This window comes from Xyrauchen texanus, chromosome 4, assembly GCF_025860055.1.
Source record: "Xyrauchen texanus isolate HMW12.3.18 chromosome 4, RBS_HiC_50CHRs, whole genome shotgun sequence".
Taxonomy (NCBI): Eukaryota; Metazoa; Chordata; class Actinopteri; order Cypriniformes; family Catostomidae; genus Xyrauchen; species Xyrauchen texanus.
This window is the reverse complement of record NC_068279.1, coordinates 50,253,734-50,397,912: the sequence shown is the minus strand read 5'-3', so window position 1 is coordinate 50,397,912 and position 144,179 is coordinate 50,253,734. Positions and strand designations below refer to the sequence as shown.

Below are 144,179 nucleotides of genomic sequence, written 5' to 3'. Positions count from 1 at the left end.
CTCCATCATCACCTGGCTGGTTTGTATTGAGTATCTGTTCTGAATGCAATACACACAACCCTCCCCCTCTTCTGAAAACACTCAAGACTTACCAAACGTATATCAGTGCTGTGCTGATTTAGAATGAAACATTTTAAAGATTTAAATGAATGAGTCGGATGATCAATAAATGAATAATTTACTGTCGTTGTCTTGTTAATATGTAACCATGTAATCAATAAAAAGTAACTGTAGTCCGATTACGAGTATTTTAAAATGCAATTGAAGTACTTGATTTTTGTAATCTAATTAATGTGATGGTTTCTGAAAATGAAAACTATTGATTTAATTTAATATGTAATCCAATTACATGTACTTGTTTTCTGTAATATCAAGTCAAGTGGTTTTTATTGATAACATAATACAGATTACATGTAATCATTTACAACCAAGCACTGCCTATATGCAAGGTAAATCATCAAGCACACATGTTGAGTTAGATTGATGAATAGAAAATTGGTCACTGAAGGCACAATGCGAGGGGAACATAAAACAAAAAACAAACAGATACAGATAGATATCTGCCTTATTTCCACATATGAAAGTGGCCCAGATCCCACTTGAAAATGTCAGATTCAATGCACTTTTGGTTGTTTACACTGTCATCCAATTTAGATATTTGTAAAAATAGAGACTCTGTTGCAATACTAATGGAAAGCGTAAATGTGATGTAATTCTACAATACTCTATTCTGTGGGCATTCTGATGTTTTATTTATTACATTTCTTTAGATTCAGACAAATACGGGTGTTCACAACACATAAAAGAGCGACGGGGGCAGATTGGAATTCAGCCCGTGTCATTTCTCCATACAATAAAGGCAAATGCCCTTTACATTAAATAAATACAGCTTTGGTGTCACAACAAGTATGAGCAGCACATAACCACAAACTTACGCCCAGAAGTCCTCAACGGTGTCAAACTTTGTGATGAGCCTGAGATTGTCTTGCCACATTTTGCTCTTATCATTCTTGTAGAACCAAAGACCCCACCTACACACAACCAACAAACAAGTGCAAAAACATAACAAGGAAAAATACAGAATAGGCCAAATGATAGCATCAAAACAGGTGGCTTGAGGCTTCAATGAAAACACACACACACACACACACACACACACACACACACACACACACACACACACACACACACACACACACACACACACACACACCTGTTTTGTAATGGGCTCTTCATATGTGGCTCTTTCAAAATGACTGTCTCGATTTTCTTTCTCTCAACCTTCTTCCTCGTTACTTTATCAATCTGTTAAAAAGTTGAAACAAACGATTGTTGGGACACATCGACATAATTGAAATGTGCATCGTTTACCGTTAAACTGTAATTAAAAGGTCTTCATTAAATAAATAAAGGCCTTTATATGCTATTCCAGGTGAAATGACACCAATGTGATTGGTTTGACGTGTAAAATAAGCAAGAACTAAATTTCGGCCTCATCATGCTCACCAGATGAACCGCGAACGACGCCATGTCAAGCCTACAGCGCGCGATTGTGTGCTGGCTTCCGTTTCAACGCGCGCATTTATTAGGTCTGACTCTGAGCAATTGCTATTTTAACTTTTGACTTTGCGCAATGTTTTGCAACATCCGCTATCAAACTTTAAAAAAGTATGCGCCTTATTTAATTTAGGCCTAAAGTAAAAGACAGAAAGAGAAAATAAATCTAATGTGGGCTCATATATCATGATCATATCTGAAAACCGCTATTTTTGTATTGAATTATTGTTAATAATAGCCTACTTATCATTTATTTATTTATTTACTTATTTTTTACTGGCCATTATTTCTTTAAAATGTCAACAATCATGTTCATTTACATGCATTAAGTTTTATTAGCCTACATATTTTCTTAACCTAAATTTTGATAAAGAGTCTAAAGTTGGCTGACATCTTTCTTCTTAAAACATTGAACAAGTACATTTTTAACAAGATGTGTGTAATTAGCATTTTTTGCAAAATATTTAAATTGGTAAAGTCATAACAAACACACACACACACACACACACACACGAATTGTTTATATTTGTGTTTTAATACTGAACATTCTTTAAGGAAACTGTTTAGCAAATTCACCTTAAGTTACAGGTTAACCTGTCCTTAAAGTTACGGTCCTTTCTTAAGTTCATTTTAAGTTTTCACGCAATATAAAAATAATATATCATTTAAATGTTTACTTTTATTAAATGTAATGCAATGCATCTGAACAGCAACTCCAACTGAATATACAAGGTCGTTGATACTTAACCCTCTGATACTTCTACATTGAGACTCGAAACTTAGACCCAAGGGGTTTACAGTCTGATACCAATGAAGAATCTTTACAGTGTCGTTGTTGTTTACATTGGTTACATGCATTTCAGTCCACTCTTTCCAAACTCTTCACACAGTTGTTCCAATATGTAGATTGACAAACCAATTACTGCAATCTATCCTCCAAAATGCAAAGCAGTTTTTAAATCTCTTTGATCAGTGGTGTAGTAGTGCCTGAAGAGGATTTTTGGAAGAGTGATACTGTGAATTTAGGAAGGCAAAAATAAATAAATAAACAAAAAAATGAATGAATAATTACGGGACATAAACTCAGCATAAAAAGGAACGACCCTTTTTCAGGACACTGTATTTTAAAGATAATTTTGTACAAATCCAAATAACTTTACAGTTATTTATTGTTAAGGGTTTAAACAATGTTTCCATGCTTGTTCAATGAACCTCAAACAATTAATTGACATGCACCTGTGGAACGGTCGTTAAGACACAAACAGCTTACAGACGGTAGGCAATTAAGGTCACAGTTAGAAAAACTTAGGACACAAAAGACACATTTCTACTGACTCTGCAAAACACCAAAAGAAAGATGCCCAGGGTTCCTGCTCATCTATGTGAATGTGCCTTAGGCATGCTGAATGGAGGCATGAGGACTGCAGATGTGGCCAGGGCAATCATTTGCAATGTCCGTACTCTACACGCCTAAGACAGCGCTACAGGAAGACAGGCAGGGCCGCTGATCGTCCTCGCAGTGGCAGACCATGCATAACAACACCTGCACAGGATCGGTACATCTGAATATCACACCTGTGGGACAAGTACAGGATGGCAACAACAACTGCCAAAATTACACCAGGAATGCACAGTACCTCCATCATTGCTCAGACTAGGCTGAGAGAGGCTGGACTTAGAGCTTGTAGGCCTGTTGTAAGGCAGGTCCTTACCAGACAACAACGTCCCCTATGGGCACTTTATCGTCAAAGGAATGAGTATTACACAGAGGCATGTTCTCTGGAGCGGGATCGATTTGGAGGTGAAGGGTCTGTCATGGTCTGGGACGGTGTGTCACAGCATCATCGGACTGAGCTTGTTGCAGGGCCGGACTGGGACACAATTTCAGGCCGGGAAATCCTACACCCATCCAGGCCATCCTATGCACCCAAATAAAATTTAGAAACACGGACAACCTTGTTTTTTTCCCCCCTAAATTTGCTGTAGAAGATGTTAGGAATGGACTGTTTTGGGCTTTGCTGTGCATGGTAGCGGAATTTTTTTTCTAAATCCTTAGGCTCTGGCCGTGCAAAATAATTAAAGGCTTTCTCTTGAACGGTACGCTCACTTCCCTTTTCCTTCTCTTCATTTTCCCTAATATCGCTCTGTCTCTCCCTTCCACCAGAATCATCAGCCTCATACATTAAGTAAAGAGGAGTACTAGTGTTATTGGAAATTTAAACTAAAACATTACCATATATATATATATGTATGTATGTAGTTATAAAATGTGTGTATTTTTCTTGTACCTGTCTCTTCTCCACCTGTCACTTCTTCTGGCCTCATGTTACAAACAGAACTGTCCCACTCTCCACCTTGGTGTAAAACAACCACCTTATTGTAATTTGTTTGCCCAGAATCTACATTTATTTTAGTAAAAATCAAAGTATTATATTTATGACAAAATGTTGTTGTTTTTATCTTAAAACTACTTAAATATCCAACATTTAGCAACACTATATTTCATACAATAGGTTAATTTTTTTCTTTTCTTATTTTGCTTCTACCTGTCATCTCACTGTCTGAATCTGATGTGTGATCATTGCACCACAGCTAGTGCTAGGTTGGCTGTCTCCACCTTCATTTGATGAAAAAAAAAAAAGGAAATTTGTATTACCTTATTAAATGTATGCATCATCTTTCATGTCAAATTCTTACATTTGATCAATAAATTCAGTTATAATAATAAGACACTATAGGGCTATTACCCATCAAATTAAAAAATGTGCACTGCAATTACAACTGCAATAAATAATGTTATGAGATTGATGTTTTAAATAAATGTTTGAATATAAAAAAAAATGCAATACTTAAACATTAAACTAAACCGCCAATAGGTGGCGGCAAGTGACCGTCATACAAAAGATTCGTTCAAAATGCTGAATCATTCAGTAACAAAACACCGCGCTGCTGTAGCTTTCCTTTGGAACTATTTTAGTCGGTGAAATAGAACAAAAACAGTTAATATGGTTTGTGTCTAAAATGTAAGTAACTTAATAAGAAATATTAACTACGCCATTTGTTTATTGAACAATAAATTCAATGTAACATTTTCAATCGTGATAATATTCAGCAAAACAGCTCCCTTAGTTGTGTTATGTTAAACTAAATCATATGTTATAAATAAAAAAAAACATCAATTAGAATTTTTACCTCAGTACATTTCTTCTGTGAGTTTTCTGTGTGCACTTATTTGTTTTGATTTCTCCACGAATGTAATGTAACGCTACCGCTTACATTTGCTTGCAGTTCAATACTAAGTTAACGAAGAAAAAAGTACAGTATTTACAGATAAAACTGACCTGCACTTGAAGCCCTGAACAGGTCAGTAATTTTGCAACATTTTGCTGCTGCTTCTTGGAGTGCGTTCTTTTTTTTTTTTGTCCTTTCCCTCTCTGCTCCACCTGGCCGTTTTCTCTCCATCATCGGGTGCTGCTCGCATTTTCTGTTTAACCGTTTGTCTGAGGCGTAAAGTCGAATCGTAGCCTTGCCAATCAAGACTAACAGATTCATGATTTTTTTTTTTTTATTGTTATTAATATTAATAATAATTTTATTGAATGACGAATTCAAAAATGATCACTGGTAAAGGTAGTAATATAAAATAATAATAATTTAAAAAAAAATGCTGGCTGGCAGCAGGCCAACTTAGTCGCCAGGCCAGTGGGAATTGTCCCGGTGCTCCCGATGGCCAGTCCGGGCCAGACTATGATGGTCTCTTTTAAATAGATGAATATGCAAAACAGATAGATCGCTCTGACACGCACATTAAACTCTAGTTTAAACTCTAGTTTAATGTGGCACTGGCACTAAAGTCTTTTTACAAAAAAAATCTTATTAACTTAAGAACAGTTTGCTGAACTTTTTGTGCTGCAAACAACATTGAAGTAAAAAAATTTTTAAAAGTTCATGTTAGTGCATGTAAAGATCAGCATCATCTTCTTATACATCTTCTTATCAGATCATCTTCTTATGCAAAAAATGTCCTTAAAATCAGTCTTTCATAAACCATTATCTCCGACATATAGAGCATTCATAAAGTATACAGACCCCTTTATTTATTTGTAAAAAAAATTTTTTTATTATTTATTCCACCATTTTCAGGTTTCTCCAGATATGTTGGATTGGGTTGAAATCCGGGCTCTGGCTTGGCCGCTCAAGGACATTCACAGAGTTGTACCTAAGCCACACTTGTGTTGTCTTGGCTGTGTGCTTAGGGTCATTGTCCAGCTGGAAGGTGAACCTTCGGCCTAGTCTGAGGTCCAGAGTGCTCTGGATCAGGTTTTAATTAAGGATATCGCTGTATTTTGCTGCTTTTAAACTTTCCTTCAACCCTGTTCTCCAGTCCCTGCTGCTGAAAAACACCCCTCACCATGATGCTATCACCACCATGCTTCACTTTTTGGGATGGTATTGCACAGTCAATGAGCAATACCTGGTTTCCTCCAGACATGATGCTTGGAAACTGTTCAGTCTTCATTTCATCTGACCAGAGAATCTTGTTTCTCACAGTTTGAGAGTCCTTTGGGTGCTTTTTTGCAAATTCCAAGCAGGCTTTCATGTGTCTTGGACTGAGGAGAGGCTTCCGTCTGGCCCCTCTGCCATAAAGCCCAGATCGGTGGAGTGTTACAGTGATTGTTGTCCTTCTGCAAGTTTCTCCCATCTCCACACATGATCTCTGGAGCTCAACCAGAGTGACCAAGTTCATGGTCACCTCTCTTACCAAGGCCCTTCTCCCCCAAATGCTCAGTTTGGCCAGGCGGCCTGCTTTAGGAAGAGTCCTGATTGTTCCAAACTTCATCCATATAAAATTTATGGAGGCCACTGTGCTCTTGGGAACCTTCAATGCACCTGAAAATGTTTTGTAGGTTTCCCCAGATCTGTGTTTCGACACAATCCTGTCTCTGAGCTCTACATGCAGTTCCTTTGACCTCATGGATTGGTTTTTGCTCTGATATGCATTTTCAGCTGTGAGACTTTATATAGACAGGTGTGTGCCTTTCCAAATCATGTCCAATCGATTGAATTTGCCACTGGTGGACTCCAATGAAAAATCTCAAAGATGATCCAGAGAAATGGGATGCACCTGATCTAAATTTCAAGTGTCATAGCAAAGGGTCTGAAAAGTTTTTTGTATTTAACTCTGAGTTTTGCTTTGTCATTATGGGGTATGGAGTGTAGATTGATGTAAAAAAATACAATAAATTTAAGCATTTTAGAATATGGCTGCAACATAACAAAATGTGAAAAAAATGAAGGGGTCTGAATACTTTATAAATGCACTGTATTTGAGTGCCAATCTTGCCTATTCAAATATAATTTTGATACCTACTCTGTATAATTACTTGTGTATCATTTCAATAAATTAACAATAGGCCTACATTCTGACCAAAAATGTTTCTCTTGTTTTATTGTAAACATACTTCTCATTTTTTATTTAGATTTCTCTGAGAACAAGAGTGAATATCTTATGCCATTTTGATTCTTAATGTAGTTGAAAATAATCACTATAGGATACAAAAATATCTTTTGGGGTTTAAAAAAACAGCGGTCAATGGGGCCGTATATAAAAAAAGGGTACAAACTGTGAAGGACAATGTCCTAAATGAGAACAAAAATGATTCACTGAATTTCAGCGCAGTGAAAAATCAGAAGAAAGAAATATAGAAAATGAATGAAATTAAATTAAATTCTGTGTGAATGTGATTTGAACTTGAATAACATTCAATTATTCAAGTAACTTCTTTTAGTTTAATAACAATTAACTGGAAAAATGTTACACGTAATGTTAAAACTGTATCGCTCCAATATTGCATCACAAAAAACAAACCGTCATTGCCGGACACGACGTCAGTGTCGCCAAGAAATATTATATTACACATATTAAATTATTCACTTATAATTACATAACTATGCTTAATGCACACAATTGTTTATTCCACATGTATATAAAGAAACACATAACTTATGGCTCTTACACTAATATCAAAAGAAAATACAAACCGGGTATAAGCCTACCCATTTGCTTCAGTATACATTACCTTAATAGATTATTTAATTCACAGCATTTTATGCATTTTTAACACATGCTTAAATAACTTTTTATGCATTTTTAACCAGGCTTTAAGGAAATGTAATACAGTTTAAAAAATAAAATTATCATTACGCATGTTCGCTTAATTGGAAAACACTCTGGGCTATGAATTATTAAATGAGATATGATTAAGACTAAATTTAAATACCCAGTCCTGCATGTGCAAAAACGTGGTCAATCTCCATACATGCAATCCACATGCATCCTTTAAAAACAACCCACAGCAAACACTTAATTTTAACAACTCTTTTGAAAACATATTTAATGCAATTTATAAGGGTTTTGTGTTGAATTTAATATTTTGAAAAAGGCTTTTCAAACGATCAACAAAACCGGCAGCTCTCTTGCCCAACGTATGCTTTCATGTTTCTAACATGAGAGAGAGCTGGAAAGCAGGTGTTGCAAAGCTCCGGTGTCACAAAACAATTTATGAATAGAGTTAACATAAAATAAATTGATGTTCTTTTCAGGATGTTTAGACATCCATCCATCCATCCATCTTCAACCGCTTATCCGAAGTCGGGTCGCGGGGGCAGCTGCTCCAGCAGGGGGCCCCAAACTTCCCTATCCCGATCCACATTAACCAACTCTGACTGGGGGACCCCGAGGCGTTCCCAGGCCAGTGTGGAGATGTAATCTCTCCACCTAGTCCTGGGTCTTCCCCGAGGCCTCCTCCCAGCTGGACGTGCCTGAAACACCTCCCTAGGGAGGCGGCCAGGGGGCATCCTTACCAGATGCCCAAACCACCTCAACTGACTCCTTTCAACGCAAAGGAGCAGCGGCTCTACTCCGAGCTCCTCACGGATGACTGAGCTCCTCACCCTATCTCTAAGGGAGAAGCCCGCCACCCTTCTGAGGAAGCCCATTTCGGCCGCTTGTACTCGCGACCTAGTTCTTTCGGTCATGACCCAACCTTCATGACCATAGGTGAGGGTAGGAACATAAATTGACCGGTAGATCGAGAGCTTTGCCTTTCGGCTCAGCTCTCTTTTCGTGACAACGGTGCGATAGAGCGAGTGCAATACCGCCCCCGCTGCCCCGATTTCCCGGCCAACCTCCCGCTCCATTGTTCACGAGTGAGGGGACAAGACCCCCAGGTACTTGAACTCCTTCACTTGGGGCAAAACCTCATTCCCTACCTGGAGTACGCACTCCATCGGTTTCCTGCTGAGAACCATGGCCTCAGATTTAGAGGTGCTAATCCTCATCCCAGCTGCTTCACACTCGACTGCCAAGCGATCCAGTGAGAGCTGAAGGTCACGAACCGATGATGACATGAAGACAACGTCATCTGCAAAAAGCAGCGAGGAGATCCCCAGCCCACCGAACCGCACACCTTCCCCACCCCGAGTACGCCTCGATATCCTGTCCATGAATATCACAAACAGGATTGGTGACAAAGCGCAGCCTTGGCGGAGACCAACAGATGTTTAGACATTTGTACTGAAAAGATTACAAAAATATTAATGTAGGGTACAACAGGCTAGGCTCCGTGGGTAAAAGCTTCCTTTGATTTTATTTTCTCCCAAAACACTAAATTGCAACAAAAACTGCCACAGGACTTTCCTAAACACCTGTTTATCACTATATACTGCAAAATGTTCCTGTTTGATGTGATCACTGCAAGTAATGTCTAAAGGTTGATTTTGAGGCAATTTGATCTATTTAAAAAAATAAATAAATATGGCAAATCTATTTTGCTCATGAATATCCTGGAAATTATCACATTTATTTTGAGACAAATTAATTATTTGTCATTGTCATGTTGTTTAAGGAGATGTTTATATATATATATATATATATATATATATATATATATAAACAATAATTGTCCAATCACCTGTTGCAGGGACTAAAGGCCCCTATTATAAACATATTGTTTTTCTTACGTGGGGGGGATACATTTGTTATGAAAAATGTTCAAAGTGGGCTCACATTAACTGATCCAACCATAATGGAGATTAATTTGTTATCGAATACTTGAGATTCTGAAATGCCAAATGTAACTGAAATGAACAAGAAATTATGCACACTATTCTGAAGTGGTTATTGTGAATAAGCATTATCTATAATGCTGGGTTGCACCAACAAGTTAAGATTATTCTTAAATTTAGATGAAATCAAGATTTATCTTAAAATGTTTAATTTGTATAAAAAAATATTCAGGTTTACATTTAAACCATCGTTTAAATCTTGATTTTAATTTCACAGTAAATCTAGATTTATTTTAATCTTGTTGCTCCATTAATTGAAACTGATTTAATTATCAGTTAGGTATTACCTTTAAACTTGCAGCTGAGGTGGTTTAAATAAAAAAAAATACAATTAAACATGAATGACTGGGTAAGTAAACAGTAAATGTGGCATCAGCCTTCTGAGAGACGTTTATCATTTTATTTATGCTTATTATGGTCTGAAATCTTGGGCCATCGGCCGCAATGCATTCTTTCAAATCCTGAGTGCCAGTTCAGTGGCTTACATCTCTGTGGCGGCACAATTAACTGCATCATGTAGATGAGGGGACACAGTATTGAGACGGGTCACTCAAAGAGAAGAGAGAGGAGAGTGTTAATTCGGCATTTAACCAGAGCGGCTACAAGCATCAGGTGATCGTTTTTGTTCCCCTCCCCTCACTCTCAAGCCCTCTACAGTCGGCAGCCTTGGCTCTGGCCACAATAGTGGCACTGACAAGATGGGAGGTGGTCAATCCATGCACTTGCCTCTTGTTTCATATTTAGGGTGACCAGATGTCCCGGTTTATCCGGGATACTCCCGGCTTTAAGAGGTGACAATTCTCTAAACATTTTTATTATGTCCCGTTTTCAGCTGGTAGGTTCACTGATTTTTATCTTCTTAAGTTAAATCTCCTCATTGTCCTTCTAGCTGTTGTCTCCGGTATCGTTTGCAGAGAGGAGAAGCAATTTCGTTGCATCGCACGTTGATTGGACGATACTTTCATTCTAGTCTTTCAGTAAATTAGCTGAAATGTATCTGGTTACCATGGCAATGACATCATGCCTGGAGTCGTGAGTTAGAATCCCGGTCACTAGTGAGGGTAGTCACATGGGGTAACCTCCTTGTGGTCGCTATAATGTGGTTCTCGCTCTCGGTGGGGCATGTGGTGAGTTGTGCGTGGATACCGTGGAGAATGGCATTAAGCCTCCACACACGCCATGTCTCTACGGTAACACGTTCAACAAGCCACGTGATAAGATGATGGATTGATGGTCTCAGATGCGGAGGCAACTGACATTCGTCCTCAGCAGCCCGAATTGAGGCGAGTCACTATGCCACCACGTGGACTTAGAGCGAATTGGGAATTGGGCATTCCAAATTGGGGAGAAAAGGGAGGAAAAACACAGAAATAAAAAACATTTTCTACACAGATATCCACTGGGTGGTGCCATGATGATTCGAATTGCCTGTTTTAAAAAGTAAAAACTGCCAATACGAGCGATCCAGAGGAGAACAACAACCATTTAAGATTCTCTTGGTGTAAAAAAATTTTTTAGGCTCAACTTGTGCTGTTGTTGGCTGACATAACTCAGAATAATGAATGATATCAACGAAACTAACTTCGGTCCATCGCTTCATGTCATCTACACACTCAGGTGAGGCACTGTCTATAAAACAACAGTCATCTGTACTCTGAAGTATTGGCATGTTTTTTGACAATTTTTTACATTAAACATTACATTACCCACTAAGAATATGCTGATGCGAGAGAAAACACTGAAGACAACAAATCATGGAACATTGTTCAGGAAAAACGTGTATTTATATAGAACTGGATCGCTGATGCAATGGTAAACTGCCTACAGGGTGAAGCCACCAGAAGTGTTTGAGTGGCCATCTTGGAATGCCCAAGCTCATAGAGCATCAATAGCCTCTTTTCCACCATTAGGCTGAACTGTTTTTGTTGTGAAACTGTTCTTTTCTGTGCCGATCCGGGGCAGCAGGAACGGTTATGGATGTTTTCCTACTGTGGTGATGAAAACAGACTTCGAATGTACACAAGAAATACGTCAGTCGTTTCCCTGGTAACGCAAGAGTCTAAGGATGGTGTGCGAAGTGTGTTTACTTTGCCCAGATAGTGAGCTTGGCCAGCTACAGAGAAAGACTTGGCAACTGACCAATCGTGAGTCGCACATCACTACAGGCATTCCACCAGCACAGTAGAGCACGGTTGTCTAACCATGCTGAGAATTCTAGGCCGAGAACAGTTTCTATCATGTTGTGCTGAATCGTGCCCAGGTGGAAAAGCAACTGTAACCATTCCTCACCATGTTTAGAACCGTTCGGCCTGAAGCTGCGTTCACACTGCCAGCGACACGCAGTGACAAAACGACCTCATCGCATTCATTTTCAATGAGAGCTGGTGACTTCCGGCAACACGAGCGCCGGTGACTGTTGGCGAGCGGATGTGGGTGTGAAATGTTTAACTTTATGCTAATGAAGAGCAACTTTCAGGAGCGACAGCCAATATGAGAGAAGATATTAGAGCTCACATGATCCTAATATTTTAATAATAATATTTATGTAAAGAAACAGTGCTGTTTAGATTCTCCATACACACCACTAGTGACCTAACTGCCAGCCACTGGCGACATGCAGCAACAAAGTAGCTGGCAGTGTGAACGCAGCTTGATGGTGGAAAAGAAACTAATGACAGGCGAAAACATCCAGTTTCACCGTTTCTGACCTCCGGATGCTACAGCTGTATTTCGCCCTCTAGTGACAATCATGTTTAATTTGCTTGTTATGTATGGAATAATATTCGTTATGAGGGAGAAGATATACTCGGATCATGGTCAGAGCATTCACCCACCCGATTCAGTCTATCATAAATCGCCAAAGGAAGTAAGTAATGTAAGTAGGAAAATCTGTAGGCCTAATATGGGAAGAGATTGCACGTTCTTGAAGTAGAACTGTTCTTGAAGTAGGACATCTGCGTTTGTATATCAGTGTCAGTATTGAGTGCTTTAGGTGTAATCGCTGTAAATGTAATCGCTGAATGAAAACCTGACACCGTTATTATTATAAATGATTTAATCAAATTTAATAATCAGCAATATGTGTTTACATAGGGATTTATTGCATGTGTTTGAGAATGTATCCTATGATGCTGAGGTAATAGCATTATTTACAGTGATGTCATTATGCGATGTTGTAAAAGATCTGGTGAATCATTTTTAAAACCAGTTCATTGAAACAAACCAACTAAAAGAACTGGTTCGCGAAAAAAAACGAAAAACAGAATTCCCATCACTAAAATTAAGTAATTGAAGCTTTACAGAAATCCCACTATAACTATTAGGAATTTCGAAACAAAAAGAGTAACTTTTTACTATTCATGATCAGTTCAGGAACTTCTACAACACTTTTTATACCCTAGATTTCTCTATCATTGATTATGAAGCTGCTTCTAAGCTGGTAGAAACCCGTACTCTAGAGGAAATGACAGTACAATGGGTTTGATGCTAAAGGGAAAGTGCCCAGGTCCAGATGGCTTTCCCACAGAACGTTTTAGTATGCTCTCTGATAAATGGGTTCTAAATACAATTATTATTCAATTTCTTTTTTTAAACAATTCACAATCGTATTTTATCAAACTACACAATGATGACTCTAAGACATAAATATCACAAATACATTTTTTGTTAATGCATGATCTTCTGTAAAGCTGCTTTGAAATGTTGTGTGTTTTGAAAGGCGCTATACGAATAAAAATGACTTGACTTTCCTTGCATTTGTCAAAACTCTCCAGCTTGACCCAGTGCCAACTTTTTGACCAACTGATGCTTGTGGTCATTTTATGATGTGTGGACAATATGTTGTACAATTATGAGATTGCACTCAGGCTGTATGGTTTTTCACTACAGTGGCCTTCTATTTATCAGTTTTGTATTTTATTTTTTATTTACAGTATATTTATTTTATTTGTATTTTTGTTACTGTTATTATCTTTATTATTGTTTTGTGTATTTGCCTTTGTGTGAGTTTTTTTCAGATTGAGATTTATTGTCACTGTAACAAAATTACAACGAAATTCTGTATGGCTCGGTCCAGACAGCAGCTATAAAACACAAATGAAAGAAATGAAAATCAATCATTTAAATCAGGAAAGTATTCACGGTGCTTCACTTTTTACACATTTTGTTATGTTACAGGCCTTATTCCAAAATGGATTCAATTATTTTCCTCAAAATTCTAAAAACAATACACCATAATGACAACGTGAAAGAAGTTTGTTGGAAATCTTTGCAAATTTATTAAAAATAAAAAACGAAAAAAATCACATGTACATGTACAACACCATGCAGCCATCATACCACTGTTGGATTATAAATGCAGAAGAATTTAAACGACACGATTTGAATCTAGAATTTACCCAATATTAATCCTGGAATTACGCAATGTCATAAATGGAAAGACTTCAGGTGCCAGTAAATTTTACATCTGGTCAATAAAACTAGCAAAGAGACTTGTCTAGATCCCATTTGATTTAAAAACTTCTCTGCAAAGAGGCCCTATGTTCAAAGGTCGAAGCAATAAAAGACAGAACACACACTCTTGGAGTTCCCGAGAGACTCAAGACACACAAGATTCTGACCTACGATATAAACCAGTTTGCTACACTTAGGCTCATCAGATTAGGTGACATCGTGATTATTGTTCTGCAAACAGCATCTTAAAAGGGACATTCCTTAATCCAGGAGCATTCTACACAAAGTCACAGTACTTTACCGATTTAACCTTCTAAAATGTACAGAATGCATTTAAATCCACGATTTATACAATACCTAGACTTGCTAGGTAATTCTGACAATTGCTTTGAACTGTGGTAAATGGTATAACTGACAAATGAAAGATTAGAGCCTGATATACCTATTTAAAATGTGTGTAATGTTTTATCCATGTTGTATAACCAAGAAATTAACCAGTATGATTTGTAACCAGGGATTTTCCCGTTTTGTTACCTACACGTACCATATTAATGAAAGAATGTCAAATTTGGTATGCAAACACTCCCTTAGTTACATGGAGGAAGCTGATGACAATGAATATCATGTCTCTTGGACCATTCTCAAGATATAAAAGTTCATGATTAAATATGCACTAATTTTGAGCGGGATATTTGTAAGACTCCGGAACAAAGGATCATAAAATCAACTGTCGGAAAGGACAACCCAGTCGACCATGTGACTCTGAAAAGTCACTTCTGATTGGCGCAGGACACCTTTGGGGATGTGGACAATATCAGTTAAAATGTTTCCAAACAGGAAGAACACACTCTTCAGGCTCTTCTCTTCTGTCTTCACGTGCTTCATCTTCTGCTCGTCTGTCTACTCAGACTTCGCTCTGACTCTTCCCTCGTGGGCTTCTCTGGATCTCGTCGGAGGTCCAAGGAAGCTCAGGACTTGACGTCCCGAGAAAGCTCGTCACTCTCTACGCATGAGAAGGCCTTGCTTCAAAGCCAACCTCATCATTCATACATACAATAACTCCGATCTTACAGAGGTCCAAAACATCGACGGACTGAACTTTCGACCAAGAGCCAAGAACCAAGCAACACAAAGAACACAAGGAAGCACCACAACACGCAAGAACATCTCCAATATTGTGCTCAAAGTGCTGGTGTATTAGTTAAATACTTTGGGTAATCCTATAGCAAATGGATATAGACTCCAAAGAAGGATAAATGGTTCTTAAGTCATTGTTAACAGACTCCATAAAGTTCATTTTCACTGTATTGATCACTCTTTTCACCAACCTGTATTATGTATATATGTGTTAGATTAAATTTATGTTTAGAATAGCAATAAAGTTTGTCTGTTTTCAAAGGTGATTGACTGTGGTATATTTGGATAAATAATCTCATCCCTGTTTCTAAAAGATTTTGCTTCAAAGCCATGAGAATAATATCACTCCAATAAGTGAATTAATTATAAATCACTTATTAAAGATAATTCCTTACAGTAGAAATTGTGAGTGGATACAATGAGACGTTGTTTTACGATTTTAATGTTTAATCTAGTTATTTGTCATTTATCTAATTTAGAATGGTTGTGGAATATGACTAAATCCATTATACATTTCATTACCTAATAATGTCCAATAAAGACAGTTTAATTTAGTTCATAGCTCACATATTTCGAGACCCAGAATTCCCTTACATATAATGGTGTGAGAATGAGGGCACGTTAACGGATCCCTTCTAAATTCTTCAGTACCAAATATCCTACACTGCTCAGGAAGGATACGCATTCTGCCTCCTAGAGATGAACATAGTTTTGTGTGAAAAGTGCAAATAAATCCCAGAACAACAGCAAAGGACCTTGTGAAGATGCTGGAGTAAACAGTTAGACAAGTATCTATATCCACAGTAAAACAAGTCCTATATCGACAACCTGAAAGGCTACTCAGCAAGCAAGGAAGAAGCCACTGCTCCAAAATAGCCATAAAAAGCCAGACGACAGTTTGCAAGTACACATGGTCACAAAGATCTTACTTTTTGGAGAAATGTCCTCTAGTCTGATGAAACAAAAATGTAACTGTTTGGCCATAATGACCATTGTCATGTTTGAAGGAGAAAGGGTGAGGCTTGCAAGCCGAAGAACACCATCCCAACCATGAAGCATGGGAGTGGCAGAATCATGTTGTGGGGGTGCTTTGCTGCAGGAGGGACTGGTGCACTTCACAAAATAGATGGCATCATGAGGAAGGAAAATTATGTGGATATATTGAAGCAACATCTCAAGACATCAGCCAGAAAGTTAAAGCTCGGTTGCAAATGGGTCTTCCAAATGGACAATGACCACAAGCATACCTCCAAAGTTGTGGCAAAATGTTTTTTAGGACAACAAAATCAAGGTATTGGAGCGGCCATAACAAAGCCCTGACCTCAATCTGATAGAAAATGTGTAGAATTGAAAAAGCGTGTGTGAGCAAGGAGGCCTACAAACTTGACTCAGTTACATTAGTTCTGTTTGGAGGAATGGGCCAAAATTCCAGCAACTTATTGTGAGAAGCTTTTGGAAGGCTACCCAACACATTTGACCCAAGTTAAACAATTTAAAGGCAATTCTACAAAATACTAACAAATATGACCCATTGGGAATGTGATGAAAGAAATAAAAGCTGAAATAAATCATTCTCTCTACTATTATCTCTTATCCTAACTGAAACATTTCTGAAATGTTTCTACAATTAAATGCCAGGACTTGTGAAAAACTGAGTTTTGTTGTAAGGTAAGTGAGGACCCAAAAGCGATATAACAAAAAGCAGTCTTTAATGAAAGTTCGTAATTAGATCACAACAGAACACAAAGTCTTCTCCTTGAGAGGCGAAAGGTAAACATAAACAACCCACAGCGTGGCATGAAGAATGAAGGGAGCAGTCTTCAGAGCTCCTTAGCGGGCATCCCTTAGGCGGCTGCCGGGGCTAGCAGTGTGGCACCGACAGGCTGTGGATTCCCCTGGGGTTGGCAGGGATAGAGGGGAGAACGTGGGAACCAGACCTCTAGCAGCGAGGGGCGAACTGAATAGAACACAAATCCAGGTGGATAACGGAGAGAGGGGTGCAGAGGAGCGGAAACAAATACAGGACAGGACTGGACAGCGACAATTCAGACTGTGGATAGAAACAGCGTGTAGCGTTCTCAAGTGAGACTCAGACAATGAAGGCAGAGAAAGCAGGGAAAGAAGTAGAGCGCTAATCAGCGGGGAAAACGGAATCAGGTGGGAAGGAAATTGACAAAGAATTAAGGGGAGACGAGAGACAGCTGGGGAGCGAGGGAAAAGGAGAGAAGTAACAAAAGAGAGCCAATAGATGGCATAAGAGTAGAAGGAAAGAACAAGAGCAAAACATATTATACGACATGACAGTACCCCCCCCCCAGCGAGCGTCTCCTGGCGCTCTCGAGGAGGAAACCTGGCGGTTCCAGAGGAAATCATCAATCAGCGAACGGTCCAGAACGTCCCGAGAGGGAACCCAACTTCTCTCCTCGGGACCGTATCCCTCCCAATCGACCAGAAACTGATGACCACGGCCCCGGGGATGCATGTCTAGAATCTTGCGGACCCTGTAGATGGGGACGCCCTCAACGTGAACGGGGGGGAAGAGGGACGAGTGGGAGCGCGGGCAGCGGGCTTGACACAGGAGACGTGGAAAACCGGGTGAACACGGCGAAGATAGCGGGGGAGAAGAAGTCGTACCGCAACGGGGTTAATGACCTGAGAAATTCGGAATGGGCCGATGAAGCGTGGGGTCAGTTTAAGAGGGGCGGACCTAAGGGGAAGGTTGAGGGTGGAGAGCCACACCCTTTGACCGCGGCAGTATCTGGGACTCTTGGATCTACGCTTATTAGCAGCCTTAACTGTCTGGGCTCTAAAACGGCGCAGGGCTGAACTAACACTCCGCCAAGTGCGTTCGCAACGTTGGACGAAAGCTTGAGCGGAGGGGACGCTGGAGTCAGCGAGTTGCGACGTGAACAGCGGAGGTTGATAACCAAGGCAACACTGAAAGGGGGACAGACCGGTAGCGGACGACGGAAGGGAGTTATGGGCGTACTCGGCCCAGGGGAGGTGCTCAGCCCAGGACGCGGGGTTGCGGAAGGAGAGGCTGCGCAGAATGCGGCCAACAGTCTGATTGGCCCGTTCGGCTTGACCGTTAGACTGAGGGTGGAAGCCGGACGAGAGACTGACGGACGCCCCAATCAAGCGACAAAACTCTCTCCAAAATAGAGACGTGAACTGCGGACCTCTGTCTGAGACGATGTCGGACGGGAGACCGTGAATGCAAAAAACATTTTCGACAACAATCTGTGCCGTCTCCTTGGCGGAGGGGAGTTTAGCGAGGGGAATGAAATGGGCCGCCTTGGAGAAACGATCAATAACCGTGAGAATAACAGTCTTACCAGCCGACGAAGGAAGACCAGTGATGAAGTCTAGGGCAATATGGGACCACGGTCGCGAGGGGATGGGAAGTGGTCTCAGGAGACCCGCCGGGGGGGAGTTACCGGACTTAGTCTGAGCGCAGATGGAGCAAGCTGCTATGAAACGCAGCGTATCACGCTCTCGAGTGGGCCACCAAAAGCGTTGGCGAATGGACACGAGCGTGCCCCGGACGCCGGGGTGGCCTGCCAACTTGGCCGAGTGGGCCCACTGAAGAACGGCTAGGCGAGTGGAGGTAGGAACGAAAGGGAGATGTTTAGGACAGTTACGCGGAGAAAGAGTGTTACCAAGCGCCCGTTTAACCCATCTCTCGATTCCCCATACCGCCGCCCCGATGACGCAACCCTTAGGGAGGATCTCCTTTGAGTCCGTGGGGACCGAGGAAGGAAAAAGGCGCGACAGGGCATCAGGCTTGATGTTCTTAGAGCCCGGACGGTAGGAGATAACAAACTCGAATCGAGTGAAAAATAGAGCCCAGCGAGCCTGGCGCGCATTAAAACGTTTAGCGGAACGAATGTACTCTAAATTTCTATGGTCCGTCCAAACGATAAACGGAACGGTCGCCCCCTCCAACCATTGTCGCCATTCGCCTAAAGCGAGGCGGATGGCGAGCAACTCACGGTTCCCCACATCGTAATTACGTTCGGATGGAGACAGGCGATGGGAAAAGAACGCGCAAGGGTGGACCTTGTTGTCAGCAGTGGAACGCTGGGAGAGAATGGCTCCCACGCCTACTTCGGACGCGTCTACCTCGACGATGAACTGTCTAGACAAATCCGGGGTAAGAAGGATGGGCGCGGACGTAAAATGGCTCTTAAGGAGTTCAAAAGCCCTCTGGGCCGAGACGGACCAATTAAAGCGCGTCTTGACGGACGTGAGGGCGGTCAGGGGGGAAGTCACCTGACTGAAATTGCGGATAAAGCGTCGGTAAAAATTGGCAAAACCGAGAAAGCGCTGCAGCTCGACGCGTGACTTAGGAGTGGGCCAGTCGAGCACGGCTTGGACCTTGGCAGAATCCATCTCAATACCTGTGGCGGAAATGACAGAGCCAAGAAAAACTACTGAAGGGGCATGGAAGGTGCACTTCTCTGCCTTAACGTAGAGGCGATTCTCCAATAAACGTTGAAGGACGCGGCGAACATGCAGGACATGAATTTGGAGTGACGGTGAAAAAATCAAAATATCGTGGAGATAAACGAAAACAAAAATGTTCAGCATGTCTCTTAGGACGTCGTTGATGAGCGCCTGAAAGACAGCTGGGGCGTTGACAAGGCCGAACGGAAGGACCCGATATTCAAAGTGCCCTAACGGGGTATTAAATGCGGTCTTCCACTCGTCCCCCTCCCTAATGCGCACGAGATGGTAAGCGTTACGCAGATCCAATTTAGTAAAATATCTGGCTCCCTGCAAGATCTCGAAGGCTGAAGACATCAGAGGGAGCGGGTAACGATTCTTAACTGTAATGTCATTCAGCCCTCGATAATCAATGCATGGCCGAAGAGAGCCATCCTTTTTCTTAACAATAAAAAACCCCGCCCCGGCGGGATAAGAGGAGGGGACTATGGTACCGGCGTCGAGCGAGGCGGATAAATAATCCTCAAGGGCTTGGCGCTCGGGAACCGACAGAGAGTAAAGTCTACCGCGGGGAGGAGTGGCTCCTGGGAGGAGCTCGATCTTACAATCATATGAGCGGTGCGGAGGGAGGGAAGCGGCTCGGGAACGACAGAACACCGCTCGCAAATCGTGATAGTCCTCCGGCACACCAGTCAAATCACCAGGCTCCTCCTGAGAGAGAGAGACAGAGGAGATGGGGGAATAGCAGACGTTAAACATTTCACATAACAAGAGACATTCCAAGAGAGGATGGTGTTCTTAGACCAATTAATGGAGGGGTTATGTTGAACTAGCCAAGGGTGGCCTAAAACAATAGGAGCAAACGGAGACTGAAAAATAAAAAAGGAAATGGTCTCGCTGTGATTACCAGAGACAGTGAGGGTTAAGGGTAGCGTCTCACGCTGAATCCCGGGGAGGGGACTACCGTCCAGAGCAAACAGGGCCGAGGGCTCCCTTAAATCAGAAAGGGGAATGCTGTGCTCTCGAGCCCAAGTCTCATCCATAAAACAGCCCTCTGCCCCAGAGTCAATCAGAGCCTTGCAGGAAGCGGAAGAGCCGGTCCAACGGAGATGGACAGGGAATGTGGAACAGGACCTTGAAGGAGAGGCCAGGGTCGTTGCGCTCACCAGTCGCTCTCCAATCACTGGTGAAACTCTGGCTTTTACCGGACAGGATGTGACGAGATGAGTAGCAGCTCCGCAGTAAAGACAGAGGCGATGGTTAATTCTTCGCTCCTTCTCTGTAGCCGAGATACGGATGCCCCCTAACTGCATGGGCTCTGACGGCGCGGCGAAGGAGGAGGATGGTAGAGCAGTGAAAAAAGGGGCTGAGAGAGAAGCAGGATCAGCCTTACGGGTCCGGCGGTGAAGGTCGATTCTTCTCTCGATGAGGATGGCGAGTTCAATCGCGGAATCCACTCGAGTGGGAACCTCACGGGAGAGAATCTCGTCCTTGACCTCCGCGCAGAGACCCTCTAGAAAGCGGGCGAGCAAGGCAGGCTCGTTCCAGTCGCAAGAGGCGGCGAGAGTCCGGAACTCGATGGAATAATCCATGATGGACCACTTACCCTGACGTAGTGAGGACAGGACTCGGGAGGCCTATTCGCCGAACACGGAACGGTCAAAAACCCGGATCATCTCCCTCCTGAAGTCTTGATATTGGTTAATGCAGTCAGCCTCCGCCTCCCAGATGGTCGTGCCCCACTCACGAGCCCGTCCGGAGAGGAGAGAAAGCACATATGCGACGCGGGCCCTGCTCAGGGAGTAGGTGGTGGGCTGGAGAGAGAAGACAACATCGCATTGAGTCAGAAAAGCGCGGCACTCCGTGGGCTCACCAGCATAGCAGGACGGGTTGTTGATCCTGGGCTCAGGGGGCCCGGAAGACCTGGAAGCGGCCGAAGAGTCGAGGCGAAGAGTATGGAGTTGACCGGTGAGGTCAGCGACCTGAGCAGCCAGGGCCTCAATGGCATGTCGGGCAGCAGATAACTCCCCCTCGTGTCTGCCTAACATTGCCCCTTGGAGCTTGACAGCCGGCAGAAGAGGACTCGGGATCGCTGGGTCCATTTGATGGTCTGAGTCTTCTGTTGTAAGGTAAGTGAGGACCCAAAAGTGATATAACAAAAAGCAGTCTTTAATGAAAGTTCGTAATTAGATCACAACAGAACACAAAGTCTTCTCCTTGAGAGGCGAAAGGTAAACATAAACAACCCGCAGCGTGGGCGAAGAATGAAGGGAGCAGTCTTCAGAGCTCCACAGCGGGCGTCCCTTAGGCGGCTGCCGGGGCTAGCAGTGTGGCGCCGACAGGCTGTGGATTCCCCTTGGGTTGGCAGGGATAGAGAGGAGAACGTGGGAACCAGACCTCTAGCAGCGAGGGGCGAACTGAATAGAACACAAATCCAGGTAGATAACGGAGAGAGGGGTGCAGAGGAGCGGAAACAAATACAGGACAGGACTGGACAGCGACAATTCAGACTGTGGATTGAAACAGCGTGTAGCGTTCTCAAGTGAGACTCAGACAACGAAGGCAGAGAAAGCAGGGAAAGAAGTAGAGCGCTAATCAGCGGGGAAAACGGAATCAGGTGGGAAGGAAATTGACGAAGAATTAAGGGGAGACGAGAGACAGCTGGGGAGCGAGGGAAAAGGAGAGAAGTAACAAAAGAGAGCCAATAGATGGCATAAGAGTAGAAGGAAAGAACAAGAGCAAAACATATGATGATACGACATGACAAGTTTAAATGTATTTGGCTAAGGTGTATGTAATCTGACTTCAACTGTACATCGCTGGCAATGCTTCTAGCTTTCCTTCCATATCTTGGCATCTTTGCATTCTCTGCCTGTGTAAATTTATCTTCTAAAACTTATTAATAATTCATAAATAAAAAAGAAGGGGTGATACTATGACACTTCCACAATGCAGAACACACACACACACACACACACACACACACACACACACACACACACACACACACACACACACACACACACACACACACACACACACACACACACACACACACAGTTGGTGCAGCTATCATTATGAGGCCTCGCCATAGACATAATGATTTTTATACTGTACGAACTATAGATTCTATCCCCTAACCCTACCCCTAAACCTAACCCTCACAAAAACAAACATAAACAAAAAAGTATTGTTTAGTATGTTTTTTTTTAAGCAATTTGAATTATGGGAACACTAGAAAAATCCTCATAAACCACATTTATAGCATAATACTCTTGTAATTACCAGTTTGTAACCTGAAAAATGTCCTTGTAAATGACTCAATGTGTTGCCCCCAATGCATGTCACATTCTCCATGAATGAACTTGACAAGTAAAGGTTACATAAAATGAAAATTAATGGTGTAAAAATACCCAAATAACACCCAGATACTAACAGTTCTTTCACACTTTCAGATTCAGAATTTATACATTTAAATTGTTTTTTTATAAATATATATTTGATGTCAAAAAATTATCTTTAATATTCTGGGTGGGCCTGTGTCTTATTTGGGTGGGACCAGGTCCACCCCGGCCCACCCTTTGCTATGCATTGGTGTGAAAACAGAAGAAAAAATTTCCACTTAAATCTTTTACTGAACACAATTATTAGAATATTACAACTTTACACTTTTGTTGGATGGATCAAATTAAAATAACATGAAAGAGTTTACACAAATTACAGAAAGATGTAAGTTTATAAATGTCAATTTTCAAGCATTTTTTAAAAACTCATTCCCTTACATTGTACGTTAACTGAGACCTTTGTCTACAAAAATGTTAATTTCAAATTAATGAAGTATTAAATGAATAATAATAATAAAAATATATATATATGATTTTAAACATGATTTGTCCCTATCTCAAGAATCAGTGAAATGCAAATAGCAAATGGATTTAGAAAAGCAATTGGTGAATGCTTTTTCGAAATGCAATTTAAATTCGGTCTATTTTGAAATTATTTATTAAGTTGTTATATTATTGTTATATTTAACTACATTTTAAAACGTGAATTAAACAAACAATCCTAAATATGTCAATTAATTTGATCATTTTAAAAGTGATTTATTTATTTACATTGGCATGTTTGAATTAATAAACTTATGATTGATTTCGCCATTAAATTTTTTAAGCGTCACCCCTAGTCCTCCATACGGATATTGATCGAAACAGGGCTGGCCCGTCTGTCCTTGTGCTTCAGAGCAGTAGATGGCAGTGTTTGCACCATTGGAGTTTATTGCGCTCTACCAGCACATTTCAGAAGAAGAAATCCGAGCGTCCGATTCAGCGACGGAAATTTGGGTAATTATTTAAACGGTATGTTTTTGGCGTTGTTTAAGCGTTAGTGAAGAACGTCCTTGCTCAGTTGATGTGTTAGACATGTAAAGTGGTGAAATTATCAACAGTGTGTAAATTAAACAAGCTATTTAGCGAAGTTCCCTGTAGTTATTAATCGGTGTGCGACATATTTCATGCGCGTGTTTACACCCCAAAGAGCTGCGCGTGCCCCGTTCAAAACAATATGATAATGTTATATAAATAATATATAAAAATGCTTCTATGACTGTTGTGCAGATGCTTTTGACAAACATCGTATCTAACTAGTCAGGAGGTTGACTATCATAGACATATATACGTAGATGCCTTATTCGGCTTGTTCGGATTCGCAAACCGCGACGCCATCTTGAAACGGTCAACAAGGAGATCTGTTTGAATGCAAGTGAAAGGAGAAGCCGCCTCAGACCGCTGCATAAACTGCTTTTGTGTGGAAACAGCTCATCATCTAATGAATTGACAGACTGGTTGCTAATTTTGTATGTTTGCCATTATATATTCATTTGTAGAGGACTTTATTTGCAGTGTAATACGAAAAAACAAACAAACCTGTTTTAGATGTTAATTTTTATATTATCTAAAATATTGCCCAATGTTTATGGGAAATCAGATAATCTTAAAGTTGGCTGGAAAAGATAGATTCCAAACTGTTGCAGACTGTATCTGTCAATTTGCTGTTTACTTGACCTTTTCCACTTAAGGGGCTTTTCCACTGCATGGTACAACTGGACTCTGCTCACATTTTTGGGGGGTTTCCACTGTGGATAATACCTGGTACCTGATACTTTTTTTAGTACTGCCTAGGTGGAGCTTCCAAGTGAGCTAAGCCGATACTAAATGTGACGTCAAACTCCTGCAGATCACTGATTGGTCAGAGAGAATCGCCACTACCAGCGTCACTGGATTTCCAACAAACGACATCAACCCGTTAGTTTTAAAGTTAGCTACAGTATATTTTGTTCACGTGACTTTCGAATTGTGAAAAATGAAATGGCTGTGTGCAAAAGCATGCTGAGGCCAATAAACGAGGTGCAGACGGTCCACTCGTTAGCGAGTAGCGAAATGAAAGTCTCTCAGGAAGTGTCTCAGTTGTTGGCTGCACACGTCTACCACCGAACCTACCAACAGTGTAGGGAAAAGTAAAAAACTTAAAAGTGACCACAGAACCATAATGGAAATGTGGAAGTGGTTCGACCAAATGGACACTATCTAAAAGGGTAGCAATGGGAGGAAGAGTGCCCTGGACTCGATGGAGGATGGTGCATTTTGTTACTTTAACTCTATACTGTTCTTGAAAGCTTCACTTTATATAGTTGACCAGCTACTGGAAGCTTGCTTCTAAAACAACAAGGCCAATTTAACTGTTACACTATGAGCTAGTAGCTAACAGCTAGCGGTTGTGTCATTGTTTTGGTCAGTTTGTGTTGTGTTTAAGATGATGTCACATCAGTAGAGGCGGCGCAACTGTGACAATCATCCTATAATCCCACACACGTTGAGGGGCACTACATTACAGTGGAAATGCAAGCTCAGAAAAGTAAAGCCAGAAGAGTTTAGGCGAGTCAAACTAACCTGCATTGGAAAAGTGCCATTATAGACCTTATTCACGGAAGCAAGGCAGGATCAACAACCGGCCCGATTGGGCTAGTGCACAGGGGCCTCTGATGTCTAAGGGCCTCCGGCTGACTCCTGCTTGCAGAGATTCAGTCTGAGATGCGTCCACTTTCTCTTAGCCAATGGAAGGCATTTTATGAACATTTTATAAATAAAGAGCTTCTGATTGGCTTTTGTTTCGCAGAAATTGTATAGACCAATCAGAGGCCAGTATTTAGCACTGTGTTAATTTTTCACATTAGCGATAGTTCATATTTTTGTGATGTTCTTTGGGGTACGAATCAGGGTTTCCGTTGTCCGGTAACATTGGCCGGTAAAAAAATTAAATGTCCGACAAAATTAAATCTCTCCGGTCAAATTGTCCGATTAAAATTGCCTAATAATCCCGTCCCCCTAACACAATCTGAATTTGAGAATAAGCATAAAATGTATAAAGCAAAAATACACCGATCTCTTGCTATGTTATAAAGGAACAGGCTCTATCGTTTGAAAGTTATGAAACAACATCGCATGCTGCATTTCAAATAAAGCGCACGCCTAAAACGGCTGCAATATAGACCTAAACAACGAACGATTGAGTGAGACGTTTCAAATATGGCCAGGCCCAGGCAGACTAGCTTTAAAAGCTTTTTCAGAGGCCAGACGATGGTGAATCAGGAACATCTCATTATAGATAGATCAGTGCTTCTAATCAGCGCATTCGATGCGGTTTTTTCTCTATCATCAAAACTGAATAGCCTATGTTCATCAGTGCATGGTTACAGTCTATATCAAGCAGGGACACGTTTGTGTGCATTTTATTTTGTGATTTCACCGAATTAATAGAGAGTCTCCGCAAAGGCGATAGATTGAAACGCAGCGTCCTAGTGAAGATTGCGCAACTTCGCAGCAGCGTCGTCCATGCAACTGATAGCAGCGGACACGAGCGCTCAGCTTGATTTAAAAAACAACAGATTTTAGCGCTAGATCTCTTATTTAGTAACGGACTAAATGAATGATCTGCTAGTTAACTGGAGATGTTTTATTTATTTGTATTAGGTACATCCGTGCCTCAATGTTTCAAAAAGTGAATGTGTGTGAAACCACAGTAAAAAAACAACTGCCGTTGATTGACGCCAATCGGACGTTCATGTTTTTTTTTTTCGTCTATTTGAAAGTTAAGCTAATAATAATATGTTGCATTCTATACGGCCTGATTGTGTCATTTTTTAAGTTACATAGACTGCCTCCAGTTTTCCTCAACTTGACTAATTAAGAGGCGATATATTTGACCGGCATATCATCAAAATGTCCGTAAAACGAAACCTCTGCCGGTCACTTTGACCGGCACCATTTTTTTCTAGCGGAAACTCTGGTACGAATGTAACATAGAGATTTGGCTGTGCTGTAGTGGTGCCAAAAAAAAGAAAAGAAAGATAGAGAAAAACTTCTCAAATTATATATATATATATACACTCACCTAAAGGATTATTAGGAACACCTGTTCAATTTCTCATTAATGCAATTATCTAATCAACCAATCACATGGCAGTTGCTTCAATGCATTTAGGGGTGTGGTCCTGGTCAAGACAATCTCCTGAACTCCAAACTGAATGTCAGAATGGGAAAGAAAGGTGATTTAAGCAATTTTGAGCGTGGCATGGTTGTTGGTGCCAGACGGGCCGGTCTGAGTATTTCACAATCTGCTCAGTTACTGGGATTTTCACGCACAACCATTTCTAGGGTTTACAAAGAATGGTGTGAAAAGGAAAAACATCCAGTATGCGGCAGTCCTGTGGGCGAAAATGCCTTGTTGATGCTAGAGGTCAGAGGAGAATGGGCCGACTGATTCAAGCTGATAGAAGAGCAACTTTGCCTGAAATAACCACTCGTTACAACCGAGGTATGCAGCAAAGCATTTGTGAAGCCACAACACGAGGTGGATGGGCTACAACAGCAGAAGACCCCACCGGGTACCACTCATCTCCACTACAAATAGGAAAAAGAGGCTACAATTTGCAAGAGCTCACCAAAATTGGACAGTTGAAGACTGGTCTGATGAGTCTCGATTTCTGTTGAGACATTCAGATGGGAGAGTCAGAATTTGGCGTAAACAGAATGAGAACATGGATCCATCATGCCTTGTTACCACTGTGCAGGCTGGTGGTGGTGGTGTAATGGTGTGGGGGATGTTTTCTTGGCACACTTTAGGCCCCTTAGTGCCAATTAGGCATCGTTTAAATGCCACGGCCTACCTGAGCATTGTTTCTGACCATGTCCATCCCTTTATGGCCACCATGTACCCATCCTCTGATGGCTACTTCCAGCAGTATAATGCACCATGTCACAAAGCTCGAATCATTTCAAATTGGTTTCTTGAACATGACAATGAGTTCACTGTACTAAAATGGCCCCCACAGTCACCAGATCTCAACCCAATAGAGCATCATTGGGATGTGGTGTGGCTTCGTGCCCTGGATGTGCATCCCACAAATCTCCATCAACTGCAAGATGCTATCCTATCAATATGGGCCAACATTTCTAAAGAATGCTTTCAGCACCTTGTTGAATCAATGCCACGTAGAATTAAGGCAGTTCTGAAGGTGAAAGGGGGTCAAACACAGTATTAGTATGGTGTTCCTCATAATCCTTTAGGTGAGTGTATATATATATATATATTAAAAAAAGGGAAAATATCGTAAATGTTGACTCCAGCCCCATCAACTCAGGAGGTGGATAAGCTATCTTTCTATCTATCATATTTAAGCTTCCCTTAGTTAGACAAGCTTTGCCTTGCTAATTCGATTTACTTTTAAAAAAAACTTGGTGTGACTGGCAATATCAGTGCGAGATCAGTGTGTGATGAGGAGGGCATAGTCAGTGTGTGATGAGGAGGGCATAGGGAGTGACGACACAGGTACAGATGAGAACAAGATTAAGGTCGATGAGCATGTACAAAATGAGAGTAAGCTAGCTATCTGTAAAATTTTTCCCTTGCGTTCAATAATGTATTTAATTGTTCAGTAACAGGAGGGAAAATGGTCTTTACATTATTGTGTGGAACTAATTGGGTGTGCTCTTGAATATGTAAAGAAACACAAACCTTTAACTACACATTATTTCAATATAAATTTATAGCTTATTAAGAAACACTTTATTATTAACTAGTATACTGGATAATGTAGCAGCAATATTAACAGGAATTCCAGTCTTCAGAAGAAAAGAAACCTTTTTTTTTAAAAAATGTTTCAACTTGTATCTGGATTTTAAAGTATTAAGATCAAATGTTTTGTTCAATGTAGTTGTAAGAGATCAGTCCACTTATCATTCACAGTTATTTTTTGGATCCCATTCAACTTAATATTGTTATAAATAGGATTACAACGGTATGATAACTGTCTCAGAAAATATCATGGTATATGGTATTACATAAATGCAGAATGTAATATTACAGAATGCAGATTTATCCTTTATTTCTTTCAATGCTGTTTAGGGGCCATTTAATATGATTTTAAATTGTTTATTCATCGACACGTTATGGGTTTCATAGAGGATTTAAACAAATAATCAATGCCGAATCTGCGACTCATCCCATGATGAACTGCATGGCTGATCGCTCTAGATCAGTCTGAGTGTAAATGCTCATCTCTGCACTGATCTGTCCATTGAGTCTTGAGCTACGCTGACTGATCTGGGTAGAGCCATTTCCTTTTGCGTTTGGAATGTCTGCCATTTAATAACAAAAAACGACAGAGCACAGTCGGCCAACTTTGTAGTCGCACTGGTGCGACCTCTTGCCAAGTTTAATCGCACAGTTTGGAAAAATATCTAGTCACAGTCAGATTTATTTTTCAGAATTTTATAATATTCCACGGCACACTACTGTGCTGTGCCATGATTTCAGTTCTATTTTCTCACTGGTACGTTGCACAGCCATTCATCTATTATATTTTAGTAAATCTTTGACATACTGATTTCAGCTGTTATTATTTTTCTTCAGACATTTTTTTAGCCTATTAGCCTATTTTTAAGATTAAGGAGGGCGAGGAAAAAGCACTTCTAGAAAGCCTGAATGCGAGTATTGTATGGACTGCAACTGATTTAATGGGAATGACAACGAGGCTGTGAGGGATAGACGTAATATCTCGTCAATGGAACGCATGGTATAAAGCTGTAAAATGCTCCTTGATCACGTCTCATTTTCCACAACTCATGGAGTTTTTGTCTACCGACTGTTCTTAAAAATATTTTAAATAGTTTTGTCCGCGGAACGATCCAAAAACACTTCGAACTGCAGCACAGCCCATTGAAGAAACTGTGAATCTATCCCTCACAGCCTCGTTGTCAATCCTATTAAAAATAAAAGATGGCGCTAGCATGAATAAGGTGGATAGTATTGAGATAACAACCTTTGTGGTTCTATCTTTGGTTGCGCTCCATTTCTAATTTGTATCCCCTCCCCTCGCAAACTTCACCCCGTGTTATGGACTTGGATGTACATCACTGCTTATGTTGCATGAGTATTTACTACTGGCGGAAGACATGGAATAGGTTTAACTGGAACACTAAACCCTTGATCACTTGCAGCATGTTGAAGACAGATGTCAGTTTGTGGAATTACAATGTTTTCGGAGATTGATTTCAGAGGCTTATGTTTAAATCTTGTATGTTTATTTTTTTTTTTTATTTGAATGAATTTTTTGAAAGAAATTATCAAGATCTACACAAACAAAAACATTAACATAATGAACACAGGCTATACATGTGTGATAAACAGTTTAAGGTTGCTACGAGTTTTATGCTGTTAAATCTCAATATAACTTTTCTAAACTGCTTAATTGACCTAACTTCACTTCCATCATACATTACAGTTTTGTGGGGGTGGGGTTGATGAAGCAGTATATGCTGTCATGTCACAATCGAGCTGCATTGGGATTTGGAGTTGCCTGAAGTGTACATCAGAGTAGACTTGCTCCCTTGGTCAGAATCGAGGGGTTGAGGGTCTGTCAACAGAAACTTCCCTCGCTCACTGAACGAAATGGAACAGACTTCCAAAATGGCAGTGGGGATTCCCTGAAGGGAAACGCTTGGGGTAGTTAGCTAGTGGATGTTAAAAGTGAAATGGAACACAGCCACAGCAATTAAGTGTGTGTAACAGTCAACTAGCATTTTCATGACAGTTTGCTGATACTATGCAAATTAATAGCGAGTGCCGTAAACTGACACCTTCCTGTCGTAAAATTATCCGTGTCTTCTCTTATAAAACCACAATTTTATCTAAAAGATTTTTTGAGTGTAAAACGTTTTGAAGATTAGCGGACAGGTGGTTAATTCATTAAATGATGAGCTGTTTCCTCACAAAAGTGGTTGGTTCAGAATTGTGAAGCATCTCCTCCATAGATTATTAAAAAAAAAGGCCTCTTGTCTTCTCGTCAGTGTACCGCCATAGAATATCAATGGAACGGCCACGTTACTCTAATCTATGCTAACCTTGTAGGCTTCGCTACCACAAGGGCATTGGTATCTACATTTCCACCTTTTTCCTAAATCCTGTCATGCTTTGTGAAAAATTGGTAATTTCTTCCGTTGTCAAGTACAACACAGCTGTTGTTGGGGCATACGTCCATTTATTCTTTTGTTGGGATTTTGAGGAGAGAGTGTATGATTTCTTGAGGACAAACATATAGTCACTATATCATTGTGTTACTGAATGCTAATAAACTGCAAAAAGTCATAAAGACAAAGAAAGCACTAACAAAACCGGTGTGCTGTTTCTCCTATATGCATTTGAGATTTAATCTAAGCACAAATGCAACATTTCGAGCAAAATTATCTGTTGCTTTAGTGGAGTTACCTGTGTTAGTTGAGCTTCAGATGTGTGTGCTTGTCATCTTGTCACCCTGCATGTTCAAATCAGAAAGACACACTGGGGATGATCTGTGAAGGTCTCATCCTTGGGTATGTATTCTCTTTTTTAATAGGGGTAGAACCTGCCACTGCAACAGGCAGCTCTCACTCGACGTGCCACTGCCACAGGCAGCTCTCACACGACTCGACACCGTTCTTTGCATCTCCATCTCTATGCATCACAGTTAGTTGCGTCTCCCTCTCTATGCTTTAGGTACAAGTCGTTTAATTGTCATTAAGTCCCACCAGGATTTTGCGGGATGTTATCCTCAATATTTTGGGGTTGTTTTGCAGTAAAAACTCACAAATCATTGTTATGTACCTCTGTAATTGTGTTATTTACTTTGTAAATGCTATTAAATGTAAATATTTTATTGCACAATAACTGAATATGCAGTTAGCAAGAAGAAGAAAAAGAATTACACATAAAAATAGGCTACTGTACATTTAGGTGAAGCCTGTAAACTAAAAACACAAATGTGGATTCATTAGGCCTGTTGCAATTATTACATTATTGAAATCTGGTATATGTCCATATACAAACAAATACAATTAGAGTTCACATATTTGAGCATTTATGTACAAATTTTGTATTCTACAAGTGTTTTGAAAAAATATGTTACATATGAAACTGGCAATTTTTGTCATATTTTGAAATTTATATTGTCTATGCTGTATGTGTATATGTGACCTTATTATATAAGTAAAAAAAATTATGAACATTTATTTTCAGCATTTAAGTGTACATATTGCTATTTTTAGGTACATAGCGTACTGTATTAAGTACTTCAAATTCAAATCACATTTTACTGTGGGATTTTTAGGGGTTTGGGGTTTTGACTTCCGTCTTTTCAAACATTTGTTTTGCCACTGTCAAACATTAAGAAAAGCGATGGGATTCCCTCTTGAAAATTTGAGGAAATTATAAAATAATTTAAGCTACTGCAAATAATGCAGAGATTGGTTGAATTGCAAGAATTCTTGTGATCACCAAAACCTTGAGGGACTGGTTATTTCTCTTTTGTATGGCAGGGAATGAAACGTAACACAGTGTCTCCTGAATCAAAAGTAACAAACATATGGTAATTTGGTAACAGACCAACACTTGCCACAGATGGCATATATGACCAGTAGACCAATGTATTAGTACAAATAACAATAGAACTCTTCACAGAAAAACAATGAATACAATCAATAAATACAGAATATTTACAATTAGGGGTCATTTACAGTGACTTAGACATATGGAAAACTGGTACCCACATCTTACTCTTAGTATTACTGTTGTGCAAGTTGCACATCTACAGATATTGCAGTGATGCTGGTTTTACATTGTGAGGTTGCAGCAAGTTGCCTTGTACAAAAGACAGGCAAAATACTTATGGATTGTAGAAGCGAGAGAAGTGCATATAAAGATGTTCATATATACTGTATGTATTAAGTAGTAGTGTATATACATGCACATGTGGAAATATTATGAAACTGTCCATATATCCAAATGTTTGTGTGTGTGTGTATATATATATATATATATATATATATATATATATATATATATATTAGAAAAGGCTGGATAGATATCTATGTTGACTATGGCCAAATTTCAGTTGCTTGTTAATATTAAACATTGAAATGATAAATATTGTATACAAGAGGTGTGGTGAATTGGCAAATTTTCATATAGTGTAAATCCCAATGCTATGGAAATGTAACGTGATGCCAGATAGTTGTTCCAGATATTTGTATAGCAATGTTTGTTATTAGAATTTGCACAGAAAGCTGAGGCTGCAGTGGGCACAGACTCACCAAAACTGGACAGTTAAGACTGGAAAATATGGCCTGATTTGATGAATCTGGATTTCTGCTGAGGTACACCGATGGTAGTCCCACTGCAGCCTCAGCTTTCTGTTCTTTGCTGACAGAAGTGGAACCTGATGTGGTCATGTGCTGTAGTAGCCCATCCGCCTCAGAATTTGACGTGTTGTGCATTCTGAGATGCTATTCTGCTCACTGCAATTGTACAGAGTGGTTATCTGAGTTACTGTAGCCTTTCTGTCAGCTCGAAACAGTCTCACAGTTCTCACATGAATGAGTTTGTGTACAGGTGTGTCTTACATGGATCTAGTATATGTATCCTACATATACTAGATCCATGATAATTTATATTGGTCTCTCTTGTCTGTTGTGTGTCCTGACAGTGTTAAAACTACGACGATCACATCACTTCCATTTCTACCTGTAAACGGCTGGATATGGAGACAAGTAAGGACACAAGTGAGCCTGAAACTGTCAGCACACAGAGCCTGTTTGCCACACTCGGCCTGGCACCAGAGGATGTGGATGCTCTTGCACAGATTCCAGAGAGTGAGATCAGTGTGGAGAAGCTCCCTTATCTCATTATGCAACTTAAGGCGAAACGCACCAACAAGATGACATCCACGAAAGATACGGACTACAGAGACAAGTCTAAGTCTGCACAGGACAAGCCAGATACACCTGAGAAATCAACCGCTGACAGGTGCAAAAGCCCGCTATTGCCTAGGTCAAAACGGCGCTCTGGCAGCCATGACCATGAGCATCATGCAAAAGGGGAGGGGCATCGAAAGGTTGAGTGGCCTACAGGAGGAAGAAGGGACTCGAGATACAGAAAGTCATCCCGGGAAAGTGGGGATGATGTGGACGTGGAGCTGGCCGACAACCCCACAGTTTTTCCACATGAATGCGCACTCTGCAAGTGTGTGGTGAATTCTATAAAGGTAGTGAGCTAAGTGTGGCTTAAGAAACATTTTGGGGCATTTATATTGCATATTCTTATATCAGATTACAATCATCTTAAAAACAAAAACTATCAAACATTTTAGTTTGATAGTTTTTGTTTTTAACATAAACCAACAACAGATAAAACCCAGAATGGATGAAAATGAGCCGCATTCATATATAATTCAACTGATTTGTGATCAGACGTCCATATATCTGCTTTTTTTTACTACAGCTTCAAATGAGACTTATCCAGTCGGAATTTAGAGTCTGAACTCTGTTTTATAATGTTAGTTGAGTATTCTGTTTTTTAACTCGTATTATTCATGAGAAATTAATGTCTGTCTTTTGGTTTTTGTCCATCAAGTTCCAAATAAAAAAAAAAATAAAAACTTTCATTTGTAAAGTATTTAATTCACTGGAATATTCAAAATAGGCATTACCTCCTGGTTATAAAGCATTGCTTAGTTTAATTTTCAGCAAAATATCTGTATTGTGATGTATAACATTACTGTCATCACTCATACATCGATATAACATTTGGTTCATACGGTCCGTTCAGGATTTTGAATGTATTGTTTAGCCTTTCTGTTTGTTATTGACCAGAGTTAAATTTAGACCAACATGTGATCATCTTGCCATTTAGTTTTTGATAATTAATTTGAACCTTCATCATAGTCTTCTCACTTACCTGTAATGTTCTTTTTTTTTTGCTTGTTAGACATGGAAAGACCATATTTTAGGTACCCGCCATCAATCACACGAGTTGCGCTCTTCTCACCGAAGTTCCCGGTCCTCTCTACCCCCTAAAAGACCCTACAGCTCTGACCCTGTCACAGGTACGAAACTTTCTTTTCAAACTTAAGTCTAATGGCTATTTAAAACAGTTGGACAGGATGTCGCTTCTGCCAACTTTACAGGAATGAAACCTATGATTTTCTAGCCTATGCTGTTTTATTAATGGGGTCTTGCAATAAGGTAATGTATTATTGTACATCAGTGTAAACCCTCAGCACTATCAGTAATGCTGAAGTACACCTTAATCAACACAAAACCAAAGATGTGTACCAAAGACTAAAAAAATTTATATTGATTATGATTGATCAATCAGTATGGGTTTGATCTATTGACATCACTTTATTAATGCACATTATGACTGAGTAAGATTCTGATTCAGTTCTGATTAATTTTGGTATATTTCAATTATTATGTCCATTTTGGTTACATACTGTATGAAAGAAATTCTCATACAGGTAGTGCTGTTAATTTTACAGGGGACCTTTTAAATGTACATATTTCAGCTTTCATTTTATCTTCAGTTGTTTTATTGTTTATTTATAAATTTGTTTCATAATTTTTTACACTTTTAGATTTTTTTTAAATGTACAAATTCCATGTATTCCACACTGTAAACATTTGTCTTCATATGGTAACATTTTCATGAACTGGTTTTATTCAGTTCAGAAATGGTTTTTAATATGACTAATTTTACCTAAAATATTAGAACTAGAAATAGACACTTGATTGATTATTTTTTTTTTTTAGTGCATCTATAATTATGATGTCTTGAAATTGCGTATATTAAGTTGCATACATACATTTTATTACGTTTATTGTTTACATGCATAATTTGTACTATTTATAAGTATTTTCCTTGAAATGTAGAACAAGAACTAGGGTGGTACTGTCTCTTTACTACTCATGGCTGTTCAGCCTGTGAGCGCATATTAATGAGAGATGCAGCACACGGTTTCTTTGCTATGAAGAATAGCTAGTATTTACCTTAAAATCCCTGTTAAGAACAAAGGATTTTAAAAGAGACAAATGGATTGCGTGGATCTCATCTTTGGACACACATTACATGGAATGAGTCAAACCAAACGTTTACTCTCAACAAGCATTGAAAACGGCATATAAGAGTAAAAGATTTCGGGATTATTCAAATGGAGATGAGATTAACTAGAAAATCTATTTTTACCCAGCCCTAAAACGTATTATTTTTATTTTAAGTCAGTTCTTTTCACATACCCCTGAGAACCTGCTGACATACCCCCGGCTGGGAATCACTGTTGTACCTAACAAAAAGCACATAGTTGACGATAAATGGAACACATTTTTTTTATTTTATTTTAAGGAGAACAGTCCATGTCAACCACACCAGACTTCCTACACACTCCTAAGGTAACTCATGCTCCTTCCTTTTAAGATAAATTGCTGTGCTGCTGTTCCCTCACACCCCAGTATATTTCTAATATGTTTGCAGTTAAATCTAAATTTCTGCTTTTTGTCATGTGGCTGTGTTACCCTCAGTCCAATATGAGAGTGGTAGTTGCCAAGTTTCCTAGGGGCTCTGTGACTGTGGAGGAACTTTTAGAGCTCGGAAAGCCATTTGGCACAATTGTGAAAAACCTTGTGCTGCTTGGAAAGGTAAGAGGTTCTATACATTATAGATTTATACAGAATAAAGAACCTTCTTGACAACGTTCAGGCAACATTGATTTGCACACTATTACTTGATTATGGTGTTGTGATTTGAGCATATTTAAATATGATTTCTGAAATATTATAACCTTTTTTCAATCTTTCAATCATAGTCATTGTTTCTTGCATTCTAGTGAATTAATATAAAAATACAGTATACAGTATAATTTGCCAGAGACAATCAGATTTTAACAATTTGGTTAAAATGTACTGTATATGCATACAACTTTTTTTTTTATATACTTCACTGGTTCTTCATGCTAGAATGCTTACCTGCTTAGGTTTGTAGAACTTTGGTAAATATGAACAACTTGTGAACAACAGACAAGGCCAGAGTGTTTCTTTTTATTTATTTATTTGAAAATAAATAAGGGTTGGGCTCATTTCTTTATACGTGATATGGCATTTGACATTTAAATCACTTTTGATTTTAGCTTTCTGGCATGACTTCATTACATGGGTTGTAAAAATAGGTGTATTTTAATGATATACTAGGGTGCCACACCTTTACTCTCATATCAATTTAGCTTCTACCTAGTCAAAATATTGTATAACTGTACATGCATTTTAACTGTAACTGGACAAACATTTTAATGATTATGATGATTAGTCTCACAATGTAGCTTTTCAGTGCTTTGTATTTTTAGACATTTTAATTTACATAGCAACAAATCCAGTTAATAAAATGTATTCTAATTAAATATACAAGAAACTTACTGAAAGTGTAGTGATTGTCTTTTATATTTTATAATATATATATATATATATATATATATATATATATATATATATATATATATATATATATAAAATATATATATTTAATATATATAGAAATACATATATTTTCAGGTGAGGACAGCTAGGATTGCAAGGATAACCGTGACAATTGCCCCACAACGGTGATGGTGTTTCCGGCATTTTTGTGCACGTCATACTCCACACCCATACAAAGTTTAGAAGTAATACTGTTATTAATATAATCGTAATTTGTATTTTGTATTCCTACCATAGTCAAAGAGATAAGAAAATTAAAAACAAGAATGCAATAATTTTAATGTATCAACTTACATGAAACTTATACTTAAACTTATACTTGTTTAAACCTGAACTAGAGCTGCACAATTATGACAAAAATAATAAATGCCAATTATTTCCTTTGCTATTGTATTTGCGATTAATGGAATATACATTAAAATAGTTATTTTGTTTGGGTAGCTGCATGCCATATTTTTTTATGTTTGCTGTACATCAAAACAAGCTAATAACTGTTCTTGAATTGCATTATTATTTTATTGCAATAAGTGTTATTCACATTTTGAATGATAGTGAGCATTACTGATATGTATTTAGACTTATTTAAAGCCTCTGAATTGCCTTTGCATTCATGCACACAACAGATAAAAAATATTTTTGTAATTAAAAATGTTGCCGCCATGAGAGTAAATGCTGTGATTAACACTTTTCATCGTTATATAATTGCAATGGCTGTAAATGTAATCTTGATTATTTTTTCGATTAATTGTGCAGTCCTAACCTGAAATAAATACCTGTAATATTAGTATATAATGAGTATATTGAAGTATAAGCTACTTATTTAGTGATGTGGATGCTTTATTCTTTTAGAGAATTATTGTTATTTTTAAGTTTAGACCATTTAGGATTTTGTACTTTGTATAGCTTACAGCTACCTTTAACTTACATTGTTACAGCACCATATAGCTTCTACGTCTGTTACAGATAAATACTATGTCTAGTTTTTTTTAGTTACTCAAAACTAACATCAATAATTTTGAAGCTAACAGTAATATTAAAGTAATACACCATTGTAATATGCACAGACATGGATAATTATTCATTCTGAAATCCGATATGAAAAAAAGTATACTGTTTTAATGAAAAAAGGAAGGGAGGAGGAGTCATCCCTCTGTCCCTTTACAGCTAGAAATAAGTAGTGTGGGTAACCTCCTTACAGGGAACCATGGTTACAGTTATAAAAGTGTTTATTTTCAAGTCGGTCACTTCGATACTGAGTCAGTAGCTGATGCTATGGGAATCAATTACCATAATACAGTGCTACTGATTCACACACACTAGAGCAGGGTTTCTCAACCACTGGGTTTGGGTCGTGAATCATTGTCTGCTGGGTCACAAGATCTTTTCTGCCATGAATACAAATGACCAATTAGAAGGATAGAACTGTATATTTGCAATGTTTGGGGTAATAGTGACCTCTATCCTCGAATCTTATTAACAGCTCCAGATTTACATAAACGACCGTAAGTAAGAGGCTGCATTTCTCTGACATTAATTATTAGCTGTCCTATTACAATAATCCATCAATGCTGCGAATCGCTCTTTTTGGACAAGGTCTCTTTACATAGCATTGCATGCATTAGCTCCATGCATTACCATGCTAGTCTGAATGCAATCCAAACTCTGGACATCATTTCAGGGCAGCAGTCCCAAGTAGGGTTGCCACCCGTCCCATAACATATGGGATCGTCCTGTATTTAAAGATGAAATTATGCATTAAGTATGGCTGGTCCGATGGCGTCACCATCGTTCAAGATTTTTCAAATCATTAATTTAACCTTGATATTCTTTAGAAATTGTGCCTATGGTGGGTAAGGGACCATCTGAAAAGTCCTTACATTGTAGTAGTAGTAGTAGTCCTTTATTGTCACATAGTAAACCAGTGAAATTGGCCATCGACCTGTCCATACAAACATACATATGACAAGGGGATAGACAGGACAGGAAGACAGGGAATTAGAAGAAATACAGCATGACATGAGGAGAGGAGAGGAGAAAAAAAAGGCAGCCCCCAGACTATGCTCCTTAAGAAGTACAGTGTGGGAACAGGGAAAAAAACACCTCAGCAACATTAGCACATAATCAGTACACTCTACAACATGAACAAGACTTGCAACAGGGGAGGGATTGGGGGTGGAGGTGGCCCAGCACAGGCAAGCAGCCATCCGGACCTGCAGCCATGTTCGGCGCTGGTCACAGACCCGCCTGTCAGACTGGGGGTACAAAGCGTGGCGAGGGATAGGGTATCGGGCGGATGATTGCATATCTGTATATATGTGTAAGAGTTCATGTGTGTGTAGGCCTGGAGAGTCGCTATGCCAGCATCTAATCTAGGTGCCTCAGTCCGCAGGGTTGTCATAGCGATACACAGCAAGTTGCCATGGAGACAACCTTGATCAGGTCCCAGACATAGTCAACAATCACCAGGTGTCTGGGGAGTCGGGGAAGGAACGCGAGTGGCTCACTGCAGTGCTCTTCCGGGGAGTTGTTGTTCCAACAGCGGCCTTGGCCAAGGCCAGTGCTGGTTGAGGGTGGCGAAACAGATAAGATTGGGATTGTTTGGTCTTAAGGAGAGTAGCCGCATTCTAATTTACACGGCTATTCTCCTGGTCCATTTTGGTCTCTGAAGCGATCCATTTGCCTTTGCAAAGCTGTGAGCTTCTCCATGATGTTATCCGTATTTTGGTTCATAGACCCAGTCTGAGTGCAGACAGCTCTGCCCACTGTTTCAATCATGACGGGCAGCCTTGTGAGGCTTTGGACAGCTGTCACCGTCTTCTTAACTCCTCGATAAACCAGGGCAATGCCTAATCCAATCAGCAGAAGACCTGTTATCATGGTACCGAATAGGTAGATATCTTCAACGTCCTCCACGGAAAGAGCCGCCAGACACACGACCCGCCACCTCTCCCACGCGTCCATCGTGTAGCCAGCTGCGAACGTTCCGTCAGGGCAGACAGGTTCCCCCGAACCCAAGCTTCTCGTCGAGAAGATGGTGTCAATTGCGTTGAGAGACCAGTTGATCAAATCCATGATGACTTAGTTTGAAGAGCAGAATCCGCATTGTGCTAGAATGTGCTAAAACTGGAGTGTGTGTTAAGGGACTGTCTGAAAACTTCAGCCATCCGCACCAACGCTACAAATTACAGTACAAATGACCTGCTAATTTATTCTGCCAAACACCCAATCTGTGTAATTTCTGCAAATATTACCCCATTAAGCTTTGTTTATCATATTTAATAAACAATGTTCTAAAAACTACATCATCAACATGATAAATATTTTGTTGAAACACTGTTGTATGCAATGTATTAGATGCATACTGCCTCTTAGTGAAAGTTTCTGGACAACTTGATGTATAAGATCTTAAAAAATAGTTTCCTAAAATGATCGCCTTCATATTTTTATTCGTGTTTTTTAGGTGAAATCATTGCTGGTTTTAAAAAGAGTCAGAGAGAGAGATCTTGTGACCCCTTCACTTGAGAAGCTTCATGGCTGCATTGAAAACCAACATTGTTTACCCCGCGTCAGACTTGACCAGAACATAATAGGTGTAGGCTAAAAGTTTGACATTCCATAAATATAAACAAATATTATAAAAACCTGTTTTTTGTTTTTGTTTAAATATTTTGTCAATGTTAAGCATAACCCAAAAGCATTTTGACCAAACTTAAGATTAAGTCTACTTTTTCACACTTTTTAACTCTTAAAAGGTTAAAAAATGACCCGAACATAACAGGAGGGTTAAGTTTACGGGGTCTAACAGCTCAAATGGGGAACCCGTAAGCGCATTTAGGCTAAGGACCACAGCCATCTAGCTCAGTGTTTCCGAACCACTAGTGTGCCATGAAAGATTGTCAGGTGTGCGGTGGAAAATTATCAAATTCCACAAAATATATAAATGCATGAAAAAAATTATAATAATTTCAGGGATCCAACTCCTCACCTTTTGAAAAATTTGCCATTTTGAAACCATAATCGGTCGCTTTTGTGATTGTGAAGAGCAATGATTAATGTGCAAAAGTGAGTGATATTTATACGCGTTATGGGTCTTTCACGTGACTCGTGTCAGCACTGCAAGTCTATGAAGTGACGTCACTTTACACCAAAGTGTTTTTCACACACATGTTTTTGCTTCACCAATAATGTCTTTGAGAGTAATAAGCAACAAGAAATATTTAAAAATGGTCCAAATTTGTGAAGAGACATTGAATGTCTAAGAATTTCTTTTAATTAAATATTACCTTATTGTTCAGGAGTATCAGAGACTCCAGTTATTGAACTAATTTAAATTCACCAAGAAAACGCTTAGAGCTAAATATAAACGAGTCCTTTTATTACTTTCTGCTATCAAAGCAAATGCAAGCTTTTGTTTTCTCTTCCAAATACATGTTTTCATTGTTTATTGTGCACACCTCCTGCTTTTTTTACATGGCAAACTCATAAAATCGCCCCTCTGTGAAGCAACTCTTGTCATGTGGAGGGCAATGCAGCGCTTGACGCTGGGTTCAGCCTCCAGAACCAAATTAAAACTGCCACGAGTAGTCGTCTGTCCGAGGCAAAGATGCAAAATCTAAGCACCTCAGCATCACCTTCACCTCAGCATCACTTTCACCTCAGCATCACTATCTCTTGATGCGTTTGATTATGTACAGACGAGTTTAAGTCGATGCGGACCAGGAGAATGGTTTGAGTTGTCGATTGAGTTCTGTTCAGTTAATTTTTTACGTGTTTTGTTCATATTTGAATTGTATTTGTTTTTTGTAATATTGCGTTGTTCATATGTCGTGTTTTAATAGCCTTCGCTGTCACTGTGGGGGAAAAAAACATTCATTGCTTCATGTGGTGTCTCTGTTGTTCTGTTTATCTGTTCTCTTCATAAATAAATAAATCCTGTATGTTCATGATTAAAAATGAAAATGTGAACGAAAATAAAATCTATTAAATGTCTTATCATTAAAATATGAAAATTACAATTATGGGTAATAATAGATTATGACGGAATTTTTATGACCCTGTCCATCAAATTGACGGACGGTGAGAAAGTGTAACGCAAGCACTGTATGTGACTTGTTTTTTTAGATTTTTTGCATAGCCAAATTTCAAACATTACAAGTAAACATGCTACTAAGATGGACAGAAAACATGGACAAGTTCTTGAAAAGGAAAAATATTGACGATGGTTAGCCTATGTGGGATAGCGGTGTGCCGTAGAATCTTTTAGTCGTAAAAAGTGTGCCGTGGTAGGAAAAAGGTTGGGAAACTCTGATCTAGCGCCTCGCAAGAATTTACTGACTGGGTGTTTGCCCAGTTACAAACCAATCAAAGGGTTGTGCCCCATTGCCTAGTCAGCAAAATAAACCTTGAGCATGAATGGATAAATCTTGTATCCAACCGTTTGTTTAAGTGGAGCACCGTCTGCACAGTGCGACATGCTGGGTCCTTGCCTTGGAAAGAACACCAGTCAGCAAAAAGGTGCCATTTCAGGGCATTGATCCGCCTTAGCTTGCAGTAGGGTGTCAAGCACTGGCTGCAACATCCTCTGAGTGTCAGACGAGCCCCGTTTAGGGGACAAACCTCTTAAGTCTCCACAGCTTCGGCTGAGGTTGCCAGATCGTGCATCGAGCTTGAAAGAGCAGATTCTTCTTTAATGGAATTTTCCAGAGAGGAGCATCCAACAGCTCTTACAGCTCTGAAAACAAGGCGTGGTTGGGCAACTATGCTGCAAACAACAGCACATTTTCCTTGTCTTCTGGAACCCTGCACAACACTTGATGTAGCAAGTGGACAGGAGTCAGTGTCGAAGTGACCAACTTGTAAGGGAACTGATGTGTTTATGATATTTTGCATCCCTAGTTGTATTTTCTCCTTTTGTGTTCCACCAAAGACAGAACCGCATACTAACTTGAACTAACATGAGGAATGTTTACAGTATTCCTTTTTGTTGGTATTAATTCTTATTTTAATGTTGTTTGCTAAATAACAGGGTTTTTTGGAGTTTAGTTCTCACAAAGAGGCTCAAAATATGGTAAGTCACTACAAGTTGAAACCAGCCTTCGTGAAGGAAAACCTAGTCGTCCTGTATTTATCACTATCAGCAGAGAGCATTCCTGTGAGTAGAAACCCCACTAATCACATTTCACAATGCCAAATATAAAATTTTCAGATTTGCCATTAATTTCCTGGTTAATTTTTACAATTTTGGAATTTTTCTTATTGGCAGTCACAATCCATGTTTAGTGAGCCTTTGCAAAAACGAGCAAAACGTTCAAGCACGCCTTCAGTAGTTTGCTTTTCACGTTTGCCAGCTGGAGAGGGCATTGAGGCTGAGGTCCTTGAGCTTGCAGGCATGTTCGGTGAGGTCCAGCAGTCAGAGTTCACAAACAGTAAGGTAGTGTTAACTTCCGCTCATAATGTAGAAACACAAATGCTAGTTTTTTTCTCTTCAGGTTCTTTTTACAAAATATAAAAAGGTGATTTGTGTGTCTGTCCAGGCTTTGATTGAAATGGTTGACTGGCGAGATGCAGACATCATGGTGAAGTATTACTACAGTAACCCTCTAAGGATTCAGGGCAAAGGTGTCAAAGTTTCCATGACCAACATCACAAGCCTGCGGTAAGAGACTAATTTACTCTCCTGATGTCCAGAACCCTGAAAAGGTGCTTACATTTTATACTCTCCAACATTCAAAATTTTGGAACCACTAATATATTTAGTTTTTTTGAACATTAGATTTATAATTTTATTCACCAAGGTTGAATCAAATTGATCAACAATTAAGGTAAATAAATATAATAGAAATACATTTAATTAGTATTTATATTTAAAATAAAAGCACTTGCAGCAGTGACAGCTGTGAAGTCTTACCCCATGCTCTCACGGATGAGAAGTACTTGACAAGTTTGCAAAACGGCAAACAAACAAGTTCTCTAGAGAGCAAATCGAGAAAAGATAACAGATTTTTGTGCAAGCTGCAGCAGTGTTCACGAGTTTGTCGTTGATTTGCTCAACGAGAAAGAAAATATTTGAGACACTTGCAGTTCACCTGCTGGACAAGTTGACTATGGTTTTATCATGTATACACAGTTTTAGGGGTGATTAGAAAGAATTGAGTGTGTTAAAAAAATATATATATATTAATGGTTAAATATTTTATCTTCTGTAGGGCTGAAACGATTAGTCGACGTTATCGACAACATTGATAATAAAACATGTATAGTCATTTGATCTTATTTAACGGAACATGAGATTGTATGAAACTAATCATGGCGCGAAAAGGAACCCTTCAGCTTGCGCCTGATTGCGTAGAGGAAGACAACAACTCACAAATGCACTCTAAACTTTCCAAGCAGCTTCAGGTGATGTAGACCACAAAGTATGAGAGAATTATACAAAAATACAAAATAAGTAAATTCAGAAGCACTCTTGTTGTGAAATGAAGCAGAGCTGGAGTTGCCTTTCCGATTAAGCAAAACTTGCGTGTCAATTGTCTTTAAATGAAACACCGCAGCATTATATCTTTAATGCAGTCTTTATTAAAGTTCAAATAATAAGCAGGAAATGTAAATAAGTATAAACTCAGAAACTGGCATTTCTTTGTGCGGTGGTGTTCTCTGAGTCGTGTGAAAAGACCTGATCTAAGGGGGAGAGATTGAAACTGCACTCTGCTGATGCTCGTCCCTCACTCACACACTCGCTGCAGCTAGATTATTACATGATGGCTTGTGAGGTATTTAATCATAAAATACAGTATGTCACTGTGTGTTTCTTAACATAAAGTAAATCAGCAATAGGCAGCTTTATTAAAAGGAGAGAGAGTTTGTTTTTTGTGAGTTAAAGATGGATGATGATCGAAGTGAAAAGTGAGAGAGGAAGTCTTCACCCCATGTAATGCAACAAAATATGTTTTTAATTTGTTTTTGTTTTGTTTAGTTTTTCATTATAAATATCTAAAACTCATTTAAAGCAATGTACCTTTAATGTATGAGCTATACTGCAGAAGAAAAATTACGTGTGAATGTTGTATATAATATAAACAATTAAAATATTTTAAATGATCTAAAAATTCAGAGAATATATCTTGAATATAAGTATATTTTGTCTTTTATGCACTGGCAGAAGTATAAACGTGAAAAATTCACTTGTATACAAATTAAAATTATGTTCAAGATTCTCTGAAAACAATTGTAAATATCTTATATGTTGCTTCTCAAGTCAATATATTTTGTTTTAAGGATTTTTAGACCATTTTAAATGGAAAACAAGACAAAAACACTTGATAACAATAGGATTTTTTGCAGTGAATTATTTACTGAATTAAACTTAATTAAAAGTTATTTTTGTCCTTTAATTCAGTTAATGTCTTTTAGAGGATGAGTTTTTCCTTTTTATTATTAGCAAGCAAGTTTAATACAACCTTTTAAGTCGGGGAACAAGCTGAATAAGCGGCTAAGAGCTAATTGCAATCATTGCAATAATCGCCCTAATAGTCAAATAATCGTTAGTTGCAGCCCTAATCATTTGGAACAATGCTGATTATATGTCACTGTCACCATATACTTGTGTTCACCCAAAAAGCACTCAGCATTTATTCACCCTCTTGCAATCCTAGATGTGTATGACTTTCTTCTGCAGAACACAAATAAAGATTTTTTTAAATAATTTCAGCTCTGTTGGTCCATACAATGCAAGTGAATGGTGACCAGAACTTTGAAGGACAATTGGCAGTATAAAAGTAATCAATAAGACTCCAGTGGTTAAATCCATATATTCTCTAGTGATTTGATAGGTGTGAGTGAGAAACAGTTCAATATTTACTAGTAAGTCCTTTTTTAACTGTAAATCTACACTTTGGGAGCCACTTACTGGTTGGGGCTGGTCAAAGGTAATTTCTGGGCCTTCTGAGTTCTGGTCACCTTTCATTTGCATTGTATGGACCAACAGAGCTGAAATATTATTTAAAGAAAAATCTTTATTTGTGTTCTGCAGAAGAAAGAAAGTCATACACATCTGGGATTGGATGAGGGTGAGTAAATGATAACAGAATTTAAATTTTTGGGTGAACTATCCCTTTAAGTACATTTTAGGGCTGTGAATCGGTTAACATTTTTAAACTAAACAATCTCACAGTTTTCTGTGATTAATCAGGATGAAATTATGGTGCATTATACATTACAACAACTATTAATGTTTATTGTTAAAATAATAAACAAACATATACAATATGAGGCATCTGATTGCTGGAAGTGGCCAAAAAATTTGTGCACGTGGGCGCCAACTTCCAGTATCAACTTTCGTTTTTTCTGTTTTTGTTTTCCTTCAATTCTCTTATCCTTGCCACAAAGGAGAATAGGACAAATGACTTTGTTTTTCAGTTTTGGAAAATTGAAAGTTAATCATTTTCTTTTTCATTTATAAACGGAAATCTCATCCAGTCAAAATAAGCCAATAAACCCCAAATAAAAAGGTTGATCAGCACCCTGATGTGAAGCTTGTAGAATATTACATGATGAATTTCCAGAAAAATGTATATATGGACATGACATATTGTTATTAAAAAAAAATCTTGTTTTATCTTAATTGGATGAAAATGTCCCTAATGAAAAAAGTCTATAGCAGTGTAGAAAACAATTGGCTTGGAAAACAGACAAACATTGCAAAGTTATATTATTTATTATTATTAATCTGCAATCTAAGTTATTTCTATAGACTTTATATAGACTAGTTAGTTACTATATTTAACTACAATGTAAACATTTTTGTACCATCACAATAAAAGGTGGGACGAGTCGAAATATAGTATATTAAACCTAATACTGAAATTCTACAAGATAATTTTTTCTACATTTGGTTACAAACTGTCATTTTGCTTTGCAAGATATCGCCAATGAGCTAACTTTGGTATGAAAAGATAGAGACCATGGATTTATACAAGAGACTTGAAAGTACCAACAGTATGTTGCCATTGACAACAGTCAAATACAGTTTAGCAGTCATCGTTCAAAAAATGTTACCATTCAACTGTGTGATTGACCAATCTGAATCAAGTATTGAATATAGATGTGCGATAAAAGCTAAATAAAACCCTTTTGCAGAGAGAACAGTCCTGACCCTCTGTCCAGAAAATCGGACTTAAGCAAAAACAGCAGACAGAGAGAGGAGTCGTCCTCTAGCAACAAGAACAAAAGTGACAGCTGTAGCCAGGAAACCACATCCGTCCATGTTGACAAAGAAGATGAGGCAATGGAAAGTGAGAAGCAGAAGATGCTTGATGAGGAAGGAATTCAGATGGAGGACAAACCTGGACCGCTTGATAATAGTACCAGTGACATTCCGACTTGTAAAGAGGAGGGAGAAAAGAAGGAAGATGAGAAAAGGATGGAAGAGGAGGAGCCCTCTGCGAAGGAGAATAGAGAGAGACTTTCAGAAGAGACTTTGGAGGAACAGGTCAGTTTTACATCCTACCACACAAAATACCTCAAATTGTTATAAACGAAGAATTTTATGGTAGGTGTTCTTTTTAACAGTTACTAACTAACTACTACTTTTTAACATTAATAACATGTACAAAATGTTGTACATGTAAAGCTAAGATTTTACTACAAGACTGATACTCATCAACCTGCGCACACTTGTGTCTACCTAGCTGAAATTTCTTCTCGTTGTCAGTTATAGATTTCATTAATGAAAAAGTCAGCCTGAGGGAGTCATAATACAGCCGCACATACTCCATTTACTACTGAGATAATGGTCTTGCAAATGTATAATTATCTTCTGTTGTGTTTGGAAAAAATTGTTCCGTCACCAAGTTGGGCTCTTTTGGTCTCGTCAAATGCCCAATAAACTACTTCTCATTTTGAAGAACTGACAAGACATTGTCCTGATTTGATCCAATCTTACATATTGTACAATGCAAACACCAATTGTAATTCATGGTGACTGTGTGTTTTCTAGGGTTCTCCTACACTTACAGTCAGGTCCATAAATATTTGGACAGTTACATAAGTTTCAATTTTGGCTCTGTACCCCACCACAATGGATTTGAAATGAAGCTATCAAGATATAAGTTAAGTGCAGACTTTCAGCTTTAATTCCTGAACCATTCACCCAATTTGGATATAAATCCCTTCAATTTACAGCACATTTTATACACATGCCCCCCTTTTCAGGGCTCAAAAGTAATTGGACGATCGACTGTGAAGCTGTTTCATGGCAAGGTGTGGGCTGTTCCCATATTATTTCATTAAAAATTAAGCAGTTATCTTGGCTGTCTGAACTTGATTCCAAATATGGAATTTGGATTTGGAAGCTGTTGCTGTAAACTCTCATTGTGAGGTCAATGCAAATAAAGCTGGCCATCATTAGGTTGAACAAACAAAATTAATTAATCAGAGAGAAAGTAGAATCTTAAGAGTGGCAAAATCAACAATTTGGTACATTCTTAAAAAAAAAAAAAGGAACACACTGGTGAGCTCACAACACCTAAAGGCCTGGACGATCATGGAAGACAACTGTGGTGGAGGATAAAAAAGAAATTCCTTGGTGGAGAAAAATCACTTCACAACATCAAGCCAAGTCAAGAATACTCTCCAGGAGGTAGGCGTATCATTGTCATTGTCTACAATAAAGAGAAGACTTGGGTGCAAACTACTGGTGAGCCTCACAAATTGGTAGGACAGATTATTAGACTGCCAGAAAGCATATAAAAAAGTCTGCAAAGTTCGGAAATGCTTTTTTTTTGGACAGTTGAATCTAAGATGCACCTGAACCAGAATCATGGGAAGAGATGAGTATGGAGAAGGTAATGAACGGCTCAAGATAGAATCGTACCACATTACCTGTGAATCCTTTTGGAGGCAGTGTTATGGCATCGGCATGTTTAGCTTACCAATGGAAATGGGTCACTAGTGTTTGTTGATGATATGACTGCTGACAGAAGCAGCTGGATGAATTCTGAAGTGTTTAGGGCTTTACCATCTGCTCAGATTCAGCCAAATGCTGCAAAACTGAGAGGATGACCCCTCCAAGTACTGATGAGAAGTGACCCCCAAAAAAGCTGTGAAAGCAAAAGACCTTTTCAAGGAAAATAAGTGGAGTATTCTTCTATGGCTGGGTCACTCACCAAACTCGATCCAATTAAAAATGCATTTCACTTGCTGAACACAAAACTTAAAGCAGATACCCACAAATAAGATGCAACTTAATACAGCTGCAGTAAACGTCTGGCAAAGCATCACTAGGGAGGGAACCCAGAATTCGGTGATGTCCATGGGTTCCAGACTTAAGACAATCATTCACTGCAAAGGATTTTCAATCAAGTATTAAGAATGATACATTTATTTATGATTATATTACTTTTGAGCCCCTGAAAAGGGGGTGGGGTTTGGGGGATCTTTGTATAAAACGTTTCCCTTTTTTTTTTTTTTATCCCCTTTTTTCACCAATTTTTGGAATGCCCAATTCCCACTACTTACTAGGTCCTCGTGGTGGCACGGTTACTTACCTCAGTCAGGGTGGCAGAGGACAAGTTTCAGTTGCCTCCGCTTCTGAGACCGTCAATCCGCGCCTCTTATCACATGGCTCGCTGTGCATGACACCGCGAAGACTCCCAACATGTGGAGGCTCGTGCTACTCTCTGTGAACTTACCACATGCCCCATTAAGAGCAAGAACCACTTAATCGTGACCACGAGGAGGTTACCCAATGTGACTCTACACTCCCTAGAAATTGGGCCAATATGGTTGCTTAGGAGACCTCCCTGGAGTACACACTGGATACGAACTCACGACTCACAGGGTTTTAGTTATAAAACTGTTTCCTATACCATTCACCCAATTTTGATATAGATCCCTTCCAATTAAATCTGACAGTCTGTATTTCAATCATGTCTTGATTATTTCATTTAAAATCCTTTGTGATGGTGTGCAGAGCCAAAATGCTGAATCTTGTGTCACTGGCCAAATACTTATGAACCTAACTGTAACTGACTACCAGTAGTTAAAGCAGAAAGCAGAAGCAGAACCAGCTGTTTATTGAAGGAAATCTCTTTACAATCTGATTGACACCCATCCGTCAATCTCACGTTAGCGTTGTCGGCGAAATGGAGCGCAAGTTTATGAAGCCTGGGGATGATGTCCTAGCAATCGATAAAGGACTCAAAAATAAATGGCGCTGGGCATGGATTGAAGAAAGTAGAGATGGCGAGCCTTTTGGCAGTTGGTGCCAGAAACTGAGAGAGCCCGATTTGCTCGAGGAAGCTACTGTATGCCAGCAGCGGTAAGAAAGTGCTTGCTCGTCATGATTTAGACTCCGGTCATAGAGCCGCTGCCCGTGCACTCAAACTTACCACGATGTTGCCGGGGCAACTGCTACAGCTGACACACCGTTGTCTATGACTGACCGTGTCTGCGATTTAAAAATACATGCAGAACATGATTTGTCATTCAGAATTTCGCAGCCACTGGTCACCCTGTGTAGAAAACTAGCAGAAGACAAAAAAGCGTTAACTAGCCTGTTGGTTTCAAATCAACATGCAAGTTACATGAACAATCCATCTTCTGGTCCAAATGTCTTAAAAAGAACGAGTTTGCAAGACTTTGCTTACAACCCGGAAAAAAAGAAAAAATAAGTGATAATGGCCTTGATTTTCACTTCTAATCTTCAGTTTAGCAGTTCAGTTCTTTAGCACTTTGAGCACTTGTTATTTAAGCACTTTGAGCACTTGTTATTTTTCAGAAGAAAACACTTTATTTGACATAGTACTTTTAAATAAATGGTGCAAAGCATAATCATTGAAGAGAAGTGAATCTGTCCATCTCAGTCTACCAGTTTTTTAAGCACTTTAAGCTCTTGTTACTGTATTTTTGTTATTATCGTCAATATTTGAAGATAAGACTGTCTGTGCAGTCTGTAATCTAAGCACAAATGCAATATTTCCAGCAGAATTCCATTGTTTTAGTGGATTACCTCTTTAAAGGAGCTTCAGATGTTAGTACTTCTCATAAGTGTCCACGCATGTTGATTTCAGACACACTGAAGATCCAAAATGTTCTCTTGCCTTTTGTGTTTATCAGCTTTTTCAAATTTTATGATCAGATTGTTATTTCCTTTTAAAGCTGCTCATAACTGGCAAAGTTTAAACTCTTATTTAAGCGCAGCAGTTGATTGACAGGTTAGGGGGTGGTGCTTTGATGTTGCCATGACGCATTCAGGACAGATTGGCATCTACACCTCAAATGCGATGTGGTCACATGCGTATTTGAACACATAGATATGTGGTTTTTATGAGCAGATCACTAAATATTTTAGACCCCGTTTACACCTGTATTAAGCGCTGACCACATGTGATTGGATCACCCAAAACACATCTTAATACCAGGTGTATATGGGGCCTAAAACACAGAGTTGAAACATGCATTACCCTAATGGCCATAATCTGCTTTTACAATTAATTTCTATGCAAGGTCTGAGCAAGTAGTTTAATTGTTAATTTTAAATCCTGATGTTTTTATTAATGCATATTACTCTTTTTGTTTTAAGGGGGAAGCCTAGGTTGTAGAAGTTAGCTTATTTTGAAACTGCTATAAGGGTGAAGTAACATTTGTCAATAAAATACAGTATTTATTTCACATACTTATATTTATTAATAGATGAACGTAGTTTGGTGTGAAAAGTGCAAATCAATCCCAGAGCAACAGCAAAGAACCTTGTGAAAATGCTGGAGGAAACGGGTAGACAAGTATATCCACAGTAAAACTAGTCCTATATCGATATTGCTTAGGGAGGAAGAAGTCACTGCTCCAAAACCACCATAAATAAGCCAGACTACAGTTTGCAAGTGCACATGGGGACAATACATTACAAATACAGTATTAATTTCACATACTTGTCATATTTATTAATGACTAAATTTCAAATCTTTGTTTACTAGTTTTTGTATGTCTTAGAATGTTCTACTAAAAAATACTTGAAATACCCATCCCCAGTGCCAACATCTCTGCAAGCTCAATGTTTTGTATACATATATACTGTATATATGCAGTAAATATATAAATAATACTTTCTCATATTGTGAAATTGGTCTTGGATAATCGTTTTTTTATAAAAGAGAATGAGAATGTTTGACACCACTAACATTGATTTGGTTGCAGTGTGACTGAATGTGAAGTGTTTACAGTCATATGTCTTGTTTTTCCAGGAAGGTATGGATGATGGAGAATTCCCAGAGAACCTTGAAGATTTTGTTACATTAGATGAACTGGACAACACTGCAGGGGCCGATTCAGCTTTAGGTACATACAAATAACAGCTCCTGATACCTAAATCACTTGGTGGGTCCTACATTTTTCCTGTATCCTAAGTTTTTAGGTCAATCCTAAGTCAATTGTAGTTCAGTGTTTCTTGACCATTTTACACACTCTCTCTGACCCTTAGAATTAAAGAGGCTGTTTTTTGCTACTGTATCTGTAAGACAATGTATTTCTGTTATGATTGGCCTGCTGTTGAATTGGGGTTTGCTATTGGGTTCAATACAATTTGCTGTGTGGCATGCTCTTGATACGTGTTAGCAAGGCAAATTTCATGTAGTCTGCTAACTGTGACCTTAAAACATTAAGGTGGTACTTTAAGCTTGCATTGCTCCAATATAATTTTATATATATATACACAGTGCATCCGGAAAGTTTTCACAGCATTTCACTTTTTCCACATTTTGTTATGTTACAGCCTTATTCCAAAATGTATTAAATAAATTATTTTCCACAAAATTCTACAAACAATAATGACAACGTGAAAGAAGTTTGTTTGAAATCTTTGCAAATTTCTAAAAAATAAAAAAAAAATCACATGTACATAAGTATTCACAGTCTTTGCTCAATACTTTGTTGAGGCACCTTTGGCACCAATTACAGCCTCAAGTCTTTTTGTGTATGATTCTACAAGCTTGGCACACCTATTTTTGGGCAGTTTCTCCCATTCTTCTTTGCAGGACCTCTCAAGCTCCATTAGGTTGGATGGGGAGCACAGCCATTTTCAGATCTATCCAGAGATGTTCAATCAGGTTCAAGTCTGGGCTCTGGCTGGGCAACTCAAGGACATTCACAGAGTTGACCCGTAGCCACTCCTTTGTTATCTTGGCTGTGTGCTTAGGGTCATTGTCCTGTTGGAAGATGAACCTTCGCCCCAGTCTGAGGTCCAGAGTGCTCTGGAGCAGGTTTTCATCAAGGATGTATCTGTACATTGCTGCATTCATCTTTCCCTCGATCCTTACTAGTCTCCCAGTTCCAGCTGCTGAAAAACATCCCCACAGCATGATGCTGCCACCACCATGCTTTACTATAGGGATGGTATTGGCAAGGCGATGAGCAGTGCCTGGTTTCCTCCAGACATGACGCTTGCCATTCAGGCCAAAGAGTTCAATCTTTGTTTCATCAGACCAGAGAATTTTTTTTCTCATGGTCTGAGAGTCCTTCAGGTGCCTTTTGGCAAACTCCAGGCGGGCTGTCATGTGCCTTTTACTGAGGAGTGGCTTCCGTCTGGCCACTCTACCATACAGGCCTGATTGGTTGAGTGCTGCAGAGATGGTTGTTCTCCTCTCTCCACAGACAAATGCTGGAGCTCTGTCAGAGTGACCATCGGGTTCTTGGTCACCTTCCTTAATAAGGGCCTTCTCCCCCGATCGCTCAATTTGTGAGGAAGAGTCCTGGTGGTTCCAAACATCCATTTACGGATGGTTGAGGCTACTCTGCTCATTGGGACCTTCAATGCTGCAGAAATGTTTCTGTACCCTTCCACAGATCTGTGCCTCAATACAATCCTGTCTTGGAGGTCTACAGACAATTCCTTGGACTTCATGGCTTGGTTTGTGCTCTGACATGCACTTTTAACTGTGAGACCTTATATAGATAGGTGTGTGCCTTTCCAAATCATGTCCAATCAACTGAATTTACCACAGGTGGACTCCAATCAAGTTGTAGAAACATCTCAAGGATGATCAGTGGAAACGGGATGCACCTGAGCTCAATTTTGAGTGTCATGGAAAAGGCTGTGAATAATTATGTACATGTGATTTGTTTTAATTTAAAACTTTTTTATATACATTTGCAAAGATTTCAAACAAACTTCTTTCATGTTGTCATTATGGGGTATTGTTTGTAGATTTTTGAGGAAAATAATGATTTAATCAATTTTGGAATAAGGCTGTAACATAACAAAATGTGGAAAAAGTGCACATATATATATATATATATATATATATATACAGGTCCTTCTCAAAAAATTAGCATATTGTGATAAAGGTCATTATTTTCCATAATGTAATGATAAAAATTAAACTTTCATATATTTTAGATTCATTGCACACCAACTGAAATATTTCAGGTCTTTTATTGTTTTAATACTGATGATTTTGGCATACAGCTCATGAAAACCCAAAATTCCTATCTCAAAAAATTAGCATATTTCATCCGACCAATAAAAGAAGTGTTTTTAATACCAAAAAAAGTCAACCTTCAAATAATTATGTTCAGTTATGCACTCAATACTTGGTCGGGAATCCTTTTGCAGAAATGACTGCTTCAATGCGGCGTGGCATGGAGGCAATCAGCCTGTGGCACTGCTGAGGTGTTATGGAGGCCCAGGATGCTTCGATAGCGGCCTTAAGCTCATCCAGAGTGTTGGGTCTTGCGTCTCTCAACTTTCTCTTCACAACATCCCACAGATTCTCTATGGGGTTCAGGTCAGGAGAGTTGGCAGGCCAATTGAGCACAGTAATACCATGGTCAGTAAACCATTTACCAGTGGTATTGGCACTGTGAGCAGGTGCCAGGTCGTGCTGAAAAATGAAATCTTCATCTCCATAAAGCTTTTCAGCAGATGGAAGCATGAAGTGCTCCAAAATCTCCTGATAGCTAGCTGCATTGACCCTGCCCTTGATAAAACACAGTGGACCAACACCAGCAGCTGACATGGCACCCCAGACCATCACTGACTGTGGGTACTTGACACTGGACTTCAGGCATTTTGGCATTTCCTTCTCCCCAGTCTTCCTCCAGACTCTGGCACCTTGATTTCGAATGACATGCAAAATTTGCTTTCATCCGAAGAAAGTACTTTGGACCACTGAGCAACAGTCCAGTGCTGCTTCTCTGTAGCCCAGGTCAGGCGCTTCTGCCGCTGTTTCTGGTTCAAAAGTGGCTTGACCTGGGGAATGCGGGGATGTTTCTACTCCAGACTCAGTCCACTGCTTCCGCGAGGTCCCCCAAGGTCTGGAATCGGTCCTTCTCCACAATCTTCCTCAGGGTCCGGTCACCTCTTCTCGTTGTGCAGCGTTTTTGCCACACTTTTTCCTTCCCACAGACTTCCCACTGAGGTGCCTTGATACAGCACTCTGGGAACAGCCTATTTGTTCAGAAATTTCTTTCTGTGTCTTACCCTCTTGCTTGAGGGTGTCAATGATGGCCTTCTGGACAGCAGTCAGGTCGGCAGTCTTACCCATGGTTGCGGTTTTGAGTAATGAAACAGGCTGGGAGTTTTTAAAAGCCTCAGGAATCTTTTGCAGGTGTTTAGAGTTAATCAGTTGATTCAGATGATTAGGTTAATAGCTCGTTTAGAGACCCTTTTCATGATATGCTAATTTTTTGAGATAGGAATTTTGGGTTTTCATGAGCTGTATGCCAAAATCATCAGTATTAAAACAATAAAAGACCTGAAATATTTCAGTTGGTGTGCAATGAATCTAAAATATATGAAAGTTTAATTTTTATCATTACATTATGGAAAATAATGAACTTTATCACAATATGCTAATTTTTTGAGAAGGACCTGTATATATATATATATATATATATATATATATATATATATATATATATATATATATATATATATATATAATTATCATGGAAAAAAGGCCTCTAACATTTAGATTTGTAACATTTAGTCGCACAATGCAGATAATTTAATCTTTATCAGTAACGCTTTTTTTGTCTCATTTCTTCTAGATTCTTCTGAGACACAGGTCAGTATTACAGATTTCATTTTATATCTTCAATTGTTTACTGACAGATTTTCACTTTTAATTGACTATATCACAATTCCAGTGGGTCAGAAGTTTACATGCACTTAGTTAACTGTGCCTTTAAGCAGCTTGGAAAATTCCAGAAATGAATGTCATGCCTGTTGGCAATTAGCTAATTAGCTCATCCCTTAGCATTAACTTCTGATTAGCAATTAGCTTCTGATTGGCTAATTGGAGTCAATTGAAAGTGTACCTGTGGATGTATTTTAAGGCCTACCTTGCAAAATTTGTTGGCAGAACTGAAAAAGCATGTGCGAGCAAGGAGGCCTACAAACCTGACTGTTACACCAGTTCTGTATGGAGGAATGGGAAAAAATTCCAGCAACTTATTGTGAGAAGCTTGTGGAAGGCTACCCAAAATGTTTCACCCAAGTTAAACAATTTAAAGGCAATACTATCAAATAATAACAAAGTGCATGTAAGCTTCTGACCCAGTGGGAATGTGATGAAAGATGCAAAAGCTGAAATAATTAATTCTCTCTACTATTATTCTGACAATTCAAATTCTTAAAATAAAGTAGTGATCCTAACTGACCTAAGACAGGGAATGTTTCTACGATTGAATGTCAGGAATTGTGAAAAACTGAGTTTAAATGTATTTGGCTAAGGTGTATGTAAACTTCTGACTGTACATAATAAAGGAACAATATTCACAGCAGACAATTTTACGTACGATAAGGATGGTCTTAAAATGTATTTTTGAAGACGGGAAAGTTATACACAAAATGTGCTTTTGTCGCTATAGCTGCAGTGTTTTAAAGGAGAGAAGATTTTACTGTGCTGACTGTTACCATGCTAAAGCACAACACGCTAAAAACACTCGATGCATTTTCAACAAGTTGCATTTATCAATTATTTAACAGCATCTCCCTTTATAATCACCAGTACTAAAAATATTAAATTCACCAGTTGACTTCACAAATCAACTAGACTGTTTTGGATGACTAGCTAGTTAGTCGACCATCCTTGCACATCCCTGTTGTTTGTAATATTCTGCCCATACAGCACATTTGCATACTGTGCACTAGGGCTGTCAACAGGGCTGAAAACATGAATTAAAAGTTTTTATTAAAAAACGTTTGAATTATATCCAAATTTTTAAGACATTTCAGTTAGGGGAGCTACAAGACATTTGTAATCACCAGATTTTCTAAGTCAATATTGTCACCAAGAGGGCGAATGCACACATTATAAACCAAACAGCACAGTGTTAAGTTGGTTGTTGCAAAGAACACGGAGCGCAACAGAATCGAAAAAGATATAAGTATCTCGAAATGCACTTTTCAAAATTTAAAACCTTTTCCTACAGAGTTTTAAAAATGCATTGATTATGCTGTGTGACACTGATAAGAGAGCAAGACGGAACAGCCAAAGACCTCCAACTAATCATCACTGCTCGCCACACATCTAAAATTCAACTGCACAGTTTTTGCATTTGAATGTGCATTTTACTTTGACATCCTTACTATGCACAATATACAAACTATATACCACAGCAACATTAAAACTAATAAGGTAGTATGTATGCTATTCAGATTTTAGCCACCCTTTTAGCAATAGAAGATATCTCTAACTCGTGATCTGGAGTAGAACCTGTGTGTTTTGTGTGTGCAATCTCATAGGATGGTAAAGTATTGGTGGTGTGGCCTGTCAAGAAGACTCCAGACTTGGAGCTGGCTCTGAGCATTCTGTGTGCACCCTTCAGCAGATTGGTGAAGCATTCTTTATCCTTGTACAAAAAAGAGGTCAGTTTCTTGTGATTGACTAAAACGAAAACAAACTGAAATAAAACGTAAAAACATTAAGGCATGATTTTCCATAAGGTGGTTTACTGGAGCCTTTAAACATTATTGAGAAAATGGCTATAATTATGGAGTGCATTTTCTTCAGGAGAGCAAAGAGTTTTGTTAATTGTAATGAATTACCATATTTTAAAGTAATAAAGTCACTTTAGTTTTAATGAACTACTGTATTTTAAAGTGAAATCTGTATTACTCCTGGTCAAAATTGCAGTGTTTAGAGAGAAAAAAAAAACGATAGCCTGATAGTGGATGTATGTGACCCATGAGTCGCCGACTTCCCTTCAGCTGCACAGCATGTCAAGTCGTGAAGTGACTGTGAAGAATATCTCAAAATCTGTCCATTGTATCACGTTATGCACATTTTAATTGGGAGAATCGCCTTTAAGCAATAGTTTATGTAATCAATGTTCACATTTTGTTTGTTGCATGACAAAATGCAACAAATTTTCCACTTGCTTTTGTAACATGCAGAAGCCCTGAACCACACTGTTCAGGGCTCCCGTTCTGTTCCGGTGTCTTTGTCCCTTTCTGAACAAAAAAAAAAATTATTTCTCAAAAAAAGAAAATCTCAAAATTATCTCCAAAAAGTCCCTGAAGCACTGACAACTTTGCCTCTTAAATATTGCAACTAGGCAATGCCTATCCTTTTGTTGTGATATGTAACTAGTAATGTTAATGTTGTTGCAAAAAAAATTATAATTTCTGGACGAATAAAATAATGCATACATCGACGGAACGTTTAACAATATAAAGTTAAGCAAACTTATTTACGTTGGAACTACATCACCAGCAAAACTCGACAATATGAGATCATGAAATGCAGATGAAAATCCAAAGCCTGCATAGAGTTTGCGAAGCAAATTGTTAGATCTTAATAATTGTATAATAATGTGGGTTGCTTTTGGGTATATGCTACAAGGATGGTGTGGCCATTAAAACACTTCCAGCTCACATTCTCGTTGTCCATATTGTGTTCCAGCAGCATGTTTTCAAACATCCCATAAAAGAAAGCACAGCTTGCGTGAAAAACAAGCTTTCATTGCACCACGAAAAAATATAGCATTGCAGAGGTGCCTTTTGCGTCTATTAGATTATCATTAAATTGGCCGCGGTAGTCATAAATTTAATGTTTGCTTTGCAAACTCTATGCCGGCTTTGGATTTTCACCTGTATTTCATGATCTCATATTGTCGAGTTTCGATTGTGATGCATTTCTAACGTAAATAAGTCTGCATGACTTTACTTTTGTTAAACGTTCCATTTAATTTATGCATTATTTTATTTGTCCAGAAATTACCACTTTACATATATACGTATAGGCATTGACTACATTGCAAAGCGTGCACCATTTCCTCAAGCAGCCCTTCATTTTACTTTAACTCGTGGTTGAGCTGACGCGTTGCTTCAAAGAGTTCATTGAATTGGGCAACTCTAACACGAGTCTTCCCTTTAAACACAGCACTGAAAACAGAGTGAGAGGTGTCGTAACGTTCAAATACGTCTATCTAGCTCATGTTTACATGGGCCAACAAATAAAATAAAAAAGTGCAATATCAATGGCAACATCGATATTCCCGGTGGTTAATGTCATTAAAAAAACAGAAAGAACTCCCGTTGTCACACTTCACAATGAATACCTTATGAAACATAGTAACCCGAGGTATATTCATTTAATTGTGTGATCTCATGTATTAGTAGCATCTCAAACATTATATATATTTCTTTCTTTGATTAATATTTGCAAAACATTCCTTTTTGTATTTTACAATACAAATTAACAAACAGATCATGTACCACAGCTGTCATGGGTCACCTTGTAAGATTTCATGCTTACTGATAGTGGCACCTGGTGGCCGAGGCTAGTACCACATGCTAATTGTTAGCTAGCAAGCTAAAATGATGGAGATTTTTTTTTGTTTTGTTTCTTTTGGAGAGAAATAAAAAGTTAAGAATTTTTTTTTTATTTGTATTTTTTTTTTGAGAGAGAGAGAGAGATAATTGGTATTTACATTTTTTATTTGTTTTGTAGGCCACAAAAAAAATAAAAAATTCACAGTGCGGCTCAGGGCTTTATGTAGTAACGCATGTAACTGTGTTTGCATATACAAATTAACACATTTTATTCTTTGAGTGAAACCAAATGCTTGTTGTATTCCATTCATTAACAATAGTGACTGTCGATCAAGGATATTTCTAATATTTGCAAGCCTATTTGCTATGCACTAATTATTCTGTTCAACTACTACAAGTAATTTGACTAGGGCTGTGATGCAATATTTTTTTGAGTGGATATGAAGACTAAATAAGTCAAACAAGTCACTTTGGAGTATAATTTGCAGTACCGTTAGAATGACAAAAAAGCAACTTATATTACAGAAAATACGGTCATTCGTTTGGATGTTTAAAAAATGATTCATAGCCGTGGACTACCCAATGCTACATGAGCATGAAAACAGTATGCCACAAATGCTGTCGATTGAGCTTAACTTGTATGCTTGCTTGTCTCTGCATGTTTGCTGTCCGCTCGCTCAGGATGCATATGCGTACCAATAAAATTAAGGGAATGCAATCATTCCCAACAACAGAACAACAAAGCAGAACATTTTAATAATAGTGTCTTGAAAATATGAAACTTGCTACCCTTATACCATCAGCCAGAAGGCTGAAAATTGCAACATACTAAATAAATTTTGGTATTGACGAGTACCAAAATGAAAATATTGTACTCGTGCCGTTTCTATAAAATGGTATTGATGTATGCTTGGTTCTGTCAATTTTTTTTTCGATCAACCAGATTTGAGTTTCTTTTCATCGCTACCACATTTCATAATTACTGGGCAATAGTATAATACTAAGCAATCAAACTATACCTGTATTTTTGTGTTGGAAGTATTGAGTGAAATTAAATACATTTGATACTGTTTTGGATTGCCACTTTATTTCCAATGTAAAATAAAAACACTGACATACTGTATACTTTCGGTTTTACTAATTACGCAGTTGCCATGTGTGCTTTCTTTCTTGTAGGCTAAGGTAGAACTGGAAACGGCTGAAAAAGCCCAAGAAATGCTGAGGTTCTACAAAGATCATGAGGCAACAGTCTGTAGACGTCCTGTGTCTGTTTCTATGTGCCGTACCATGAAAACAATAGAGGTATTTTTCTTTTCTTATTGACTCATTAATTCAACCAAAATAACAATGATGTGCATCTTTTTTCCAAAATTGAGCAAATTGTCATCTACATATGCTTACATACTGTTTATAAACATACAATTAGAAGCATTTTAATAAAACTGCTTGTTTTGTCAATGAAAATACATTTTAATGATGATTTTAGAACCCATTGAAACATTTTGATTTTTTTTGTGTTTCATGAAAGTAAGTCAGTGAAGGTTTTGGAACAACTTAAAGGGGAATAAATTGGGTGTGAACTATTCCTTTAGAAGTAAAAAAAATTGTGATGATTACAATTCTTTATTTCCTTTTAGAGCCCTAGTGGGAGATCTGTTTTCATCAGAGGTTTTCCCACCCAAAAGTATAGATGGAAGACGCCAGCAGCATACGGAGCCCTTTTTAATCTGGCTAAGCCCTTTGGAGAACTGACTGGCTACTTTCTAAACAAGCAACAGGGAACTGTATGTATGCACATTTACACCTTTTATTTTTTTCCTCATCACTTTCCGTGTGATGTTACATGGCCTTAAAGTGGAGTCAGAAATAATTACGAGTTCTGCATGCATGAGTGACCCAGCAAAGTTGAATGCTAGTGATAAATATGCAACAGTGATGTACAGTGAATATGTAGACTATGATTGCTTTCAATACACCTTCAGTAAACTTTGAGTCATTCTATGAAATCTATTCTATGGAGTTTTTTTTTTTTTTTTTTAAAGATTTTAAACATTCTTTCAGAGAGAATTGTGCCATCTAAATTGTTAAAACGAAAGTGCTGTAAGCAATTTTCTTTTTTTATGGAATGGACTGCAGAACATTTCCTACTCCTTGAAAGTTTTGACTGAAATAAGTGTACTGAAATATCACTCCGGTCTGTGTTACAGCACTATACTGTATAAACGGCAAACAGAAATGTGATGTGAGCCGTGTTCAGGTTTAACACCATATTTAGATTCATAACCGTTGTCAGTTGAGGGTGCTGTTTTGCTACTGTTGAGTTGGACTATTGTGAAAAGGTGCACTGAGGCTCTTCTGTTCGGTGACTGTCTCACCAGTACAATGATATCTTTGGAGGCCGTGGATTTGGAAAGATGGGTCGTGTCTAATTAAACGTCTCAGTCTCATGAATTTTATAGAATGGCTAAAATTGCTTACAGCACCATTAATATATATATATTTTTTTTATATTTGATATGTGGATGATATATATTGTCTACATAGTATGCATAGTGTCACTTTTGTTGATGACAATAAAATCTTACAAATCTGCATTTTAAATCTGAATTAAATATAACTATTGTCAGATTTTGAAACAGTTATTAAATATTGCCTAAGTCACTGCCTTCATCTCAGAGTGAATGGCTGCCGCGTGGCATTTTTCAGCTCTCATTTGCTAAATAAAACATTTAGCTTTTATATACATTTACCAACATTTTGACACTTGGTGTGCTCCACTGTCACCGTCAAGTATTTTTTTCTGACAAAATGAATGTGTGAACTCCATAGTAGGAGCTTTCGGTGTACTTGAAGGCAGCATTATCATTTGAATCAGTTTTTTTTGGACTTGCAGCAGACATGGTGGTTTGTTGAATGTGATTTGAACCCTTTCATGCTCTTTGTTATCCTTTGTCTGTCTGTTCTCCTCCACACTTCTTTTTCTTAGTGCTACATGCAATTCGACAGTACGGAGGCAGCTGAAAAAATGGTCACCCGACACATTCACTGGCCTCGCAAATTTTGGGGTCTGATGCTGAAGGTATCGATGTGCATGAAAGGAGACTCGCTGATTAACTGGTAGGTGAATGTTGCCATTTAATTCATTTCAGTACAATGTTGAAATGCAGTTGTCTTCGGAGAGTGATGAGCATCTGTGAATTAGACTGAGACCACATCTACAACAATCCGTTTGAAAACCCTGAGCAATTTGCGGGAGCAGACTCTGCTTGGCACTTTTACAAGCATATATAGGCTGCCCTGTGAATGTGCACTATTATTTGACTGGCAGAAAGTCTTCTGATTGGCTAAGCAAAGGATCTGCCCATGGACATCCATTTCCTGTTGTTTAGAAAGCCTTGGGCTGTTACAGAGACCGAAGTGATATTTCATGGCACCTATTTCAATTATAACTAACAGGTAATAAGGACGATTTCTGCATGACATTAAATAAAAACTCACTTACAGCACCTTTGATAATAATAATTCCTTACATTTTATAAAGCGATATATTTTAGACACTCGAAGCGCTTTACATACATAGTGGGTGAATCTCCTAAAACACCACAATTGTGTAGCATCCACCTGGATGATGCGTCGAAAGCCATAGTGCCCCAGAACACCCACCACAAATCAGAAATCAGTTGAGAGGAGAGTACAGTGATGTAGCCTATTCATTTATAAGGGATGATTAGGAAGCCATGATGGATAGAGGCCAGGACCATGTCTCTCCCACCAACTCTTTTCGAAAAACACTGGAATTGATTTAAATTCATTAGCGTTCACACAGTCTGAATGAACCATTAGCAAATCGGTCTAAACCAAAATAATATATCTTTTTAATTCTTATCCACCCATCCCAAACAAATTGAAACCCTTAACAGTGCATTCAGTAAGTATTCAGACCCTTTCATTTTTTTTCCTCATTTTGTTATATTGCAGCCTTTTGCTAAAATACTTTCTATTATTTTAATTTTTCACATCAATCTACACTCCATACCCCATAATGACAAAGCAAAAACCAGATTTTTTATATCTTTGCAAATGTATTAAAAAGAAAAAATTAAATATCACATTGACATATGAATTCAGACCCTTAACTTTGGCAGCGATTCTCAAGTCTTTTTGCATATGATGCAACAAGCTTTGCACACCTGTATTTGGGGATTTTGTACCATTTTTTTCTGCAGATCCTCTTAAACTCTTAAATGAACTTAGGGTCATTGTCCTGTTGGAAGGTGAACCATTGGGATGGTATTGCACAGGTGATGAGCAGTGCCTAGTTTCCTCCAGACATGATGCTTGGAACTGAGGCCAAACAGTTCAGTCTTCGTTTCACCAGATCAGGAATCTTGTTTCTCATAGTTTTAGAGTCCTTTAGGTGCTTTTTTGCAAATTCCAAGCAGGCTTTCATGTGTCTTGGACTGAGGAGAGTCTTCCATCTGGCCACTCTGCCATAAAGCCCAGGTCGGTCCATCTCCACACATGATCTCTGGAGCTAAACCAGAGTGACCATCGAGTTCATGGTCACCTCTATTACCATGGCCCTTCTCCCCCAATTGCTCAGTTTGGCCAGGCGGCCTGCTCTATGAAGAGTACTGGTTGTTCCAAACTTCTTAAATGTAAGAATTATTGAGGCCGCTGTGCTCTTGGGAACCTTCAATGCAGTCAGAATTTTTTTGTAGCCTTCCCTAGATCTGTGTTTCGACACAATCCTGTCTCTGAGCTCTGCAGGCAGTTCCTTTGACCTCATGGCTTGTTTTTTTCTCAGATGTGCATTTTCAGCTGTGAGACCTTTTCAGGTGTGTGCCTTTCCAAATCATGTCCAATTAATTGAATTTGCCACAGGTGGACTCCAATGAAAGTGTAGAAACATCTCATAGATGATCCAGAGAAATGGGATGCACCTGATCTAAGTTTCAAGCATCATAGCAAAGGGTCTGAATACTTATGTGATATTTAAGTTTTTTTCTATTTAATACATTTTTGCAAAGTTCATCAATCAAATAAATTTGTTTTCTTCTTTTTTTTTTTTTTTTTGCTTAGTCATTATGGGGCATGGAGTGTAGATTGATGTGAAAAAAATATAGAATTTTTTATATATGCACATAAGGTCTGAATGCACTGTATGCAGTCTTCTGAAGCAATATGAAAGCTTGTCTGATAAACAATCCAAAATCATTATTTGTTATTTACTGAAGATCTTCACTGAAGACATCCACCCTAGCTCTTCTTGACTTGTTCATTAAAGGGATAGTTTACCCAAAAATGAAAATGCACTTATCAATTACTCACCCTCTTGCCATCAAAGATGTGTATGACTTTCTTTCTTTACCAGAACACAAACATTTTTAGAAAAATATCTCCGCTCTGCAGGTCCATATAGTGCAAGTGAATGGTGATCAGACCTTTGTTAAGTCCTTTTTTACTCTAAATCTCCACATTCACCTTCAGATGTGAAAGTGAAACTAAACATGCAAGACATGTGACTTTCAGATGTAAAAGTGAAAGTGGAGATTCTGAAGCTTTGGATTATATACTGGAGTTTAATAGATTAATTTTATGCTGCCTTTATGGACCTGGTCACCATTTAGTTGCATTGTATAGACCTACAGACCTTAAATATTCTTCTATAAATCTTTGTTTGTGTTCTTCTGAAAAAAGAAAGTCATACACATCTGGGATTGCAGGAGGGTGAGTAAATGATGAAAGTGAGTGGGTGAATTCCCTTTAAAGAACATGAAGTAAAAATGTCAGATTTGTGAACAAATCATTCTTTTGAGTCTGAACTTTTCAATTTAACAGTCAGGTTTTCAAAACCAAACTAAACGATTCGTCCATGAATCGGACTGACTAGGGTCTAGAGTTTTTCACGAACACAATCTAAATGGAATCTCACGATGCCTTTCTGTTGCGTGAATGTGCATGTAACTTGTGACAGCCAGTGAAGATGTAACCAAATATTTTTTATTATTTTTGTTATTTTCTGTCTGTAGTGAACCCTTCTGTCTTTGCTCTGTTATTGTAGGAAACACCCTAAGGACCACAATGAGGAGAAAGAATTAAATAAGGAGTCAAAAAAACCTAAGAGCCCCAAAAGAACAGAAAAGGACCAGGTAATCAAGAGTGACACAGAGGAGATGAATGTTGACTTGGTGATTTAACCACAGCTTTGTGTCTTGCCTAAGAAAAAGCTGCCACACAGGGTGGATATTTGCACTCAGATAGTCTGGTAGAAACACTGAAATTAAAGACAAACTGTGGCCCCATGTGTCACATCAGTGGTGTTGTGTGTAAGGACGTTATGGATGTGTTTTTCATTTACGGACGACCAGAGTTCAATTTTCCTCTTTTGCCCGTTTTTCCCACCCTATTAACTGCTTCCACCCTTCATATTTCCTTTTACTTCGTGCCACTCCTCATCCTCCTGTGTGGATGTTATGTGTTGTCTTTGATATGTGCTATGGAGCATGGGAGCATCCTATAGCTTTTCTATGCAGCCACGCGCATTCACTCCTAATATCCGTCCAAACGTTCAGTTTCAGGCTGCAGATGATGTTTGGACCACTCAACACGTTTGGCAGACATGGGAATATGATAATTAGTACTTGGATTCAGAATTTATTATGCTAAATCGATTACTTGGATCAGAAATAATTATGCAAATTTCTGATTGGTAAAATGCTTCAGCTCTGGCTATCACTTGTTAGTTTGTCAGTGCAAACAACACTGAGATTTTGTTGCCAAAGTAGAAAAAAAACTGTGTAACAAGTCAAATAATTTGTATTCGTATAGTTTTTTATTTGCTTTTCCCAATGCACATTGTTCCAAAGCAACTTTACAGGAAATCAGCTGTAATGTCTGTAACATTTCTCAAACATGAGTAACTAACACTCATGGAAACATAATAAACAATTTGATAAAAAAGGGACTTTCTATAGTTTGGTACTATTTACAATTTCTCAACTTAGTCTGGATGTCCCCATATGAGGACATACATTTTTAGGAAAAATATTTGCTCTAAATATTATTATACATTTTTGTAAAATGTTTATATCGTGCTCATGTCTCAGGAGGTTAATACTATTTATAATAATGAATACAAATTAAAGGTTGATTTTTCTCGCTGTGGTTTTGTTACTGTGAAGGTCAGGGAGTTTAGAGGAAGGTTTGATCAGGTTAAAATTTACCATGGTTTTACTATAGTAATATTGTAGTAACCATGTTTTATGGCAGCAGTTTTAATGCAATCAACCATGGTGTTACTACAGTAATATGGTGTTAATATAGGAACCATTTTTTTTACTATGATTTTACTTCAAAATACCATGGTGATACTACAGTATATTTACTGTAGTTAAACCATGCTTAATTTTTGTAAAGGAAGGTTAGGGTTAGGTTTAGGTAGGGGTGGGTGTAGGGTGTCTGGGACTCTAATAAACACAATAAACACGCTATAGTGATGCAGCTTTGCTGTATATTAGTATTTAATTTGATGTGCAAAACCAGGGTATAAATTGCATTTAACAGCTAAACTGCTGCCCTAAGAAAAACTCCTTAACTGTTGTAAAATCACTGTAATGCTTTAATATGTGTGCTAAAGGTAACTTATTGCTTTAATACCTAATGGGTTTTATTTTTTAATAGAATTATTACATTGTGATTTCCAGGCCTGGAAATGTCATGGACATTTTTATAGTGAGAACAATTTTTTTTAGTTATGCTCGACAGCTAGAAATTCCTCTTTGTGGGTGCCGTCTTTATAAAATTATATTAAAAATCCTTATGTAGTCATCACAAAACATTGGGAAAATCATGAAAATTATTGTTGGAAATTGATTTGTCAAATTGAGTGGGAGCTCTTGATTCATCTCTGGCAATATTTTTGTGTTTGTAGAACCACCACAGCTCATTACCAGATTTTGAAGGTGTGTGTGGGGATCCAGTTTGTGAAAGACAAGATTCAGAAGCTACTGATGATCAGGACAAAACCCCTCTGGGCCCTTACCAACCTGACCACAGTGTGGGTAAGACATTCACACACTTTGTTTCCAGGATATCAAATACTTGACCTTGGTGCTGCTAGCGCCATGTTCTACCAATAGAGCTACAGGAACTACTTATACTGGAGACTCATTCACATGCCCCGCTGCTACTGAATCTCCAACGCCTCTGCAAAAAAAATCTATTTCACCCCAGTTGTGAGCTTGCATTCTGAATTTAATGCAATGAGATGAAGGCAAAAACGTTTTTTCGACTGTTTTGTGTTTACTGACTGCGCTCACAAACAGACATACAGCATGGCAAACAATGTTCCCTCTAAGCTGCCTGCCTGAGTGGCCTCACACTTCTCATGTTCCTCTCACACAGATTGATTGCACACTCAGATAGTTCACCCAAAAATGAAAATTCATAATTTACTCACCCTCATGGCATCAGATGTGTTTGAATTTCATTCTTCAGCAGAACACAAATTAAGATTTTTAGCAGAATATCTCAGCCCTGTAGGTCCATACAATGCAAGTGAATGGTTATCAGAACTTTGTAGCTTAAAAAATCACAGTAAGGAAATATAGAAGTAATTCATACAACTCCAGTGGTTAAATCCATATCTTCAGCTTTGAGTGAAATTTTGTTTGCGTAAACAAGGTGGAAATACCCATGAGTCATTAAACATCACATACCACATTTACTGTGAGCCGCGAGTGCTATTGGTGAATGAGTAAGTGAAATGTGCTTCATGATCAATTCCCATCCTGCGAGTGATAAAATGGTCGCTTATTTCTTACGTAACTGCAAACAGGTGTAATATATCAGGTATATGTCAAAATTCCTGTGCATAAGACTTTGAATTGTAAATGCGCTAATGCAGCCTAATTGATCTGCCGCTGTCTATGATGTTGTTAATATTAATCAATATGAATGCTCTTTGTTTATTTGTTATTATTAGCCTACTATGTTCTTAGTGTACTTAAGACTGCTGTTTACCTGAATTATAAAAAAACATGAAGCAGTGTTTACTTGAGAAACACTAAGGCAACATGCCATTGTTTTTATTTTATGTTTATATTTACATTAATATTTAACTTCTAAAAGAGTGTGTTCAACAGCATAATGGCATATTATCCATTTTTACTGTTACTGAGTTAAAGTTAGAGGGAACAGTGATGACAAGTGTAGTTCAATTCACTAACTAATGACTTATGTGCCAATTCTTTTAATTCATCTCTACAAATGGCATACTGACTCGCACGGTCGTTAATGCAACCCCTTAGGGTTGAAGACCCCTCCTTTTCTTGTCCTGGTCACCCAGTTGAGGTTTATTTTGTGATAACGACCAGCTTTACTGTGCATTATACCTTAAATATACTTATATATATATATATATACATGTTATTATTTATTTTTTTATCTGTTTTCCCCAAAGAGAAAGACTGTAAATGTATATTTAGTTTTTCTTTGTGAAAAATAAGTAAATGGTATAGAATGATTTGCTAATTAAATTGATTTTAATAAGCTCAAATCTTATCCATCTGCCTCATTTCAGGTGTGAAATATGTCATCCCAGTAACTGGCTTCTTTTGCAAGCTGTGTAACATATTTTACAGCAATGAGAAGAGAGCGAAATCAGAACACTGCTGCAGCCTTGAACACTACAACAACACAAAGGTACTTGAATAGAGTTAAAGGATAAATTAGAGGTAGAACATGACACAAACTGCAATAGCTACTGCTACACAGCAGCATCTTTACAGTTACTAAAGGCTAATTTACACAAAAATGAAAATTTTGTCATGAGTTTCTCACCCTCTAACCGGATTTTTTATTTGTTTGTTTTTATTGAGGATATAAGTAGTCCATACAATTTGTGTGCTATGTTCCAAGTCTTCTGAAGCCATACAATATCTTTGTGTGAGAAACAAGCTTAAATTCAGGCCATTATTATATAAAACATTTTAATGGTGAGCAAAAGGTGGCAGAATTATAGTTTTTTTGGGTTATATGTATTTGAGTAACTTGATATATTCTGCTTGGCCAATGTATTCTTGTTATGTAACAAAAACAAATTTTAGGGAGAGAAACAGTCGATCACTAATCTTATCCTTGACACACACACCTCCGTAGTCTTTTGATACATACAGTACGTTTTATTTCAAGTCTTTTGTTTTCAGTCTGTTATTTACACTTTCTGTAAAAAGAAAAAACTGAAATATCACATTGTCATAAGTATTCAGACCCTTTGCTATGACAAATGAAATTTAGATCAGGTGCATCCCATTTCTCTGGATCATCTTTGAGATGTTTCTACACTTTGATTGGAGTCCACCTGTGGCAAATTCAATCGATTGGACATGATTTGAAAAAGGCACACATGTGTATGTAAGATCTCACAGCTGAAAATACATATCAGAGTAAAAACCGAACTGCCTGCAGGGCTCAGAGACAGGATTGTGTCAAAGCACAGATCTGAGGAAGACTACACATTTTGTTTTGCAAAAAAGCACCTTAAGAACTCTCAGACTGTGAGAAACAAGATTCTCTGGTCTGATGAAACAAAGACTGAACTGTATAGCCTCAATTCCAAGCATCATGTCTGGAGGAAACCAGGTACTGCTCATCGCCTGTGCAATACCTTCCCAACGGTGAAGCATGGTGGTAATAGCATTATGCTGAGGGGGTGTTTTTCAGTGGCAGGGAATTGGGTAACACAGCAAAATACAGAGATATCCTTTATGAAAACCTGGTCCAGAGTGCTCAGGACCTCAGCCTGGGCCGAAGGTTCACATTCCAGCAGGACAATGACCCTAAGCACCCAGCCAAAACAACGCAAGAGTGGCTTTGGGGACAACTCTGTGAATGTCCTTAAGTGGCCCAGCCAGAGCTGGACTTGAACCAAATCAAATATCTCTTGAAAAAACTGAAAATGGCTATCCACCGTTGGTCCCCATCCAACCTGACAGAGTTTAAGGAGATCTGCAGAGAAGAATGGTCCTTCAGGTGTGAAAAGCTTGTCGCATCATACACAAAAAGACTTGAGGCTGTAATCGCTGCCAAAGGTGCTTAAAAGCATTTTAGCAAAAGGCTGCAACATAAAATGTGAACAAAATAAAAGGGTCTGAATACTTACTGAATGCACTGAATATGTGTGTATATATGTGTACACTGCATATAGACTAGATGTAAACAAATCCTGGTTTTGTGGATAAGCTTGCATCTTGCTTTGATTTGCAGAAGAAACATGGTGAAGTGGTGGAGGACACTGATGGACACCCAGATGGTTGAGTGAATGAAACATGAACATGAGGAAGACAAAAACATTGTACCTTTGACTCATTCATTTAAATTTTTTCTTTTCAGTTACCTTTCAGTTAGTTTAATAATTTTGCTGTTCAAATGTTTTGTTTTTTTAAAGTGACATGAGAATGAGAGAGACACGTGTGTGGACAAACTTGTAAAGTTGTTGTAATGGTTTGGATGTGTACCAGTAAAAATAATTAAATATTAGCTGAATGGCAGCGTTACAGTAAGCTCTTGAAATAAATTCAATTTTGTTTAAAAATGATTTCAATTAAGCATGTTTACTCTCATCTGTGCATCAGTTTACCATAAGAAATTATGCAAGACTCTTCAGTGGTCATGGTTTGTAATGAAATACAATTTGTGTGCACATGCATATGCACTTGGCTATAATTTGGAGATCTCCATGATTTGGAGTTTCCAAAAGTGAGCTAATGCTCATTTGATAAAACATATTAATAAGAATACTTTTTCATATTTATATGTTCTTTTACAGTTAGGGTTTGAGTTAGGGTTAGTCTGTACTAATTCTAATTATCTTTAAATAAAACAATACAAGTCTACAGTGCTTGTCTAACTCTGACATCATAATGTTGATTACCATCTGAAATAGTTATACCACACAGTATTGGCTCCAGTTAATTTTCGAAGCAGCCAAATAATGTTGAGTCAAAATGAAAGTGAATGGTACTACATTACATTAAATCTAAATAATTGAAACCCTGAAGACTCAACCATGAATCAAATCCACTAAAATGAATTAATAAATGAAAATAAAATAAAAATTTTAAAACAAGGTATAAATCATAAACTGTGGTATAATTGAACATTTATGATGAAGACTCTATTACATATTTCAAAGAAATAAATGAGCTGCATTTAAAACACACACAATGTACTACTGAATTTAGCAAAAGAATTTGACCTATTATCCAATTGTAAAATTTGAAAAGGGTTTTGATTGTCAAAAAGACAGTATATGTAGGTATATACATGAAACTTCACAATAAACATTCAAAAACATGAATGTTAGTTAATGCATAAAAGTTCAAAATGGATGCATTTTATTTGACATTTCATAAATACCACAACTGAATTTTACATGATTATACAGCCTCTTAAATAGTTTATTTTGTCATATCACATGAACATTTGGCATCAGTTCTCTGTTGTAACATCACAAAAATATGCACTACAATGACATTTTATGAAGACAATATTGAATGGCCTGAGTCAGCTAGTTTGCAGCTGCGTCATTCTTGTAGCAGGTTACTGTAAAGTATCTTTATAGGGAGATAAATGAGACTAGGGTCACTGTGGTTTTTAGCACTATATGAGATTTGAATGTTAAAGGGATAGTTCACCCAAAAATGAAACTTCTCTCATCAGTTACTCGCCATCATGCCATCCTAGATGTGTATGACTTTCTTTTACTGAACACAAATGAAGATTTTTAGAAGAATACCTCTGCTCTTTAGGTCCATACAATGAAAGTGAATGGTGATCAGACCTTTGATGCTCCAAAAAGGACACATAGAAGTAATCCATATGACTCCAGTTTTTGAATACATATCTTCAGAAGCAATATGATGACAAACATCAAAGTTTAAGTCCTTTAAGTTAAATATTTAAATATTGTTCTATTTCTCACCCACACCTATGATTTTGCTCCAGAAGATTTGGATTTAAACACTGGAGTCACATGGATTACTTTTATGTTTCCTTTATGGGATTTTTGGAGCTACAAAAGTCTCACTTGCATTGTATGGACCTACAGAGTGGAGTTATTTTTATTTTTGGTGAACTATCCCTTTAAAGGAATAGTTCAACCATAAAAGAACATTCTGAAAATAAATACTGAACAGGGTTTGGAATGACATACAGGTAGCAAATAATGGCTATTTTATTTTGAGGTGAACTTTCCCTTTAAAATTACTCCTCAAAACACAATGTTCCTAAATGGCTTTAGAATTTTTTAGAACATTCCTATTGCACAGGAAGTACAACTCGACATTAGGCCTTCAAGAAGTGCCTGTTAGTAAGCTTACCATTCTTAAAAGGCTAAGCATTAAGAGAAATCCACTATTCATTAGAAATAACTAATAGTTAAAGAGCTTTTTCAGTTTTTAATAGTGTATTGTGAACTTGAGTTTTGGACACTGGTGCACTGGGTGAAGGAATAACACTAAGATTGGAATAAGCAGTCATATAGTCCACAGTATACAGGGCATCGAAAAGGCAAGTACACCCTATGACAAGTGTATTTTTTCCCCAACATACTAGAACATATACAGTAAAAGGCAATATTTAACAAACAACACTTGGACTGTACATTCAGGAAAAATGTTTAGAGCTTAAACAGAGATGCCCATGTGTTAAAAAAAAAGTGTTAGTACACCTCTATATTTATTGTATCACTATACTAGAAGTGCCAAAAATTTGAATCAGGTCCCCCCATGCACAGATGCACGTTGCATTGGCACGACAAATGCTCTTTGCTCTTTTTGCACCCTCACTCATGAAAACTGGATAAGACGTAGTAGCACATAACCCTGCACCTAATACAAATACGAAAATAGGGCCCCATGTTTGGTGAAAACCAAACTGCATCTGAGAAAAATGACCTTGTTTTGCTGCTTAAGGGTCCAGCAAACTTACACCATAACATCGACTATGAATTCCACAATATACCAAAGAGTGCTTGGAAACAATAACTGGACCTTTGAACACAATAATGACCCAAAACAAACAAGTAATGGCTAACAAAGAACTGGAAGGTTTTAAAAAAAAACAAAAAGGGAAAACATTCCTATGTAAAATACTACAATAATAAGTTATTTCTGCTAAAGGGGAAATGCCAGCTACTACATGTAGGGATTTGCTTATTTTATTTTTTCCACAGAAGATTTAACTGAATTTCTGTAGATGGTTTTGATTAATAAAATATTTCAAATTAAAATTTTTATTGTTTATTTTTTGTTAAATGATCATCTTCACTCATCAATACGGTCTAAATAAAGCTCCAGTATTGACATGTCCACATATGTTGAAAAAGGAGAAAAACTGTTCATGGGGCGTACATAATTTCTCACAACACTCTATATATACACACATATGTCCTTCGACAACTGATGTTTCATCTCCAATAGAGTTTTTAAATTATACCAAACAGTGTTGTATTTAGGGATTGCTTTGTTCTCCATTATGCCGAGGAGAGTCATACCGCATGATTTGACGTGGGGTGCCGTACCCAGTCATGCCAGACTGTGATGCTCCTCGATTGCTTCGCATCTGTAAGCCAATTAGACTACGGCCTTGTCGCAGCTGCTCCTCAGAAAATTCCCTCTTTTTTCCCTTTGCTTTCCTAAAACACATAAAAAAGATTATTTACAGAGAGTGCAATAATGGGATGATAATATTGAGCTAATAGGATACTGTGACGAGGAGGAGGGCGTGGCCGTGAGGGTGCATGGTCGCACAGCGGGAGAGCGAGATAAAGGGGAGCCGGAGGCGCCAGTTAGAGAGAGAGATGCACACGGCCCAAAGTGCACCCCTCGTCACAGATACTTAAGAGGGCGTAGCTGTATTTGATTTGATTAGTCTTGCAGCAACAGAATTTTTTTTTTTTTCCTCCCCAATTTGAAATGCCCAATTCCCAATAAGCTCTAAGTCCTCGTGGTGACGTAGTGACTCGCCTCAATCCAGGTGGGGGAGGATGAATCTTAGTTGCCTCCGTGTCTGAGACCGTCAATCCACGCAAATTTGTAGGTCACAATTATCTACACATCTCTCTCCTTGGAGTTACATTCTCCCTTCCCTCTCGGGCCACAAGGGGGCTGCCTATAACTGTCTAATTGAGCCATAACAGCTGTCTTAAGGCGGGTGCACACTGTACGATTTATAATAGTCCTTTAATATTGTTGCTTGTCAGACTGTACGATATGAATGCATTGATATCGCCATGGCACACTAAGTGACATTATGTCAGACTATATGATATACATCGTAGCAGACTGTGGTCTCAGTCGTCCCGATCAGTGAACGTGACTCACATTATGGGAGTGTTGCGGAATATAAGCATTATATAAGCATATAAGCAATCAGCATTTTCATTTCTCCAATACCACTCCATCCCAAGCATGGGCTAACATTTACAAGAAAGATGGATTTTGTCAAATAAGCCTATAATAAGACAGCTCGTTCACAATTACAGAAAATTACAGATGTTGAGAATGAACGTGGGCAGATAATATATCACGCTTGCAAATTCCCTATGGATGATGCATAAACATGACATAGATTTCTATAACTGTATCCTACTGTATTTGCTGATTTGGATTAAAATGTCCCATAAATACAATCATTCTATTCTATTTTATTTATTTATAAATAAAATTGGAGTGGTGTGAATCTTAACTAAAGAAGTTTACAGACGTTTAAAGTAAATTTTGTTAATAAATAGTATTTAAAATAACATTGTATAGAAAATGCATGATAAATGTAAAGAAAAAAAAAAAAGAGAAAATGCAATAATTTTTTAATTTTTTATTTTGTAGCCTAAGCTCTGTATTTATGTAATTCGGAGAATAAATCTTTCAAATTGCTGATGTGTTACACTTTTCTCCAAGCATTTTCTGCTTATTTATTTATTAAAACTTTTTATATAAAATGAAAAGAAAAAAACATTGAAAGAGCTTGAATAGAGTCATAACTGGGCACAAATGTTGCAATGGTGAAATCGCGGGGCAGGTTTCTTTTGGGTGCGAAATTTCAGACACTGCCCAAACTTCGCAAAGGCTATTAATCGGCAGTCTGTGAACATGTCACGCTGAACATTGTAAGATTGCCGATTTTGCCCTGCGACGAGAGAAATCTTTTAGGATTCCTGAAATTTGTCTCAGACAGCAGAATCGTGGCCAAAATTGTACAGTGTACACCGCCTTTACTTGCAGCTTTCAGTATATATATATATATATATATATATATATATATATATATATATATATATATATATATATATATATTAGGGCTGTCAATCGATTAACATTTTTAATCGAATTAATTACATGGTGTCCGATTAATCGCATTTAATCGCATATACAATTATTTGCTGAGAAAGCCCCTCATATAAAAATAATTCAATACATAATGATGCATAGTTATCTTTAAATATTTAAAAAAGTATATATATATATATATATATATATATATATATATATATATATATATATATAAAATAAAAGATATTCAGATAATTAAAATGCATTACATTCTTGGGGCAGAAGAGTTCATCATTGATAGGACAATACAAAAAGAAGCTTTAGAATACAATGTATTGTTTACTCCCATATTAATGATCATAAGTCAATCATTGGCATACAGTTCACAGCAATCCATTTCACAAGTGAATTTGTCAATCAGTTGGAGATTTATAATGAGGGCTTGTTTAAGAACCCGTCAATTTCACAAGCGTCAGACATGTATGCGTTGCGTCATAAACATAAAATGTTTAGGTCACCGTGTCAAGTTAAATATAGTTTAATATTCAATTTTTAAACACATCTTGTGATCCCCTTGTTTGGATTTGTGCTCCTTCAAGTGTTTTAAACGCAAGAACGTAATGCATGTTTGTGTTGAGCTGCTGGATGTTTCTTCACTGTATAAACTGTGTGTTGCTCATACAGCTGAAATTTCACTTACTGCCCTCTGTAGTAAACAGGTGGTACTATAAGCTTGCATTTCTCAGGAATCTTCGTTATTACGTTCCGGGTGGGCATTGCGATTAATTATTTTTTGTCAAACGACTCGCACTGGATTAACGTGTTAAATCGACATCACTAATATATATATATATACACACAATAATACATTTTCAGTTGAAAAAAATTTCCGTTTCCTAATGATATTGTTTTCCAAAATATGTGGTACTAGAGTGCATTTTCATAAGTTTTGATGAGAGGCATCAAAGTACCGAAATCAAAGCATTTTCAATCGAAAATATATCAGTGTGTACCTGACCTTATAGTAACACCCTAATTTGTCCAACTCACCTATGGAACCAGTCTTTGTTTCCACGGTAATGACCGTCATCCTTTGTGAGAGCTTCACTTCCCAAAGCCATCAGTGTTCTCTGGACAGCAGCCATGTCCTTTCCTTAAAAACACACCAAAATGTCTTAAAGAAACATGATTGCTGTGACACAATACAACCTGACCAAATGACCAGAGCATCTTTCATGCAGGGGGGTTGAAGTTGAAATTTAGGAGTTAGGGTTTGGGACAGCCACTTCCTAATAAAAGAACTCTATATATGATTATGTTGTATATATCTATACCTGTTATTATGTCAATGAATGCATTCTGTTTAAATAGATTATAACATATTCTTATGAACTATCAATATCTAAATTCTAAATGTATTTGTATAATTATTTTTATTGTGTGACTGCAGTTTGAAATAGTATAATGGTACAATGGCCCATATATTGTATATAAATATATTTTTTATATATTTTTTATGAAAAGGAAATGATAAAGAATAACGGCATATTTCTTTCATAGTTTTAAGATTATTTCTTAAAAATTCTAACTGCATTTAATTCGCAAATATAATGTGGGAAATGGGTTAAATGTGTTTCTGTAATGTCTGTCTGTGTGCTTGTGTGTGTGTGTTACCTTCCCAAAGATCAACAGTTTGGAATATATCTCCTCTGTTGACTCCATATTCTTCAGCACCCTGCAAGAACTGAGAAATCGTATCCATTTGTTTAAAGACCATTTTACTTTCTGTAATTTTCTTAACAGGCTCCATTCCACTGGGATAAAGACTGTTGATGAGATGACACAGAATCTGGGGTGAGGAGAGGGAAGGGAGGGAGACATATTATTTCAAATGCATCAAGAATGCTGTGTTAGAACAAGCATCTTTATCTACGTGTGCCAGAAAATATCCTCTGACAGCATATCCGAAAGCATGCAAAAATTGCCAGATTCTCAATAATGCCATTTATCCAGGTGACTTAACCAAGAACTCCATATTTCACTGCTGTATTTTCTTTTCAAAGGGGTCATATCATGAATAGTCAATTTTTTCTTGATATTTTTAAAAGAGATTTTAATGTACTATTTAGACCAACTACTATCGTTTCGTTACGATCCTTTCGTTATCATTTTCTATCATTCTTATTTTTAACAATTAAACCAAATAAAATGATACAAAACAAATAATGTTCCAATTCAACATTCAACACATACTGTTCCATTCATCAACCATTTCTGGAAGTTCTGTTTGCCAGGTTCCGGCCGCTCCAGGTCGCCTCCACACTGGACCAGGATCCACTCCACCAGCCGAGCCTCCAGCTCAGCATCATACTTCTGTTCAATCTTCTCTTGGACCTCACGGCTGAGCCCATAGCTTGGCCCCCTGTTTGCCATGGCAGTATAAACACCTACACCAGAGATGATCTGAACTGCTAGGGTATAAACACACACAGCAACATTCTGGTGGTTACAGCCCTGGTTGTCTTGAATACATAGACATGAAGGGGACACCCCAAATTCAGATTAATGGTTGATCAGTGTGTTTTTCATCCTTGATGCCAACATAATTTCATACAAACACACAATGGTTAACACCACACATGCATATGACCTCTGTAAATCAAATGAAAGAATTTACTGGAGCATCATACATATCCTTCTATTCTTGCCACATTCTCTTTTATTACATTTACATTCTATTACCCTGTTATTATTATTATTTTGCTAAAACATAAAAAATAGTCATAGACTTGGGTCTTATTCAGGAAAGTGTCATTTGTGTAGCATTTGTGTCCCCATAACTTACAGTATACTGATTTCTTTCACTTTTTTATCAATATTGAATTTTGGCATGGTGCAATTATATTTACTATCTATTCAAATGTTAAGTAGTTACATAATGTATGCTACAAACTTTAAGAGGGTTGAAATGGTGCTTTGGATTAGTATATAAATAAAAACTACTCGTAGGACTTTGAATGGATGCAACCATATTTAAGAGTGGGATGGGGGGTCAGAGCCATAGCCTAGGGTGCTGCACTCATGACATGTGGTACTGACGCATCATGGTTGACCAGAGTTCGAGTCCTGGCTTGTGAGGTCCTTTCCTGATCCTATTCCCACTCTCGTCCCTCTCATTTCCTGTCACCTCTTTACTTTCCCTATCCCAGTAAAAAGCCCCAAAAAAGATTGGGATGGGGGAGGTAATAGATTAAATATCAGCCATTGAATAAATCGAATTGGTTGACCAGTAATCTGAATGTAAGAGGGACGTCATACATCCCATGTTGTGGTCCCTCAATGCTTGTTACGGCTGGGTAAGGGAGACACACTTTTGATTTTTCTTTAATATCTCTGGTGGAACAAATGTCAAAATACCCCAAATACAGTAGGTGCAGATGAAAGTCCTTAGGTAAAAAATAAATGCATTCAATATAAACAAATATTTTTCGCCTCTTATTCTTTAATTATTAAAATTATGCTGTGCCTTTTTTTGCAAACCAGCCCCATATTGGGGTTGGCTGTCACAGTGTTTACAGTGTTTTTTGTTATATATCACTACTATGAGTAATGATTATCTATAATGTATTATTAATTTATGTTTTGGAATTAAACAATTTTTTTTTTTACCTATGTAAACTCTTGTAAATGTAAACCATTTTACATAAACATTTCACATAACAATCAAACATAAAAATATTAACTAATTGTATACAATTTGCTTGTTAGCTTGAACCGTACGTGTAATAAAAATAATAGCAATTAGTAGCAGTAGTAGTACACATTATTTTGTTATAAATGTGTGTATGTAGAGGGATTAAGTTGATAAATACTATGTAGGAAGGTTATAAATTGTTTTTATTGATTTTTGTACTTTTCTGTTTTTATGTGCTAACTAACCCCAAAACCAATTGTGCCAACAACACCTTTGTAGATTATGTTAATCAGCTAGCATCATTTATCATGCAGTTTTACAAATCTTCTATCAAAATATAACTGATACCTTCACTTACTATTAACTAAATTAATATCTATTTCAAATCTTTCCCAATATTATTTCAAAAAAAATTTTTTGAAGAGGGTTTTAATTTTTGTTTTGACGTAAAGAAAATAAAAAAGTTGTCTTCACCCTAACAGATTTTAACATACACATTCCCTGACAAAATTAATCAGGGAAGGCCAAGAAGGTAAACATAGTGGTGTTACACTTTTGTGAAAATAATGACAAAATTACCAGAAATGAATTATTTGCCAATGTTGTAGCCTCCCCTAATTTAGGCCTAAAGTTCAACTTAAACCTTTCAAATGAAATCATAAGAAATCCTGTAATGGCATCGTTTTATTTTGACAACCTGACAAAATATTACTGCACATTTTTCCCTCCACGGATTGGCACGCAACTCTTTCCTAGTCATCATGTTATAACGCGATTACAATGTTAAATATACTATAATAACCTGCGTTTATATCAGGATTGTTGTTCCAACAACAAAATATTAAATATTCTCATTAAACTGCGCAACGTAGGCTACACTCGTATTACATCGGGAAATCTTATGTAGAACATTGCGCGCTACAGTGTAACTAATTGTTCAATATAATTAATCCCAGTGAGGTATCGTGCACATACTTACTAGAGATTGATGCTGTTTGTTGTATTTCTTGTCCGTGTAATGTCAACAGTCTGTTCGCACCATGCAAGAGCATCCGTGTGGGGTGAGGGGGTGGGACACAGCTCAGCTCAGCTCCGTCATTTCATAGAGGTATCCAAGCTAAAGCAATACGCCTCCTCACTAGGACTGGACTGGGAATTGTACGGTAAAGCGTTACGTAAAATTGAAGATTGCGCTCATCATTGGATTGACAGAATGCAGTATGCGACACGAGTGACGCTGCGGGCCAATAAAGGCGTTGAATCCCATTAAACGTACATGGATGAGAGCATCAGACTGTCCATACGTGAAAAATAGGCCATGATGAATATTCAGCATGTTATAAGTTCACTCGTGAAATTACGTTATCTGTTCTCATTGTGTAATAGTAGGCCTATTCAGCGGAGCTAAAGAGCCCGACGTGTTTGACGACGAAAATACGGAACAAAATGACATGCAAAAACTTTAAATACTGGCAGATTTGGTTATGCCTAGGTATCTGTATCATTTAAAAAGCTGTGGAGAGGAGCGATGAGTGAGTCGGTAAATGTTTGGCATCAATCAACTCAAAGGACTAATCTATATCTAAAAGTAGGCCGTTGACCTCGAGGCAAACGCTCCTATATTTTCATTGTTATTTTCATGATTTCTACAAGCTATAAAACTGAAAATAAAAGAAATAAATGTATTATATTGGTCATATATGCTTGCCCTGTTTAGGGTATGCCTAAATACTTTGAAATAACCACTTTAGCCAAAGGTGTACCATTACCTGTTAAGTTAATTCACATTCTGCATTATATCAAGTACATTAAATATATATATATATATATATATATATATATATATATATATATATACACACACACACACACACACACACTTGTGGCCAAAAGACTGGAATAATGTACAGATTTTGCATTTAAACTACTTCAAAGATTTCTCTTCAAAAAATCCTCCACGTGTAGCAATGACATCTTTGCAGATCCTTGGCTTTCTAGCTGTCAGTTTGTCCAGATACTCAGGTGACATTTCACCCCACACTTCTTCTCTTTACTGTTGTACATGAAACTGGTGTTGAGCTGGAAGAATTCAATGAAGCGGTCAGCTGAGGACATGAGGTATCTATTTCTCAAACTAGAGACTCTGATGTACTTATCCTCTTGTTTAGTTGTAGCTACATCTGGCCGTCCACATCTCTTTCTGTCCTCGTTAGAGCCAGTTGTACTTTGTCTTTGAAGACTGTAGCGTACGTATGAAATCTTAAGTTTTTTGGCAATTTCGAGCATTTTATAGCCTTCATTCCTCAAAACAGTAATTGACTGATGAGTTTCTAGAGAAAGCGGTTTCTTTTTTGCCCTTTTTGGACTAATATTGACCTTAATACATGCCAGTCTTTTGCATACTGTCGCAACTCAAAAACAAACACAAAGACAATGTTAAGCTTCATTTAATGAACCAAATAGCTTTCAACTGTGTTTGATATAATGGCAAGTGATTTTCTAGTACCAAATGATCAATTTAGCATGATTACTCAAGGATAAGGTGTTGGAGTGATGGCAGCTGGAAATGTGGCCAGTCTAGATTGATAAAAAAATTACTTTTTAGAAATAGTGATGGTGCAGTTTTTTTTTTACATCAGTAATGTCTTGACTATACTTTGTGTTCAGTTGAATGCCACTTTGGTGAATTAAAGTACCTGGCCACCAGTGTATATACAGTGCATCCGGAAAGTATTCACAGCGCTTCACTTTTTCAATATTTTTTATGTTCCAGCATTATTCCAAAATTGATTAAATTCATTATTTTTTTCAAAATTCTACAAACAATACCCCATAATGACAACGTGAAAGAAGTTTGTTTTAAATCTTTTTTTTTTTTTAATCACATGTACATAAGAATTCACAGCCTTTGCTCAATACTTTTTGAAGCACCTTTGGCACCAATTACAGCATCAAGTCTTTTTGTGTATGATGCTACAAGCTTGGCTCACCTATTTTTGGGCAGTTTCTCCCATTCTTCTTTGCAGGAACTCTCAAGCTCCATCAGGTTGGATGGGGAGCATCAGCCATTTTCAGATTTCTCCAGAGATGTTCAATCGGGTTCAAGTCTGGGCTCTGGCTGGGACACTCAAGGACATTCACAGAGTTGTCCCGTAGCCACTCCTTTGTTATGTTGGCTGTGTACTTAGGGTCATTGTCCTGTTGGAAGATGAACCTTCACCCCAGTCTGAGGTCCAGAGCGCTCTGAAGCAGGTTTTCATCAAGTATGTCTCTGTACATTGCTGCATTCATCTTTTCCTCGATCCTGACTAGTCTCCAAATTCCTGCCGCTGAAAAACAACCCCACAGCATGATGCTGCCACCACCACGCTTCACTCTAGGGATGGTATTGGCCAGGTGATGAGCAGTGCCTGGTTTCCTCCAGACATGACACTTGCCATTCAGGCCAAAGAGTTCAATCTTTTGTTTCTCATGGTCTGAGAGTCCTTCAGATGCCTTTTGGCATACTCCAGGTGGGCTGTCATGTGCATTTACTGAGGAGTGGGTTCCGTCTGGCCACTCTTCCATACAGGCCTGATTGGTGGAGTGCTGCAGAGATGTTTGTTCTTCTGGAAGGTTCTCCTCTCTCCACAGAGAAATGCTGGAGCTCTGTCAGAGTGACCATCGGGTTCTTGGTCACCTCCCTGACTAAGGCCCTTCTCCCCCGATCGCTCAGTTTGGCCGGGCAGCCAGATCTAGGAAGAGTCCTGGTGGTTCCAAACTTCTTCCATTTATGGATGATGGAGGGCACTGTGCTCATTGGGACCTTCAGTGCTGCAGAAATATGTCTGTACCCTTCCCCAGATCTGTGCCTTGATACAATCCTGTCTCGGAGGTCTACAGACAATTCCTTGGACTTTATGGCTTTTGTGCTCTGACATGCACTGTTAACAGTGGGACCTTATATAGACATTTGTGTGCCTTTCCAAATCATGTCCAATCAACTGAATTTACTACAGGTAGACTCCAATCAAGATGTAGAAACATCTCAAGGATGATCAGTGGAAACAGGATGTACTGAGCTCAATTTTGATTGTAATGGCAAAGGCTGTGAATACTTACACTCACCTAAAGGATTATTAGGAACACCTGTTCAATTTCTCATTAATGCAATTATCTAATCAACCAATCACATGGCAGTTGCTTCAATGCATTTAGGGGTGTGGTCCTGGTCAAGACAATCTCCTGAACTCCAAACTGAATGTCAGAATGGGAAAGAAAGGTGATTTAAGCAATTTTGAGCATGGCATGGTTGTTGTTGGTGCCAGACGGGCCGGTCTGAGTATTTCACAATCTGCTCAGTTACTGGGATTTTCACACACAACCATTTCTAGGGTTTACAAAGAATGGTGTGAAAAGGGAAAAACATCCAGTATGCAGCAGTCCTGTGGGCGAAAATGCCTTGTTGATGCTAGAGGTCAGAGGAGAATGGGCCGACCGATTCAAGCTGATAGAAGAGCAACTTTGCCTGAAATAACCACTCGTTACAACCGAGGTATGCAGCAAAGCATTTGTGAAGCCACAACACGCACAACCTTGAGGCGGATGGGCTACAACAGCAGAAGACCCCACCGGGTACCACTCATCTCCACTACAAATAGGAAAAAGAGGCTACAATTTGCAAGAGCTCACCAAAATTGGACAGTTGAAGACTGGACAAATGTTGCCTGGTCTGATGAGTCTCGATTTCTGTTGAGACATTCAGATGGTAGAGTCAGAATTTGGTGTAAACAGAATGAGAACATGGATCCATCATGCCTTGTTACCACTGTGCAGGCTGCTGGTGGTGGTGTAATGGTGTGGGGGATGTTTTCTTGGCACACTTTAGGCCCCTTAGTGCCAATTGGGCATCGTTTAAATGCCACTGCCTACTTGAGCATTGTTTCTGACCATGTCCATCCCTTTATGGCCACCATGTACCCATCCTCTGATGGCTACTTCCAGCAGGATAATGCACCATGTCACAAAGCTCGAATCATTTCAAATTGGTTTCTTGAACATGACAATGAGTTCACTGTACTAAAATGGCGCCCACAATCACCAGATCTCAACCCAATAGAGCATCTTTGGGATGTGGTGGAACGGGAGCTTCGTGCCCTGGATGTGCATCCCACAAATCTCCATCAACTGCAAGATGCTATCCTATCAATATGGGCCAACATTTCTAAAGAATGCTTTCAGCACCTTGCTGAATCAATGCCACGTAGAATTAAGGCAGTTCTGAAGGCGAAAGGGGGCCAAACACAGTATTAGTATGGTGTTCCTAATAATCCTTTAGGTGAGTGTATGTACATGTGATTTTTGTTTTGTTTTTTATTTTTAATAAATTTGCAAAGATTTCAAACAAACTTCTTTCACGTTGTCATTATGGGGTATTGTTTGTAGAATTTTGAGGAAAATAATGAATTTAATCCATTTTGGAATAAGGCTGTAACATAACAAAATGTGGAAAAAGTGAAGCGCTGTGAATACTTTCCGGATGCACTGTATATATATATATATATATATATATATACATATACACACACACACAGTTGTGGCCAAAAATATTGGCACCTTTGGAAAATATGAGCAAAGAAGACTGAAAAATATCTGCATTGTTTATCATTTTGATCTTTCATTAAAACAATTAGCAAAACTCGAACCTTTAATTGAAATAGAACAATTGAAAGAGGGGAAATATCTCTATGGCAGCGGGGGCATGGTCAAGCGCCCGTCGGGGAGAGGAAGCGATAAGGGCACTTGCACCTGAGCTAAATCATGTCTAACACCTGTCTCTAATTCCAGTGAGCACGGGGAGAGCGGCATATAAACAGCCACAGAACCTCCAGAGCAGTGGAGAGAGTCTGGGTCAAGAGATGTATTGTGAAGCTAATGTGTTATTGTGAGCTGACATTTTATTGTGAAGCTGTAAGTGCTGAAGTTTATCAATTTAAAAAAAAACACCTGTGAGTAGAAGAAACCAGTTCCCTGTGTCCTCCTTCCCCTCGAGACCTGAAGTGTCTTACACTGGTACCGAAACCCGGGACTCAATATTTATTTAAAAAAAAAATTCCGCTCTGTTCGTTCCCAAAACGATGGAAGGTGATCGCCCCGTAGAGTCCTCCCAGTTGGCAGGGGTCCTCCAGTCCCTCGCTACATTACACCAGAGCCACCAACAATCCCTGCTTGAGCTCTGGCAGGACCAGGATCGCCGATTCTTCGAGATCATGCGGGCTCAAGCAGAGGACCGACATGCGATCTGGAGTCTTCTGAGCCAGGAGGCCACCCCGGCTGCAGCCGTCCGGCTTGCGGAGGACCACATGGCGGCGATCCCGAGGGCGGAGGAGCCCTCTCTCTCTCTCCCTGTCTTCCCCCTTCCCCTGTATGTTCCCCTGTTCCCTCCCCTTCCTTTCTGCCTCCCCATTCTGCTTTCTTTCCAGGACCCATTCCTGCCCCACGTAGGCGGGGAGGCCCCCCGAGACCAGCTTCCCAGCCGTGGGAAGCAACACACTCCCCTTCCCCAACCTTCAGCCACTCTCCCCCTCAGGTGGGGGCGCCCGCCACCGCAGGTACGGGCGTAGCGCCTGGGCCGGCCTGCTGTAGATGCGGAGACCCGGGCCACTTCAGGGATCAGTGTCCGCTGATGGAGGTGGGGACGGTGGTGCAGGTCCCCGATATCCAGCAGACTGCCCCCGATCGGGCTGGAGCGTACCGGATTCCGGTAAGAATCAAGGGGGGTACTTACCAAGCGTTTCTGGATACAGGGTGTAATCAGACCAGCATCCACCAACGCTTGGTTCAACCCAGGGCTTTGGGCACAGCTAAGCTGGTGAGGGTGAGGTGTGTGCATGGGGATGTTCACAAGTATCCTATGGTGACCTTGCTGATCAAATTCCGGGGGGAAAAACATAGCTTGGAGGCTGCGGTTAGTTCCCGCCTCACTCATCCGCTGATTTTGGGGACTGATTGGCCGGGCTTTAAGAAAATATTAAGGGGAATTTGATCTCCCGGTGATCCCCACAGCCACCACCATTGTGTCTTTGAGCAAGGCACTTAACTCCAGGTTGCTCCAGGGGGATTGTCCCTGTAATAAGTGCACTGTAAGTCGCTTTGGATAAAGGCGTCTGCCAAATGCATAAATGTAAATGTAAATGAGATAAGGTACTTGTATTGCTCCCAACATCAAGCTCTAAATTACTCGCCAAGTGGCAAGGACCCTTTGAGGTCACACGACGAGTTGGGGATCTCGATTATGAGGTTAAACGAACCGATAGAGGGGGCATGTGCCAAATCTATCACCTCAACCTCCTAAAACTGTGGAGGGAGGAGGCGGCACTTGTGACGTTTTTCCACAATAGTTCCGGAGAGGGCGGAGCTCGGCCCGGAGGTAAACAAAGACCACAATCGCAACAACCCGGTTATTTGTGGAGATCACCTCTCACCGCGGCAACTCACAGAGGTTTCCGAAATGCAAAGGGAATTTGCAGATGTGTTTTCCCCTCTACCAGGTCGCACGAACATCATCCAGCACCACATCAAGACCGAGCCGGGTGTAGTGGTACGTAGCCGCCCCAATTGCTTGCCCGAACATAAAAAGAAAATAGTTCGGGGGGAATTGGACGCGATGCTCGATATGGGCGTAATAGAGAAGTCCCACAGTGATTGGTCCAGCCCGGTTGTTCTTGTTCCCAAGAGCAATGGGTCTGTATGGTTCTGTGTGGATTATAGAAAAGCCAACGCGGTGTCTAAATTTGACGCATACCCGTGAGAAAACGTGAGAAAACGGCCTTCTCTACGCCATTTGGATTACACCAATTTGTGACACTTCCTTTTGGTTTGTTTGGGGTCCCAGCCACGTTTCAGCGCCTCATGGATCGGATCCTCAGACCACACACCGCCTACGCCGCTGCCTATCTAGACGATATCATTATCTATAGTAATGATTGGCAGCGGCACATGCAAAATCTGAGGGCCGTCCTGAGGTCGTTGCGGCGGGCGGGGCTCACGGCAAACCCTAAGAAGTGCGCGATTGTGTGTATGGAGGTACGGTATCTGGGGTTCCACTTGGGTCATGGCCGGGTGCGGCCCCAAATTGACAAGACCGCGGCGATTGCGACTTGCCCTAGACCTAAGACCAAAAAGGGGGTGAGGCAGTTCTTTGGGCTGGCTGGCCAAAAGGAGGTTCGTGCCCAATTATTCGGACGTCACCAGCCCGCTGACTGACCTCACTAAAAAGGGGGCTCCAGACCCGGTCCAGTGGTCGGAGCAGTGCCAACAGGCGTTTACGCAGATTAAAGCCGCACTCTGTGGGGGGCTGCTGTTGCATGCACCTAACTTCTCTCTCCCTTTTTTACTGCAGATGGACGCTTCAGACAGAGGGCTGGGGGCCGTACTCTCGCAGGTGGTGGAGGGGGAGGAGCGCCCGGTCCTCTACATTAGCCGTAAGCTCTCCTTGAGGGAGACAAAATACAGCACTGTGGAGAAAGAGTGCCTGGCTATTAAGTGGGCGGTCCTCACGCTCCGTTACTACCTACTGGGGCGCGCCTTCACTCTCTGCTCGGATCACGCCCCACTTCAATGGCTCCACCGCATGAAGGATACTAATGCCCAGATCACCCGTTGGTATCTAGCTCTCCAGCCCTTTAAGTTCAAGGTGGTCCACAGACCGGGGGTGCAGATGTCGCTGACTTCCTCTCCAGAAATGGGGGGGGGGTGGTAGGCAGGCCGGATGGCGCCCCGGCCTGAGTTGGGCGGTGGGGGTATGTGGGAGCGGGGGCGTGGTCAAGCGCCCGTCGGGGAGAGGAAGCGGTAAGGGCGCTTGCACCTAAGCTAAATCATGTCTAACACCTGTCTCTAATTCCAGTGAGCATGGGGAGGCGGCATATAAGCAGCCACAGAACCTCCAGAGCAGAGGAGAGAGTCTGGGTCAAGAGATGTATTGTGAAACTAATGTGTTATTGTGAGCTGACATTTTATTGTGAAGCTGTAAGCGCTGAAGTTTATCAATTAAAAAGAAACCCACCTGTGAGTACAAGAAACCAGTTCCCTGTGTCCTCCTTCCCCTCGAGATCTGAAGTGTCTTACAATCTCTTTATTAAATAAATATTTTTCTCCAAAACACATTGGTCACAATGAATGGCACCCCTACAAATTCTTATGAGTAAAATATATCTGAAGTACATGTATATTCCCCTTCATATTTAAAATTTTTAGTGCACCTGGTTGACTAGGAACATGAAATTGTTCAGCCATGACTTTGTTTCAAAGGGGCATAAAAAGGCCAAATTCATTTAATCATCAATCACAATGGGTTACACTAAAGAATATAGTTCTGATGTGCAGCAAAAGGTTGTTGAGCTTCACAAAATGGGAAGTGGCTTTAAGAAAATAGCCAAAGCATTGACAATGCCTATTTCCATGATCAGCACAATAATTAACCAGTTCTAATCAACTGGCGATCTTAAGAATCGGCCTGGAAAAGGACATGTGTCTATATTGACTCCACGCACAGGCAGGAGGATGATTCAAGTGGCCAAATAATCTCCAAGGATCACAGCTTGAGAATTGCAGAAATTAGATGGGTGTGGGGTTAGAAAATTCTTTAAAAAATCAGACATCACCTACATCACCACAAGTTGTAATCTATCATTATATAGTTGTATGTGTTCATTTCAGAGGGCGAATCTCACAAAACTTGAAGATGTTCTGGTCATATTTAACCCCAAATCAACAATCAAAAAATATTAAGTTAACTGTATTTTGCAAAAAGAAAATTGAGCTTACGTTTAGGACCCCTGCAATCTTTTGCAGTGCAACATTATTTTCAGAACACTCAGATAAATGTTATCCCCCAATTCTCATTAACGTAACATGTTCGGATGTGTTGCTTTTACTATTCCATTGATGTCCATTGTTTTCGATAAGAATTCTCATTACCGTAAAGAATTCATATTTTTACTGCATGACAATACAAAATATGCTGTTGTACAATGATTTTCATTACTAAAATCAAAATATGAGGCAGTACCAAGGGAGAACTACTATAACGTATAAAAATGCTTTTAATAATATAAGTATAATTATTTAATAATATATCATTTTTCATGTTGCGGAAATTAGAATATCATAATAAAACTTTTTCATATCGCTGGAATGAGAACTGGGGCAAAAATGTGCATAACTGTCATTAAAATAATGTAACTCTTGTAAAAACTCTTAATGGCCCTTAAAATGGCATTTTCATTTTCTAGAGACAATTTTTTTTTATTATTATGTTTTTGGAGTAAAATGGTCAATTTTTCTTGACACGTTTCAAGAGAATCTCCCCAGATATTCTCATACATGCATAATAATAATTAAAAAAATTGTTTTCAGAAATTTTTAAATCAAGCTTTTGACTTTGAACCCCATGACCACATGGATCAAGCCAATTTTGCATTTCATAGTGACAAACAGGAAAGTCATTTTACCCCAAGGAAACTTTATCGCCTCTTAATCCTTAAATCTATAATGGCTTATAACTAATTTTCCAAAAACACTTAGAGCATTGCTTTAAAGAATATAGCATGCAGGTGCAACGCATACTTCTTTATTATGTACTTGCCAATGTATTCTTTTACATATACAAGTGAAAATATACACGTATGATGTACATAAAGCACTTTATACTGCTCTCTATGCTAAACAGTATTCCAGAAAACGAAATGCAATCTCTGAGAGAACCATTTGCAGAAAGAAATTGGTCCTGCCCACAACACACTCTATTGATTTAATCAATCCATCAATCAGTCTGTTATGTCAATCACTGTTGGCCTGTATGTGCATCCAGCTGTGCTCTCACATTCCTCTGCATGTCCATATAAAGCCTATTGTTCTCACTATAGAGGGAAAAAACAAAAGACTTTGATTTATTTCGATAAATCACCGGTGGAGAGAGTCAGCAGCTTCAAGTTCCTCGGTGTCCACATTACTGAGGAACTCACATGGTCCGTCCACACTGAGGCCGTTGTGAAGAAGGCTCACCAGCGCCTCTTCTTCCTGAGACGGCTGAGGAAGTTTGGAATGAACCACCACATCCTCACACGGTTCTACACCAGCACTGTAGAGAGCATCCTGACTGGCTGCATCACCGCCTGGTACGGCAATAGCACCGCGCACAACTGCAAAGCCCTGCAAAGGGTGGTGCGAACTGCCAGGAACATCATCGGAGGTGAGCTTCCCTCCCTCCAGGACATATACACCAGGCGGTGTGTGAAAAAGCTCGGAGGATCATCAGAGACTCCAGTCACCCAAGTCATGGGCTGTTCTCACTGCTACCATCAGGCAGGCGGTATCGCAGCATCAGGACCCGCACCAGCCGACTACATGATAGCTTTTTCCCCAAGCAATCAGACTGTTGAACTCTTGATCTATCAGGATCAATAATTAGCACTGCACTTTATTCAGCTATAATCTCACACTGGACTGTCAACATATTCTCCTCAATACAACTACTATATATATATATACACATATATATTTCATATACTCCCACTTATTGTATTGTATTGTATATTCTGTTCTATATTCTGCATTGTATATAATTATTGTGTTGTGTAAGTATGTGTACATCTGATTTGTAAATTGTTTTGTGTAAGTATGTGTACATTTGATATGTAAATTGTTTTGTGTAAGTATGTTGTTTATTGTAATTGGTATATGTCTCGTCACTGTCATGACTGCTATGTTGCTCGGAACTGCACACAAGAATTTCACCTACTGTTGCACTTGTGTACATGGTAGTGTGACAATAAAATGATTTGATTTGATTTATTTTAATTGCAAAAAATCACTTTTTCCATACAGGTTTCCCTCACTACCCCCGTCTGCCATTGGCCATTGACTACGTTTATGGCTGATTCAGTCAAGAAACCTGAAACCAAGAAAATGTCCTGGTCCTACTTTTCTCCAAATCAATAGAAACAAGTAAGAAATTGGATTTTGCCTATAGAAAAGGAAGCCTGCTTTTAAGTCAATTATAACATTGTAACATTGTTTTCATAACAGTGATGTACATTTAAGCCTTCAATTCTCATACCACAATGTGAAAAAAGGTCATTATTATATGAAAAAGTGAACATATATTATTTAAATAGTATTTATAAATCATAGTTCTCCCTTTACACTGCCTTTCATTTTTGGTGATTTTAAGAAAATCATTGTGCAACAACATCTTTATTACTGTAATACAGTAAAACAAATAAGAAGAAAAAAACTGTTACTGTAATGACAATTCTCATTGAAAACAATTGGAAAAGTAAAAGTGCTTAATCAACTTGTGCAAATGTGATGCTTTAGTAGATGTAAGTTAGTAGATGTAACTTATTTTTGTGATATGCTTTGCTTGAAAAGTCTGCTTGTGCTATCTTTCTAAATTAAATGCCACTTGTTTTTATCTTTATAGTCTAGACTCTAATCACTGTATAGACAAGTTTAACACAAATATACATATTATTTATTTTTAATAATATTATCGATGGCTAAAATTGCATTAGTTATTCTGCTTAAATCAACCATACCTTTTAAATGCAAAAGACCAAAATACACATTCTGTCCCGTGCACACACACAGTAAAAAGGCTTTTTAGTTTTTTGCCACATGCTTATATAAGCAAAGTAAACACTGTGCAGCAACCTGAAGTTCAGAACACAGCAAACTCAAAAACATGGGAAAAAAAGCAGCAGTCGCTCACTATCATCTAGCTTTTAATAATATAAAGCATACATACATGGCATAGATTTAAACATAATTGGAAAATGTGATATACATTTTTAATATTAAATTTTTTAGGAAACAAGTAATATATATACATATATATATATATATATATATATATATATATATATATATATAAGAGAGAGTTCCTAATTTGGCCTGGAAGGCCTATATGTGAGAAACAAGAGAAACTTATATATTGTTGGCAAAAAGGAGGGAAACGTAACAATTTACATTTAGTGATCAACCTGCAGAGATATTAGTGCTGCAAAAATCCCACAAACACACATAAAGGAAGACAAAATATTGAACATTACATACATACACCAACAGGTGGCAGAAAGAAATTTAAACTCACAAATACCCACACAAAACAGTATTCATCAAACAAAGAAAAGAAAAGCTCTTGAAATACCATGACATCCTTGATATTGTTCTATGACTGCAGCATTGCACTAGTGCATGATAAAAACACATGTTGTTATAACTGCAATGTCTACAAGAGTTCAGAGAAACACTGAACTCCAATGGAAAAACCAGCAGGTGACTACAATAAATGGTGTTGAATGTAACTGAACCTGCTGCTCATTCACCAAAACTGAAAATGTATTTACTCACCCTCATATCATTCCAACACAGCTAACTTTCTAGCACTGAGCACAAAGAGTTAGCTAGCAGAAAGTTCAAGCTGCTCTTTCCATTATATGAAAGTGAATGGTGACCACGGACATTCTACTAAATGTCTCCTTTTGTGTTATAAGAGTTTTTAATGCCATGAGGCTGAGTAAATGGCAGTAAAAAAAAAGTGAAATTTTAAATACCAGTACTGTGATCATTTGCAAATCTAACCTGAGATTTAGTTCAACAAAAAAACTAAAAGAAATGTGTTAAGTGTATATTTTCCATCATCTGTTCCCAAAGTACAGAACGCTTGCATATGAATGAAATATCCTCTATATCCTTATTTATCCTCTGTCCCATTCCGTTCTTGCATGCAGTTTTGCATATAAATATTCACACAGTTTTTCTTTCTTTCCCGCTCTAAAATTGCTCCTTTTGGTCAGTTACTAAGCCTTTTTCTAGACTATTCTTTCCTTATTGTATAATATACTTTACAAGATTGCATGTAATGTTTAGTTTGAGAAAGCATCATACAATAAACTCTACTTAGTGTCATCATCAGTGTACACAAAGCAATGGTAGACATAAACTGCAGTCATTACAGTGAGAAAAAAAGGAACACGTTTTAGATCAAAAACGTATGAATACTGAAAATGGGCAAAATACACTTTGTGTACCTGTAACACTGATCTATAGAACCGTGCCCCTCTAGTAGTGATAAACCAGACATGTGAAAAGAAAACCCAAGGCACAGACACTGAAAAACATCAGTACTTTAGGATGACTATACCTTCACCACGTTAAGTGAAAGATTGAGTTAGGCTACTTGTAAAGTTATCAACTTTGAAAAAAAATAAGGCCCTACAGGTTCAAGCATTACAAATGATCACATTCAAATGCAACACTAAAAACTATAAAAAATAAAAACGGCAAGGAATGGAGACGGCATGGAGTTACTGTACATGTCTAGAATGGTTAAGGCAAAAGTGATGGGGTTGTGAGTATGTGAACATGTAACGTGTGTATTTTGGGTGATGTAATGTATCTACTACTGTAAGTGAGATGCAATCTTTGTCATGGACATAAAAATAAAAGCAAAAGGCTCTGACCACAAAGGTCCTGAGCCTCTCAAGGAATAGTTCACCCTTAATTGAAATTTCTGTCAACATTTATTCATGTTGTTCCAAACTTGTAGGACTTTCTTCTGTGAAAACCAAACAACAAATGATGTTCATGTCCATACAATGACAGTTTATAGTGACCAGATCTGTCAAATTCTCACAATAGTCACTCTTACAACTTGTGCAAATCTTCTGAAGCCATTCGATAAGATTTCTTGTGAGAAAGATGAAAATTAAGATTTTGACTTCTGCAGTAGCTCTCAAAATGATGCCAAGAATATTCCCATGTCCCATTTTACTCCAAAATCAAAAGAAACAACTAAGAAATTAGATTGCATAGTGCATTTGGACAATGAAGCCTATTTTAAGGATCATTAGGAATTTTTTTTTACATTGTGACAATTTATGATGTGAAAAAATTATATATTTAAATATTATTTAATTACATTATTTTATTGTACTTTCATTATTGGGGAAAAATCAATAAAAAAAAATATGTATATGGGTGTATATATATATATATATATATATATATATATACACACACACACACACACACACATACATACACATACCCTTATATATGTATTTGTATTGATTTGGGGTTACATTTTATTGACAGGTTACTTAATCATCCATGTTTTCACTGTATGCAAATCCTTGTGTGTTCTATGGAAGATCGAAAGTTACACAAGTTCAGAACAACATGAGGGTGGGTGAGTACATGATGACAGAATTTCTATTTTTGTATCAACTAACCCTTTCAGTTAATTTGGCTTTCTGCATTTAAAACCCTACCTCCAAATGAGGTTTTCCATACACCTGTTGATCCATATTTTACATGAGTACACCCATCCTCACCCCAGTGTGGTCAGTTTATCAATAAGGTCATCAATGGTGTACACCATGAGCTTAATATCATCCTTCTCTGACATGCGATGCTGCCCATGTTTGCGAAGAATAACGTCCACATCGTTGCTAAGTACCCGCTCTGCGACCTGCATGGAGACATGCCAGGGTACATCAGAGTCTTTGAGCCCGTGGATCAGACGTACCGGACAGGTAACAGGGATTGGGCTCTGGAGTACACAGTGGTTTTCTGCCTCTCTCAGAAAGTTCACACTCAGAGTGTAGAAACCCTCTTCATTGTGCTTGGTCGGGAATTTCCAAGAGCCCTGCTCCTCTACTTCCTTCTTGGTCTGATAAAAAAAGAGGTAGAAGAAATGGAAGAATTATTAAAGGTAATTTTGGGTAATTTTTCCATATCTCCCAATCCTTTCTCCAATCTCAGCTTTATACAGAGAGAAAACTACACGCAAGTCATTCATTGGTTGATTTCACCTGGACCAGTGGAGCTATCTAAACATAATAGTATAATTAGTATAACGAAATATACTTTTACTGTTCAGCAGTGTTTTGGTACAAGTTGAATACAAAAACAAATGGTAAACTTACACGTTGCACCTTTTATTTCTGAAGAAAAAGCTCTGATCTGATGATGTCAGGTAGGGTTTAACACTGCAAAAATGTAATTTTTTTTAATCTTTGTTTAGCTTCCTGTAAAACAAAATCTAACTTTTACAGATTTATAAAACATTCTTAAATTGATTTTTAAATATTACAATATCATTTTTTAGATACGTTTAATAAGTAGGTTAGGTTTATGCTTAAAACAATCAATAAATAATTTTCCGTTATCACTTATTCAAGATAAAACACTTTTTTATCAATTCTTAAAAGGGGACCTATTGTGCAAAATTCACTTTTACATGGTGTTTGAACATAAATGTGTGTTGGCAGTGTGTGTACCCAACCACCCTATAATGATAAAAATCCACCCAGTCCTTTTTTTAATCCCCATTAATCATAAGCATTGTCTCAGAACAAGCCGTTCACAGATTCTGTATAAAGTGACGTCACTTTCTACAGGCCCTGCCCACGACTGTTGATGGACACTGCTGACGGACATGTTTGTGTTGTGTCATTTCATTATAGTGCATAGCGAACATTGCAACAGTATTCGTGTGTGTGTTGCTCATCTATCATTGCAAAACTGCTGAAAAAACTCTACAACAAATAAATAAATGTATCAAATAACCATTCGGAAACTTCCTGGTTTATTCTCAAAGTTTCACTTCTGACGGATTCTCTTTCTCATCAGTGTCTGACTCAGGTTCAAACATATAGGGCCGAACACCACTATTTTCACTGTCAGTCATATTGCTTTTGATGTCTAGTTATCCAAAGCAGAGATGTCAAAACTCTGCCCTATTCTGGATAAGGGGTGGGGAGCACTAGCTCATTTGCATTTAAAGACACACACAAAAGCGGCTTGTTTTTATTCCCACCCAAAAATTGGCATTTTCAACATGGTAATTCAAATTATCTGTAGGGTATTTTGAGCTGAAAATTCACAGACATTCTGGGGACACCAAATATCTAAATGACCAAAGATTCATCTTATGAAAAGGGGCATAATAGGTGCCCTTTAATATCTTATACACTTCTCAGGACAATTGATTTTGCTTATGGTAAGTGTTTCAATGAAAATCCTTTTAAGAAATTATTTTAATGGCAGGGTTTTATCTTATAGGCACATGCGCCATTTCGGCTCCAGTCAGTATAGAGCGGTGCATTTTGTAGTCCAAAGACCTGCAAGACAGTTAGCTATAGATTTTTATAATGGCAGGTTTGGATTTATGAGTAAAATAAGTTCTGTGGAAAATATTACTTAAAGATACTTGGATGTTTTTTCAACAACATAAATTACACAGTCATTCCTCAAACGTGAATTTTAAAGCCGCATTGAAGCAACATACATACAACGACCCGGCCCCGCCATCCGCCCTGCCACAGGAACCTATGGCGAACTAGCCTTCCATCCATTAGGGTTCACCTACAAATTGACGTCACGGCTGAACAGCTCCATTATCTCCTATTTTCCTAGTATCTCGTACCATTAAACACGGTACTATTACGTGTCTGGATGGCAACATGCATATGAAAATTATATGCAGATAAGGTTATGCATGGTAAAAACCCCCGTTGGAAGCTCAATATATAGTATGGGCATTTCAGGGAGGACATGGGGTGGGGAATAATTTTTTTGTGTCTGTATGCACAATCTTCTGCTAACTGGGATTCATAAAGTGAACTTTGCACAGGTTCTGCCATACATACAGTTTTATTAATCTGAAAACATTTGTGTGCAAGCACACTTTTGGGATGAAATCAGCGACCAGTTTTATACATGAGCACCCAGAATTTTAAAGATGACTTTTCTCACCTCTATTGGCAGCGTGTTGAATGATGTGACAAAGTGATCTGCAGCTGTTGAGATGCCCACTATAGCAGCGGTCTTCTCTGGTTGTGCAAGAGCTGCTAGCAGCATCAGCCAACCACCCATGCTGGAGCCCACCAGAATCTTGAACACAATTACATAAAAGCCAGAACTGATTTAATTTGGTCATGTATATTAACAAATTATGAATTTGTATTCAAGTGATTGAAGACACATTTTGCAATGAATTAATCAAACAAATTAATTGATCCATTCACCTGTGGCCCCTCTACTAGTTCATCCAGTACGAAGAGCACATCCTTCTTCCAAGCACCCATGGTGTAGTTTGCCATTTCCCCTTCGGACGACCCACAGCCAGAATAATCAAACCTGAAAAAAGAAGATCATTTATCACCATCATAATACAAATGTCAAAGTGGATAATGAACACACTATGGTAATTGATTACAATGACAATCTATATGAACCAATGGTGAAACATATTAATCCAGGGGTGTAAGAAGGATCTGAAGTGTGGGTAGGACACATTACTAAAACGATTACTCGGCCGATTTTTAGCATTTTTTACATAATCGGCATCGGCCAATATCCAAGTATATCAAGCCGATTATTAGGCAGGCACATCTGTGGGCAGCCTAGTGTTGTTGTGGAACACGTGTTCGACGCACGCTGCCCCTAGAGTCATTTTCCAGCAGAGTGAGCTGACCTCATCCAGTGCTAAGGAAGGAGTGAAGTTCCTTGGAGTAAACAGTAAGGATTAAATTTGTATTTATATTTAATTAAACTTATTTATATTTAATTAAAAACTTTTGATATTTTTCTGCCAACTTCGAGAAAAAAACGCGACATGACATTTGGCTACTTTGGCTATTGATAGCGTAGTTGAAGTTGCATTATCACAGCAGAAGGGTTGCTATCATGTCACAATAAGTAAGCAAGAATTTTCCAATTACAGACAGTGAATCTGAGACTTTTATTTGTTCTGTTTGTGTGTCTTATATTTGAGAGGGTTGTCACTCAATGCAGAGAAATAAGTAATAAAAAAGATACCAACGCGCTATAGGCTATTGAAGGACTGGCTTTGGTAAGCTCGGACGTTACGCTTCTGCTGTCGGTACTGGAGAAATTAAGAAAATACATGTTCTATGTATAATAATTCTATGAAACCATTCTCTGTGATGCAATTTAGCTATTCGCAGTCAGAGAGAGAGAGAGAGAGAGAGAGAGAGAGAGATCTCGCGCACAGCGAGCACAACACAGCCCTGCTAAATGAGTGACAGAACTAAACATTCAAACGTAGCCTGGTTTAGATCTGTGATATTAGTCTGATTTTATTTTATATTTCGCCTTCCAAAGATTATAAAAACAATATTTATACATAAGCCGCATTCTGTCTAGCACAACTTCCTTCCCTTCACAGCGGTGCACTGACATTTCTCCCTAAAACTCAAACTTAACGTCAGAATCAGCACGATCGGTGATTATTGTAAAATGCAGTCTAACTACTGTTGCTAAACTGCGGGACGCGTTTAATAATAAAAAGAGCGCAAGAGATACCGTTCCCAAGGCGGCGCGTGCTCCGATACAGACCACAAAGAGACAAGCAAAGTATAGGCTATTTTGGGTTTCATGTGCACGTCTAAACAATCAACTATACACAAAAATGTGTCTAAACGACCGGCTTGGAGATTCACTTAAACACAGTTTATGTCTTAAATGGACGTAGTTATGGAAATAGTTGGGAGAAAATATGCTGCATCAGGAGTCTATTAGATCTGAACTCGGTCTTAAAGGGGAAGCATCCTAATAAACATGATGACGATTGAGCCATTACTGCGAACCAAACAACAAAAGGCAAAGAGAAAATCACTTACAGCTCTTGAATGAATAACTTCTGCATTAATAAGCATTCATCTATCTATGATAAACTATGCAGTGTTATTTTACAATTGATTACTAGATTATTAGATTTCTTTTTAGACCACACCTGAACAGTAATGTTAGTAGACCTTCCTGAAATTAAATCAATATGCCTATATAACGTTTATCTTTGTTTAATATATATATATATATATATATATATATATATATATATATATTTATATATATCTGTATATTATAACAAAAAGAACCGTTAAGAATACAGTTGAAGTACCGGATCGATAAGCAGTATCGGTAAGATAGTAATACCATTAAAACCTTAACGATACCCATCCCTAGTTATGCCTGTGCTGCTCTTGGATGCTCTGAATATTGGATTAAGTGTCTGGATTGCCCCTTAATTAAAGCTGCATTTGGATCTCAACCTTCGTGTCTCAGAGCAGTTCGTAACACCTGCTTTGTTTATTTAATATATTTGTTATACATTATTTATACAATATGTTTTTACATTATACATTTTTAATTTAAGTGTCAAGTGTTCAATAAATGTATTTGTTGAGAAATGTTTTCTATCTTAAGTAATTATTTGTGTTACATTTTATCTTTCAAATAAAAGTTTCAAATAAGAGGTTAAAAACAAGCACATATCGGCCAAATATCGGCCAATATAAATCGGCTCCATTAATCGGCCGACCCGGATTTCAAAAGATCGGCATCGGCCTGAAAAAACCAATATCGGTCGACCTCTACACATTACGTCTCTGAAATGGCATGAATCTATTATAAAATGCTGATTATAAAGGATGAATATTGATACAGATTTTTTTTTTATACAGAATATTGATTCACAAGCTCTCGATTCATTTCAATTCGATTCAGATTCATTTGGGTATATTTTAGTTGTGTCCATTTTGCTTAGGTGTATATATGAATGAAATTCTCTCAGCTAATGCTGTTAATTATACAACGTACCTTCAAACTTGGCACATTTTGGAAATATTAAAGGGATAGTTCACCCAAAATTCTCTCATCATACACTCACCCTCATGCCATCACAAATGTGATTTTCTTTCTTCTACGTAACACAAACAAAGACTTTTGAAAGAATATCTCAGCTCTGTAGGCCCATACAATGCAAGTGAATGGTCATCAGACCTTTGTAGCTCCAAAAATCACATAAAGGAAACATTTAAAAATCCAGTGTTAAAATACATGTCCTCAGAAGCAATATAACTGGTGTGGGTGAGAAACAGAATAATATTTAAGTTATTTTTTACCCTAAATCTCCACTTTAACTAAACAGTAACCACATGTGAATTTCAGATGTAAAAGTGAAAGTGGAGATTAAGAGTAAAACAAAATTGCCTTACATTTTTATCTGTTATAAATTATTCCTATTATATTGCTTCTAAGGACATGGATTTAAACACTGGAGTCGTATGGATTACTTTAATGAATCCTTTATTTGATTTTGGGAGCTACAAATGTCTGATCACCATTCACATGCATTGTATGGACCTACAGAGCTGAGATATTCTTCTAAAAATCTTTTTTTGTGTTCTGCAGAAGAAAGAAATTCAAACACATCTGGGATGGCATGAGGTTATTTATATATATATATATATGTGTGTGTGTGTGTGTGTGTTTATTGCTTACTTGATTTACTTGCATTGTAGAGGGTTGCCACATAGACTAAATGATCTTGGGTTTTTAACAGTCGATATCGGATCATTCAAATGAAGATCACAATTTATCCAAAAATCTACATTTTTACCCAGCTTTGATTACCTCCCAAAAATGAAGATAGCAATTTCTAGTTAAAATGGTTTCACTCAGTCACAAAACTTGTTTTTTCTTGTTGATTTTGTGAGCAGATAAATGCTCTAATGAGCACTAAAATCTTTTAAATTCACCATTTCCTACTCCATTCAAGCATGCACAAATAGTGCACAAAATTTAAGGCAATTCTAATTCAATTACCTGAGGTACGAATGGCCCAAAGACTTGCAGAACTCCTCTAAGGCTTCTGCTTTCTGACCACCCATGTTGGAGGCAAAACCAGGCAGGAAAACCACTCCAGGACTCTTCCCTGTCAGCTTCCTGTAGGCCAGCTTGGGCAGGTCTGGCCGTGTGGCATACTGGATTGTTGTCTTGTGTCGAACACCTAAAACAGAGCATAAACAATTACTGGCTTGGTGAATACCTTTTTATTGGAGGGTAAAAGATTATGTGTGGTGATCATTTTGACAGTGCTTATGAGGCAGCACGTTATTGATATTCCTCAAACATTCTGTTCTTATTTGACTTTTCCAAAACAATGGGATTCTGGGTTCAAGTAAAAATCCCATTCATTTCTTCCATAGGAGAATCAGGGGGTCCAGTAGGTGGTCGCGCCCTGGGTGTTCAACGTCTTTTTCACAGCCGGCCGGGGGTACCTATGAAAGATCTGGGGCTTGGCAGAATTGATTGCTGGTGTGGTGGTGGCGTAGTGGGCTAAAGCACATAACTGTTAATCAGAAGGTCGCTGGTTTGATCCCCACAGCCACCACCAGATTGTGTCCTTGAGCATGGCACTTAACTCCAGGTTGCTCCAGGGGGATTGTCCCTGTAATAAGTGCACTGTTAAGTCGCTTTGGATAAAAGCATAAATGTAAATGTGATTAGGGACTTCAGTCGATGATCTAACAATCTCTATGCTATCTATATACGTTTTTTTAAATAAACTTTATTTATACACTTCCTAAAAAATCTCCCCTTGACTTGCACTGTTATAAAGTTCATCATTCAACTTACAGCAATGTAATATCTACATCTTAAATTGTGATTGGCCTTCCGTTTCTTACATTGATTTAGCCATTCAAAGGCAAAACGCAGTAAATATACCATTTTGGTCACGAGTAAATTTTGACAGTGTAGTGACTGCTTTTGTCTTGTATGGCAATATGGCTATCTTTATACTAAAAAGGCAAAAGGAGTGGTCTTGATTCTTGATTCTCTGAAAAGCTGACAATAAAGCTGACAATAACAAGTCTGTTGTGTGTCTATTGAACACACTAAACATCACATTATCCATTAAGAGCATACACTGATGTATGTGAAAACACTGTAGACCGGAAAACGAAATCAGGCATTCGCTATCAATAGTTCAGAAAAAAGGTGTTTTACCGAAAACATTTCCCTGGATCATGCCATCAAACTGAAAATTAATTTCCAAACGAAAACGGGTTAGTGAGGACGTGGTTAAATTAGGGCTGTCGATTTAATGTGTTAGTGGGATTAATAATATGAAAATTATGCATTAACATTTCATTCAGTTATTCATGCCTCCAGTCTGAATGTCAATTCTGTAATTTAAGGACTGTTCTATCGGAGCAATTCAACAAAGATGTGGCAGTAAGGGGCAGTCAGCTCCAACTGTACAGGCAACAGGACTCCTCAAATCAACAGACAGTACTTTTGTGCTCAAAAACAGGTAGACAGGGCACAACCGAATGCAGGCATCTCAAGATGCGTTTTTTCAATGTTTCAAACTACATTTAACTTGACAGAGTGCTTTTAAAGCACAAGACTTGTCACAAGACTTGAGACATTGAAACGCAATGCAACTAAAGAGCTTTCATCAGACTGACATGTACATGGACCAATAAATAAAAATAACTCTGACGGAAGTAGGTCAAAAATAGGGTTATGTTCAATGATATGTAAATATAACTAACAATATTTGGACTTTTGAGACACTTTCTGTATTGTAGAAATGCTCGACTTGCCTGCTGCCAAAACATATATAGCCTATACGATAAGCATTGTTGAATTATCTGAATTGTATTTTTTTATTATTATTATTTTAATTAGACCTATTATATACTAAATTACCTTAACTTAAAGGACTTTCTCAGTAAATATTGACGCGATTAATTGCACTAAATTAGATGAATCAATCGGTTTAATCGTGTATTTCATTAAAAAAAAAATTTATGATTGTCTTTCATTCGATATAAAAAGAAATAATAAAAAAAGAATGTAACTTGTTAATTGCAGTTGGTGACGCTTAGCTAGGAGGCCAAGCACATGTGATTTCTCCCCAGGTTCATCCGCCATCAGAAGCTTTCCGCCTGGTTATCTAGATATAGCAGATTTGCAAGCTAAAAAATCGCTAAATCAAAAACGTTGAATTATATGGATACATCACAGTGTTCTAGCTAAGACCTGACCTTAACTGCAACAATATAAAAACCTCAAACAAATGGAAACTACTAGAGACAATCCAGCCTTCGTTCTGTTGCAGTACATTACGTTCTGTTGCTAGTATGGGACCTGGTTTACGCCAGCCATCCTGGCCACACCTCCACATGAACGCCCCCTGGCCGCAACGCATACAATTCTTATATAATGCTGTCTGTAAAGGACTCGGCTTACCCGTAGCAACGTGCGGGAGCATGGTGAATTTCCGGACATTTATTTGGAGAACCTTGCAGTAATGCCTGATCATTTTGTCGCCGTTCTGTCCCGCTCTCTGCGGAGACACAAAGGTTGACAGAAGACTCCTCTCCCGATTGTCTCCTAACGGTAGACCGAGAGCTGACTGCAAATTACTGCCGCCTACTGGTGTGGAGCGTCAGTGCGCTTTTGAAGTAAAAGTCAGCCTTTTTTATTATACAAAGTAGTATGCAGTTTTACTACCGAAACATTTGTAAAAGCCAGCGCCAGTTGTAATTAAATTAACTATTTAAGTTGCACATAGCTTTGGATCGGGGTGGGAGGTTCTTTAGCCTACCTATACCTATAACCTCCTTCTAACCTAGTGTGTTTTTTTGTTCTGTAGTACCATCAGATGGCGCTGTAACTCCATTACGTCAACGTTCCCTTCAAATTTGTGAACTGGCATATCTTGACCTTTTCGCTTGACCATAGTCATAGACGGCAATAAATCTCATTATTTAATGCGTGCGTTCCTCTAAATGTTGACATTTCCTCTAAATATCTACATTTGTGATATTTATTCCATAGGAAATGCTTTGAGGCTAATTTATCTAATTTTGTGTGATTGGAAAATTATGATCTGTGACTTTCTATTTTGTTGGACATTAGGAGATGTAGGTGTAAGTGTAGGTGTGTGGAGATTTGTGGGCACAATGTGTTTAGATTTGTGGAGTAAACATTTTTTTCACTTTTATTGTTTAATATTTCCATGAGTTAGATGTACATTTTAAAAAATATTCTATTCGCTATCGGCTAATTGTGTGGAATCATTGCTATTACGACATCTCTTAAATAAAATAAAAAATAGGCGTCTAAATATGTATTTAAGCCTGTATATAATGCATAGCATAAGTTTACTTGATTGCTTGATTTAGTTTTATTATTATTTTTTTTTTTTTACACCAAATATTTTTTTTTTAATTATATCAATTTAATTTTATACATTCTGTAAAAATCAGATGAAAGCCGGGATAAGTTTACCACGGGGGCTTCATCCCAGTGGTTGGGTAAAATGGCCAGTTTATTTATTTATTTTGTGCTATTACAACTAAATTATCAAATGTTTCTATGTATTTCCCATGATATGTTGGATGATGCACTATCTTCATGCTAAACGTACATCGAAATACATTCTTAAGCACATATTCTCAAGGGGACATCTTCCCACAGATCGAAATAAAATTCTGAGGATGCTTGGCTTGTACGATTTTGACTGATATCAAACTGCCTGTCTGTTATTGAGCTCATGAACTTTATTAATTATGTTTGCAGTTTCCATGTGCGCCCACCCTCAGAAGTGTTTGTGAGTTAATTTGTTTAACTAAATATCAGAATCCGCTTGAAACCGAAATGACGCTGCATCAAACCGAGGGCGCGTCACCCCTCCTCTTCCCTTTTGCTCACGCCCACTCATTTCCAGAACGATTCCTTGTTATGACATCCCGGTAAAAGACAGCCACAAAGGTCTCTCACCTCGACGCTAAATTCAATGTAATGAATGCAGACCCCGGCGCTCTCGTCGCTGAAAAGAGGCCAACAATTTAGCAATTTCTGCTGCTTGTGACAGGGCTCATGACTAATTCCCATATTTAAATGTGAACAGGCAAAGCTGGCCCATTTGACGGCAGCCAAGCGCATTTTATCAGGTCAGAAAGACATCAATGGCACTGAGGGTAGGAGGTGGCTGGAACTGTTTAACTGTGCAAAATTCAATCAAAAAGAGAATTTAGAAGGCTGTGAAAGTTTGGAAAGCGCCACTGAAAACATACAGGCGGGTACGCGAGTGCTTTTGTGTGTGTCTTGTCTCTTTATATCATTTTACAAGAGTTAACACTTGAAAGCGCAGTTCTGAGTCAGCCCTGTTCATTATTTCTCGACCTCTTGACATTGCAGGTGCAGAATCGAATAGCAGCCTCTCTCCCTCGCATTGTGTCAGTATGGAGTGATTCAATTCTGCATGAACAACATCAAACCGTTTGATACTGAGTAAAAAGCTCACTGGAAACCGTTGAATTAATTTTAAAATGCTCCGGGCTTTGTGAAGTCTGTCCCACTATTCTGTCTTTGATAGTTTGTGTGAGACAGTCGTGTATTGAGGTGGAAATATCTTGAAATGTTATTATAGTTTTTATTTTTATTAAATAGGCTTCCTGTTTCTGTATGCGTAAACTTGAGCAAAAGCGTGACCAAATGTCTAGACTGCCCGTGGACAAGGATGCTCTTATACAAGCCCATTATCGATGAGACTGGCGTTTACATTTTCTGACTGGATCCATCAAGGCAGATTCATCTGACTAGTCCCTTAAAACCTAACCTACCAACACGAGCACTGACGGGTTATGCCTAATTGTAGACTATGCACAAACTGCCCGCTTTTTTAAGACTGCAGGTCATTTACATATTCTATAACAAAGCTTAACATATTTTTACACCTAGAAGATCAATAACTGCTTAATGACTCATTCAATGTGGAGATCTCATGACATGAACTCTTTATGGGATTTTGAAAGATTGGAACATGTAAAAAACATAGTTTTAAATCGAGTCGCTGCGACACTGGGATTAATCGGTACATTTAATATCGTGAATATCATTTTTTTAAGAAATATTGCGCAACTTTGAACACAAACAGTAGCTAAATAGTACTTTTGGTTTTTTTTTATCAGTGTAAATATAAAGATTGAACATCGTTTAGACTCGCTACGAGCCACGCGATTCCCAAAAATCTCTCATTGAGAGGCCACGTGTCCGTTTCCGAAGCCTCTCCAACTTAACCACGTCCATTGTACGTCTAACCCAGATCGGCAGCGTCCCTCCACATAAAGGGATTTACAATTTCAAGATATTCTAGCTTAAATGTTTTTGACAGTTCCCTCGCTTTTGCCTCGGCCTGCTTATTTTAACTGTGCCAAATGGGTCACCTTGGGTAGCTGTCTGCGCGCAAAGGGCTTTTGCGCGCATTCAGTCCGAATTTTTTCCAACTTTCCTTGACAGGGAAACCAGCTGCTGGTCGTGAAAAGACGGCTTATTAATTGTCCTTTGTCATGCAGAATTGCTTGATTTCTAAAGAAACATACAAAGGCTCTTTTTCTGGATTCAAGTATTTTGTTTCGTGCGCATTTTCAACTCATCGAATCAGCTGCAGCGCCTCACCGTCTACCAGACTCAGGTACTGACGGACTGTCGCTTTTGTCCGCTTTTAATGTTGTTGTAAATCGGGCAGACTGATTTGTTACAAGCTGCTCTTTTAATCTGATAGATAAGAGACAAGTCTAAGAAAAGCCGTACATGAAAAATTTGTTGGAAGAAAGACAAGGGCGAGTCTGATAAATGGGGGCCTGACTCATCCGACCCTCGAGCGTCAGGCAAGCCCTCTCAGCAGCCTCTGTCAGGGTCACGTCACAATTCGCTTTTCTTCCTCTTAAAAGACTCTGTAGCACTTTTTGCTTCAATGAATTGATCGGCGCAAAATTAAGAATACATTGAGAATTTTGAGGAGTACCAGGCTTAAAACACCCGCAGGGCGCATACCCCCGGGCAATTGAATGGATAAAGGGCGATTTGCAGAGTACGCATGGTGCAAATGAGACTGTATGATGTAATTAACTAAATGGTCTAATCCTATATCTTAACAAATGCAAATATTAGAGTTTTGTTCAAATGTTTAAGTGAACCATTAAAGGAGAGTTTGCTAGAGCGCCCAATATCCCATAATGACTTGAATTATTTAGTAAATGTGTCGATCTCACAAGAGCCTTTGTTGATACCGATGAATGATGATGAATTGCGAGAAAAGGAAATAAGATTAAACCCCAATTTTCAAATAGTTCAATTAAGATTTAAAGCGCAATGATGATGGTGTAGAGAGCGTCAAAACCAGTTTTCCAGGATATGGTATCGGTCTGGCTAAACTGGTAAAACTGAGAGCCATAGTGCGCATTAAACCAGAAGAAAAAGATAAAAGAAAATTGAAAGGTTGAAGTGCCCTTTCAAATTGAACGAGTAATATTTCACAGGTCTTTTTTTGTTTGTTTTTTCTTAAATTATTAAAGATGTTAGTTTTCGATGAGATGTCTACCCTAATGGTCATTCATTTTGGGGAACAATTTGTTGTGGATTATAATTTTTGTACTGAGTTAGCCTATAAATTAAACGATGATTCACACATTCATTCATTTGTCGTCATGCCTTTTCATTTATGCATTAAAATATGCAGCACATAATCGTGTCAGCAATCTCAAACGCGACAGGCAAAACACTAATCACCATCGTCACCATGTGTGCGCCTCGACCCCTTTAAATAAATTTAAATACAAACATCGATTAATCTGTCTCGTTGACTTGTATATTTTATTCATTTGCGTATTATTGTCTGTGTATTAATACACTACTTGGGTTTTATTAACCCCCTCTCACGAGACTGTTAAGGACCGTGCGCTAAAGGGCTCAGTGTTAAACGGAGAGGCCCCGCGCCTGGGGGACACTTTCTGCTGCGTCCCCTGGGAATGCCATGGGGAACTCGATGAATACGCGTCTCTTTGGAATTCTTGACGGAAATCGATCTCGATGCAATTGAGTTGTAAATAGAGGAGCATAAAGATGCGTAAATACCCCAATCTTTTACGACGACAGGGTCAGAGTAGATTGGGTATTTTAGAATATGTTTTATTAGTTCCTATATTCTTTAGCTTAACGGCCACAGGCGGTCGTGGACTCTTGCATGATTAACCCATTTAAAGACATTCTAAATGTTTATTAAAGGTAGTTGGCGTGCGCTCAACACATGCCTCTCGTTCTGATAAGCTTTAAATTACGCATTGCGGTTTGTTTCCCTTGGTGAAGACCTTTTTTAATCTATGATACGTTACACCTAAAATAAATTCATTTGATTGTATCAAAATGTTTTAAACAGTTTTTATTGGACACGTGTAGGCGGTCCTCAAAACGGCTAAACGCCTTTTCCTAAATGTCGTGTTTAAGAATAGGGCGGCATATGTATATTTTTTGTATAAGCACACTTTTGCCTCTATTCCAGTGTTCAAATATCCTCCTAGGCAGACAGATGTTGGATTTTCTTTTTTTTATATAATTTTCTTTCAGGTTTTAAGCTAAATATTGTATGAAGGTGAAGAATCTAAATTTTTGGGTTATTTCTCTCAAATTAGTAGGTAGATTCTTAACAAAAAGTAAAAGAATAGCGCATATCAAAGTAACATGGAGGCTATCCAAACTTACGGCTCACTATTGAAAGAAAGAACGAAAGAATGAATGAACGAAAGAAAGATATTTATTCTTTTGTTGAATTATATCTTTCGAAACGTAATAATACTGTACAGCTTCACCACTGGTGTAAGTTGTAGTGGTTGTCTTATAGGCTACTTCTTGTGAAATCAACTGACATGAGACAACATTTTGTCACTAAGAAATATTCTTTATTTTCAGCAATTAAGTTTTTTAAATAAATAAATATTCTCATTACAATAAAAGTGCAATAAGAAATGCTGTCATTGAAGTGACGTTTAGTTAGTTCGCCTTCTCGGTTACATCCCATATTTCCATTCCGTTCCAAAACTGTGCTTGAGCTATCCTGTACTCTAAATGAAAAAAATACAAATACAATACAAACATAGAACATGTATACAAATTTACAACATTAAAGGGATACGCAGACCCAGAACATATATAAAGGTTTTCTTATTTCTCGCTATTTACAGGTGACGGCGCACGCAGGTGCCGTCGATTTTTTTGGCTGCATTCAAGATTCCACAGGTGTGGCGTAGAGAGTCTGCTGAGGTAATAATGAATACGAGTTCATGGGCTAACGGACAGATCTGCGTCCTCTTTTTCTGATGTCGGGGGTGACATGGGCAGATCATCCTCTTCCTCAGAGCACCGGACGGAGGATAAGGACGAAGAGCACTTGCAGTTGTGCAAGCCCGTCCTATGGGAGCTGCTTTTGCCTTCCTTTTTGTGCTTTACGCGGCGGTTCTGGAACCAAATTTTGACTTGCTTCTCGGACAGGTTGAGGTAAGTTGCGATCTCTATGCGCCGAAGTCTTGACAGGTACATGTTGGAAGTGAACTCCCTCTCCAACTCCAGGAGTTGCGTACTGGTGAACGCGGTGCGCATGCGCTTGCTGCTCTGCAGTTGGTTGCTATTATTCTCTGTTGAAAAGAAACATGAGAATAGCTATTAATATGGGTAAAGTTGAAATAGAGTAGAAAAGAAAGGTCGTAGAGTCTAGTAAGAAGTTGACTTTACTGTCTTTTATTATGATTCTTCAATGTTAGACGTTTGATAAGAGTTACTCACCTATGGAAATGCAGTGGAACTGTCTCGGATCTGGAACTGGATACGTGGCTTGGTATAACCCCGAGCCGCTGTTGAGGTTTACACCGCTAGAAGTGGTGTGCTGCCTGGACAGCGCAGAGTGACAGTACTGGGAGCCGAAGGCAGGAAAGGAAGCCTTGATGATTGGTAGCGCTGGAGGCGACGGGTGCAGCTGTGACGCCGTAACGCACAGCGGGCAAAAGCATAACAAGCCCGCTTTGCGAGAGTGGCAGGAGCCTGCGGAAAGACCGTGGAGAGGATGAGATGGATGCATAGCGTAAGGAAATAACGGCGGGCTGTTCTCTCTTCCTTTCTCGCTGTTCTCCCGCAATATCAAGGAATCCACAAGAAATGATCTTGGCATCTTGATAGCGCTGTGTTTCTTCTATTAGTGTTTGAGAGCTGTTAAAAGTTTATCTATGTGAGTCTCGTTCCAGTATCTGTAGCCAAGGATCGACGGCAGAATGATGCTGAGGAGAAAGTGGTCCTGCTTAAATAGTTGGAGAGCCAGTTCGTCCATGTGACGGTTACCTACGCTACTGGCGGCTGAGAGCTCTCAATAGGGTTTTGTGCCTTTTCTCTCGTCATTCACTCTGCACGCTTCCCTATTATTTCACTTGTTAACTAAATGAACTGCACAATGTAGTCTTTTCTTGTCAGCCCCACCCACACTGCAAGAGGCGGTACTGCCCCTTCTCTCTTTGAAAATGGATCTAAATAGTACTAAATAAGGGTTCTTCGGCTTGTAACAATAGCAGAACCATTTTTGGTGCTAAATAGAACCATGTTTTAAAGGTTCTATAAAGAACCTTCATCTGAAAATGCTTTAGAACCTCAATAGTGTAATAAAGAACCTTTTTGATGTTCTATATTTCTGCTCCTATATAGCCTCAATTATGGTTTTATATACTGTATACACAAATTTATATATACACAAGTATGTGTCAATGAAGTACTTTTCTTTGATATGGAAAAATTTTGGAAAACATAATGCTTTAACAGCAATTGTAGGCTGAATACATTAATAAATTATTGTGAATAAATAAATTATTGTGATTAAACAATTCCAAATGCAAAAAAAAAAAAAAAAAAATACTCGTTAATAAAATATTATGTATACATAGCTCTCTCTATAAAATATTATAGAATGTTCACGTTTCTGTCTCAGCCTTAATGTTTGGAGCAATGTGGGTCTGCTAATTCATTTGCAAATGCATTTATTGACTCTTTCACGTTATGTATTTGTTCATGTATTTATTCATGTAAATATAATATACATATTTACATGAATAAATACATCAACAAATACATAACGTTAAAGTCAATAAATGCATGTGCAAATTCTTGATAATAATTTATTTATTGTTTTCCTGTAAAAATATCTAAAAATCCTTAAAACAAGATCAATTTGATTTATCTTGTTTTAGAAACAACACTGCAAAAGATATTTCGATTTTTTTCAGAGAATGTATTTTTAAAGTGTATTTTGTCTTACTTTACCTGGCAGAGTTTTTATAGTCAAAAGAAGTGAAAAAAATCCAGTGCTGAAGAAGTAATCCAAAGTATTTAGAATACGTTACTAACCTTGAGTAATCTAACGGAATATGTTACAAATTTCATTTTACAGCATGTATTCTGTAATCTGTAGTGGAATACATTTCAAAAGTAACCCTCCCAACCCTGAATATATGTGAGCCCTTCACAATGTGAAAAAGAAAAAAATTAAATAAAGTATGGGTTTTTTTAAAAAAAAAAAGATATATATTTTTTTGTGACTGAGCAAAATGTTTATGCATCCAGTAAATAATTGAAACGATGTCCAGGGCGTCATTGGCTGTAGTGAAAGTTGTACAGATTAATAGTCGAATATCGAATTAGTCACTTTAGAAAAGTCGTATGATTTCGCCATGAGAGTGTGGAAGTATCCTCAGCGAACACAGCTAGAATGCATTTTAACTCTAAACCTATGACACAAAGAAATTACATTGTATTAATTACAGTGTAGAAATGAATGGCAAAAATAGATATGAAAAAAGAAAGAGATATACAACTCTTTAAAACTTAAAACTCATATTCTGATAGCTTTAAGGCAGGCATAGCCTGTGCTGTTTCCAGAGCAGACAATCATACCGCCGGTGGGATGGATACATGAAATCACAAAAAAATTAAAAAACCTTTTTTCAGAACATAATGTCATAATGTATTTTAAACAAAATAACAGCTCACCTCTTGAGTTGGTCTCATTTGCATGTTATGGTAGAGATCTATAAAATAAAAAAGACAATCTTATGGCTATAGAAAATCACCAGTTACAGAAAGTTTTACTTTGTAAAGGTTAAAGCGCTTAATATTTGCCCCAGCATTTTGCAAAAACGTATGTTCTCTGCTGCTTTTTTCAAGCAGTGGCAAAACTAGTTTAATTCGTTCTGTGATTATTAATTAGGGGTTATAAACACTAAAGTTGGTCCATCAGTCTCATGCCCTGCAGAGAGAGAGAAAAAAACAGATTTCATGAGCTCTGGCTCTATCTTCATGGAATTCTCATCAGGATTATATATGCAGGATTTATTTGGACTATGTGGCTACATTTCTAAATCTAAAGGATAAGAAGCTCTGAGCAAAATAGCCTAATGTATAATTACAGAATGCGTAGAGGATAATGTTGCAACGAGAAAAATAATTTTGCGCAATTAGTCATGTTTATGCTTCAAATAGTAACAGCTTGGGGAAAGTTACACCATACAGTTTACTGCACGTTCGTCTTCAATTTTTATGACGTGAATGAGGTGAGAAAATGTGATCACCCCAACATGAACAGTAAGAGCCATAGAGGTTACAAAAGTGTTACAAATCATGACTGCAAATTTGTCCAACCTCTTGCTCCCAAACAGCACATCGATTTAACTGCGCGAATGGGATTTGTTATCCCTGATAACGTTCCTGCTAAAACTACTAATGGTTAAATATATATATAAAGATATCAAGTTTACCTGTGCAGAGTGTTGTCTGTGTGTAAAATTGGTCGGTTGAGCTTCCTCCAGTGCAGCGATTAACCAATGACGCGGTGGGTTTGAAAACATTTATTAACAGTTATATTCAAAAACCAAAAGGGCGGGAATAAAGAACCCCTAATGCCCAACGCAAAGAAACACAGACGGGTTTTTCTGGAAGATATGTTTCTAAATAGAAAATCTTTTTTGGAGTGTAGCTATTTCTTTAGTGTCGTTTTAAACTTGATGTCCTTTCTCACTCGATCATGGGCACTGTTGCTCTTTTAATTAATTTAATTCAGTGAGTTTTGTAAATTGTTCTGCCTGAGCCCTAATTTACGACTCGTTAGGCATTCCTGCACATGACTGATGTCACACGGCTCTTCGCGGGCGTTCATTCCACCTGCAACTCTGCTCAATTAGGCTAACTGAGACTAGTTCCCGAGAGAGTGATTCATGGGTTTCTTAAAATGGGAATGCAATATGTCGGATGTTGAAAATTTTTCTTAAAATGCTATGGTTGACTTGGGACACTTTCCCTTCACAAACCAAGATTTTAAATAGCCCATCGATCATTTAGGTAGCCTATTATCATTTAGGACAGACATTAGGCTATCTATGCTTTCCCTTCAGGTATGTGTCGGCTTTCATTGATTTCCCTATTACTAGGATCCAGCGAACCACCAGCTATATTAAGCTATAGGCTATAAGGACAACAATTATCAGAGTATTTTAAACCGTAGTTTCACTTTGAGAATTTGGGTTATAATGGTCTGTATCTATTGAACGCATCATTTCCACTATCTGAAAAAGAGACACGTCAATACCTCAAAAAGATGAGGTTAAAAGTGATTCATTCCAGCACGGGGCCCCGCAGGGTCCGGGAAGGAATATATAAAAATAACCAGGTTTTCACTCTCCCAGCCCTTATTGAATGTCATTGTGGATAGTTTTCAATGCCAGAGAGAAAGGCTCGAATTAAAGTGTGTGACAGCAGTGGACAAAGTGGTACAAAGCCGACTCTGTCAGTGAGGGTCCGAGTCTGGTAAGTGAAAGCCTCTGCCTGCCGCGCCTTGATTGAATTAAGTAATAGGAAAACATTTTCTTTCTTTGCTAAACAAGACGTTCAAAGGGAAATAGGCTAATAATGTGTGAGTAAACAGCGACATTTAGGTTTAACGCTTTATTTTGAATAGTCTACATTTTAAAGTTCGAAATCTCTGGATGCTCAATGGTGGCGCTAACTAGGTAGCCAACACATTAAATATAATGACATTAACATAGCACAAGCAGGAAATGTCCCATTCCCTGGAAAATATAAATAAAATAGGTGCGATTAAATATAACACTTGTCTGTGTGACAGCGCTAGTCTGTAAACAGTGGAACATGGCCGCGGTTTTGCAGTTGTCAATAGCCTTCACGTTTAAGAACGCTATTTTGATATTGTTGCTTTTTGCTACGTGACGTTCTAGGACTGTTTAAATTGCTTACAGCACCTTTAACCCTTGTGCGACCTTTGGGACATTTTTGTCTTGTCTTTTTTTCATTTTTGTTTTTTCGATCATTTTGGCTGTGTTAATGCCAACGGCATAAATTTAGCCAAAGGTGTGTATTCTTTGGTGAATTGTAAACCTCAGTTCCTATAATAGCCTACATGTATAATACACTGTGTATACAAAATAGTTACACTCAGGAACTTAAGGACATAAAATTCCCCATTGAAACCCATTAAAACTGCAATATTTGATCCCAGTGCTATTAAAGCATAAAATCATGAAATCTATGATATTATGCTTTGATTCCGGAGCCCTGCCTTCAAAATTAAAGTTTTAATATTTTCCACCAGATGGCGCAATTTCCCCTCATGTTTAGCCTATGGAGTAAATACATTTACATACACCTATTTTCTGTTTGCTGTATTATAGAGCACTGCAGGCCAATTGAATAAATGATGCAGCTAAAATTGTGTGGGCGTGTTGGTATGGATGTCAGAGTGTGTTTTGTATGTGTGTATTGATAAATGTGTGTGTGTGTGTGTGTGTGTGTGTGTGTAAAAACAACAGCGGCATTATAAACAAACTTGCATTTAAAGGGTTAAAATCCTGAAAATGATTTAATATTTGGTAGTTATGACCAGGACCTGATATTGGTTACAAAATCTAAGTCAGCGAAAGTTGAAATGAATATATCATAATGAATATAATATATCACATGTCCGTTTTTTGACGCTGACATTTTTGGTATAGGACTAATCTTGGTACTTACTGAGTGTGTGTTTGTTTTTATTTAATCTGACACTGCACAATAATAATAATAAATCCAATTCAATGTTGTTGCTAATCATTGACATATGCCAGACTGTGATAATCCACCCCAAAATATTTCCCCTTAGCATTTAGTATAGGCCTATGGAAAATAATTAATTTTTTCTCTAAAAAACAACATGGCATTATATAAACAAACTGGCATTTAAAGGGTTACAAATCCTGAAAATGAATGCATATTTGGTAGTTAAGATCAGGACTGATGTTTATATGGAATATGGAAAATGTAATATGGAAAATAATATGAATATATAATATTATTAGGCTATGGCAGTTTTTTGACTCGGACATTTTTTAAATTGAAACACAAGGGTTAAACATAGTCGTGAGCCAACGTCTTTTGTGTGTTCCGCTAGTGTATAGGCCACTGTTAACAACAACTATTTACTTACATTTATGCTTATCGCATTTTTATTTTTGAAACAATACAAAAGTTAGGACGAAAGATTTACATATCGTAGGCTACTTGCAGTAGGCATATAGGCTACATTGAAAGCTTTGTTATTCGCTAAATGCAGACGGTGGATAGAGAATGTTGCAATCAAAACACGCGCCCGTGCGACTGCGCATTTTCTAGCTGGTCTGACCTGAACAGACGGCTTATGTTAAAATAAATCCGGGTACCACTGATGGCCCTTGACAACTGCTACAATTATTTTTTCAATGTAGGCCTACATGCTCGGAACCGGACCGACTCGCCTAATAGCTCTTGAGTTCAAAACGGAGCCTTGAACTGGTAATGGACTGCAGGCTTTACCCATTTGTTTTATTTTCTGGAAAATGACAAGGGACACTCTTCCGTCCCTCCCTAGCTCCCACCACACCTCACTCAACTGGAATCACCACTCGACTCACATAAAGGGTATAATTTGGTCGCAACTTTGCAGCGTCGTAATAGTAGGTCTTTGCCAGACAAATTAGGAGCAATTAAGCCCTTAAACAAGCGACAGGTACGGAGTCACACGGACAAGAGCCTGTTATACGATAGGCAGAGAGAGAGAGAGAGAGAGAGAGAGAGAGAGAGAGAGAGAGAGAGAGAGAGAATTGTGAGAATTAAGCCTTTCATTCTCCTCGACACTGCATGCCAGGCGCTCGCCATTAACTAATAGGAGAGTGCTACCCGTGCCCCACCAGACCTTGTTTAATTCCAAGACCATAATTACCAAATGGCTTAATGATGTTATTATAATGTAACGCGGACTTAATATCAAGACATTTAGCCTTTTTTTGGGCAACATCAATTACAGCCATTAGAGTCTCCTTGGGGATTACTTATATAAACCCACCCAGAATATAACTGGGCCTATTGATCAGAGGTTGTTACTTGAGTTCTTTCGTAGCTCAAGAGGCTTAATGGGGCTCTCGGTTATGTTTCAGCTATCTTTGTTTCAGTTGTTTCTTCTAAATGTCCGTAGGAAATAAATAATTGACGTAATTGGTTTCGGAAGAATTAGATGTGAAACATGTGAGTTATTGAAATCTCTGACATTGTATCATTGATTTTTTTTTTAAGCAAATCTAAGCACATAGTATGACATTGTCATAACATGACATCTCTTCTAAATCTCAAAACGAGACAGATGTGAGTTTAGGGATTAATAGCACATCAGCAAACATGATCTCATTGCTACCTAAGAAAAACAACATCTACAGACATTTCTCATTCGTGGTTTTTCTTTCTTACGTTTCTTTCTCAAGCAGCATATATTTTGGATTTTAATCTAAGATAGTAGCCGACATTGCTACAATTTTTAATTCAGTATTAAATAAGTCAGAATAAGTAATTGTGGTTGGCACAGTTAAGCACCTGATCTCTTTATTAGCGAGTGAGAGCTTCTGCTCAGGGAAGCTCATCCTCATTTGTACTCTCAACTGGAGACCGACAAATAACTTTGACCTCCGCGGAGGAGATGGAGACTGCCCTCCAGAGGTATTAGTCTCAAACTTAGGGAACACTGCAATGCCTGGGCAAAATGTAGAATTTGGCAAATCTGTATAGTAGAATATGTGACGATCATTTATTATTATTATCATCATTATTATTTTCTTTCTTTCTTTCTTTCTTTCTTTCTTTCTTTCTTTCTTTCTTTCTTTCTTTCTTTCTTTCTGTCAAGATTTCAATATAGATGCGAAAATTCTTAATAAAACAAATGTTGGCATGCATAGTGCAAAATAATAATCTTTAATTATATTTTTTTAACAAAATTAAGCTGTAAAAAAAATATTATTTTAAAATATGATTAATATTTAAACGTTTTGTCCGCCAAATCAAAGTCATGTGGTGTAATTAACAGTCTTTTTTTTTTTTTGTTATGTGAAAAAGAAAACAGGCGACCCATTTAATCCCTCAAGACTGTTTGTGAAGTTAAATGATTAGTCATATGATTAGTATCATTACATTTAAAAATGTTGAACTAGATTTTTTCACCTCTGACAACCTTATTTGTCAATTACCCATATATTAAATATGGATACAGAATAAACATAAGAGTATTGATAACTTATATGTATCAAAATATAGAAATTGATACTTGAAATTGGTTGACCTGTTTGTCAACTGTCCAAGAGAGTAAACCAGTTTATTATTAAAATGCTAGTTAACAACATTTGGAATAAAAATAAAATAATTTATTCATATTTTTTCAAACATTTATGTTTAATTCATTAATGATAATAGTACATGATTGGGAAGCCAGCAAAAAAAAGAAAACTACTCTGAGTACAAAAGTTTGACAGCTTCTGTCCGCCACGTTTTTTTTTATAGCGTTTCATTATGTGCATGCACATAATCAAATGGAAATTATTTCAAGGGATTATTAGCAAGTATACATAGGTCTGTAGCTGTAATGTTAAATCTTTAATGCTGCAAACTGAAAATAGCATAAAACGAAAAATAAACAGAGCTTTGAAAATCTCTGTCCTCATGAATTTTTACCTTCTCTATTACAAAGGTTCAAAATATCAATAATAAAGCCCATGTAGCTACTCAAGTCATGCCTGGGGCTATTTTGGGATGTTGTTTTGTTCTGCAGGGCTGCAGCTGCCGGATTCACCCGACTCCTTCTTCTCAATTGTGAGTAATGAAATAAAATTAAGTGAGCATTAAGTGAATTGGGTTTGGGGGTCAATGGCTTCCGTATGGTGTGAATTATTCATTGTCAGAGTCTGTATTGGTGAGAGACAGGTTGAAATGTGTGCTGGTCCTGTTGCCCCCCACTTGTCTGCATGGAGGGTTCTGTCATGAGCTAACAGTGAAACAGGATTTAGGGTCCCTCTGGGATTTGCCTGAGCTGGACAGGGTGCTGAGGCTGTCTATGCCCCCCTTCCCTCTCTCTTAGTATCTTTCATATGCTGCTCAGCCACCAACCCTTGTTGCAGTTCTTTATACCAAACTGGGACTAGTAAAACATTAATTGTTATATGTGTGAGTGAGTGAGTGAGTGAGTGAGTGTATGTGTGTGTGTATTTGAGTGAGTGAGAGTGAGTGAGTTTGCGCTAAGGAGTCATATATTCAGACATCACAGTCAGACGTTTTGAAAGCAGGCTGACATATAAAATCATAAAGCACTGGTTTGAAAGAATCGGGCAGTGAATCAAACAATTTTACAAATATTTCTTGTTTTTTCTCTGGTGTAATTTAGAAACGTGTAATAACTGATCTTTATTTTAGCTATTGGTAATAAAACATGTTTAAAAAACATCTTTACTTTTTAGCTTTTTACATAAGAAAGGTAAATTGGTGTTGATGGCATGCACTAAAATGTATAGCTATCCAGTATCATCTTGATAATGTCATGGCAAAAGGTTATAATTAACTATGAGTGAGCCTGATGGATCTATCTATTATTATTGCGTGTGAGTAACAACAGAGAGAGTAATACAATATTTTATGTAACACCAAATTGCTAATTAAATTGCAGAGATAATAGGATACATGATCAACCTGTGGATCTTGTGGACAATCCATTAAAATTAATTCTCATTTGTGAGAGGTGTGATAACTCATACTATACATTAGTAATTCACCAAAAGATAAAATAACTTAATTACATGTCACAACGTTCATTGCACAGATGAGGATATATATATTTAATTACATGGGTATTATGCTATATATGTTGTTTATGAGAACATTTCTAGTGTCTCCATAATTAAAAATGCTTAAAAATCATACTAAACAATGTTTAGAAAGTTTTCTGTGAGGGTTAGGTTTAAATGTATGGTTGTAGGGGATAGAATCTATAGTTCGTACAGTATAAAAATCATTATGTCTATGGGGAGTCCTCATAAGGATAGCCACACCAACAGTGTGTGTGTGAGTGTGTGTATGTGTGTGTGAGTGTGTGTGTTTGAGAGATTTTGGCAAAAGCAGGACCAATATGTTGTGATGCAAATGAGAATTGAAATACACTGTATATAATGTTATGTCTAGTAGCATCTATATTAAATGGTTTGTTCAAATAATAAATATTATTTAAAATGACTGAATCTTATTACAGTATATAATCAATGTAATGACTATGTTAGTTTACATGAACAAAGGTCATGTTTAATGGTCAGATCAGGCAGAAATATCTCTTAAAATTAAAACATTAAATGTTTTCACTTTACATAAGTCAAGCTTCTTTCATTCAATGTGCATTGCACACATGATGATGACAAGAAATGTGCAGACAGAGGACCCTATGCTTGTTGTGGTAACTAGTCCAATGTTGGCATATAAGTAATATCAAATGAACCAGAGAGTCCCTGTTACTTTGTAAACTACTGACAGACTGATAAAGTCTAGGATTCTTAATATCTCATTGTGAATCTGAATTGCCTTTTGATGTGAATCCATTGGTTATGGTCCAGCAATGATTGAGAAGTCATCTTTTTCCCCGTTTTGCTTTAAAATGTCTGACATAGATTCAAAAGGGGTTTGTCTTTATCCATGGAAGTTAGTTTCCAATTCAGTGGACATTTGGTCTTTAAAAAATGGTGGGTCAAACCAATGAATTTAATGAACTCTTTGACACAAAGAAAGTGTTTTGCCATTTGAACTCCCATAAAGGCAGATAGGCAGGTCAGCAAAGTTCTTTCAAGAGGTTTGTACACAAATGTGACAATGTTTTGAATGCAGACTTCTTGAGTGTCCCCATTGACAAGATTGTTCAATGTGTTGAGAACGGCAGTGATGGTCCTGTCATCCATGGTTTTGCCATTGTTCTCCCGATTTGAGCCAGTTCCTTTTTCACTGCCCAAAACAGTCCCGGAAAACAAAAGTCAAGGAATGCAAACCACATTTTCCACTTCTCAGAGCGACTGGCCAAACAAAACCAGTCTGAGAAGATCTTCAGATGGTTGTAGCATACAGAAAGCTGTGTTTGCCTTCCTTTTATTCCCCCTCCTCCTTTATTTTACCCTTAATTGTTCCTTCACTGTAATGAGCATCCTCCTCACATTTATTCTTTGTTCTTTTGGCAAGATAAAACAATAGATTAACATTTTTAATCACATTGATTACATGACATGCCAATTAATTAATTCAATTAAAAGCATATATCAATACTTGCTGAGAAAGACAAATAAAGGTCATTATAAACAATACATAATAATTCAAATAAATAAAAATATTATGTATAGGGCCTGCACGAAACAAAAATGCAGATATTCAGATTGGAATATATTGCCTTATTGTTGGAAGGCATTGATTAGACAATACAAAAAGTGTCTTAAGAAGTCAATATTGTTTGTTTTGTTCCCATATTATTAAGCAACTCTACAGTCGACAGCAGTTCATCAATCTGTCCTGTTTTCACAGGACAATTTCTTGCTTTCAGACAGAATTATATATGAGTAAACAGCACATATTTGGATGCTTAAGAGTAGTAGAAACTTTAAAATAGCAGAATTAAATTATTCATTCAGTTGTTCTTTGTCCAGCTGTCCAGAGTGCTTCCTTTTTGTCTGGCGCTCTTTCTGTGGCTGCGCTGCTTGTGAGGTTTATTGAGGTGCGCTGACTACCCTCTGCTGACGCGGCTCATTCAAATAAGTTTCTTTGCTCCGATAGGTGGAAAATACATACTTGTATGATGGAATTTATGTACAAGTCAGTGAGCATGATTAATTGCGTTATTTTTTTATAAAATTAATCACACTAAATTAATGCATTATATCGACAGTCCTAGTTAAAAACAATCTCCCAAATTCCAGCTTAAAGGAAGTGTTAACCCAAAACTTACCCTCATGCTGTTTCAAACCTGAGTGACTTTCTTATGCAAAACACAGGAGTTTTTTTTTACTGAATATTCTATCTGTCTTTTAAATACTATGGTAGTTAAGTCAAGTCAAGTCATTTTTTTTGTATAGCGCTTTTCACAATACACATCATTTCAAAGCAACTTTACAGAAAATCATGCATTAACAGGAAATTATACTGTAATATATATAATGTATTAGAGTCATCATTGGGTAGTTTGATTAAAAATGATTGTGAATCATGTTTAAAAATAAGTAATTCATAAATTATTTTATTTAGAACCGCAGTGAGCAAGCCTGCATAAGATGTTGTTTAATGGAGATAAATAACCTTGGGTGAAACCAGACTCATTGTGTGGGCCAGTTCCCCTCTGGCTAAACAGCATGAATATAATGCCAATATTAGTTATTTATGTGCAGTGCAAGTCATGGTTTTAAATGAGTAAACAAAGTAAGTGTTAAGGGTCAGTGTTTAAACAAAGATTTTGTATGAACTGTAAGATTAATGACTATTGTCTTTGAAATTCTGGATTAACTGCAGAAGTTCACATAGATGCAATTGTCCATTGTTAGTTAGAAAATTAAGGCTTTTGTTGGCAATTAATGAATTCCATTTTAAGAGTGTAGTCCATCATTTGACCAAGGTGATGCAGGCAGAGATCAGTGAGGTATATTGCAGTTCAACCAGCAGGTCATTTCGTTGTAGTTTATAGTAAGTCCAAGGTTCAGGCAGTGTCAATATGAAGTATCCCAAGTCTTATGGTTGGAGTTGGCAACAGTTCATCTCCTGAAGTCCATCCTAATAGAATGAAGCGATGACTGGCCGGCACCGGCTGCATTTAGTTGTCATCACTCAGAGACACTTGGAGTGTGTGTGGAGTGGAGTTTGACACCAAGCAGGAATGGAGGTGGATCTGGCTATCTTTTTGCAGAGATATATAGATCATGATAAATGTTTCTGGTTCCAGCAGACCTAACTAAAGCAGCCTAATTGTGAGTTGATGGATAAATTATGTATATAGGGACATGCTGTAAAGATGAAAAATGACCCAAAATTATCAAGGAAGTTTGTGATAATTTTTTGTTTGTGAGAAACATAGCAAAATGTATAAGTCCGTGTTCAGTGGCTGAACTTGTGCTGTCTATGTAAATGCATTGTTTATATAAATGTAATTGTGTCACCATATTGAATTTAGGCACTGTTTACAGGAGTTGATGAATGACTTAATTTGAATATTATAGTATATAACAACTTATCAAATCATCATAAAAAGTGATCGTTAGGCTTCAGAAGACCAGTGCATTAAGTCACATTGACCACTTTTACTGTGATTTCATGTTTGACGAGTTTTTGTCATTTATGGAGCTTGACAGCCCAGAGAAACCATTCATTTTCATAATATGGTGAAAAAATTTGTGAGAATTAAAAAAAAAATCCCTTTGTCCTACAGGTCTGGAGCAACACTATTTCTTCAAATTTGTAGTTTTTCTCGCCAAAACCGTATGCCATCATAAAAAGGATTTGATTTATGAGTCTTTTTTAAGCTTTAAATTCCTTATCAGCTGCTATTGTATTAAAAAGATGGACTAGTTCATTCATTAAAACATATTATTTTGTGTTTCACATAAGAAATAAAGTGAATAAATTATTACCAATTTAAATTTTTTGGATGAAATATTCCATGCAAAGAAAATTGTAATAAGCTATTTAAACTGTAATAAGCCTTAATGCCAGATCTTTCATTTTCATGTTCAGAATTTTTTGACAAATTTCAGCAAACTAATTTTTGAAAATGATTACATTATATTTCAAGCAGGAATAATACAAGGGCTAATTTACATTTTAAAATCAAATGGCATTTATACACAGGAGATACCTCTAACAGAGATGTAGATAAATACAGTGGCCTAAAATGAATATAATATATTTGTTTTTGACTGAATTTTTTAACATTTAGTCTGTTATATTTAAAGTCATACATTTAAGATAAAAACAAGTTGTGAATTAAAGACTAATTAATAAGTACTAAACAAACATGAGAACTGAGCATATATCCAGGTGTTGTCTATATTAGAGACTATGTAGAGATGCAGACAGAGGGTTGAAATTTGCACTCTCATAAATGAAAAATCTATAAAGCCCCATTTGCATGTGCAAAAAAAAGCCCCCTGATTAATTTTCATAACCCAATATCCCCTTTTCTTTCCAAATCTCCATGGAGTGTTTTGTGTTTTAGAGCAGCCTTTTGTTTAAGTTCTCCTTTGATTTTTTTTCTCTCTGGTTTCTTTCATTCCTGCATTTGACTTTTCCCCCTTTACTAATAACCAGGGCGACCGCACTCTATTTCAATCTTTTTCTTGCTCTGTCTCACACACACACACACACACACACACACACACACACACACACACACACACACACACACACACACACACACACACACACACAGAGAGAGAGAGAGAGCGAGGGAGGCACACACGCACTCTCTCACTCTCCGATTTGGCTCTTTTTTGTGCATGTGTGTTTGAGTTATGACATCAGGGAGTGCTGCAGAGAAGGTCTGTGCTTGGGGTTTAAAATTTGTTGGGTGTGTTTTTGTGTGGCTGCAGTGTGAACGGGTCAGTGGGCAGAAGCATAGACTCCCTACTTTTCTGCAGATGCGCTTTATTGAGGGGTCGACACGCGGCGGGACGTAGTCTTGGGGAGGGGCCGCAGACGACCCCTCCTCCTCTCTATCACCCTGGAAACCTGCATTCAGTGGACTGGAGCGGACCAGGGGTGCAATGACATAGACCCGGATCCAGATGAAACCAAATGGACCTCTGTGTGGCAAATAATACCCCATTTGTACCCAGTTTGTCTGACATAACAAGAGCCGCCGGCATCACCGTCATGCGAACGACAGACATTATAAATGAGCATTGAATCCCCTGGCTGCTGTTCTCATGCACAGACCACACTAGAGAAACAAAACATACAAAACGGTTCAATTTATGAATAAAACTTGTACTTCTATGATGCCAGAGATGAGAATCTCAAAATCATCAGAACAAATGACAAACAATCATAACTGATACTATATATAAAAACGATATATATATATATATATATATATATATATATATATATATATATATATATATATATAAAAGCAGAAAGTGTTATTTAAACACCTGGTTTTGTACACATAACACATTCCCAAAAAGTATTGTGACATATAAGCAACAATTTATGAATTTCATTACATTACATTAAATATCAAACCACGTGGCATTTGCAAACAAACAGCGCAAAAGACCTTTTCTCTGAACTAACTTCTCTTAGTGATGTTTTAACCAACTGGTGTCAGCCAAGTGATGCCATGCATTGCTAGTTTTTAATACTTTTTGTCATCAACCAGTGAGATTCGATACACTTGATTTTTAACTATGTTATGAACACAATATGTCAAAGAATTCAAATGCTCTGGAGATATTAAAAGACACTTACATGCTCAAGCTGATACCCCAGACAGGGCCAAAGACCATGGACTCAATTTGGATGGTTCGGTGGGTGAAATTCAGCGGCAACTGTCCAGCATGTCTGTAATGCTGGCGAATGTCGTCCCAGTCTTGGAGGATCCTGCTGTAATACGTCGATTAGTCACTTCAATGGAGCTGGAAATCGAGCGAGCTCACAGAGACTCGGTTCGGAAATCCGTGGAAGGAGACAGGGCTTGATCAATTCTGGCCAAATTTCTGAAATCATCCGATAAAGATCTTGTGTTATGCGAGGAGCAAAGGAAAGTTTCTTGGAAGAACCACAGCATTTTCTTGTTCCCAAACTTTGCAAATTAGACAAGAGAGAAAAGTGAACGATTCATGGAATGCAAAAAAACTCTTACATCAACGGAAGTTCGCTATTGCACTGATGTTCCCGGCCAAACTGATAATAGATACAAAGGATGGCCGCAAAATATTTACATGCCCACAGCAAGCATTGTCTTTCATAAAGACATTGGAGTGAATAAGCATTTGGTGATTTTCATGTTGCTGTTTAGTGGACTCACTGAACATACACTTGACTGTCCAAGGAAGCTGGGCACCTTCTTTGTTTCTTTTTGTGCTAGGTGTTTTGTGTAATATAATTTCTTGGGGAAAGCTTGTTGATAAATCTGCACATTTTTGGTGCATATGCCTCCTGTGGCCTGGAGTTTGTTTTGTGGAATATCTCTTGCAGGACATTCAGAGTTGGGAGGGTTACTTTTGAAATGTATTCCACTACATATTACAGAATACATGGTGTAAAATCTAATTTGTAATGTATTCCGTAAGATTACTCAAGATCGGTAACATATTCTAAATACTTTGGATTACTTCCTCAGAACTGGTAGATTTTTTCACTTGTTTTGACTATAAAAACTCTGCCAGTACAGTAAGACAAAATACACATGTTAAAAATATCAAAGGTCTTACTAGAAAAAAAGAAATTATGGTCCAATGTGAATTTTCTTGATAAAAAAAAAATATGATTGTGCCTGGTAACGTGCATGTAAAATGTCTAGAAATAGCATTTTAGCTTAGCTTAAAGCTGACAATTTACACAAGGTTTATTTCTATTTCTTCTGCTCCAAACTTACTTCAAACTAACTTCTCTGTCTGCTCGTATTAATGTAACACATCATTAGAAAGTGTTTCACCGCTGTTCAAATGCACTTTGGATCACATAATTTATATGTATAAATGTTTTCCATCTGAAAGGACTAAATATTAAATTAAACAAATGACAAAAAAATACAAAGTAATCTCTTCAGTAATCAAAATACTTTTTGAATGTAATTACCAATGATTTCATTTGTAACTGTAGTTGAATACAGTTACTTATATTTTGTATTTTAAATATGTAATCCCATTACATGTATTCCGTTATACCCCAACCATGAGGACATTGAAGTGATTGTGTCTTTTGTTGCACTCATGTATCAGCTGAATGGATTGGCTCACTGAACATTTGTTTGACTGCCCGAAGAACTGAACGTTTTAATATTTATATATTTTTGATTTTGTTTGTGCTGTTTCCGCTAGCGGCTGGAGCTTGTTCTGTGGAGAAACATCACTTCAGGACAGTTATGTGGATGAATATACAAGTTTGTTTGGGTTTATTCCACTTATTGGCTGGAGTTTGTTTTATAGACTATTTCTTGCTGTGTAATTCTGTTTCACAAAATATGTATAGAAACACTGACTTGAGCAATCTGATTGCAGAGTTGTCACAGGGACTCTCATAGGCGTACATTAACTGTTTGTGTTTAGAGGGATGTGAGCCGGTTTGCATTGTCGTGCACAGGGTTAATGCGCATGTTTTCCTTTTTTCGTTTGCATGTTTGTTTGGTTCGGGGGTAAGTTTGGGATTTGATTGTTACACTTATGTTGGACTGTGGTCTTTATAATATTGTTAATGACACACAATACATTTTTTCTAAAAGGTCAAATGTTAATATGAGTGGATTATCTCTCTTCACGTGGAATGTGAATGGGCTGGGGCACCCCATAAAAAGAAGGAAGGTTATTTATTTTCTTAAATGTAAGAAATATGATATAGTGTTTCTTCAAGAAACGCATCTTTCCCCTCAGGAAGCTGAAAAATTTGGGAAGATAGGGGGTGGGCAAGTTTTCTTTAGTGCAAGCTCGAGTAAGAGCAGGGGAGTCATTACATTGATAAGTAAACATCTACAATTCAAATGTCTCAAACAGGTTAAAGATAAATTAGGAAGAGTCATTATTGTTTTAGCAGAAATTCAGGGGAAAAAGATGATTTTTTGCAAATATTTATGCACCTAACGCTTATGATCAGGGCTTTTTTATAGATCTTGAAGGGATATTGCTGCTGGCACTCCTCATGATATAATATTGGGAGGAGACATTAATCTTTTGATGGACTCAGTCCTTGATCATAATGAAGCAAATACAAACGTGCATCACATTCTTGCTTTCAAACACTTGATGGAGTGCAAAATCGAACTAAGGGATCTCAAGATGTGTTCTAAGTATTAAACTATATTTAACTTGACACAGTATCCTAAAAAATTTATGTTTATGACGCAATGCACCCGGGACACTACACAAGCATGTCTGATGCAGGTATACATAGACGGGTCCCTTAAACAAGCCATCAAAATAAATCTCAAACTGATTGACAAATTAATTTGCAAAATGGATTACTGTGAACTGTATGCCAATCATTGTCTTATGTTCAATAATATGGTAGTAAAAAAATACATTGTATTCTAAAGCTGTTTTTTGATCCTTCAAGTAATTTTTCTTTAATGCATTTAAACAACATAATGTTTTAAATGCATGAAACATCAAATAAACAAGAATGAGGCCAGAAGTATCCAAATGTAATCTAAAAGCAACCATATTTAATTACCTTAATTTTGGTATTGACTAAACTTTTTGTCATGTAATTTGTAATCAGTACCAGATTACAAGATTAATCTACCCAGCACTGTCTAACAACCAACCAGGACACCTTAGTAACTATTTACCAATGCCCTGTCAACCACGCAGAACACCCTTGCATGTTTAGCACCTGCAGAAAATTTTCTTTAGAAAATGTAAAACTTTTGTAATAAGTGTACTTATTTGTGGTATTGAACATTGGTGTCTTTTATCGTATAACTTTTATTATAGCAAAAAAACAACTCAATGCCATGTGGTACAGTGATTTTACTGTGATTAAGGGGGTGTTAGGCACTCTTAACCAGTGTAAAGTTGCTCTAGCGTAAGGCGTCTGCCGGTCTTTTGATATGATCAGTGCATATGCATGCATTACCAGTATGCAGGGTAGGTTACCATGACCAGAGCTCTGAGGTCATTTGGTCAGAGTTCACCATTTTACTCTCCCTAAGCCCCCTCAGACAGACTTACACACACGCACACACACACACACACAGTCATTGGGCAGGTGCAGGAGGCCTGTTGCCTCTCCCACCTCTTCACGCTGCTCAAGCTCAAAATAAGAGGGGTGTGAAAGGGTGCACTCAAAAAAGCCATCACCTGCTCCCTACACGCACACTCCGAACAAACACTCACTTAAATGTCCCTCTCTAAACATAAACATACATCCTCATATGCCTGTTCATCCAGAGTTGAGCAATCATACTTCACATTGCGAAAATACTATCACACACAAGCAATGGGCAAGAGTTAGGAACCGAGAACGGGGTATAAACAAGACAAATTATGGTCACAAAGACAGTCCAAAGAACTGGCCTTTTCCAAAAGTAGTTTTAAAATACACACTTAACTGCATAATAACACAACATGTGCTAAGCAAGACTCCCTAAAACCATTGTTTTAGCTGTTTAGTAGCAACACAAATATCAAATAAAAAAAACTTTTACAATTCACTAAAAATGGCAGAAACCAAATATCAAATGTTCATGTTATACATGATTACAGCATCTAAAATTTACATTGGTCATGGCAAAAGAGTTTGCTGAATTGGCGATGAACAGGAGTTAGATAGACTGAAAGGAGAACTATCGAAAAGCTTGTGACCGCAAAGGCAACAGATAGCGATGGGAGAGCATTTTCCCATTTTAGATCTTAAATACACGCAAACAACAAACGTAACATGCAAGACTCCCTTAAACAATTGTCTTTAACTGTCAAACAGAACCGCAGCAGTAACCCAATACCACAATACCACTCACAAAAACTCAAAAGAAGTTTGAGCAAATTCAATCCAAAAAAGCATAAGGCCAAACATTTTCAAAGAAAACTTTGCTGGTCTAAAAACTTTGAGCATCTGAAATTTCAACGTGATCTTATTAGAAGATATTTGTACCTAAAGTGTAGTTTTCTCACATGTATACTTTCATATGTTCATATGACACTGAAATTGACAATATCGACACATTGACAACATTTGTAATGTAAACACCTTTTTCATCTGAAGAATTTTGAGATGTACAAATGTTTACGAATATTTTGAGATTTAAAGTTTTAAAGTATTGCAAGTTTGGAATAATTTGAATGCCCCCTTGAACATTTCGCTTTCCGAGCACCCACTTTGTGTGGTGCCCCTATGCACTGCATATGCTGTCTACCCCGTTTTCAACCACTGTTCGGAAATACAATGAGTGAAAATTATTATACTCTTATTAGTCCAGTCTGCATATAATTTATACATAAATATGCCATTAAAAAGGTATCTCTCTGACAAAGCTTCTCTTCCATTCACTCATAAGTAAAAGTGCCACTATGGGATTGTGTCTGAGTGTTGAACTCGTTCATCTGCAGCGGTATTCTAGTAAAGGTTCAAGGAATTTCAGTTCAGAACGAGAAAGCAAGACAATCGAAATTCACAACTGCATAATAACACAATTTACCTTTGAAATCTCATTAAAACGATTGTTTTAGCCCTCTAAAAGAACCTCAGCACCAAATCAATCAACAAACCACAATACCATACACTGAAATTCAACACCAACCCAATGATCAAATCGCAATATCAAAACTCTCACTATCATGCTTTGAGTGTACAAAATTTACACTGCTCACTCATTCCCAGAGAGTTAGACGATACAACTATAGTGGAGAAATGCCACAGAGTTAAGGAGCGGGAAAAGAGGAATCTTGGTCTCAAAGAATCCAAAGTAATGGCCTTTTCCAAAGTTAATACAGTGACTGTATTATACAAAGTAAATACAGGCCAACAGCTGCACAATAACACTACATAGCATGCAAAGACTCCCTAAAACAACTGGTTAAGGTTTTCTAGCAGAACTTCACCTCCTAACCAATCATCAAACTGCAGTACAATTCACTGAAATTCTCACTTTTCAGCAAAAAATCCAGAAATCTGAATATTAAATCCATCGCTGGTATGCTTGCTTTGAGCGTCTAAAATTTACATTGGTCATGGACATAAAGTTTATAGTTTGTTGAATCGGCTATCAGAGCAATGAAAAAGAGATAGGGAGTGAGAAAGGAGCAATCATGTCTCAAAGACAACCTAAAGGACTGGCCTTTTCCAAAGTTGGCTCTAAATACATGCCAACAACTGCACAATAACACAATGCATCTTTTAAATCTTTTAAGCAGAACCTTACTTCCAAACCAATTAAACCTCATACCATTCACAGATTATCTAACTATTCACAAAAACAGAAATAAATAAATAAAATATGATAAAAAATAATAGAAAAGACTAAAATCAAAGTCTTCAAAAAAAAAAAAAAAAAAGAAAAACATCGCTAGTATGCATGCCTTGAGTTTCCACAGTTTCCACTGGCCATGGCCATGTTAATTGTTAAATTGGCTCACCGTTCAATGAAATGTAGTTATAAAGCAAGAAAGCAGGACAGTTAAGAAGAATCTTGTTCACATAGGCAGTCCAAAGGACTGGCCATTTCCAAAGGTATGTCTAAATTGCACAAGCAACTGCATAATAACACAACGTAACTTTCAAAACCTTAACAAAACCTCAGCACTGTTTCTGCTCCACAATACCATTGACTGAAACTCTCATTATTCAGCAAAAACACCAAAAAGCTGAATATCAAAGTCTTCAAAGAACCCATCGCTGGTATGCATGCTTTGAGCGTCTGAAATTTACATTGGTCATGGCCATAGAGTTCGCTGAATCGCCTCTGCTGTGTGTATTGATGCTGTGAGAGAAACAGAAAGCTAAAAAAGGAGGTGAGGGAGATTGTGCATTGACTCCTTGCTCCTCCCAGCTGCAGCCCAGCTGCCCCCCTCCATTGTGGCAGTGAGTGAGTGTGTCCTCCCATTTAACAGTGCTGGAATGTCGCTCGTCCACACCACTGATGGATGAGACCTTGTTTCACACTCCTCCGCCCCTCCCTATGAATGCCTCTTTCTCTCTTTTAGACCCACTCTCCTTTCATCATTGTCTTTTATTGCCGCACCAATAAAAGTCACCCATACTTCACTTTTTGAGTATTTGACTGTGTGTGTGTGTGTGTGTGTGTGTGTGTTGTGTCTTGGAGATAAAGGCTTCATGGAAAGTGTGTCATGTGCATACAAACACAAGCATAGCCTCAAATGAAAACTCAAGACACTTAGAAAGTATTTGAACACTTCTCAAATATCAAACCAAATTTCAAAAGATTTATTTTCAAGACAAATAGCACAAAAAGACTGTTCACAAAAGACATTTGTGGTAAGTGGTAAATGAAAAAAGATGACAGAGAAAAAGTATTTAGATACTTACTGGTTGTCAAATGCTAGTGGAATAGTTAATGTGATGAACTGCAGCAGTGGCTACTCTGCTAGGACACCTGTGTGAACTTTGGGGAACTGACTTCATACATCCACTTATATCCACTTCATACATGCCCTTTTTACTGGACCTTGTAACATACTGAACTCTGTCACTTCCTGTTTCCTGCCACATCAGTTCCAGCCATGTCACTTCCCATTTGCTCTATATTTGAGCCATGCACACTCACTCACACCTTGTGAAGTATTGCCAGTTCACCTGCCTTACCAAGCGTTTATCTGTTGCAATCTCATTCTTCTTCATGTTATGATCTACTGCCTGTTTATAGGAATTACGTTCCTTGATTTACCCCTTTTGTATTGTTTGCCTGTTTGGATTGATTACCTGTTGCCAACCTCTGTCTGTATTACTTACTACGTTTGTGATTTCTGATTTGGATGTGTTCATTAAACTCTTCTGCAAAATGGATTCTAACCTGACCTCCGGTCTGAGTTTGTTACAGAATACTTTGCCCGATCTGAATCCAGCGGAAGTATCACCGGTTCAAGCAGCTTTCAACTACCAGAGTGAAGTGCTACATGGATTCCAAACTCAATTTACCAGTCTACTTGCTGCTAACGAACATCTGACCCATTATATTCAATCTCATCCACCAACCAGAAAAGAAGCGATAAGATTTGCTTTACCTGACAAATTTGATGGTTCGGCTGATAAATGTAAGGGATTTCTACACCAGTGTCCGATATATTTCTCAAACCAGCCTGAGGCTTTTCATCAGGAAAGGATTAAGTTTGTTTGTTTGCAGATATGAGACCACTACACACTCTCAAAATATCAACATGGCTGTCAAGATGGACAATTTAATTAGTAATAATCCCCGATCGGAAATCTCTCAAGCCTTTTCACTGTACCATCAGAGCCTATGCAAATTGGATATACCAGGTTGTCTGCAGAGGAACGATACTGGCATCACAATGAAAGGCTATGTTTCTAATTTGGACATTCAGGTCACCAATCTGCGGCATGCCCCAAGTTCTCCAGCAAAGAAGTAATTCCTAATTTCTCAAAAAGAAAGCTTTAAACTACCAATAACCATAGATTTTTATGGTGGTCTACACTATGTTTCAGTATTAGTAGATTCCAGGGCAGCTATAAACATGATTCATCATGAACTCAACACTGAACTAAACATGCATACCTTTACATGCATACCTCCCATCAACATAACAGCCGTCAACAACGAACCAATAGGAACAGGCATCACACAACAAACCATACCTTTTGACTATACACATTGGTCTCTTTCATACTGAAAACATTTAAATATATGTGGTATCCTCCCATAAGAACCAGATCATACTGGGACACCCATGGTTAGCAGTACATAATCCCAATATCTCTTGGGCACGAGGTGAACTCATCAAGTGGTCAAATTATTGTCAGCAGAACTGTTTCCTGTCTGAAATTACAATGCCATGTCTCTCTACCAGCATAGAAAGCCCTGATGTTCACGTGCAAACCAAGATTCATGCAGAGTATTCCGAATTTTCTGAGGTGTTTAATAAAGATAAAGCGGCCCAACTTCCTCCTCACCGTCCCTGGGACTGTGCCATTGAACTCCTGCCTAATGCAGCTCCTCCTAAAAGTAAGGTATACCCACTGTCACTTCCTGAAACTCAAGCTATAAAATTATTTTGAAGAGGCATTAGCTTCAGGCTTCATACTCCCTTCCACATCCCCTGCTGTAGCAGGATTCTTCTTTGTGGAAAAGAAAGCTGGTGGCCTCAGACCCTGCACTGATTACCGTGGCCTCAACTCAGTGACAGCCAAATATAGATATTCTCTTCCATTAGTTCCTTCAGCCCTTGAACAACTACGTGAGGCTTGAATTTTCACTAAATCAGACCTCAGAAGCACATACAACCTCATCAAAGTCAGAGAAGGAGATGAATGGAAGACGGCCTTTCTCACCACAAGAGGGCACTATGAGTATCAGGTCATGCCATACGGCCTTCCCAACTCACCAGCAGTATTCCAGTCTTTCATCAATTAGATTTTCCGTGATCTCTTAAACCAGTGTGTTATCGCCTACATTGATGGTATCCTTATCTACTCACAAACTAAAGCACAGCACATTCAACAAGTTAAGACTGTACTAACTCGCCTACAGGAGAACCAACTTTATGTAAAAGCTGAGAAATGTGAGTTTCCCACCACCAGTACTATGTTCCTAGGATACATTATCAGTCATCAAGGGGTAGAGATGGATATGTCAAAAATCTAAGCATTAACCAAGTCCTACAACTATCAAAGAACTACAAAGATTCCTAGGCTTTGCAAACTTCTACAGATGGTTCATCAGAAACTACAGTATCACTGCAGCTCCGTTAACTTCTCTCCTGAAAGGTAAACCCAAGAGGTTGCAATGGACTGACTCAACACAAGTAGCCTTTGTAAAGCTCAGGACCAAGTTCACAACAGCCCCTATTCTCAAACAACCGGACCCTAGTTTACCATTCATCATATAAGTTGACGCTTCTGACTGTGGGATAGGAGCTGTGCTCTCACAAAGACACTGCACATCAGGCAGAATGTATCCTTGTGCTTTCTTTTCCAGGAAATTGACAATAACAATTGTCAATAACACAGCCCTCGCGGAGAGACTACTCGCAGCTGACGCTACAGAGGTTGGTTCACTCTCCGTCTCTGTTGTGGATGTAACCCGATCATTCCGACGGGTGAACATCCGTAAAGCCGTGGGTCCAGACGGCATTCCGGGCCACGTCATCAGAGCGTGCGCGAATCAACTGGCTGGTGTTTTTACGGACATTTTCAATCTGTCCCTCTCCCTGTCTGTTGTCCCCACATGCTTCAAAACATCAACCATTGTGCCTGTACCGAAGCAAGCTATAATCACTTGCTTAAATGACTGGCGTCCTGTTGCTCTGACCCACATCATCAGCAAATGCTTCGAGAGGTTAATCAGATATCACATCTGCTCTGTTCTGCCCACCTCTTTGGACCCATTGCAGTTTGCCTACCGCAACAACCGCTCCTCTGATGATGCCATTGCATCTACAATACACACTGCTCTCTCCCATCTGGAAAAAAGGAACACATATGTGAGAATGCTGTTTGTAGACTACAGCTCAGCATTCAACACCATAGTGCCCTCCAAGCTTGATGAGAAACTCCGGGCTCTGGGCTTAAACAGCTCGCTGTGCAACTGGATCCTGGATTTCCTGTCAGGCAGATGTCAGGTGGTTAGAATGGGCAGCAACACCTCCTCATCACTGACCCTCAACACTGGAGCCCCGCAGGGCTGTGTTCTCAGCCCACTCCTGTATTCCCTGTACACACATGACTGTGTGGCAACACATAGCTCCAATACCATCATTAAGTTTGCTGACGATACGACGGTGGTAGGTCTGATCACTGACAATGATGAAAGAGCCTACAGAGAGGAGGTGCACACTCTGACACGCTGGTGTCAGGAGCACCACCTCTCCCTCAACGTCAGTAAGACCAAGGAGCTTGTAGTGGGCTTTAGGAAGAAAGACGGAGAACACAGCCCCATCACCATTAACGGAGCACCGGTAGAGAGAGTCAGCAGTTTCAAGTTCCTCGGTGTCCACATTACTGAGGAACTCACATGGTCCGTCCACACTGAGGCCATTGTGAAGAAGGTTCACCAGCACCTCTTCTTCCTGAGACGGCTGAGGAAGTTTGGAATGAACCAACACATCCGCACACGGTTCTACACTAGTACTGTAGAGAGCATCCTGACTGGCTGCATCACCGCCTGGTACGGCAATACCAATTTGCACAACTGCAAAGACCTGCAAAGGGTGGTGCGAACTGCCAGAAACATCATCGGAGGTGAGCTTTCCTCCCTCCAGGACATATATACAAGGCGGTGTGTGAAAAAAGCTTGGAGGATCATCAGAGACTCCAGTCACCCGAGTCATGGTCTGTTCTCACTGCTACCATCAGGCAGGCGGTATCGCAGCATCAGGACCCACACCAGCCGACTACATGATAGCTTCTTCCCCCAAGCAATCAGACTGTTGAACACTTGATCTATCAGGATCAATAATTACTACATGATAGCTTCTTCCCCCAAGCAATCAGACTGTTGAACACTTGATCTATCAGGATCAATAATTAGCACTGCACTTTATTCATCTATAATCTCACACTGGACTATCAACATATTCTCCTCAATACAACTACTTATATATATTTCATATACTCTTACTTATTGTATATTGTGTATTCTATATTGTGTGTATTGTCTACTGTACATTGTATATAATTATTGAGTTGTGTAAGTATGTGTACATTTGATATGTAAATTGTGTTGTGTAAATCTGATGTTTGTTGTAATTGGTATATGTCTCGTCACTGTCATGACTGCTATGTTGCTCGGAACTGCACACAAGAATTTCACCTACTGTAGCACTTGTGTACATGGTAGTGTGACAATGAAGTGATTTGATTTGATTTTGATTTGATTTGAACTATAAGGCTGGTACGTAATGCAACTAAGGCCAATTTTAATTCAAGATGTCACTAACTTTATCAAGTCTTGCTCCATCTGTGCACAAACAAAGACTCCTGGGGAACTCCCCGCTGGACTACTCAAACCACTCCCAGATTTCGTCACAGATCTCCCTAGTTCCAATGGTTACACTAATATTCTGGTCATTATAGACTGATTCTCTAAATCTTGTCATCTGATTCCCCTTAAATATCTCCCTACAGCCATGGAAACTGCTAAGGCCTTGTTTCACCATGTATTCAGGATCTATGGTGTGCCAGAGGACATTGTGTCAGACCAGGGCCCCCAATTTACTTCACGTGTATGGCAAGCTTTCTGCAAACAGCTAGACATTAACATCAGTCTCACCTTAGGCTACCACCCACAGGCCAACGGACAGGTGGAGAGACTAAATCAGGAAATTGGTCGCTTTCTCAGATCTTACTGCAGCCATGAACAGGATAAGAATTCACTCACCCATTCCTCCACAGGACTCACCCCCTTCCAATGTGTTCTGGGTTACCACCCACACATGTTCCCTTGGTCAGGTGAACCTTCGGTGCCAGCTGTGGACTATTGGGTCAGGAGAAGTGAGAGGGTGTGGGACAGCGCTCATGTCAGTCTTCAACATGCCATCTGGGCTCAAAGTATTCAGGCCAACCATAGGAGTCGTCCCCACCCCAACTACCAGACAGGCCAGAGAGTCTGGTTATCGTCAAGGGATCTTCGATTGTGGCTAACCTGCAGGAAGCTCAGCCCCAGGTATGTAGGTAAATTTTGTTTTGTATCATAAGACAAAAAAATCCTGTGACCTATAGACTAGAGCTTCCTGCTAACTACCGCATCTCTCCTTCCTTTCATGTGCCATTGTTAAAACAGGTCCACCCTGCATCTGGCCCTGGAAATGGAACCTCCACAACCAAATGGAGCTACAGCATACCTGGTAAGAGAGATCATGGACTCAAGATGGCGATGGAGCCAGTTGCAATATTTGGTGGACTGGGAGGGATACGGACCAGAGGAGAGATCATGGGTAGCTGCCAGAGACATTTTAGATCCCTCATTGACCCCGGAGTTCCATCTAATTCACCCTGCACCTAGACCAAGGGGACACCCCAGGAATAGAACACCAAGAGGTGTTCGTAGAGGGGGAATTCTGTAACATCCGAGCAGCCTCCCATCCACTAGAGGGAACCCTCACCTGAATACTGAACTCTGTCACTTCCTGTTTCCTGCTATGTCACTTCCCGTTTGCTCTGTATTTAAGCCATGTACACTCACTCACAACTTTTGAATTATTGCCAGTTCACCTGCCTTACCAAGTGTTTATCTGTTGCTATCTCGTTCTGCTTCATGTTATGATCTACTGCCTGTTTATTGGAATTACGTTCTTGGATTAACCCTTTTGTATTGTTTGGATTGATTACCTGTTGCCAACCTCTCCCTTTATTACTTACAACGTTTGTGATTTCTGATTTGGATGTGTTCATTAAACTCTTCTGCAAAATGGATTCTAATTGGACCTCTGGTCTGACTTTGTTACAGACCTTGGGTTGTTCTGAAAAACGTTCTAGCACCATATGTTTGCAGATGCCATATGGTTTGATATTTTGTTTTCAAATTTAATGAAACTTCAAACATTTGCAAGTATAGCTTATTTTAGCACAATTTTAGGGAAGAATAGGGCTAGGTGTCACACTTTCCTGCAGTAGATATTTCTTGGGTAGATTGAGTTTTGAAATGGGTACAAAACTGAAAATCTACAATAACTTTTCCAGTATGGATTTACTGTGTTTATTTGTTTACCCAAAAATGATAGTAAAAATAGGATGAAACTGGAATTTTTGGTTTGGTGGAAATAGTTTATAACAGTTATTTTAATTTAAAGGGATAGTTCACCCAAAAACATACTCATCCTCATGCATGCTGTCTCAAACTCATATGCTTGTAAGTTTTGGACCCCTTTGTACAGACAAAATCACCTCATTCATCCTTCAAAACATCTTTGTGTTCCGCAGAACATAAAAATGGGTTTGAGATGGCATGAGGTTGATCAAATGGTGAGAGAATCATAATTTTTTCGATAAGCTATGTGTTTGAAACCAACTTACAAAACCACTGCTTGAGAAAACACACATTTGTGTAACTGGATGTTTGACTCAGGCTTATTTACTGAGATATAACCCTTATATCCCCTATCCACCTTGTTTTGCTATGCGGGAGAAAGCAGTTGCAATTCCACAAATGTGACAAAGTTGTCATTGACCACAATGTAAGTTACTAGAAGGAAAATATGACCACAATTTAGTGGTATGGGCTTATAAAGTATTCAACAGCCATAGGATGTTCAACAGAATAATAGGGTACAATGGGTCTAAAGTCACCCCTTAAGAAACATTTTTTAATTTACTTTCATTGAAAATTTATGGAGCAACATAATTTGTGTGAAAAGAAATAATAACGGTTTTGATTAAAATTCAGTTTAAAAGAAAAGGTGGTGAGGGAACATTTTACCCCACACTTGGGGTAAAATGACCCTAGGGGGTTTAAAGTGATATCATGTAGATACTGTGGCAATAATTATAGGGCACAATTTGTCAACTAATGCGAATACTTTTGAGACAGCGAGATGCTTTTTTTGAGTAACAAATTCATATGATGCTTACTCAAAATAACTTCAGAAAAAGTAAACCATTTCCTGTTAATTTCAAACATATTTGGCATTTTATTACATCTCAAGTATTCTATAAACAAACTAATCTCTATTATGATTGGATCAGTCAATGTGAGCCCACTTTGAAAATGTTTCATAACAAATCTATTCCCCCCACTTAAGAAAAACAATGTGTTTAATAGGGGCCTGAAGCGCCTGCAACAGGGGGGCATTTTACCCCAAATACTATCCTTACACTTATTGGACAGTTATTAAATTTTTTTTTTTTTTATTACCTTACAAATACCTGATAATAAGTATTTTGACCTGCACAATACCATCCCAGTGTTGAAGCATGGTGGTGATAGCATCATGCTGTGGGGGTGTTTTTCAGTGGCAAGGACTGGAGGACTGGTCAGGGTTGAAGGAAAGTATGACGAGGAGGTGGGCATGCATCCTCATGGCCCGGCCATGCCCTCCTTCTCATCACATAAAGCTGAACATAACAAACAACAGAGATATTCGTAATGGAAACCTGGTCCAGAGCATTCAGGATCTCAGACTGGGCCGAAGGTTCACCTTCCAACAGGAAAATGACCCTAAGCACACAGCCAAGACAACACAAGAGTGGCTTAGGGACAACTTTGTGAATGTTCTTGAGTGGACAACTTTGTGAATGTCCTTGAGTGGCATGGGGCGTGGTCATGTGTCGGTCTGCGGGAGAGAGAGAATGGTAAGCCTCGTCACCTGGTTCACAATTATCCCTAACACTTTTCTCTTGTTATAGTGATGTGGAAGGAGACCAAAAAGGAACGCGAGAGGGTCAGTGAGAGAGAGTGACCTAAAAGCACAACAGCAAGAGCATCTGAGCGTGTGCTATATTTATTACCTTTATGATTATAATGACGGTTACCATCATTTGTGTGAAGTCAAGTGCAAATTAAAGTACTGACCTTGAACATGCTTTGTTGTCTCCTGACTTCTCCATTGCCTCAAGGAGGATAATGGTGGTGTCCTAGTTACACTGAAAAATAAGGTGGATGCATCTATTCACAAATGAACAGTTTACCTGATAAGATTAAATCAAAACCAAATTATTATACACAATTAAACTTGAGGTGTTACCGTTCCATAAAATCCAATAGAGTTGAAATAGTTTATGTAAAATCATTATGATAATATTTAAATGTAAATGCTTTGTCAGTGAGCGACTATTACTCTGGATTCAGTTTTTCTCCACTTTAATGTGGCACCAGTGTAACTCTGCTTATAAAATGCTGTTTTATTACGCAGCAGGTCAGTTCTGTTGGCTGAGAGTTCCGCTGGGAATTTTTAAAGAGTATTATTAGAGAATTGTTACACAACACATTCCTCACAAGAGCACAACAGTCCCACCAGAGTCAAAGCACTCATATCAGTTAGTCATACTGCATGATCTGTTTCAGAGTGCCTGAGATGCACACACATGCACAGATTGTATTATCATTAGGCTATATTAATATAATGATGTATTATATATATATATATTACATATTTAAATATGAATTAATTATAATTATTATGTAAATTATTATTAAATAACATACACTGTGGCAGAATGTCATCTGTTTGCAAACCTTAAAAATATCAGAGGTGTATAGTAATAAAGTACAAAGTATGTCCAACAATGTTTATTTTTACGATGGATGAATGGTCTGAGCAATTTTCTGGTGATTGCTGAAGTGTTATATTAGCCTTTTAGCATATTTATGCTACAGTATGTGGTAACTAGGGGAGTATTCAAATTTCTCAAGGTTCGGTTTGTATCATGGTTTACGGTATGGTTCAGTATTTGCTTTGTTGAAAAAAAATATATTACTGCCAAATCAAAAGACTAATCTATTGGGTAACCACTTCAACAGGTTTGCCCTTAAATAACAATCATTGATTTACACCAGTAACCAAAGTTTTGTAGTAAAACCATAGTAACCACAATATAAACATGGTTACTGTCATGGTTACTATATATAGTAAAATCACGTTTACTATATAGAAACTACAGTATTACTGTTATAAAGCCATGGTTAATTGTATCAAAACCATGATTTCTGCTCAGAAAACCATGGTGACAGCAGTCATGGTTACTACAGCATTACTATTGTAACCCGCACACACACACACAAGACGAGACAGTCACAATGTCGGAGGAAAACTGCTTTAATAAAAATAAAGCAGGCAAAAGTACATAACAGGGTAAATCTAGAGGGAGAATCGTCGAGGGAAGCATAGGGTCAAAAGCCGGGGAATCAAAGTATAAACAAGGGGCAAATCCAATGAGAATGGTCGAGGGAAGCGAGGGTCAAAGCCGGGGTAATCAGAATAGAGTAGCGGGAAGGCCTAAACAGGGGAGCTAGGGGAACAAGAGAGCTGGCAAGCTAAGGGGTAACGAATCAAAGGGGGGTCAAAACTAGACGAGACTAGCGGGGGGCAAATACACGGGAATCTAAATACAATAACCAACACCCGTGCAGCGAAAGGGTGGTGATATATATAGGGGCGAGTGCAGGTGTAAACCATGACAGGTGATGAGACGAGTGTAGGTGAAACTAATGTGCAGGAGTGCAGATGACGCGAGGATGGGGCAGAGGAGCGGGGTTCGTGACAGTACTCCCCCCTCTGAATAGGACGGCTCCTGACGGCCGCGGGAGGCGGTGCAGGATGATCGGGGGACAGACAAAGGGAAGTGAGACAGTCCATGGGCAGTTCAAGGTAAGTTCAGGGGGAACATAGTGGACAGGCGGGTGGTCGGGAGATCTAGGGGGCAGCCATAGTGCAGAGACTGGGTCAGGGGGTCTGGAAGGCGACTGGAGGACAGGGACTGGGTCCGGGGGTCTGGAAGGTGACCACCGGACAGGAACAGGGTCAGGAGGCCAGGGAAGAGGCCACAGGACAGGGAGAGTGTCAGGGGGCCACTGGACAGGGTCAGGGGGCCAGGGAAGAGCCGTGAAAGGCGGAGCCGTGGAGGACTTGGGAGACAGAGCCTTGGAAGACGGAGCCGTGAGAGACTTGGCAGGCGGGGTACTGAGAGGCTGAGGCGGCGCCATGGGGAGCCCAAGAGACAGGGCAGAGGGAGGTGGTGCCGCAGGAGGCTCTAGAGGCGGAGGCCTGGAAGGCTCCGGAGGTGGAGCCGAAGGAGGCTTTAGGGGCGAAGGCCTGGAAGGCTCAGGAGGCGGAGCCAATGACGGTGGCGCCGTGGGCGGCTCCAGCGAGGTAGGCCTGGAAAGCTCTGGAGGTGGAGCCGAAGGAGGCTTTAGGGGCGAAGGCCTGGAAGGCTCAGGAGGTGGAGCCGATGACGGTGGCGCCGTGGGAGGCTCTAGCGAGGTAGGCCTGGAAGGCTCTGGAGGTGGAGCCAAGGGAGGTGGCCCCGTGGGAGGTCCCCGAGGCGACGACCTGGCAGGCTCTGTAGTCTCGGGGGGTAGAGCCATAGCAGGCTCGAGGGGCGGAGCTCTAGAAAGCTCTGGAGCCTTTGGGATCAGAGCCGTGAGAGGCTCGGGAGGTGGAGCCGTGGGAGGCTCTGGAGGGGGAGCCGTAGGAGGCCCGAGAGGTGGTGCCGTAGAAAGCTCTGGAGTCTTTGGGAGCAGAGCTGTGAGAGGCTCAGGAGGTGGAGCCGTGGGAGGCTCTGGAGGGGGAGCCGTAGGAGGCCCGGGAGGCGGAGCCGTAGGAGGCTCGGGAGGCGGAGCCGTAGGAGGCTCGAGAGGCGGAGCCGTAGAAAGCTCTGGAGTCTCTGGGAGTAGAGCCGTGAGAGGCTCGGGGAAAAAGGTCGTGGAAGACTCGAGAGGCGCTAGAGGTGGGGCCCTGGAAGGCTCGAGAGGCTCGAGGGGGGGAACCATGAAAGACTCGAGAGACGAAGTCCTGAGAGGCTTGGAAGGGGGTGGAGCCCTGAAAGACTCGAGAGGAGAAGCCCTGAGAGGCTTGAGAGGGGGAGGAGCCCTGAAAGACTCGAGAGGCGAAGCCGTGAGAGGCTTGAGGGGTGGAGCCATGAAAGACTCGAGGGACGGAGCCCTGAGAGGCTCGAGGGGAGGAGGAGCCCTGAAAGGCTTGAGGGGTGGAGCCATGAAAGACTCGAGGGGCGGAGCCCTGAGAGGCTCGAGGGGAGGAGGAGCCCTGAAAGACTCGAGAGGCGATGCCGTGAGAGACTTGAGGGATGGAGCCATGAAAGACTCGTGAGGCGAAGCCCTGAGAGGGTTGGAAGGAGGGGGAGGAGCCCTGAGAGACTCGAGAGGCAAAGCCTTGAGAGGCTTGAGGGGTGGA

At 38.6% G+C, this 144,179-nt stretch overlaps 5 protein-coding genes across 9 annotated transcripts in view; 1 reads left to right on the top strand and 4 right to left on the bottom strand.

The window, feature by feature from the left end:
- LOC127643078 (eukaryotic translation initiation factor 4E-1B) overlaps positions 1-1,530 on the bottom strand; it is a 10,288-nt gene extending 8,758 nt beyond the window's left edge. Inside the window, exons 1-3 of the mRNA XM_052125635.1 lie at positions 1,507-1,530; positions 1,214-1,305; positions 936-1,031 (exon numbers count right to left, since the gene is read on the bottom strand). Of these exons, the coding sequence (XP_051981595.1) occupies positions 936-1,031; positions 1,214-1,305; positions 1,507-1,530 (212 nt within the window). The remainder of the gene's footprint in view (positions 1-935; positions 1,032-1,213; positions 1,306-1,506) is intronic.
- A 22,478-nt stretch (positions 1,531-24,008) lies between these two features.
- On the top strand, positions 24,009-71,974 carry LOC127642414 (matrin-3-like). 2 transcript variants are annotated; one of them, XM_052125038.1, is made up of 19 exons: positions 24,009-24,059; positions 33,791-34,348; positions 35,071-35,188; positions 36,484-36,530; positions 36,660-36,776; positions 43,633-43,758; positions 43,870-44,037; positions 44,141-44,262; positions 47,742-48,093; positions 52,844-52,937; positions 56,646-56,662; positions 58,345-58,467; positions 61,552-61,677; positions 62,013-62,159; positions 63,362-63,492; positions 66,440-66,527; positions 68,309-68,438; positions 69,959-70,080; positions 71,644-71,974. In XM_052125038.1, the coding sequence occupies exons 2-19, from the start codon at positions 33,845-33,847 to the stop codon at positions 71,692-71,694; spliced, it is 2,583 nt and encodes an 860-aa protein (XP_051980998.1). In that variant the 5' UTR covers positions 24,009-24,059; positions 33,791-33,844; the 3' UTR covers positions 71,695-71,974. The 2 variants fall into 2 exon arrangements, with proteins under 2 accessions (XP_051980998.1, XP_051980995.1); XM_052125035.1 differs by having other exon boundaries at positions 24,023-24,074.
- Positions 71,975-72,747: 773 nt separating this feature from the next.
- LOC127642297 (transgelin-3-like) lies at positions 72,748-81,527 on the bottom strand. Of its 2 annotated transcripts, none has more exons than XM_052124909.1 (5): positions 81,383-81,527; positions 78,963-79,177; positions 78,384-78,558; positions 77,760-77,862; positions 72,748-75,073 (listed from the first exon to the last, which is right to left on the bottom strand). In XM_052124909.1, exons 1-5 carry the CDS (start codon positions 81,453-81,455, stop codon positions 74,890-74,892), a joined length of 750 nt encoding a protein of 249 aa, XP_051980869.1. In that variant the 5' UTR covers positions 81,456-81,527; the 3' UTR covers positions 72,748-74,889. The 2 variants fall into 2 exon arrangements, with proteins under 2 accessions (XP_051980869.1, XP_051980861.1); XM_052124901.1 differs by having other exon boundaries at positions 78,963-79,180; positions 81,383-81,494.
- Positions 81,528-95,417: 13,890 nt separating this feature from the next.
- On the bottom strand, positions 95,418-104,660 carry LOC127643216 (palmitoyl-protein thioesterase ABHD10, mitochondrial-like). Of its 3 annotated transcripts, XM_052125854.1 has the most exons (6): positions 104,313-104,328; positions 104,127-104,221; positions 102,082-102,265; positions 98,478-98,589; positions 98,206-98,343; positions 95,418-96,118 (listed from the first exon to the last, which is right to left on the bottom strand). In XM_052125854.1, the coding sequence occupies exons 2-6, from the start codon at positions 104,197-104,199 to the stop codon at positions 95,777-95,779; spliced, it is 849 nt and encodes a 282-aa protein (XP_051981814.1). In that variant the 5' UTR covers positions 104,200-104,221; positions 104,313-104,328; the 3' UTR covers positions 95,418-95,776. The 3 variants fall into 3 exon arrangements, with proteins under 3 accessions (XP_051981814.1, XP_051981813.1, XP_051981812.1); XM_052125853.1 differs by lacking the exons at positions 104,127-104,221; positions 104,313-104,328 and adding an exon at positions 104,518-104,660; XM_052125852.1 differs by having other exon boundaries at positions 104,127-104,441.
- Positions 104,661-110,088: 5,428 nt separating this feature from the next.
- LOC127643212 (GS homeobox 1-like) lies at positions 110,089-111,349 on the bottom strand. Its single transcript, XM_052125846.1, has 2 exons — positions 110,893-111,349; positions 110,089-110,744 (listed from the first exon to the last, which is right to left on the bottom strand). Exons 1-2 carry the CDS (start codon positions 111,272-111,274, stop codon positions 110,392-110,394), a joined length of 735 nt encoding a protein of 244 aa, XP_051981806.1. The 5' UTR covers positions 111,275-111,349; the 3' UTR covers positions 110,089-110,391.
- Positions 111,350-144,179: the final 32,830 nt, after the last annotated feature.

What these genes read in the sequence shown, in the direction of transcription:
- LOC127642297 (XM_052124901.1), bottom strand. Translation starts at nt 81,455, where the DNA reads ATGCTCTTGCATGGTGCGAACAGACTGTTGACATTACACGGACAAGAA. An exon ending in AATGGTTGATGAATGGAACA is followed by an intron (nt 78,559 to 78,962) that starts GTATGTGTTGAA and finishes TCCTCACCCCAG; the next exon opens with ATTCTGTGTCATCTCATCAA. An exon ending in AACTGTTGATCTTTGGGAAG is followed by an intron (nt 77,863 to 78,383) that starts GTAACACACACA and finishes TGTGTTTTTAAG; the next exon opens with GAAAGGACATGGCTGCTGTC.
- LOC127642414 (XM_052125038.1), top strand. Translation starts at nt 33,845, where the DNA reads ATGGAGACAAGTAAGGACACAAGTGAGCCTGAAACTGTCAGCACACAG. An exon ending in ACTTCCTACACACTCCTAAG is followed by an intron (nt 36,531 to 36,659) that starts GTAACTCATGCT and finishes TGTTACCCTCAG; the next exon opens with TCCAATATGAGAGTGGTAGT. An exon ending in AACACTACAACAACACAAAG is followed by an intron (nt 70,081 to 71,643) that starts GTACTTGAATAG and finishes TTTGATTTGCAG; the next exon opens with AAGAAACATGGTGAAGTGGT.
- LOC127643212 (XM_052125846.1), bottom strand. Translation starts at nt 111,274, where the DNA reads ATGCCAAGATCATTTCTTGTGGATTCCTTGATATTGCGGGAGAACAGC. An exon ending in GTTCCACTGCATTTCCATAG is followed by an intron (nt 110,745 to 110,892) that starts GTGAGTAACTCT and finishes TCTTTTCAACAG; the next exon opens with AGAATAATAGCAACCAACTG.
- LOC127643216 (XM_052125853.1), bottom strand. Translation starts at nt 104,590, where the DNA reads ATGATCAGGCATTACTGCAAGGTTCTCCAAATAAATGTCCGGAAATTC. An exon ending in GCTCCCGCACGTTGCTACGG is followed by an intron (nt 102,266 to 104,517) that starts GTAAGCCGAGTC and finishes GCTCTGTTTTAG; the next exon opens with GTGTTCGACACAAGACAACA. An exon ending in AACTAGTAGAGGGGCCACAG is followed by an intron (nt 98,344 to 98,477) that starts GTGAATGGATCA and finishes ATTGTGTTCAAG; the next exon opens with ATTCTGGTGGGCTCCAGCAT.